This window comes from Leucopleurus acutus, assembly GCF_964270905.1.
Source record: "Leucopleurus acutus genome assembly, chromosome: 8".
NCBI lineage: Eukaryota > Metazoa > Chordata > Mammalia > Artiodactyla > Delphinidae > Leucopleurus > Leucopleurus acutus.
Window position 1 is genome coordinate 86,103,171 of NC_139151.1, and position 123,590 is coordinate 86,226,760.

General features: G+C 44.2%; 1 protein-coding gene across 4 annotated transcripts; it reads left to right on the top strand.

Moving 5' to 3' along the window:
- The first annotated feature begins 34,484 nt into the window (after positions 1-34,484).
- On the top strand, positions 34,485-120,770 carry CD44 (CD44 molecule (IN blood group)). 4 transcript variants are annotated; one of them, XM_082843867.1, is made up of 18 exons: positions 34,485-34,663; positions 69,738-69,903; positions 73,438-73,571; positions 80,112-80,180; positions 82,640-82,873; positions 89,738-89,866; positions 91,135-91,260; positions 93,427-93,540; positions 94,243-94,359; positions 97,102-97,230; positions 98,707-98,838; positions 101,799-101,900; positions 103,685-103,774; positions 104,648-104,845; positions 107,842-107,907; positions 112,243-112,314; positions 114,403-114,481; positions 120,427-120,770. In XM_082843867.1, exons 1-18 carry the CDS (start codon positions 34,597-34,599, stop codon positions 120,629-120,631), a joined length of 2,229 nt encoding a protein of 742 aa, XP_082699993.1. In that variant the 5' UTR covers positions 34,485-34,596; the 3' UTR covers positions 120,632-120,770. The 4 variants fall into 4 exon arrangements, with proteins under 4 accessions (XP_082699993.1, XP_082699990.1, XP_082699991.1 ...); XM_082843864.1 differs by lacking the exons at positions 89,738-89,866; positions 91,135-91,260; positions 93,427-93,540; ... (1 more) ...; positions 97,102-97,230; positions 98,707-98,838; XM_082843865.1 differs by lacking the exons at positions 89,738-89,866; positions 91,135-91,260; positions 93,427-93,540; ... (2 more) ...; positions 98,707-98,838; positions 104,648-104,845.
- Positions 120,771-123,590: the final 2,820 nt, after the last annotated feature.

Here is a 123,590-nt window from a genome sequence, read left to right on the forward strand (position 1 = left end):
ATATTTTCTCGGGTCTCTCTCTCTTCTCATTCTGAGACCCCTATAATGCAAATGTTGGTGTATTTAATGTTGTCTCAGAGGTCTCTCACACTGTCTTCAATTCTTTTCATTCTTTTTTCTTTATTCTATTCCGTGGCAGTTAACTCCACCATTCTGTCTTCAAGGTCACTTATCCGTTCTTCTGCCACAGTTATACTGCTATTGATTCCTTCTAGTGTATTTTTCATTTCAGGTATTGTATTGTTCATCTCTGTTTGTTCCTTAATTCTTTTATGTGTTTGTTCGTTAACTCTTCTAGGTCTTTGTTAAACATTTCTTGCATCTTCTTTTTTTTTTTTTTTTTTTTTTTTTTGCGGTACGCAGGCCTCTCACTGTTGTGGCCTCTCCCGTTGCGGAGCACAGGCTCCGGACACGCAGGCTCAGTGGCCATGGCTCACGGGCCCAGCCGCTCCACTGCATGTGGAATCCTCCCAGACCGGGGCATGAACCTGTGTCCCCTGCATCAGCAGGCGGACTCTCAACCACTGCGCCACCAGGGAAGCCCTCTTGCATCTTCTTGATCTTTGCCTCCTTCTTTTTCTGAGGTCCTGGATCATCTTTACTATCATTATTCTGAATTCTTTTTCTGGAAGCTTGCCTTTGCCCACTTCATTTAGTTGTTTTTCTGGGGTTTTATCTTGTTTCTTCATCTGGTACATAGTCCTCTGTCTTTTCATTTTGTTTGTCTTTCTGTGAATGTGAATTTTGCTCCACAGGCTGCAGGATTGTAGTTCTTATTACTTCTGCTGTCTGCCTTCTGGTGGATGAGGGTATTTAAGAGGCTTGTGCAAGCTTCCTGATGGGAGGGACTGGTGGTGTGTAGAGCTGGGTGTTGCTCTGGTGGGTAGAGCTCAGTAAAACTTTAATCCACTTGTCTGCTGATGAGTGGGGTTGAGTTCCCTCCTTGTTGGTTTTTTGGCCTGAGGTGACCTAGCACTGGAGGCTACAGGCTCTTTGGTGGGGTTAATGTCAGACTCCAGGAGGGCTCATGCCAAGGAGTACTTCCCAGAACTTCTGCTACCAGCATCCTTGTCCCCGTGGTGAAACAGAACCACCCCCTGCCTCTGCCAGATACCCACCAACACTACCAGGTAGGTCTGGTTCAGTCTCCTATCGGGTCACTGCTCCTTCCCCCTGGGTCCTGATGTGCACACTACTTTGTGTGTGACCTCCAAGAGTGGAGTCTCTGTTTCCCCCAGTCCTGTCAAAGTCCTGCAATCAAATCCAGCTAGGCTTTGAAGTTTGATTGTCTGGGAATTCCTCCTCCCATTGCCGGACCCCCAGATTGGGAAGCCTGATGTGGGGCTCAGAACCTTCACTCCAGTGGGTGGACTTCTGTGGTATAATAGTTCTCCATTTTGTTAGTCACCCACCCAGTGGTTATGGGATTTGATTTTATTGTGATTGTGTCTCTCCTACCATCTCATTGCAGCTTCTCCTTTGTCTTTGGATGTGGAATATCTTTTTTGGTGAGTTCCAGTGTCTTCCTGTCAATGATTGTTCAGCAGTTAGTTGTGATTCCGGTGCTCTCGCAAGAGGGAATGAGCACATGTCCTTCTACTCCGCCATCTTGAACCAATCTCTCTCTCTCTTTTTTTTATGACTAATAGTCCATTTGTATATATGTACCACATCTTCTTTATCCATTCCTCTGTTGATGGACATTTAAGGTGCTTCCGTGTCCTGACTATTGTGAACAGTGTTACAGTGAACTTTGGGGTGCATGTATCTTTTCCAGTTATGGTTTTCTCCAGATATATGCACAGGAGTGTGATTGCTGTATCATATGGTATCTCTATTTTCAGTTCTTTGCCCTTGATGTGGGACTTTGATGTGGGCAAAATGCATGGAACTGTCCACCATGTTGTGCTAAAGTCAGGTGGACTGAGGGTCTATGATGGAGTATGTCACAGTGTCTTCTCACTCTCTCATGGCTACAGGACCCTTTGCCCCTTCAGACCCATCATCACAACAGCTTCTGCCCTTACTAGCCCTAGGGTGCTTCATCATCCCTAGTTTGTTTCTACTCATGAGCACTATGCTTTGGTAAATAACCCCTCCTTGAACCCTCTCCAATCATCCTTTGGAGTGGCCATCTGTTTTGTGCCAAAATTCTAAGAGATAGAATGAGTGAGTCTCCAGAAGTGAACATAAAATGAACTAAAATCCAGACAGCTAGACTAAACAAGGCCTAGTATTTCTACAGCCACCCACCATGCACATATCTGCTCCTTATTGAAATGTTCAGAGCCACAGAATCAATTTTCTGGCTCCTCAAGATCCAGAGACTTTGAGAAAGCACTTTTCATGCCAAGGAAACACATGATTTCTTTAATTTTTATTGGAGTATAATTGCTTTACAATGGTGTGTTAGCTTCTGCTTTATAACAAATTGAAACAGCTATACATATACATATATCCCCATATCTCCTCCCTCCCATCCTCCCTATCCCACGTTTCTAGCTGGTCACAAAGCACCGAGCTGATCTCCCTGTGTTATGTGGCTGCTTCCCACTAGCTATCTATTTTACATTTGGTAGTGTATATATGTCCATGCCACTCTCTCACTTTGTCACAGCTTACCCTTCGCCCTCTCCATATCCTCAAGTCCATTCTCTACGTCTGTGTCTTTATTCCTGTCCTACTTCCAGGTTTTTCAAAACAATTTTTTTTTAGATTCCATATTCATGTGTTAGCATGCAGTATTTGTTTTTCTCTTTCTGACTTACTTCACTCTGTATGACAGACTCTAGGTCCATCCACCTCACTACAAATAACTCAATTTCATTTCTTTTTATGGATGAGTAATATTCCACTGATATATGTGCCACATCTTCTTTATCTATTCATCTGTGGATGGATACTTAGGTTGCTTCCATGTCCTGGCTATTGTAAATAAAGCTTCAATGAACATTGTGGTACATGACTCTTTTTGAATTATGGTTTTCTCAGGGTATATGCCCAGTAGTGGGATTGCTGAGTCATATGGTAGTTCTATTTTTAGTTTTTTAAGGAACCTCCATACTGTTCCCCATAGTGGCTGTATCAATTTACATTCCCACCAAGAGTGCAAGAGGGTTCCCTTTTCTCCACACCCTCTCCAGCATTTATCGTTTGTAGATTTTTTGATGATGGCCATTCTGACTGGTGTGAGGTGATACCTAATTGTAGTTTTATTTGCATTTCTCTAATGATTAGTGATGTTGAGCATCCTTCCATGTGTTTGTTGGCAATCTGTATATCTTTGGAGAAATGTCTATTTAGGTCTTCTGCCCATTTTTGGATTGGTTTGTTTGTTTTTTTGATATTGAGCTGCATGAGATGCTTGTACATTTTGGAGATTAATTCTTTGTCAGTTGCTTCATTTGCAAATATTTTCTCCCATTCTGAAGGTTGTCTTTTTGTCTTGTTTATGTTTTCCTTTGCTGTACAAAAGCTTTTAAGTTTCATTAGATCCCATTTGTTTATTTTTATTTCCATTTCTCTAGGAGATGGGTCAAAAAGGATCTTGCTGTGATTTATGTCATAGAGTGTCTGCCTATGTTTTCCTCTAAGAGTTTTATAGTATCTGGCCTTATATTTAGGCCTTTAATCCATTTTGAGTTTATTTTTGTGTATGGTGTTAGGGAGTGTTCTAATTTCATTCTTTTACATGTAGCTGTCCAGTTTTCCCAACACCATGTATTGAAGAGGCTCTTTTCTCCATTGTATATTCTTGCCTCCTTTATCAAAAATAAGGTGACCATATGTGCGTGGGTTTATCTCTGGGCTTTCTATACTGTTCCATTGATCTATATTTCTGTTTTTGTGCCAGTACCATACTGTCTTGATTACTGTAGCTTTGTAGTATAGTCTGAAGTCAGGGAGCCTGATTCCTCCAGCTCCGTTTTTCTTTCTCAAGATTGCTTTGGCTATTTGAGGTCTTTTGTGTTTCCATACAAATCGTGAAATATTTTGTTCTAGTTCTGTGAAAAATGCCAGTGGTAGTTTGATAGGGATTGCACTGAATCTGCAGATTGCTTTGGGTAGTATAGTCATTTTCACAATGTTGATTCTTCCAATCTGAGAACATGGTATATCTCTCCATGTTTGTATCATCTTTAATTTCTCTCATCATTGTCTTCTAGTTTTCTGCATACAGGCTTTTTGTCTCCTTAGATAGGTTTATTCCTAGGTATTTTATTCTTTTTGTTGCAGTGGTAAATGGGAGTCTTTCCTTAATTTCTCTTTCAGATTTTTCATCATTAGTGTATAGGAATGCAAGAGATTTCTGTGCATTAATTTTGTATCCTGCTACTTTACCAAATTCATTGATTAGCTCTAGTAGTTTTCTGGTAGCATCTTTAGGATTCTCTATGTATAGTATCATGTCATCTGCAAACAGTGACAGGCTTTATTTCTTCTTTTCCAGTTTGGATTCCTCTTATTTCTTTTTCTTCTCTGATTGCTGTGGCTAAAACTTCCAAAACTATGTTGAATAATACTGGTGAGAGTGGACGACCTTGTCTTGTTCCTGATCTTAGAGGAAATGGTTTCAGTTTTTTACCATTGGGAATGATGTTGGCTATGGGTCTGTCATATATGGCCTTTATTATGTTGAGGAAAGTTCACTTTTTGCCACTTTCTGGAGGATTTTTATCATAAATCGGTGTTGAATTTTGTCAAAAGCTTTTTCTGCATCTATTGAGATGATCATATGGTTTTTATCCTTCAATTTGTTAATGTTTTATCACATTGGTTGATTTGCATATATTGAAGAATCCTTGCATTCCTGGGATAAACCCCACTTGATCATGTTTTATGATCCTTTTCATGTGTTGTTGGATCTGTTTGCTAGTATTTACACATGCTTTCTTTTAGAGGTAGCATGCAAATTTATTATTAAAAATTTTTTCTGTATGACTTTGAAATATCTCAGGAACAGAAGTTTTTTTTTTAAGGAAATGAAAATCATATAATGTTTAATTCCCTGAAACTAGCAACATTGACATTTATCATTCTGTGTGACTGCCCAGGATATAAACCTCTTTGCTATGTATGGAGAATTTCCCACCTTATGACTCTTAGTAGAAGGGAGAGACTACTTCCCAGACTCCTCTGCAACAAGAAAATTTGCATGTGACTCAGGCTCCACCAGTCAGACACACCCATACGGGGCATCCACCAGAGAGAGAGCTAGTGAGGCAAAGAGGCAGGAATCCTTGTAGCAAAGATGATGGCAGCAGGAGCAGCTTCATCTGTTTCCTCAAAGCAGCAGTGTTTCAATGAGAGCAGCAACGTTCCATGCTCAGAATTGGAGGTAGAAACAGCACAAGTGGTGCCGAGCATTGGCAGTAGAGGTGTCTGGTTGTGACCAGTCTGGGCATGATTTTGGATGTTGTCCAAAGCTGTGTAGATTCTAATCCTGGTTCATTGTCCCTTGCAGCTTTTTGATTTCAGATGTTGTCCATGGATGTGTAGGTTCTAACCTTGGTTCATTGCCCCTTGCAGTTTTTCGATTTGTGATGTTGTCCATGGATGTGTAGGTTCTAATCCTAGTTCATTGGCCCTTGCAGTTTTTTGAGCTAATCAATACCTTTTAATAAATTCTCCCTCTTCCCTCCCTTTTTTTGCTTTAATAGCCAGAATCCATTTCTGTATTTTGTAAATAAGTATCTTCAAATATGAAGGAGGGTTTCATTAATAGCCTTTTATAGATACATAGTATTTTATAAAAATAATTATTGGAATTTGTAGTAGAATTAATGAGTAAAATAAACAGTGTTAGAAATTCTAAGTGCAAAGTTGTCTGGTCCACTAAATTTAAACAGCTTTACTGCCTGCTGGGTGATCATTTATATCATATGTGTCTGTATGTATAATGTGTACATGTATATGTATGTGTGTGAATATATATCACAAGTACAAAATTATGCATTAGTGAGGTCCGCCTGTATGAAAGAAGACTGTAGGCTATGAACGGTGCTCTATTTAGAGCACACACTGATTGGGAGTGTGTCCTCCTTTTTGGGAGTAAAAAGAACTTCAAGTGTTAAAGGACTCACAAAGATGATAATGGTTGGGTCCTCAGACTTCCTTACTTCATTCCATCATTTATTTTGTGCCTCTTTGAGATATCATATCCAATTCTCCCACTTTCCCTATAAATCCAATGTGTGTGTGTATATGCGTGTGTGTGTGTGTGTGTGTATTATTTTAGGTCATTCCTCCTACGGAGACCCTCCTGCCTCCATCTCATTGAGCTTTACTACTCAGTCACAGATGACTGGAAGTCCCTCTCTCTTTTGGAAATCTCCCTTCACTAAAGGATAAAATAGGGAGAGGTCAACATAGTGCCATGACCATACATGATACTAAATAAATATTTGCTTCCACATGCCAGCTCAAACCCAAGTATTAATTTCTTCCTCACTCAAACATTCTCCCCTCTTCCTGTTCCTACAGAGTGTCTTGGTTGGATTGCACAACTAAGCAAACTCAATCTGAATCTATTGAAAACCAAAGTAAGAGTCATCAAGTATAAAGGCCTATGTGCCTTCATTTCAACTCAATTATATACTCAGTTGTTGAGTGGCTAGTGTTTTCTAGGGATGACACCAGTGATTGCTGTTGTTATTAAGGGGGATTTAAAAGTCTGGACCAGTGGTTCTCAGAGTGTGGTCCCTGAACCAGCAGTATCAGCTTCATTTGGGAATATATTACAAATGAAAATTCCCAGGCTGTACCCCAGACCCTACTGAATCAGAAACTCTGGGGGTGGGGCCCAGAAATATGTATTTGAACAAGTCTCTCACGTGTTCTGGTGCACACTCAATTTTGAGAACACTTGCTCTAGAACAATGGCTCTTAATTCTGTCTGCCCTTAGTATCACCTGGGATGCTCTTTCAAAATAGCAAAGGCTGGGTCCCACCCCTGACCAATTGAATCACAACCTCTGGGGGTAAGGCCTAAGCACTGGGACATTTCAGAAGCTCCTCAGTTACTTCTGTTGAGCTGCCAAGGTTGGGGACCAATGATCTAAAGGCTCACATTCAGTATAGTCATGGAGCTCTAATACAAAGCAAAGTGGGACAGCATTTTAGAATAAAGATACTAAAACAGGCTATAGATAAGTAAGGAGTAATCTGAAATAATGCTAGTTGATGTAACAGATACACTTCCAAAGCGTTGGTACCATAACATTTATTTCTTTTACTCCTGCAACAGCCTAGTGCAAGATCTGCAACTCTCTGCTTCATGCAGCTGCTCCAGAGACCCAAGCTCCTTCCATCTTGTGGCTCCATCCTCCTCTAAGTCCTTGGAGTCCTCCCCATTCAGCAGGTGGATAAGGAAGGAGAGTAAGGACCTCAGGATGTATGGCCCTCACCAAACTTCATGGGAGGGTGTGAACCCAGAAAGAAGAACCTGAGAGAGCTTTAGCAGGCAGCCCTGCTGCATCATCTGTGATTTTCCTCAAGAGACTGTCATCAAACATCTTGAACAAATGAACTGCATGTTTGTAGGAAACACATGAACTCTGCATTCCCATCAGTTATATATGGACTTCCCATGCTTTTCCAAAAGAAGGCAAATAAAGAAGTTATATAGGGACTTCCCTGGTGGCACAGTGATTAAGACTACACTCCGAATGCAAGGGGCCAGGGTTTGATCCCTGGTCACAGAACTAGATCCCACATGCATACCGCAACTAAGAGTTTTCATGCCACAACTAAGGAGCCTGAAAGTAAGGAGCTGACGAGCCACAACTAAGGAGCCCTGGAGCCGCAACTAAGGAGCCCACCTGCTGCAACTAAGACCTGGTGCAACCAAATAAATAAATAAATATTAAAAAACAAAAAAAGAAGAAGTTATATAGTTGGATCTCCAAGTTGGATAACTTGAATACGGAAAAAGTGTGAATATTTTGAGGACACAGTGAAAACAGCAGGTTTTGAGGATAAAGTCACAATAAAGGAAAGAGGAGGAGGAGACTGTTAGAACCTTCCAGATGTCTTGAAGAAAGTAGTTTTACAAGTCTAAAAATAACTGAGATATTTGGAGAGGACGACAATCTGACAACTATGTCTGTGAATGTTTCCCTATACACATTTATGTTTATTCAGTCAAGCTCTCCATGTATCGTGGGATGTGCCGTTTCTCAGCTATGATAATCACTTGGCATCAGAATCTGCCGGAGGGTTTGCGTGAGTTGCCTTCTGGGTCATGTAGTGGCAAGTTGAGGGCAGCCATGATGGGCTGTGGGTGGTTAGGAAAAGGCAGTGGTTCTATGGGAGGCTGGCAGAGTTATTTACAAAGCTTTAGGTATTTTAGGCAAACCATTCTAAAACTGACTTTTTCAAAGATGCGTCAACAGAGGTTTCAAAACTGGCCAGAAATGATGGTTCCCAGCTCTAATGCAAGTTAGCTACATCTCCTGGAATTACAATCTAAAGTGTTCCTTCATTCATTGATTCAAGAAAAGTATAGAGAGAAGCTAATGTTTGCCAGAAACTGTCATGCCCTGGGGATGCACCAGTGATCAACACAGAATGTGCACCCTGCTTTCCCTGAGCCTGCGTCTGGTAGGGATGGTATATGAGCAACTGGCTCTTATAGTGCAGCATGATAAGACCTTTGTGGAGTCTTAGAGGATGTCCAAGGTGGCACTGACCTAGTCTTTGGAGGAAAGGGTGTATTGGTCTGCAAATAGCAGACTCCATCCCCTCACCTTGACCTCTCCCCAGGGAGGGGGAAAGAACAGTGGCTTTAACAACTAAGAAGTTTATATTTCCAGAAGCAGGCAGTCCAGGCTTATATGGCAGCTCAAAGATGCCATCAGAGCCTTTGCTCAGTCATTCTTGGCATATGGCTTGTGTCCTCATGGCTGCAAAATGGCTTTTAGAGTTCTGGGCGCAATTCTGCATTCCAGGTAGTAAGAAGAGGAAGATCAGATGGCAAGATGCCAGATGAATCTGTTGGAGGTTTTCCAGAGTCTCAGTCCAGCACCTTCTTATCTTTTTGGCCACAGCTGTGTCCCATGGCTGCGCTAGATGCAAGCGTGGTGACAAATGTAGCTTTTGCCTCAAAACTTCGCCAAGTCAGGCTGAAGTGGACTTGCGCTCATCAGGAAGAAGGCAAAGTGGCCACAGGGAAGGCGATTCCAACCACTTGTCCCAGGGGCCAGGTTACGTAGAGGAAGCAGGCGCTGTATTCCTGGCCACTGTGTTGTAGCCTCCATGGGTTTTGCTTTTGTTTTTGCAGCTCTCACTGCTCTAGCAGTTGCAGGTGATCACAAGGCAAGAGCAGGTACGGGGACCTGCTGAAGTCTGAAATCACTTCCCCTGATTCCCCCCATTTCGGGCAGACCCACGTGCAAGCAGGCTGGGTGTGCTCCATGTTGGATGCAACAGGGAACCAGACAGATTCCCCTTCCCCGAGGCTCCGCATTCAGTGAAGACGTCAAAAACACAACCGTTCCCACTTTAAGCATTTCACTGTTTTTACACATTATATTAATTCCTCCCAGCAATCTTGAAGGGAAAGCAAGTATGTGGTCTCATTATAACGATAAGGAAACAGAAGGCCAGAGAGGGTGGAGACTTGCCCAGGGCCACACTGCAGGTTAGGGGCAAACACTGGACCCAGATGCTGGGCTTGCGCTTCTCTCCTGTCCAGAGCCAGCTCCCGCCCTGGTGTGGATGCCTATGAGCTGCCCACATTCAGCAGGGCTGAGCTGAAAGCCTGGCTCAGGTAAGCAGGAGGATTGGAGAAGGAGGACGGACGAGCTGGGGGCCGCAGGCATCGGAGCCGTCAGCCATGGTATCTGCCAGCATTGCTGATCGGTCCCCACTGCCCTGGTCCCCTCCAGTTCCTGCAGGGGAGACGGCGGCGGCTTTCCTTGTGGTCATAAGCTTCGGGAAGGTGCTCCCATCCTTGGCCTGCTAGGATGGTGCCTCCCTGGACAAGTTCCCCCTCTTTTCCCAGTCAAACACCGCTGGTTCTTTTCCCTTCGCAGAAGACCTGGGAAAGTTGGTCTTGTTCTCTTCAGTCCCTTCTTGCTCTCAGTTCCTGTGGAGTCTCCTTGGCTGTGAGCAGGCTTCAGGGCGGAGCCGCTCTGAGCCAGCCTTGGGCTGGAACGGCCCTGGCCTTCCCCCAGCACTCTCACTTTCCCTCCCTTCCCTCCCAGCCGTGGCTCTGGCTGTCTCCCCAACCCTGTCCAGTCCTGGCAGCCACGGCCTCGATGTTAGTTGCTAAGAGGAACTTTCACACTTCCCCCATGGACCATGCCTGGGCCCTAAGCTCAGGACCAAGCTGGGTCTCCACGGAGGCTCACGAAGACAGCTGTGTGGACGGGATGCGCGGAGCTGTCCCTCTCATCACCGTTCCCACAGTCTGCAATGCTCTCCCAGCTCCTGTGAGGCCTATGCACGACTCAGGATTCAGTTCAAGTTCATCTCCTTTGGCAGGTCTTCCCTGCCCCCTGCCCCCTCCACCGTCACAGGCTCACCAGTGTTGGAGGATTCCCTCCCCAGGCCCCACGGGTCTCAAAGCATCGACCCCCACTGCAGTGTACTATCTGTGTATATGTCTTCTTCCTCCCTCCCCCTGAGTGTTAGATCCTTGCATTCTCTAGATCTAAACAGTGCCTGGCACTTAGTAGGCCCTCAACACATACTGGATGAATCAAGGATGCATTATGGTGCAGGATATTATGAAAGCATGTGGGAAAAGCTTCTGTCACCTTCTTGAGGTACCTTAAGCTGAAGCAGTTGCAGAGAGGGAAAGAAATAATCATAGTGCGTGTTTGTTGAGCACTTAGTATATGCCAGGCATGATCACAGGCTCTTTGCAGGTCCCTGAATCCTTACAACAGCCTCCATTTTGCTCATTAGAAAACAGGCACAGAGAGGTTAAGTAACTTACTCAAGGTCCCACAGCCAGGAAGTGGTGGAGGAATTTCAACTGTGGAGCTCAGGCTGTTAACCCTTTACCACATGTGCTGCATCTTTAGTGCCAGCTCCCCACCCTCCCAGCCAAGCAAGAGCCCTCATGTGTATTAATTAGACTAAAAGACAAGACACAGCCTTCCCAGCCCTTGCCACTCATCCCTGTGCTGATGTGGGAGTGAGAGGCAGAAGGGAGGGCTGAGGGCCAGCTGCAGGGGAAGCTGGGGAGACCTCTACAGCACAGGTGCGTCCTCGGCAGCCTGGGACACAGCACTCATGGCTGAGGAGCTGGGGCCCTTCCTCCACAAGATGGGGCAGGGAGAAGTGGCTGCGTGGAGACCCACATCAGGGCGGGAAAGGTGCCGGAGCGTCCCCATCACCCGAGGAGAAAGGTGACTCCTGTTTATCAGTCAAGGGTGAGCTGGGAACAGCTCTCAATAACACAGCACTCTGGCTTTGGGAGCAGAGCTGGTTGCTTTCTCCTGGCAGAGCTAGGAAACAGAACCACCCAGGCAGGGCTCGCTGTTACCCACGAATGTCTCCTTCTGTTCAGGTGTTGCCACAGTCTCTGAAATGCCACCACTGGCGAGAGATTTGGAAACCTTATCCCTTTCTGTTCTTGCAAGATGAAAAGAGTTCATGTCATTTTAGAACTTGTCATGAAAAGCATTCAGATTCCCTATCTCAGTTGAATCTCCCAGGTTGGCTATAAAGCCTGAGGGCTCGCAGTAGCTATTGAGGCACTCAAGTGATGCGCCTGTTTGACTCGTACACAGACTGCCTGAATCCCACTTCTGACCGGCTACAGAACCTGGGCAGCTCACCTGCCCTCCCACTGCCTCAGCTCTCTTTGCCCATAAATGGGGTGATGATAGTACCTACTCATAGAACTGTCAGGACTAAATAAGTGACCGATGTGACATGTGGCATCATGCAGCATCATCTGGCATGCGTCAAGGGGTAATGTAAGCATCAACTGTTATCATTATTCTGTTTTATAGGTGAGGAAAAGTGAGGCTCAGAGAGGTGAAGTGACTTTCCCCAGGTCACACAGCCAGTTGGTGGCAGAATGAAGATCCAATCTCTGTAACTTGATCTTCCAACTTCTCCTGGGATGTTTGGTAACCCGCCCAGGAGATGGGCTAGAGGAGAGCAGAGCCATGGTGCTCTCAGACTTGATTGTTTGGGCTTCCTCTGCATTTGTCACTACCATGTGAAGATGTGGTAAGACCCACCCTTTATGGGACAAGAGAAGCTTTCCTCATGGAGGTGCCCCTTCGATGTATGATGGCATTTCCTGTGGTATTTGGGCCCTTTGGGGAAGCATAAATTAGCTAATGTCTAAGAAGCAGGGGGCCCCAGCCAGGGCACTGGGCAGGCACTGTAGTCCTGATGGTATGTGGCATAGGGGCAGTGTTCTGTCTAAACAAAACTGTCCCTGAGCTCTGTGGCCCTGGGGACAAGACCCACCATTCCCTGGGCTGTACTCCTCGAGAAGGAGGTTGGGAGGTCTAGCTGGCAGGCAGCTCTCACGGGCTAACCCAGAAAGGTGGCTTGGTCTCGAGGACATTGGCACCGTAGCAGGCAAGTGGCAAAAAAATGTCAGTGAGATATACGTGTTTGAAAGACAACACTAGGCCGTGAGCTTTCCCGGAGGGCGTGGCTCAGACTGGGGAGCTCCCAGAGGGCCACCTACGTGTTTGAAAGACAGCACTAGGCCGTGAGCTTTCCCGGACGGCGTGGCTGAGACTGGAGAACTCCCAGAGGGCCACCTGGCCTTTTTCTGGCTCTTGCCCATTCTCCACACATCGGGCTGTGGGCACGTGCTCTGCAGGGCCAGCTGTGAGGCTGGGGTCTGCTGTCTGGTCCTCCCTCCCTTGTGCGTATGGGGGACCCGGGGGGGCCCTAAGCCGGAGCTGCTGCCCCAGACTGCAGCAAAGCCGCGCCGTGACTACTGCCCTCAGGCCCGAGCTGGCTTAGGCTTCACCAGAAAGGAAAACGCCCCCTCCTTGTGCAATGGGTGCAGCCTCTTCTGGAATCTTCCACAAGCCAAGCCTGACTGAGCGTGGGTGACCGGGGACCCGGGCACTTGTCTATTCATTTTGTATCCTTTTAATATTGTTGTTACAGAAGTAAACACCCCCAAAGTAGAAAAGTTAGAAAATATGGATGACAAGAGACATGAAAACCATCCGTAACGCTGCCTTCCGGAAGTAAGTCTGGTTTAGTTTTCCTTCCAGTCTTTTTTCTGTGTCCACATGCGTGTGCACAACGTGCTCCTTATTCAAATGAGAACATAAGATGAACTGTGCCTGGGGAATCCGATTCTTCTTCATTTCACACAGTAGGGGTGAGCACGTATCTCTGTCAGAACACATTTTTCTTTGCCAACATGTTTCCTCACTATTTGTTTTCCCTAAGCCCTCTTTAAAAGGTGTTCAGCACTTGGTTTGGGTCACAGGTCCCAACTGGATCCCAGGATCCGGCCCTTTTGAGCTAAGTGTGCCGGGGCAGGCCCTGTAGTTTTGAGTAATGGAAAAGCCCCAGGCTGGCTGTTTGCAGCAAGTGTTCGTGCCCAGCCCTGCCCTGACTCATGGGCCATCTTAGACGAGTCACTTCACCCCTCTGGGTCTCAGTTTCTTTGCCTATGAAACGGGATGGCTGGTTTAAGGGCTCTGCCAGCTCTAAAGTGTTATGACTAAGCAGCTGGAGACTCACAGGATTCCAGAAGACTCTGGGAGCGATGCTGCTGAGGGGGAGTTGCTTCTTCCTGGTGAGTAAGCCAGAGTCTGGGTCTAGGCGAGCCGAGCTGGGGGTCTCCGCCTGGAAGATCTGAAAGCCCCTCTGGGGTAGTCAGTGCCCTCTGCTATAGTTCCCAGGGCTGGGTCCTCCCCATTGGCTCACTCCACACCCATGTGGACAGGGAGACGGCAGCTGCTCCGGTGCCAGCGCTGACCTCACAGCTCCACCACTTCTTGGTCATGGTATTAGTAGCCAGAACCAGCGGCCAGCAGCTGCTAGTTACATCTTGAAATACAAGCCACGTGACCCGGCAGGAAGCCAGTGCCAGCCAGTGCTGGGGCCACACTGCAGAGCTAGTGGGATCCGGGAAGGACCTAGGGAAGACACCTTGGGTGGGCAGGCCTCCTCCACCTCCCTTTTCCTACCACTGCCCTCCCCCCTTCCCTCCCTCCTTTGCTCCTGGAGCAGCAGCTGGCTTTTGTCATTTGGGTTTGAAGAGATCCTGCCACGAAACTTTGGAGGCCAAGGCAACTGCTGTGTGGAGGCTTCAAAGGGGCAGGAACATTATAAAATATAAGCTGCAGAATCCTTCTCCCGGAGGCATGGACCGTTTTCCTGGCACATTCCCTTGTAGAAATAATAACAATGACAACAATCATAGCAACATTGCTACCATGTAATGAGCGGTTGCTAGGGCTAGGAGCCAAATGTTCACTTGCTTCCTCTTATAATGGGTAGTCGTCGTTAGATTGCTCCCCAGAGTGAGGTGCCGCTATTATTATCCCCATTTTACAGGTGATGACATGGAAGCTCAGAGGTTAAGCAATTTGCCCAAGCCTCTTCAGCAAATGCAATTGGACTCAGGACTGTCTGACCCTGCTCTTCCACCTCCTTGAATTTCATGCCTCCATTGGTCAGAATCCTTCCACCATAGTTTCAGCTTTTTCTTTGTAGGCAGAGATTTCCAGAGACTTCACAATTCTATTGGTTCTGGACATCTATGTGCCAGGTCCTGTACTCACCAAGGGTGTACCCCACATATGTGAGGCTTGGTCCCCAACCTAGAAGTTTAAATCATCATTGATGAGACAAAGGGTATAGATCCTGCAGTCCTAGGATGCATTTGTCTTTTTCATCGCATCGTGGAAAGAACATGTGTTTTAGGGCTATGCCTACTGCAGTTTGAATCCCACCTCTGCCACTTACTAGCTGGGTTGCTCTGGGCAAGTCTTTTACCCTTTCTGTACCTCAGCTTCCTCATCTATGAAACCGATTTTATAGGTTGACTCGTAAGCATTAAAGAGACTATATGTAGAGTACTATCATATAGTATGTGCTTAATAAATATTAGCTATTGTTATAATGACTGAAAGAATAGGGTCCTGAGTCAGATAGCCTGGGCTTGATCCTACCTTCTCCACGTACCAGTTATATGACCTTGAATTGTATACTTTTGCCACTATATTCCTCAGTTTCTTCCTCTACGAAATGGGGGTGATAATAGGATTGTTGTAAGGAGTAAATGAAAGCATACGTATGTATCAGAGCAACAGGAGGCATCTTAGCAAATATTAAGTAAGTACCTTAGGAAACACTGACACATATTAACTGCTCAATATATGCTGATTTTTATTATTAATTATTTTTACTTTATTACTAGCATCATTTTATTTTTATCATTATTATTAGTCATCCATCTGATTTACAGATTCAAAATCCCCTCACTGATTCTCCTAGATGACCGTATTTCTATCCACAGCACTACACATTAAAATCGTCCAAATTTACAACTTCAGAATCACTGAAAAGTATTCTTTCCCCGTCTACTGTCATCTTGTCAATTCTTTCCGGATTCTTTCTTCCATCAAAGATCTCCTTTCCAATCCCACTGGCTTCATACCTCGTCAGTCATGTCTACCTGATGTGAATGCAGCTTTCCTTCTGGGAGCCATTATTGATGCGGGGAGAAGAAGACATGGTGGCAGCGGGCACGTGGCCCTTCCACATCCACTCCCCTCTGCTTGATTATTTCCGATCTACACATGTAGATAATTATGCCCTGAACTTAGTTCCATCTGCTCCCCTGCTGGAAGAACAATCAATGGTTCCCCATGTCTTTTACTTTATATACAGATTCCTGAGGTTGAGATTCAATATTGTTCACAGGCTGGCCCAAACCTGCCAGGAGTCACTCTTGTTGACTCTCTACCTTGCATGTAGATTATGCAATTACTTTATACCCTTCATAGTAGTTCACCTGTCATTGATTGATTCAGGATTGGGTGGCCCTAAGCCACTTCATATCAGTGAGATGTGAGGAGAGATTTGCTCAGGGCTTCTGGGAGAGAGAAACTTCTTTTTCCTCTCTCCCTTTCAACGTGAACAACCTGTTCCCTGGATGCAGCTGGCAGCCATCTTGTAGCCATGAGAACGGCCATGAAGAGGGCAGTGTCAACACAGAGCAGAGGAGAACCAAGAGAAGAACAGAGAAACAGCGTGGAGCCCTGGTCAAACTGCTTCTGGAGTTCCCCTGGCTCCGGACTGCCTGCCTCTTGACAAGAGAATACGGGTGGCAATGATGTTTGCCACTTTCAAGCCTGGCCCCTAAAATGACCCTGCAGCTTCTGCTGTCTGGCTGAATGCAGAGGCCCAAGTGGAAGACTCTGTGAGGGCTTTAAGGCATGGCCAAGCCACCAGAGGCAAGAAACCTGGACATCTGAGTCACTGTTTGAAGGGGAACTGCCCGGGAATGCTGCCCCACCAAGAACATCTGCACTGAACCTCGTATAAGAACAAAGTAAAGTCCTATTGTGTGAAGCCACTGAAGTGTTGAGATTGTTTGTTGGTTAGTGACCCCTGCCTGATACGGTTATAAAGACAGGGCTTAGCAAAATCTTGGGGCATAGGTAGCTGACAGTTCTATCCAGATGATCAGCAAAGGACAGGTTAAAAAAACCTTTACCTGATGACCAGGAGAAGGATAGCGAGTAGAGGCCTTTGCAGTGGAATGGGTCACCCAACTGAGAAGGGACGGTTAGCTCAGTTTCCTAATGTTGGCTGCGAACGGCATGTGCTGGGCAGAGGCTGGGCGGTCTCTGGACACTGACTCTGCTCCTGTTCTTGGGGTCCCACTTGGGCCTATTATATAATGGCCCTTCTTTTAGGTCCCATAGACCTCCTCCCTCTTCTGCCTTCATTTTGACGGATGTTACCAAACCACCATCCACAAAAACTAAGCCCATTTGAAGTCCCATCAACTCTTTATGGGTTGGGGCTGAGTGCCTATTTCATTCTGTACTATCCAGCACTGCATATTCTGAAACTTTAATTTTGAAAAACTTTTACTGTGGTAAAAAATGCGTAACATGAATTTTATCATCTTAACTCTTTATAAATGGACAGCTCAATGGCATTAAGTGTCTTTGCATTGTTATATAGCCAATCTCCAGGACTTTTCCATCTTGCCAAACTTAAACTCTTTACCCACTAAACAACAAGTGCCCATTCCCCCCTCCCCTCTCCCCCCCGGCAACCGCCACTCTACTTTCTACCTCTATGAGTTTGACGACTCTAGGTGCCTCACATAAGTGGGAGCATACAGTATTTGTCTTTCCGTGATTGGCTTATTTCACTCAGCTTAATGGTTTCAGAGTTCATTCACGTCACAGCACGTGACAGCTTCCCTTCTTTTTAAGGTGGAAAAGTGTTTCATTGTATGCAACTACCACATTTTGCTTATCCATTCATCCATTGGACACTTGCGTTGCTTCCACATTTTAGCTATTGTGAATGGTGCTGTTATGAACATGGGTATGCAAATATTTCTTCAAGATCTTGCTTTCAAGTCTTTTACTTATACAACCAGGAGTGGAATGGCTAGGTCATATGGTAATTCTATTTTTGAGGAATCACCATACCGTTTTCCATCGTGGCTGCATCATTTTACCTTCCCACCAACAGTGTGTGAGGGTTGCAAAGTCCTCACATCCTTGCCAGCACTTGTTGTAGTAGCCATCCTAGTGGGTTTAAGGTGACGTCTCACTGTGATTTTGATTTCCCTAGTGGTTAGTGACATGGAGCATCTTTTCATGTGTTTTCTGTTTAATCTGCTTTAGCTTTTTATTTCCATTTTTTCATTCTATTTGGAGGTCAAAGAGGAACTTTCTTCCCAATGGTGAGATGTCTCCACTTCTCAGTCTTATAAGGACTACCCCAACTTGGCAAACAACTGCTCAAGTCTGCGATGAGTTGCATCTCAGTGGTGGTGGAAAAGCTCACATTAACGATCACCACGCTCATCAGAAGCAAGGTTTACACAGCACTTTGTAGTTTACACGATATCTCACTTGATCATCACAGCAGCCTTGCAAGGTGCAGAGGACAGATGACGAAATTGAGGTTCAGAGATGAGAACAGAGAAATAGAAGGAAACTAGTTCTTTAAAATCATAACCACTGAAACAAATGTCTAGTGATGCACAACACACATGTCTGGCCGCCTACCCAACATCCGTTCTCTCCTTTTCCTTTTGTCAGAGCCCGATTTTGTTGGGGTATCCACCTTATCCGGTCATAACTCCATGAGTAGGTCTAAAACAGTAATGGCGGTTCTAGCCTCTTGCTTAGAGATTGGTTTCACAGTGGCAAATACAGTGTGAGGGGGATTTTAGGAAAGATTTCTCATCTAAAATAGTAAAGCAGGGACAGCTTGATCTCTTCTCTTTTGCTTGATGCGGTGGTTCCTGGACGGGATGCCTGGAATTTCAGCATCGATCTTAGGAACACAGGTGGGACCAATTTTAGGATGAAGCCTAAATTCTGGGATGACAGAGCAGAAGGAAACTTGTTTCTATATCACTGAGTCATTGTTAATACCACATTAGCATTTTCCCTTGTTGTAATGTGAAATAATAAGCTTCCCAAATGTAAATTGGGCCAGTTTCAACTGGGATTGTTTTGCTTATTTGTTTCTTTTTGGTTTTCTGTTTTTTGTTTTTGTTTGTTTGTTGTTTTTGCTTCTGACCTAATCTTATTCTATGGTGGACAGAATTACACATCGACAGGAAAGCAAAGTGAAACATGAATCAAGAGCCATGAATGTCAGAGCTGCATCCCCAGGTCAGGGGCGCCCACACTAGCCCAGGGGCTAAGGGGAAGGTCAGGGGAGAAGGCAGGTTAGACCACATGGGTCTAACCATGTGGTCATAACCACAGGTTGTATGTGAGACACACAGCACAAGGTGCAAATGGTGAGATGGAACCTGTTCTCATTATGTCCAGCAGGTCAGCTGGACATAATGAGACACAAATATTGGGTCCAGAAAGAAACCTGTCATTCCCTGGCCCAATAGTTTCTTTCGTTTTTCTTTAATTGAAGTGTAGTTGATTTACAATGTTTCAGGTGTACAACAAAGTGATTCATATATATATATATATATACACACACATATATGTCCTTTTTTACATTCTTTTCCATTATAAGCTATTACAAAATATTGAAAATAGTTCCCTGTGCTGTACAGTAGGTCCTTGTTGTTTATCTGTTTTATGTGTCATAGCTTGTATCTGTTAATCCCAAATTCCTAACTTATCCCTCCCCCTGCTTCCCCTTTGGTAACCATAAGTTTGTTTTCTATGTCTGTGAGTCTATTTCTGTTTTGTAAATAAGTTCCTTTGTATCGCTCTTTTGTAGATTCTACATATAAGTGATATCATATGATACTTGTCTTTCTCTGTCGGACTTACTTCACTTACTGTGATAACCTCTAGGTCCATCCATGTTGCTGCAAATGGCTCAATATTTTCATGTGGAGGAATTTCAGCTAAAAATACTCCTGGCCTCTCTGATCATCCTTTACCCCCTCTTTTCTGGCCAGTGAGTTTGGAGAAAAACCAAACATTCTCCACTCAGCCCCTCCCTCTTCCCCTCTTCCAGACCCTGCAGCGAGGGACCATTCTGGGCTTCCATCCACTCTGTGGCAAGTGGAGGAAGCCTGAAGGTTTTTGGAGGGTATGCTGCAAGTTCGCTTCAGAGGGCAGTGTTAGAAAGCTCTCTCTGACCACATATTTAAAACAGATTCTTTTCTTCAGCTTTTCCTAGTAATAAAGCTGCTACCTTGATCTCCATCTATCTGTCTCCTGAATATATTTCTTCTTTAGTTCTGAACTCAGGAAGGAATATGAAAGACATTATTCATTAGACCCCTAAATCTTAACCCAAACCACAAAATCAAAATTGTTAAGTATTTCATTTAATACAAAACCTCACATTACATCTACTAGTCTACTGCTCCTATGTTATATTTCCTGCAGGATATGGAGGGACAGGAATGTTTTAATATGCCTGTTGTGATCTGGAGTATGTTTTCCAAAGTTAAGAGGGCCAAGGTCTCACAAAGGTCTTTAAAGAGTCTACAAACAATAAATGCTGGAGAGGGTGTGGAGAAAAGGGAACCCTGTTGCACTGTTGGTGGGAATGTAAATTGATACAGCCACTATGGAGGACAGTATGGAGGTTCCTTAAAAGACTAAAAACAGAACTACCATACGACCCAGCAATCCCACTATTGGGCATATACCCTGAGAAGACCGTAATTCAAAAAGAGTCATGTACCACGATGTTCATTGCAGCTCTATTTACAATAGCCAAGACATGGAAGCAACCTAAGTGTCCATCGACAGATGAATGGTTAAAGAAGATGTGGCACATATATACTATGTGATATTACTTGGCCCTAAAAATAAACGAAACTGAGTTATTTGTAGTGAGGTGAATGGACCTAGAGACTGCCATACAGTGTGAAGTAAGTCAGAAAGAGAAAAACAAATACCATATGCTAACACATATATATGGAATCTAACAAAAAAAATGGTTATGAAGAACCTAGGGGCAGGACAGGAATAAAGACGCAGACGTAGAGAATGGACTTGAGGACACGGGGAGGGGGAAGTGTAAGCTGGGACGAAGTGAGAGAGAGGCATGGACATATATACACTACCAAACGTAAAATAGATAGCTAGTGGGAAGCAGCCGCATAGCACAGGGAGATCAGCTTGGTGCTTTGTGACCACCTAGAGGGGTGGGATAGGGAGGGTGGGAGGGAGACGCAAGAGGGAGGGGATATGGGGATATATGTATATGTATAGCTGATTCACTTTGTTATAAAGCAGAAACTAACACACAATTGTAAAGCAATTATATTCCAATAAAGATGTTAAGAAAAAAATCAAGTAAGGACAGAGATTTGACTAAAGTCTCAGACTCAGGACAGACAGGAGGTGTGTGTAAGGAACAGGTGGCAGTGCCGAGAGGTGTGTATGAAATAAGAAGTTCTAAAATAATTTGACCTGTTGGATGATTGCAAACCAGGCTGTGTTTTCCTCTAAGAAAATATTCTGGGTTTCAACCACATGATGTTGAGTCAGCTGAGTCTAAAGGTACAGAAAAAATAGTGTTAGTAGTAGCAGCAGTTACAGCAGCAGTAGTGCTAGTACCAGCTAAGATATATGGAATGTATGTTATTTTATTTTATTCCATTATTTTATTCAGTCCTCACCACAGCCCTATGGATTAAGCATTATATTAGCTTTGTTTTACATTTGAGGAAATTGGGGCTTAGAGAGATGAAGTAGTTTGTCCAAGATCACACAGCTAGCAAGTACCAATTCCCATTCCTGATAAATTTTCTGAGGAAAAATTTGATGGAAGCAAAAAACAGCATGTATAAGAATTTCCATTAGAATGTTTGATATAATTGTGACCAGACAAAGCAACTTACATGGACATCAGCAAGGAAATAGTTTAATAAATTATGTTACATCCAATCAATGGAATGCTAGATATAATTTTAAAAGAGTAATTCTGGAACTCTCATTGAAAAATGAGCACTAGAGAATTCAGTGCTAAAGGAACAAAGAAGAAGAGAAAATGGTGTGTACACCGTGATGGCAAACAGTGTAGGAAAAAGAAAGTCTGAGCACGTGTGATCAAAAACTAAAAGGAGGCTTCCCTGGTGGCGCAGTGTTTGGGAGTCCGCCTGCTGATGCAGGGGACACGGGTTCGTGCCCCGGTCTGGGAAGATCCCACATGCCGCGGAGTGGCTGGGCCCGTGAGCCATGGCCGCTGAGCCTGCGCGTCCGGAGTCTGTGCTCTGCAACAGGAGAGGCCACAACAGTGAGAGGCCCGCGTACTGCAAAAACAAACAAACAAAAACTAAAAAGAAATATCAAAAATAACTTTTAATAACAAAAAGATTGGGATTTAGAATCTTTTTTTCTTTTTACCAAAATTATTTTCAGGGTTGCAGAGGCACTACCTTGTCAATAAAAGCAGAACAGATCTGAATGGAGCGCTGTAGGCAGAACTACATGCTTGTGCCATCAGCTAGTTTGTTGGCGGGGGAAGCGTCCCTGGGAATGTTGGGGAGAGCTTGATACTTCTGAGCTCCATCCGACTTGCATGTATTAGCCTGATCCTAGGTGTCCTTTTAACTTGAGGCAGACGCTGAAATCCTGAGCACAGGTTTCTATAAGCATCCCACAGGGAAGGGAAACTTTGATTCTGACTCCAATCAGCTAGAATTCTGAAACTCCATGTAGCAGGGAGGTTTTGCAGACTGCCCAAAGTACTGGTGACATCACTGAATCGTGGGTGGAGAAAGGCATGGGAGAGAAGGTGAAGACCATAAACTTTTCTAGAGGAAATGAGATGCAAATGAGTAAAGGGCAGGAAAGAGAGAAACAAATGCTGAGGTGTTGGGTGGTAAGTGACTTTCTCAAATGGTTAAGACAGGAAAAGGCAGGCCAGTAACCCAGTTTCCTCAGTCCACAGAGGCCCTCATTGCAGTAGAAAGAACAAGGGCTTTGGCATCAGACAAGGTTCCGTCAGTGGCTCCACTGCTGTGTGACTATGGGCAGGCCACACTTAACCTCCCTGATCCTCAGGTTCTCTATCACTAAGTGGCAATAGCCATTCCTACAGCACGGAAGTCACTGAGACATCCTGAAATCACCCTTCTCCCAGTGACTGCTCTATACAAAACTGGGACTTTCTTTGTCTTCCATCTCTCTCCCTGTGGAGATGGGGACTGTATAGTATATTCTGTGCCCTCCGTGTTTATCCCATGAGCTAACTTCCGGTCATTCTGTCTTTCTCCCCAGCAAAGGACCAGAGAAGCCTGTCCTGGCTTCCTGAGGGAAGAGAGAAGCGTAAAACAGGCTGTGCCCTAGAGCCATCCTCTGCTCTGAAGGTTAGTTTCCAGATTGCGTGTGATGAGAACGGAAACACATGAAAGACCTAAACCAGGCCGCCAGGGGCCAACACTCTGTGGGTGGGGAAAGAGAAAGGGACAAAACCCGGCTGACAAGGTGGCAGATGGGCAGACCAAGGTGGTGGGAGCGAGACTGAAGTTTCAAGAAAAGGCATAAATGTGGTTGGTGGGAGGGGAAGCCAGCCGAGAGGTAGGAATGAAGGGAAACTGGGGAGATGATGAACAATGAGGATGTGAGGAGGAAAGGGGGAAAGTGAAAGGGAGACAAGTCAGGGGGAAAACAGAAGTTAAAAGAAGATAGAAAGAGCGGGGAGTGAGAAGGATGAGACGTATCTGAGAAATCGATGGAATGCCCATCATTCCTGTGCATCCGCAGACGTCACCCACCTCTGCCTAGCACAGGGGCACCACGAGTACAACGTAGAGGGGAGCAAGCTCCGGTCGGGACACGGGGCAACTTCTCCATGAGATGAGGCAATGCATATGCCACTGTTGGTTGATTTGTCGGTGGAGATACATGACCCCCTGTTCTGGGGGTTCCCCTCCTCCACAAGACTAGGCCGGAATAAAGAAAGTTTTCCACTCTTGAATAAGGGCAAGCCATGTCTTGCCAGTGCCAACTATCACTGGCATGGCCCCATCTGGCCTGGGAAAGGGGCAGTGGTTGCTACTGAGAAGCCAGATTTGGTACAATTGGAACAAAAGCCAACGAGGTCTTAGGTACAGCCTCTTTCTGGGTTTTCCTTCTGGTTTTTCCTGAGAATTTTCCTCGTCCACATCCACCTGAGCCAAACTTGCTGGGGAAGAATGATCTTCTCAATTCATTGACCCAGCAACAAGAGTGACTGATAAGGCTTTACAAGTTTAGATGACAGATGCTGGGGCATCAGCTGGCTGGCAGAAGAGAGGCTGACTGGACCTTCTCTCAGGATGTCACCTGGTGGTCCTTCCTCCTGCTTCTCAGGTTTGACAGTCTCCTGCGCATCCCTTTCCAGAGGCCGCCTGTCCGGACCACTTACGGCACTTGTAAGATCGGACCAGATCACCCTCAGCCCCATTTCTCACAGACTGGGATGAAGATGGGATGAAGGATTTCCCTTCCAGTTCTACTGCAGGCAGAACAGCTCCAACCAGCGTGTGGTAGAGACTGCCTTCGGGACCAGGGCGTTTCCCTAGAGATGAGGGGAAGCCACTCAGCATGTGTGTGTGCATCCTTTGTGCACACACCTGAAGACACCAGTTATGCTTACTGCATCTTAACATGTTTTTAAAATATGATCGTTTTATGATTCAAAAGTTATATATATATATACTTATAATGCGCATACAAACGTCTAGTCGAGACAATTTTAAATCACCCATAATGTAATAATAATATTGTGGTTATGTTATTTTAAAGAGCTTTTATCTTTTAGAGACACATTCTGAAATATTTACAGTTAAAAAGCCATGATGTCTGGGATTTGTTTCAAGATAATCCAGTGGTGAGGAAGGAAGTAGGAGGTGCAGACAGATAAAATAGACCATGACTTGATAATTGTTGACGCTGGGTGATGTGTACATGGGAATTCTTTATACTTTTCTCACTATCTGTTTATTTATATTTATGATTGAAATTTTCTATAATTAAAAGTTTTTTTTAAAGATTTCCACCTTCCTTTTGTGCATATGTATCCTTCCATTAAATCTTCATTGCCTTGTTCGGAAAAAAATCGCCAATAATCTCACCCCATATGCTTCCAGCCCTCTTTCAATACAAAGATATACAAAGAGAGAGACTGTACTCTATTGGGATTTGTAACAATGTGTTGAAAATAAGACCTTATTTATTTGGTCAATATTAATATTTGCACACTCTATTTCTTTTTTTATTGAAGTATAGTTGATTTACAATGTTATGTTAGTTTCTGGTGTACAGCAAAGTAATTCAGTTATACATATATAGATTCTTTTTCATATTCTTTTCCATTATGGTTTATTACAGGATATTGAATATAGTTCCCTGTGCTATACAATAGGACCTAGTTGTTTACCTATTTTATATATAGTAGTTTTTAATATGTATAGTATAGTAGTCTGCTATGTAGTATATATGTATATGTATAGTAGTCTGCTAATCCCAAACTCTTAATTTATCCCTCCCTCACCCCCTTTCTCCTTTGGTAACTATAAATTTGTTTTCTATGTCTGTGAGTCTCTTTCTGTTTTGTAAACAAGGTCATTTGTGTCACATTTTAGATTCCACATATAAGTCATATCATACGGTATTTGTGTTTCCCTTTCTAACTTACTTCACTTAGTATGATAATCACTAGGTCCATTCATGTTGCTGCAAATGGCATTATTTTATTCTTTTTTATGGCTGAGTAGTATTCCATTGTGTATATATACACCACATCTTCTTTATCCGTTCATCTGTTGATGGACATTTAGGATGCTTCCATATCTTGGCTATTGCAAATAGTACTGCTATGAACATTGGGGTGCATGTACCTGTTTGAATTATGATTTTCTCCAGATATACGCCCAGGATGGGATTGCTGGATCACATGGCACCTCTATTTTTACTTTTTAAGGAACCTCCATACTGTTTTTCATACTGGCTGCACCAATTTACATTCTCACCAACAGTGTAGGAGGGTTCCCCTTTCTCCACACCCTCTCCAGAACTGGTCATTTGTAGACTTTTTAATGATGGCCATTCTGACTGGCATGAGGTGATATCTCATTGTAGTTTTGATTTGCATTTCTCTAATAATTAGCCATGTCGAGCATCTTTCCATGTGCCTCTTGGCCATCTGTATGTCTTCTTTGGAGAAATATCTATTTAGGTCTTTTGCCCATTTTTGGATTAGGTTTTTTGTTTTGTTTTGTTTTGTTATTGAGTTGTATGAGCTGTTTGTGTATTTTGGAAATTAACCCTTTGTCAATCACATCATTTGCAAATATTTTCTCCCGGTCTGTAGGTTGTCTAGACAACCTTGCTTACTCTAGTTCAAGGATTTCAAAATTATGTTTTGTACTAACTTTGTGAGAAGCTTCTTAAAAATTTAAGCCATTGACATTTTGGTGATGCTGTTACTGCAGTGTAACCCAGACTGTCCTAATAAACTTAATATTCCATCCTCATGAGAGATGGCAAATATTGATCATTAGCATAACCATTGCCCCATCCTGGAGATGTGATAAATATTACCAACCCATCACTGAACACTTACCCATTGATCTGTAAGACCTCAGAATCTTTCTCATCACAGTGACCTAAGCCATCACTACTGGTTAATTAAAGCTGGAAAATGAAGGGAAACCTACCAAAATCATCCTACTGCAATCAGCATAAAATCCAAATTTCCTACCATAGCCTGCCAGGTCACACAAGAGCTAGACCTTACCCTCCTTTACAATCTCATTTCCTCACCACTTATTTCTCACTCACTCCACTCCAGCCACACTGGCCTTTCTGTTCCTCAAACACACCGAGAATATTCTCATCTCAAACCTTTACACGTGCTGTGCCCACTTTTTTCTGAAAGATTTTCTCTCATATTTTTGCAAGTTTGGCTCAGATGTCATCTCTTCAGGCAGACCTTCCTGTTCACCTCATTGAACTTACCCTGCATCCTCGACTCACCTCCTCAACGATAAGAAAACTCTAGTCTGTCTTTTTTCGTCTTTTTTGTTGCATTCCCATTATTGAGTGGTTTCTGGTCCATGGAGGTGCTTACTAAATATTTCTGGAAATAATAAAGGCAACTAACCTGCCAACCCCAATATAGGGCATAATCTTTTTGAGGAGAGAGAGCAGGTCCGGCTCATTTGGGGCTTCTCCTCTGTGCTGAGTCCATGTAATGTCTCCAGTAAGGTACCCTTAAATTTCTGATTGATTGGTGTTAGAAGGTTCTTATTTCCCTTTGTATCATGGTAGATTCATATCTGTGCCTTTTTTCCTTCCACCTCACATACACTCACTCAAGATGTCTCCTCTTTTCTCTCTTCTCCCCCCCGCCCCCTCACCACATCCTCTCCCAGTGAAGTTCAGTTCAAGTGTCTTTCTCACACGCGCACAAGGCCTTCCAAAACAGCAGTCTACTGTGGTGGAGAAGCGGCATCCAGCCCTAAAATGGGTTTGGGCCTGGCCTCACATCCAAGCACAGTACCTATTCCCTTTTCTGTAGGAACTGACGCTAAGCCCCATCCAGACTGGGCTGGAGCCTCGAGCCTGTGTATTGGAGCCCAGAAGTTTTACCCTTTGGGTGTTTTGAAGAGAGGCAGCTGTTACCATTTGCCAGCTGAAAGGTTTGCCTTTGAAATAGACTGTGAGGCATGTTCAGGCAGAAAGGGGCTTTTTGGAAAAGGCCTGGGAAGACAGGACTCAGAAGACCTGCCACTCAGTTGGATTGCCATGCAACTGTAGGCAAATCATCAGAGATGTCTAGCGTCTATAACAGTGAGAAGAAATAATTGTATTCTCTCGGGACAGTTGGATGATGAGCGGAGGGGTTGTAGGTGAGGCCAGGTAGTGAAAAGAGCATGGAACTTAGAATCAGAAACCCTGAGATTTAGAGTCATAAGTCCTGAATTGAAGACCCAGTAGGAGGCACATCCCAGCCATTTAAGCCCCTGTTTACTCTTTTGTAAAACAGACACATGCCCTCCCATATTCAAGTTTTTTGTTGCAACAGAAACCAGCTAAAGCTAACACAAGCAGAAGAAAGGGGGTTTATGAAAGGACATCAGGGTGCATCACACAAGTCATGCACAAGAACACAGTCAGGCGTCAAGAATGAACGAGAACGAGGAACCGAAAGTGTCAGAACTGAAGTTTTTCTGCCTTTCTCTCAGCTTTTGCCTTATTTTTCTTTCTTTTGTTTCTTCATCCACATGGAGGTACATGGCTACCCCACAGCTTCCAACTATGTTTTACAGGTTCAGCCATACTCCAATCCCAAGTTTCTAGAAGAAAGACACTGATTGGCCCAACTTGCATCAGGTGTCTGGCACCTGGTCCAGTCAGTCATGGGCATGGGAGGTAGGGGTCACATAGTAAAATTATGGCTGCCATGGGAACCTGTGAGGATCTAGATGCAATATTGACAGAAAGAATCATAACTTGCGAGTTGGGCCAGCAAACCAAAAAGTGGCTTGTGTGGACTATGGTCACTGAATAAACCTTCCGGTGCTGTAAATAGAGAATGGTGTTTATTTCTAGGAAGGACATACAGCTATCTCACAATGATATTCTAAGGAATGAAGGCATAGTCCTATGCAAATCTAGAATTTTCTAGTAAGTAATCAAGACCTGAGTTTTAAAGTTGACTCATTCTTAAACAATGAGGTCCTACTGTATAGCTCAGGGAGCTATATTCAATATGCTGGGATAAACCATAATGGAAAGAATATGAAAAAGAATATATGTATATGAATAACTGAGTCACTTTGCTGTACAGGAGTAATTAACACAACATTGTAAATCAACTGTACTTCAATAAAATTAAAAACAAAAAAGTTGCTTCATTCTAAGAGACTAATTTTTCAGTGAGCTATGAGAATCAACACTCTCCACCTTTTACCTTAGGTACCTCTTCTCTACCTCCACAGGTCTAACAAAAGCTTCTGAAGGAGATCTTCCTTCTTAAAAGAAAGTGACAGATAAAATCGAGTGAAAACTAATTAATTAAGACTCAAATGACTTAGTATTTTTGTTAGATCAAGATCAGAATGGGATCAAAATTTTCTATCTCTATATCTCTTAATGGCAAGAAAGATTTCCTTTAAGTAAAATGAAGATGCGACCTTGGACGAGTCATCTGACATTCCTGAGCCTCGGTTTCCTTATCTGTAAAATAGGAATGAACTTTTCATAAGGTTGTGGTGACAATTAAATGGCATTAGGTTTGGCGTGTGCTAAGCACTGGTGGTTAGCTGCCGTGTCTATGATAATGGTGTTGGGGTGGTGGTGATGGTAGTAATAATGATGGTGGTGGTGGTGGTGGTGGTGAAGTGATGCTGGTGATGGTAGTAATAATGATGGTGGTGGTGGTGGTGAAGTGATGGTGTGATGGTAGTAATAATGGTGGTGGTGGTGATGGTGAAGTGATGGTGGTGATGGTAGTAATAATGGTGGTGGTGGTGGTGGTGGTGGTGGTGGTGATGGTGATGATAGTAATAATGATGGTGGTGGTGGTGGTGGTGATGGTGGTGATGGTAATAATAATGGTGGTGGTGGTGGTGGTGGTGAAGTGATGGTGGTGATGGTAGTGATAATGGTGGTGGTGGTGGTGGTGGTGACAATGGTGGTGGTGGTGGTGAAGTGATGGTGGTGGGATTGGTAGTGACGATGGTGGTGATGGTGGTGATGATTACTTATGATAGAATCAAGAATATTTAAATTTTGCTCAGCATCTAATAGTCACATAGTGAATTGATGAAGAGGCAAACAATTTTCAGACAACCCTAAGGATATCAGCCACCATTATATATCGATCATGGATATGACCAACACAAATCATACTTCAGTGTTCATCAACGCAGATCCCTTAAAGACTTCCAAGAGATGTTTAACCAACAATTTGTATGACGTGAAAAGAAGATGAATAAATAAGAATTTTAGTTACTACATGTGCTTAAAAGAAATACAATTAAATTTCTTTTAAATAATTGTGCAAATGATACAGACTCTCACTTGTCTTCCTCCTAATTAGGTTACTACATACGGTCACACACCATTAATTCAAATCTCAACTTCAAAAATTCACATTTTTAAATTAGTTACTCTCCAGTTGTGGGATTTGGTCCTAAAGGCACACCATTTTAACTTCCAAAGGTCTGTGTAAAGCCCCTTTGGCAACTGACATGGACATACCTAGACTCCAGAGGCACCCTGTCCCTTTGGCATTTCCAGAATGCACCAACTACTTCAGTTGCCTTACTTTGAAAGCCTTAGTAATCCTAAAGGCTCAGCTTGGTAGTCACACTTGGTTAACTCGGGACCAATTAGTCATGCAACGTCATTTATTTATCGTGAAGATTGCTTCCCAAATGACCCGTTTACTTGGACTCTTCACTAATAATTATTTCACGAGAGTTTTTTCAGCGCTGCTCACGTGTATGTGTGGAATCCACACTGTGAGGGTGACCTAAGAATGGACTTATTTTTGGAGAGAAACGTGAACGGAATGGCACTTTTTCTTTACTTTGCCAGCTTGCTCCTTCCCTGGGAGAGAAGAATTGGATGTTATCCCTTTAAAAGAGCCCGGTGAGCTGCTGTGTTTATAATGCTCAGATCCCATGATTTGGTCTCCCATCTCCCAGCTTTGCTCCACACACGCCTGCTGACATTGATTTAGATCCGACTTTTCTTTGCTCAAGAAGAACAAGATTTATTACTAGTCAGAAGACAGCAGATCCCAATATTTTAGGAGGAAAAATAAACAAAGTCTAGTCTGCCAGCAGGAACCATGCTCCGGCTCCCCTGGATCTTCTGAAAGTGGTCACCCAGTTATGACACTGCTGCTTGCGTTTGTCTCGAAGGTGTTAAGATGTCTAAATGCTTCTACCTATTCACTCCTGTGATTCCCAAAGTCACCCTATAAAGTGTGTTTGGAGGAAAAAGAATAACAGTCATTCATGCACTTATGTCATGTTTATTTACTGAGAGCAGTGCAAACACTAGAGACGGGGCATTGCCAGGCACCCAGAACTGAGGATATACTAGGGCCCAAGGCAGACATGGCCCTGTCCTTAGGTAGCTTAGAGGCTGGTGGGTCATGGTCTCCCACCATGAGTCAGAGACCCCAGTAGAGAGTCTCGATGCCTGCTTTCACTTACTACTCATAACAGACTGTGAGAACGTTCTTATTAATCTCATTCTGTGGATGGGATAACCCAAACTCCCAGAGGTTAAGTGACCTGAGTAAAGTCACGGGCTGCTAAGTGGGAGAGTCAAGGTTCAGACTGGGGCTTCCTCATCCAATGCTGATTGAGTCCTGGATTCTTCCCAAACAGTGTAATCTCATGTCAACCCAGATCAATTCAAGCTCTCTTTTTCACTTTCCCACATCTCATAGTTAGGCTTAAAAAAGTATCTGTTGCAATAGATATTGAGCATCTAAAATTAGTGACTTTGAGGATCTAACCTTTATAGAGGCTCAGAGAAGAGCACGGGAAAGTCTTTTTTTTTAGATTGTTCATTGCGACATTGTTTGTAATTGCATTCTAAATGTCCAAACGGAAGTAACTGAAGGATGGTATTATCCGTATAGTGGAATACTATGAAACTATAAAATAACAATAATAAGGATGATCTTGAGACCAATGATGTGGGCAGAGTGGGAGAGGGGCATCTGGAGTGGAAAGGAGATGGGGGTTAGCTCTGAGAGGTGATCCAGGAATTCCCAAAGGCTGACACTGACTCAGTAAGTCACCAGGTCAGTTTGAAATGAGTCATTTGTGGCATGGGGGCAAACAATCTCTGTCCCTCACTAAACTATCGGGAAGAAGGCAGGCAAAAGATTTCCCCTGGAAGAAGAATCCTAATTACAATACTGAGAATTTGCATGCCCCTCTACAGTTTGCAAAACACTTTCACACCCGTCTCTTCGTTTGCTGAATGTTTACTGCACAAGTGCAGAAAGGACCAGGGTTCAAGATGACCTAGTCTAGTGGTTTTTATATACAACTTTTGATTGAAGTAAAATCCTTTGTCAAAATGAAATCTCACACAGTAGTCTAGTGTATAACATTGATGCGAGTGGGACTTCTGTGGCTGGGATGGGGGAGGAACAACCCATGCCTAAGCCTTTGCTTTGACCTCTGTGTTTCTGAAGGGTCTCCAAAGAACCATCTAGTTCCATGAAACAGAAAGACAAACATTGTTTCTAGTATTTCTAGTGAATATAAATACCCATCCCACATTTTCCCCCCTCCTCCAAAAAAAGAAAGCTGAAAGCCCTGGAAGTGACATGAGATGGCCAAGGCCATTCCTTGTCCAGTGTTCTTTCCATGGAACCCACTAGGGCTTGTTTCTTGGTGGTTAGAGCCTGAGGATCTGCTTGGAAGCCAGTGTGCCCCCAGTTGCTGCAGGAAAGCGTCCTCTTTATCACAGAGAGCAGCAGGGTCAACTCTGCTGCTACTGGTATCATTATCAACGTGCCTGGTCGTCAGCTGGGGCTCAGAAGCATTGGCTTTGTTTCACACAGGCCACCCCATGAGAGAGTCGTGGAATGCCAGCCACTGAGCATTTGGGGAGTAGTGGGTCCAATGATGTTTTAGCCTCCAACACTGTCCCTGAAAATGCAAGAAGAGTAGCCTATAGTCAAGCAGCCTCTCCCCAACTCAAAAACTTACACTGAACTAGATAGTGTTTGTTATTGGCTAAATGTTTGTCTTCCCTGCAAGTTCATATGTTGAAATCTTAACCCCCAGTGTGAGGGTATTAGGAGGTGGGGCCTTTGAGAGGTAATTAGGTCATGTGAATGGAGCTCTCATGAATGGGATTAGTGCCTTTATAAGAAGAGACACACAAGAGAGCTTGTCCTTCTCTCTCTCTCTCTCTCTCTCTCTCTCTCTCTCTCTCTCTCTCCCTCCATCCCCCTCTCTCCCTCTTGTGAGGAGAGGAGAAGACAGAGAAGATGACTATCTGCAAACCAGAAGAGTGTTCTCACCAGAACCAGACCATATTGTCACCCTGATCTTGGACTTCTCAGCCTCCAGAACTGTGAGAAATAAATTCCTGTGGTGTGAGCCACCCCGTATGTAGTATTTTGTTACAGCAGCTCGAACTAAAACAATGGCGTTGGCTGCACAATTTTGTGACTGTATGAAATGCTACCTAATGGCTAAAATGTTAAATTTTATGTTAGGTGTATTTGAGTACAACAACAACAACAATAAACTTACATTGGCTCCCTATTTCTTAAGGATCAGACTTCCTAGTGTAATTTACAAACTGGGCCCTTCTTCCCCGCCCCCCCCCCCCCCCCCCCCCCCCCGCCAGCCTCATGCCTTGCTGTTCCTCTTCAACCTTTTCATCTGATCAAATGTTCCAACTGCTCTCCAAAGTCAAAAGGGGATTACTTTCCCTTGGAAACTCTGGCAAGGCTCCTTCAGGGTCTTGTCACAGTTACTGGTAACCATTATCATTTTCTGTGTGTCTCACCAGGCAAGAATTCCATTCAGATTTAGTTTCAGCCGTCCACATTAACAATAAATACCGTTTTTGCTTTTCAAATATTAAACCACAATGTTATAGATAGATATGAAATTATGATGCAAAGTATTGTTTTTCAAACTCAAAATGCCTCTGCTGAAGAATATGACAATCTCCTCCCTTTTTTGAGATTTGCCAAGTAGGATAGACAGCGGAAAAGTGGATTAACGTTTGCATAGATAGGAGTATACATGGAAGCAAGAAAGAAGGGACAGATAAAATGATGAAGGATATGTGGATGACAGATGGTTGAATGATGGATCAATACATGTATGAACAGATATGTAGGTGGATGGATGGAGAAGAGAATCGTGTATAGATGGATGTGGATTTACAAAGAGATGTGAAAAGCTTAAGAAAGATGGATGAGAAGTTGTATGGGAGGGGCGTTGGAAGAATATGTGGTTGGATGGATGGACAGATGAAAGGATGTGTGGTTGGATAAATGGATGGACAAGAGGCTGGATGGATGTGAGTGCATACTGGATGGATGGATGTGTGAGCCCTGGAGGGATGTAAGGTAAGATGGGCAGACAGACGAATGCGTGGATGGAAGGATGTTTGGGAGGATGAATGAGGGTGTGCGTGAGAGGGTGGAAAAATGGGTGGATGGATCCAGATGCCAGCCTGGGACTGGAAGATGACACATAGGTCAGTGGAGCCAAATACCAGCCCCGTGGCTGGCTATCATTAGCTTTCTCCAAGCAGTCCTGATAAGAATCAAAAATTCGCCTGAGGTATGTGGACTTCCTTCTCTTTCAAGGAAGAAGAATGAGCTCTTCCTCTCTCCCCCGGGAAGAATCGCAAGCTCCCCACCAAGGGCGGGGAAAAACCACTCTTCCACTGTCCCAGCTCCTCTCCCAGAATATCCAGTTGCCTGTGGAACCCAGAAAGAAGAGTTCCCCAGCCAGAGTCAAAGAGAAACCTAGCGGCGAGGAGAGGCCAGAGGCTGAACCCAACGGCGCGAGGTTTTAGGACTCAGTCATTCCCTCCTGCGTCCAGAGGCTGCGCTCCCAGACGCCGGGAGAGGAAAGCCGGTGCGCCCCGGGTGCACGGGGACCCCGCGGCCCTCCGGGGCCCGCCCAGGCACCCCCGCGCTTTACCAGCTCCGAGAAGAACGGGGCGGGGGCGGAGGGAGCAGCGCCAAGGAGAGCTGGTATGTCTTTAAACTTCTGCCGGCTGCTTAGTCACAGCCCCCTCGCTTGGGTGTGTCCTTCCTCGCTCCCTCCCTCTTAGGTCACTCTCTCAGCCCTCGAATAAAAACTGCACCCAACTTCCGAGGCGCCCTCATTGCCAGCCGGACCCCAGCCTCCGACAGGTTCGGGCGCCCTGCTCGCCCCGTGCTCCGCTGCCCCCCGCCCAGCGCCCGGCCCCTCCGGCCCCACTCGCTTGCTTTCTCGGCCGTTCCGACGCCATGGACACGTTCTGGTGGCGCGCAGCTTGGGGACTCTGCCTCGTGCAGCTGAGTTTGGCGCAGATCGGTGAGTGCCCGGGGGGGGCGGCGGGAGGGAGTGGCCCGAGTGGCCGGGACCCAGCCGGCAGCCGCGCGGGCTGAGTTGGCCCTGGGGGGCCGGAGTCAAATGGGCGGCGAGCGGCTGGGATTTGGTGGAGAGCGGGGCGAGGATTTGCGCTAAGCTCTTGGAGAGCCTGTCGGTGGGAAGCACCGTTTTGTTGAAAGGAAAAGAGAAAGAGCGAAGAAAAGTTTGCTGGGCAGGCTGCCGGCGCGCAGTCGTGGGTGAGGTCTTTGCAGCCGGAGGAGCACAGGGCAGAAAGTAACTGTATTCCTGGGTGCGCGCAGCCCGTGTGTGGACTAACAGGCTCCTGTGTCCAAGGGCGCCTGAAGCCTGGCTGGGCAGTGGCCGGGCAGCGAAGAACTGGGCAGGGCAGGGACAGGGACTGGGGCAGAGGAGGGGCTGGGGCAGGGACAGGGCTGTTAGCGAGGTGACCGTAGAGGTGGGCACAGTTGCCATGCGTGAGAGCTGGTGGCAGTGAGCTTTCCAGAAAGGGGTCCTGGCTTCCTGCGGCTCCCCCACTGCGCCTGGGTTCCAAAGCTCTTACAGTTGGCTCCGGTCACTAACGATCTTAATGCTTGTGGGAACTTGAACTAGCTCTGTGGTGAGGTTCTGGGTCACCACGAGGTGCCAGCCTGGGGCAAGGAGTGTGAGTAGGAGAGGCAATGACTGGGCCAGCTGCTCCATCCTTGCAGCCTCCTGCTTCTGCCAGTGAGTTAGGGGAAATCCAGACAGTAATGTGACTCCTATATTCCGCCTGTCAGCCTCAGAGCAGGAGGGGCCCCCTGGGCTCCAGGGGGGGCATCAGGGATCCTGGAGCCGGGCTGCCAATATCCCATCCCAGCAGGGTCTGTGCCTTTCGGTGGCTGTGGATGGAGTGGCTGTGTGTGAGAGGTTCTGGTGAGGCTGAACTCCAAGCATTCCTTTGTCTATATATCTACAGATAATCACATGGCTGATTTGCTTATCACCGGCAAAATTAACTTTTCTTTTAAGAAGTACCAGCTGGGTCATTAAGACAGCTCAACCTATGGGTAATTCCATTCAACAAGTATTTATTAAACCCAGCTCTTGGGGTACCAAGAAAGTAAAAGACACAGTCCTACCTGGGTGCTTTAGACTGAGGATAAGTGGGGATCTAGGATTTAGATTCCTGAAACAGAAAAAGTAATAATTAATAATAATAATTAGTAGTAAGAGGAATGGCAGCAGTAGCCACCGTTTATTATACAATTAGGCTGCGCCAGGCACTGTGCTGAATTCCTTACATGCGTTCTCTCATTTTACCCTCACAATGGCCCAGTGAGACGTGTTGTGTTGTTAGTCCTGTTTTATAGGAGGGAAACAAACTGAAGCTCAGAGAGGTTAAGCGACTTGCTGGTGTTCACACAGCCAAGAGGATTGGTGCTCGTGTGAACCAGGCCCCTTAGCCTGTTGCTTAGTCAGAACTCAGCAGGCTGTATGTATGGCATGGACAAACTCGGAAAGGATTTTTTGGAAGGAAGGGTTGGGTCGTGGTGGACCAGAGGCCTTAGAGGAGGCTTCCAAAGGGAACTGGAGCTCCGAGGAGTCCTTTAAAGGCAGAGAAGCGGGAAAGATTTCAGGGAGAGCCGTGAGCTTGGCCTCAGGGAAGACAGACCATGCTGGCGTCTCCATGGCCTCTAGGGAAGTTTATTTGTATGTTACTTCCCGTGACATCTTCTGCTTTGATTCTGAGGATTCTGACTCCCCACTCCTTTCATCCTTAGCCCTGATTCTTCTAAAGGGCCCCATCCCCCAATATTTGACACTGTCCTGACCCTTAAAGTTCTCCCCGAGACCAGTGGGCTCATTCCCGCCCTGCGTTTCCGTGGTCCCTTTGGGCAGCGTCACTTGGAGGAAGCACAAAAAAGTGCCAGTAGCCGTAACTGCTTGGACCCGGGCTTTCGTGTGCTTATAAAGCTGTTTGGAAGGAACTGAGACTTGGAAAGGAGATGTGACCTAACAGCGGGCTCGGGCTGGGCAGGAAGAGAGAGGAAGGACTGGGTAGAGGGCAGTGCAATGAGCCCTCCATACCTCTCCGCCTCCTTTTCTCTGTGGGTGAGAGGTCGCTGCTAGGGAATTGTGCCCCTGGTGTTTAGAAAGAGGGGTGCATCTGAGACCTCTGGGGCTTGTGGGTGGCCGGCACCCTTCTGATCCCTCTGAGCATTAAAGACCCCTCTTTCTGGGAGTTAGAGCTTTGGCTGTGTTTTCCCAGGTGAAGAAGAAAGGAAGCAAACCTCCAGCGCTGCTGAGGTCAGTTAGCATCAATGAATTCAGTTGTGCCCCCAAAACACAAGGGACATCTTACTTCCTGCAAAGGCACAGTGCTAAGTAGGTGTGTTTGAGGCTAGCAGCCAGTAGGAAAAGTTTCCATTCTTTTTCCAAATTGCCCCACGCAGGAAAGGATGCTTGGCAGCGTGAAATTCTTAGTTCATGACAGATCTCCTTCCATTCATTCAAGAAATATTTTCTGACTCACTGTCATAGACCCAGAGATGGTGACTCCAAAGATCATTTAGAAAAACCCTTTCTTTTTCCCAAGGAGAAAACAGATCCCAAAAGGGCGAGAAAGGTGACTTCCCCTCTCTCAGACCAAGTGTTAGTGCAGGATGCTTTCCAAACCTCAGGTCTCTGAAACACCTTGATCCTCAAGGACTGTAACAGCTCCACCTCTATCCCTGCAGGGGGTGGGGAGCGTGTGGTCTACTGACGTAGCAACATTTGTTTCATGCCTGAAATACTGTCTTAAATGCTCATTACAATTTTGCATTTTCCTCCACAATATACCCAGTTTAATATAAGAATAATGATATATTTCTTATAATCAAGCAAAGTTGCTGCTTGGGGAAGAGTCTCTATACTGTCTGGGGGCTCCTGGAGTGTTGCTGGATCCGTCCCAGTTAGGAGCACCCCAGCTTTAAAAGCCTGATGCCCTGCTCCTCTGTGAAGCAGGGTCCTAAGTCCCCAAGAAATACCATTTACTGAGCACTGACTCTGGGCTAGGCATTCAGCCAGGGGCTTTGACTAGGTTATCCTATATAAGCCTCATGACAGCTCTATGTACATTTAGTGCTCTCCTTATTCCATTTTCTAGATAAAGAAACTGAGGCTCAGGGAGTGGACGTGACTTCCTCAAGGACACACAACTAGTGAGGGGTGGAGTTTTCTAACATCCCCCATGGTAGACTCCCGTGCCTGTGTTGCTTTGACTCATTACCTTGCCTCTGGAGGACTTTGAAAATTGTGTGAGGCCAGTGAAGTCCTGGTATGAGTGGCTTTCCTCTCCCGCTGGCAGGCCGAGGACTCTTAGCTGCCCTGCTCTGCCCTGTCTCTCCCCAGCCCTGGCCACAGCTGTCAAGAGATGCCAACCTAGTTATTTGTTTCTAAAATAATTCAATTCCCTTATCAGAGTCCAGCTGCCCTTCTAGACGTGCTCTCACTTGCAGGCTTGGAAAAAAGGGAGAGGCTGTTCCTCGTCTAAGAGACAAGTCAGGGCAAGGCCTTTTGCCTGGAAATTAAGAAAGGGGCCCTGCAGAGGCCCTGACCCCGCAAGCATTCTGGGTACAATGACCCAGGAAGCCCCCTCATCCCATGCTCAATGGAAACCCTCAGCATTTAGCAGGTCATACGTGCCCAGTGAGGGAGAGTCTTGAGGACCCCGGTCATGGGCTGACACGGTTCTCTAGAAAACTCAGGGGTCTTGAATGGAAAGTCATTGTGGGGCTCTAGGTGAAACGTGGTCACTCAAGTGAGATTTCAGTTTGGTCTTGGGTGTCAGACGGTTCCAGGCGGGGGTTCCCTGATGGAGAGGAGGTGGTGGGAGCGAAGCCGGCCTCCCTAGCCATCCATCCTGGCTGGGATGGGGGCTGAGATACCGGCTGCCATTGTGTTTCCCCTGCACCTGCTTTTTAGCTGACTCTACCCAGAGCCTGAAAGGGAAGTGGGTCTTGTGAAAGAATGAACTGAAGCAGGTGGCACACGCCACCACACAAAGTGCAGTTCTCAAAGGGGATCTTTTCTGCCTCAGAGAGAAATTCTGGGGGTTTGCACAGCCAGCAGCTGACTCAAGTTCCTTTGTGTCCCCTCTTGCATGGGAAGCACACAAGTGTTCTTTAGAATCATCAGGGGAGGCTGGTGCCTCCGACCTTAAATTGGAACCCCACTTCTCACTCCCTTAGCAAGCTGATATTTTTCTTCAAAAGGGCCCTCCCCCAAAGCTGGCCAGCAAGGGTTTGGGAAGTTTGTGGCTGCGGAGTCTGGCTTGGCATGGACGCAGTTGTTGGGCACTCCAGATTTTCCAGGAGTGTCAGGATTTCAAATATGCAAATACTCTACCAATTGAAACCTAGTGTATATTTTGACTAAATATTTATATATTTTTCTACAAATAAGTACATGGCTTTGTGTGATTAGAAGTCAGAAACTTGCATGGATTTTTGCATAAATGAAAATCACATTTATACAACTCGTGAATCAGTCTAGCGTCCGATTAAATTGATATTTGGTTCAGAAAATGTGTACTTTTGGAGAGGAACATCTGTATTCCTCTGCTCTCCATTTTTTGATCACCCCAATATGTGAAGTACCAAGAAAAGCTACATATAGGGTTTTTGCTTGCTAGGTGTGGTGTGCCCGTAGGTATATATGCATCTGAACACCTGTGTCTACACATAATGTGGGTATTGCTGGTCAATCCTTAAGCAGTTATAATGTGTCCTCTGTGGGTCCCATGCTGTGTGGGGTACTACAGGGGCATTCAGTGTGTGAGATGTGGGGCTTCTATCCAAGAACCTTATGGTTCTACACACGTAAGACAGCGCCATCAGGTGACAGCCTGGCCATTTTAGGTTGTAAAGCCAACAGCCTTGCCAAGTTGAAGCACAGCTGGGAGGGCTGGGGAATCAGTGATGGGTGGGGGCAGTGTGGACAAGAGAGGATTTGAATATCTGAAGAAGAGGGAGTGAGATAGGGGTGTGTATATTTCTGTTACCCTGCTATTAATTTATCTCCTCTCGAGTAAGTTCATTAACTGGACAATATATCCAACGAACGCTCACGCACTCACTGCCTATTTGGTGCACCCAGCGGATAGGTCCTGAGAGCTCATGGTCAGAAGGACACACTCCTCACTCCTGAGTAGTTCATGGTCTAGTGTAGGGTTTCCTGGATAACGGCTGACTGTGCATCTCTGTGCTTCCACACACTAGATTCTGGTAGTGCAAACCTCCCCCTCGCCAACCCCGTGTGACAACCAATATTGCCTCCAGACATGGCCAAATGGGGGGGGTTGGTTAAAGTCGCCCCCCGGTTGAGAATTCCTGGTGTCACTGGATGGTGGCCAACTTCACCTCTGACAAGGAGGTATCTGGTTCCCATAGGTCCCCAGTTAATTAGCCTAAAAGCTGCACAGGCAAATCGAGATAAATAAGCGTATTTGGGGCCAACGGGCACTAATGACTTTCATGCTTCTCATTGGAGGAAAACCCCAAACCAGACAGATCTTCTCTTATATCTCTTCTGCAGTGCTGTGCGGACCGCCTGACATCAGGGATCGAACCACATTCATTTCTGTGGTCCCGGATCCCAGTCCTGGCCCATAATTGTTACCAGTAACTGTTGAACTGAAATGAATGTCTAGAATATAGAAATTACTACATCCACGCTATATATGAAAGCATGCCTGACGGCCTACCTAAGATACAGATGCATCTGTCTGTGTATGACAGCAGTGGTGATGGCCGCCTTCTCCAGGACAGAGCTGAGACGGGCGTTTGGCCGGCCAGCTGCCCACCGCAGGGCTCGTGTTTGGTCTGCCCAAGGAGGGAGATCGCCCGTCTGTTTGTGGCTTTGGTGGCTGCTTGCTGTGTCTGGGGACGTCCGTCTAAGGACTGGGTGACTCACTTCTTGGGCCAAGAAGAGAGTGAGAGCCAGGCAGGATGATGACACCAATCCCCAAATTGAAGCCTCAAAATAAAACACTCCCGTGCAATGGCCCACTTGGAGCTCTAATTATTTTGGAGGTGCTGATCTGAGGTTGGACTCTTTGCGTGAGAGGCCCACACCCTCCCGTCCAACGCCACACCTGCTTCTGGAAGGTGGTGGCAGCTGGGAGAGAAGCAGAAGTACTTCCCAGAGGTCCTTGCCTTCTGTGTGGGTCTCCTGCAGCAGCTACAGGTCTCCCGGGAAGCCTGACGTCTGCTGCAGAGGCAAACCGTGCCTCCTTTCCACGGAGCTTGCCACGTGGGAAGTCGCCCACAACCAGGGCAGGTCCTGCCTTCCCATGGGTCATCCACCCTGTGAAACGTAGGGTCAGGGAGTCAAAGACAGGACGAGGGGCTGGGTGTCATGGGGGCACAGAACCTGATGAAGCCAGATCTCCCTGAGTTTGGGGTGCACCACCTGCCTGGGTGTGTCCTGAGGCCAGTGTCCCTCCTAAGAACAAGTGTACACAGACAGGCCCCAGGTGGGTGGGGAAGGGCTGAGTCACCAAGGAGGTGATTTGCAAAACTCAGGCCCGAAAAATCTTTCTCGAGTCTTCAGCTTTTGAGAGTAAACATTAATTGCAAAACTCCAGGGAAAGAGAGAATTCGCGTAGACCAGTCATTTTGAGCCTTTGCTCTGGTGTCATGGCGAGTCTCCTTGAGCTGTGCCTGAAAGTTCATCTTCCTAACCCTCGACCTTTCTTGAGAGTTAGAGCTCTTGTGCCTTTTGTGGTTGTTTCTTTGCAGCTAGTTGTATGTATTTGAGATACCGTCACCGCTACTACTAATAATAGCAAACACAGAGTACTCACCACATGCCGACACCATCCTAATTTTTCCTCTATACTAACTTGTTTAATCCATGCACTAACCTTAGGAAGAAGTGTTGTTATTATCCCTCTTGTACCAATGAGAAAACTGAGGCATAGAGAATTTAAGTAACTTGCTCAAGGCCACAGAGCTGGTAAGCGATGGAGAAATGATTCAAACCCAGGTTGTCTAGCTGGGGTTCATGTTCTTGGTCACTGCATTGCTGTGCCTCCCTTCGTATATCAAGATGTCAGGGTGCCCCAGAAACCCGAACGGTGATACCTGCTAGTACGCTGGTTGTCTTCATAAATCCCGTTAAGGAATCCGAGGTGGGCAGGATCTTAATGTCCACAGAGCTGGTTTTGCTCTCCCCTTATACACGTGATGTCAGAGGAGGGGGCTGGAATTGCAAACATGAAGGAGAAAGAAGTAATGGAAATGTCTTCGCATTCATGCTCTGAGCAGCTCATTCATTCCAATTGCTGGATACAAGTTCTGTTTTCTTCTATATGGGGTGGAGGCGGGGGGAGTTGGGGAGAGGCTCGGATTCAAAGGGATGGTGAATTGAGTTGTTTGTTCATGATCACTTCGGTACTTGTCACCTGATGGACGATGAGGTTGCTGATGTGTTGCTCCATCATCTAGGACTTTGGCTCATGACAGGATAAAGTTGGGAAAGGAGCCAATCAAACAGCAGCAGAAATGTTTGCCCTCAGCTTACGGGTCCGTGATGCCAGGACCTTCTCTCTACCAGCTAGAACTGGTGACAGAAAGGGGTCCTCTGAGAGCGAAAGCTGTCAGGAATCAGTCTATGCTCACCGTGGACACCAGGAATCGAGCAAAAGCTAGAAGTGTGCTGCCACCCTTCTTCCCAGCTCCAGTGCAAACCAGCGGTCTGGCTTCTGTTTGGCCCAGCAGGTGACCTTTGCGGGGGGCGTGGTGGTGGTGGCGCGGGGTGGGTAGCGTTGCCTCTGGGTGCCCTGTCTGAGAAACAATCCATCCCGGAAGGAAGGAGGCAAAGCCCCCTGGAAACGTCTGACTCAGTCTGCAGGAAGGGACCTGCGCCTTTGGCCTGGGGGCAGAAACTCATCACAGATCCCCATCTGTTCCAATTTCAGCACATCTTTTTGCACTTGAGCGGGTCTGTAGTGCCTTCCAGAAGAAACCACATACCAGTAGTGGATCTAGGCAGCATCTTTTTCTACATCCTCTCTCAAAGAGAACCCACCAAGATATTAGAGTGAGGATGGTAAGACCTCTTCACAAGTGTTCACCATTATGGAAATTGAGATGCTAGGGAGAAATTAACAATTCCATGCTGCTCGGACCGGGTCTCCTGCCTCTGACCTAGAAGGTCATTTCTGCCCAGGCCCCTGGCTCCAGAAGTATTAAATGGCGTAAATACTATACACCAGTCACAAATATTGCCATTGTTGAATGTGTCCAGTCCACGAAGCAGATTCCAGCAGAGCCGAGTCCATCTTACAGTCTGCCGGAGACCAGTTGACGTCACTGAGTCAGCCCCGCAGCCACCAGTGAGTTTCAGGGCCACACTTCCCTGCAAGGGGTGGACAAGGGTTCAGGTACCCACCAGCGTGTTGGTCACATAGACGCAAATCAGAGTTTGGAGAGAGAAGTAATACTGCTGTAGAAATCTCCTGCCTAGAAGTTCGTCTTTGCAGTGGATCCTCTGTGATGGCACTAGTTATCTTCCCAAGGTCAACCTTAGAGGTCAGGTACATCCCTCTAGACTTCCCAAAGTGACTTTTACCTTCTTCTGTTGTCTACTAACTGTTTCTCCCTGATAATTCATAAAAACCCCACAAGCATATTTCCATCTAAAAAGAAGTTCAGGGGGTGCCTCTGAGCTGTATCATGATGCTCTGTTCTCTTTCACAGGTGACCCTAGAAGCTTCTTAGGGGAAAGCTTATGCATTATGTGCATTTAAGTACATTTTGTACAATTTTGTATTGATGTGGTCCCCAGCTGTCAGTTCCTCAGTTACAGTAGACGTTCAATAAATATTGGATGGCTGACTGAATGAGTGAAATTTCTAGATTTGGCTAACAAAGCCATCTTTACCATTTCCCTTCTGTGATTTTTTATAGGTTCTGGCTAATTTTCTTTCATCCTTTTTTATCTTTCTGATCTATAGAAATCTTTTTATTATTTTTTTCCTAGTGGCTCATGTACTCACATCTCCTTGAAATCACTTTTCTCTGCATGCTCTCTAATTTGAGTGTATCCTTCTTCGAGTTTGACATGTCAGGCAAGGCAGAGGAAGTTTAGAGCTCACTGGGTTTTGTCCAGTAAACCAGGGATCTTGATTTTTTTTTTTTTTTTTTGCGGTACGCGGGCCTCTTACTGTTGTGGCCTCTCCCGTTGCGGAGCACAGGCTCCGGACGCACAGGCTCAGCGGCCATGGCTCACGGGCCCAGCTGCTCTGCGGCATGTTGGATCTTCCTGGACGTGGGGCACGAACCCATGTCCCCTGCATCAGCAGGCGGACTCTCAACCACTGCGCCACCAGGGAAGCCCAAGGGATCTTGATTTCTTAGAAGTCTGTCTGCCTCTCAGCCCCAGCACTGCCCTCCAAATCCGGCCTCATGTAGCAAGAACCCCAAGCTTCAAAATCATGTTCTCAAGAACACTCAGAGAAAAGCATTTGGCTTTTCCGTCACTAAGTTAAAAGGGAAAAATGGGAGGAGTTCTTTCTTTCAATGGTTTAAAGACCTTCCATACCAAACCTGCCTTTTCGTATGGTGGTATGGGAGTTAGGAGGTTGGCTTTGGAGGAGGGCCATGTGGAAGGAAGAAGGGCTGTAAAACAGGTTGATTCTCCTCCCCGCCCCTTAAGAGCAGCGTGAGCTCCAGCACTGCACACATTAAGTATCTATAACCATGTTTAGCTCATAGTGTTTAGAGCTAAGTGTCTGGTACACCGAAGGTGCCTCAAGAATAGAAATGACTATGATATTTTAGTTCCTCTCTGTTACCGATTCACTATGTGATGCCAAGCCAATCATTTGGCTTCCTATTTGCCTCCAATTTTCCATGTGTGAGATGAGACAGCAGGATTCTAGTTGATCTGTGCAGTCCTTTCCAGGCCTCGTGTTCTATAAACCCACCGTTCTGTGGGCCCACAAACACCTAAGCCTCATAAGACTTAATGGAAAGAATAATACAACTATCATGCAGTCCCCCACAGTGCCCCCAGCACACAAAAGCGTTGCCTGGTTTGTATTAAATGTCAGAAGTGAATTATTAATCCACACCGGAAACAACAAGCATACGGACCCAGTTACACTCTAAACTCCAATGGGCAAGAAGGACTCCTAGGCCAAGGTGCTTTGCTCAGAGGACTCCCCCGAATCCTCCCGACCACCTGCGGGTGAGCAGATGAAGTTTAAGCCAGAGAAGTTAGCAACAGGCGTCAGTCACACAGCTAAAACTGCAGGAAGTTAGCCCTGGGATTAGCCACAGGATCTGGATGCAATATTCTTTGAAAAAACATTGCTTCAAGAGGTCAGAGCAGTAAACCCCTGAAGAAGAGAAAAGACTGTGTCCTTCACTCTCAAAGCTCCATGAACACATTGGATTTCTCAGCTTCCCTGAAGGGAACCCTGCAACATGTTGGTGCAAAATGAACCCTAATATTCAGCCAAAGCAGTACTTAGAGGGCAAGCTCTAGTATCCTAGGGAAAGTAACTAGGACAGCCATGGGAATCTGAAAAAAAAAAAAAAAAGGCAAACAAAAGCAAACAAACATCTAGATACCAAGGCACAGGGCAAGGCAGACCTTTGAGATGGTGAGTTGCTTCTTCTACAGAGAAACTTCCAGACTCCTACTAAGATATTTCTTTCTTTTTCATGAGACCAGAGAAACTCTTCCTGCTCAGTGGGGGAAAAAAAGAAAAGAAAGAAAAGAAAAAGGAAGTTATAAAGACTGTGTTACTTAGGAGTTTGTCAGAGTGGTGGGTCTGAGACTAAATGCCCTGTTGGGGTCTGACCTTCTATCAGTCACTGAAAATTTTTGTGAGATCACGGTCCATCCTGGGTATGCCCATATCCATCTGGAATCCACTAACCAGAAGTTGAAATACAACACCAGGCTGGGTTTAGTTCTCCTGTAGTAGGCAATGCCCTCGGTGATTACTGGGTACCATTCAGTCATCTGTATCTCCAGCCAGTCCCCCAGACACTGCATTCTAGGAGAAGTGAGAACCACATGTGGCCAGCAGAGGCTCAACATTACTCTGTCTTAGTCACAGGATGACTGCAGGCAAGGTTCTTCCTTTATTGGTTGCCTCTGTTTCCCCAGTTGTAAAATGGGGATACACTCACCAATCAATGCACTAAAAACTATCATGTGATTGGAAAGAACCCTTTGTGGAAAGAAGTGAAGGATGTAGAAGATCTAGTTTCTGTCCTCAGAGAGTTTACCGTTTGGTGAAAGAAAAAGTAAACAAGTGAAGTAATCAATTATACAAGAAAGCAGACCTCTCTGAGCGGCAGTTGTATAGGATGGCTTCATGGAAGGAGTAAAGTTTGAGGATGAACTGAGCGTGGGAAAGAAGATGGACAGAGAGAAGAGAGCAACCCAGAGAAGTGTAAAGGATCAGCTGAAAGTTTAAAGTCAGAGAAATAAGTACGGCTTGATCGGGGTCAGGAGGGGACTCCATCTACCTGAATAAGAGATGCCATGTTGAAGAGCAGTGAGGGACGAGGTTGGACAGATTCCAGGTGATCATGTAACTGTGGCAACATCTATGAGATCCAGTTATGCTGCCCCAGAGACTTAGAAGTTCTCATGATACCCTCTTTAGACTGTGCTAGACAGAGTTCAGGAAAAAGGCCAGCTCCAACACTGGTTGAGATAAAACTTTGGCAACTTTTGGCAATTTAAGAGAATCCCAAACAGACTGTATGGCAGGGCAGCAATAACAAACAGATTTCAGCTCCTGTACCATTTTCCATCGATTGCTAGAGGCTGCCTGCGGGGCTGTGCTAAGAAGCCAAACCTTGGCTCAGCCACAGAGACTGCTGTGATCCATTAGTGATGTCTGCCATGGGCACGATATGGAGGATTTGACCCCCTTGTATCACATGGACATCCCCACAGTAGAGCAGTAGGCTTTTCTAGTCTACATTTATGATAGTTGTGTGTAACTCTGAGAGTTGAATCTAGTCAGCTAGCCATACCATAAACTCCACCTCCTTCCAGAACAGTATAAATGCAGTCTCTCACCCAGAGGAGTTTGGTCCCTTGAGCCTTCTCTTATGATTAATTCACACTCTGTTTTACCATTACCCCAAGATGCTGGGAGCAAGGAATTTCCTCTCTTTGAATCAGGGCCAGACTTCCTGGCAAAGAGCTCCTTCACGCATCAGCTTCTCCATCTGCAAACTGAGACGACAAAAATGATTCCTCAGCCATGGGGGTGATAGGTGGCATAACTAGCTCATATGAGTTAAAGCCTTTGAAGATGAAAAGATCGTATATGCACGTTAATTACAACTTTTTTCAGCCCTGGAGCCTCTGCATTCTCAGCTGCCACCAGGGCTCTTCTGTGCTTCCCAAATGCAAACAGTAGCAGCATTCCACAGGCTGGCCTTCCTGGGTCCTGCTGGTAGAATCCAAGTCAAGAAGGCTGGATTCTAAACTCAGGCTGGTCAACCCACTCTGGGCTGCTCGAGTTTCCCACTGTTCATCCCCAAGGGAAAAAGCAAGCTCACTACCTGGGCAGGTAAGATAAGGTAGAACCAAGGTATAAGCAAAAGGCTCCATCAGGAGTCTACTAGAAAGAGCCCCTGGGTGAGATTAGGACACTCTGCTCTAATTCCCACTGTGTCAAAGCCTAATTGTGTGACCTTGGGCTACTGGCTTTATCTGTCTAATGCTTCAATACAGTGTGCGACCCACCCAGGGATAATAATCTGTCTGCTTCCCCTAGACCTCTCCACCTTTGCCTGCTGGTGTGAAAGTGTTTTGTACTGGTAGGCAGAAGCACGTGATGTAGAACTACAAGGTTCTATTATTACCTGAAGTCACTTTCACCTTTATCTCTGTCTCCTGTTGCTAGTTGACCCCAGTCATTGAAACTGTATTCTTCAGAATGCACATCCACCTCCTGCGAGCTGCCATCCCCTCCTGGGCAGTGCTTATCTAGGGGGCCCTGCGATGTGCTCAGGTTCTTGGTCCTGCCATTTCCAGAGACAGGCGGAGGCAGCCAGCCTGCAGGGGACTGGGGTACCCTGCCAAGTTGAGTCACAATCCCCTTACTGGGGTAACTCAATAAGAGTGCTGGAGGCAGGGGCAGGAGGGCTTTCAGATGCTTTGCTAGGGCTTAGGTGCAAGACTGAGCTGGGTTGAGGTATGCATCCAAAGAGGGAAAAAAGGAGAAAGGGAGAAAGGGCCCTAAGTGAGAAGTTTTCATGAGCTGGTGACACAAAGCCCATGATGATGGCATGTCAGGATGGGAGAAAGTGCTAGAAATTGTATAGCCCGCTAGTTTTATTGGACAAACAAGGGAAGGATGTCTCAAAGACTGCACGTGACTTGCCCAAGGTCATACAACCAGTTCGAGTCAAAACTCTGGTTTCTGAACCTCAATCCAGTACTCTTTCCATTTCATACTTTCAGATGATAGAGGAAAGGGCACTAAACAGGAAGACAGTGGCTGACCAGGGCAAGAAGACTTGGAGTGACAGAGAGGAAGATACAATGGTCCTGGGTTTTGGGGACCCAACTGGAAACAGTGTAGGTGTTTACACTCTGCTGGGGTCTTCATTGTACCTGGATCTGGTTTCCTGTGTAGTATCTTGTACGTCCATATTTGGTGTTCGTTTTGATCCTTTTTGACTCAATGAGCCTTTGGAAACCAGAAGGCCCTGCATAACCTGGCATTGCTCTTGCCCAGCCTCTCTGATCAATCATTGGTTTCCAAATGATCCATGTGTTCACTTAACACATATTTATGGAATACCAGTATGTGCCAGGCACTCTGCCAGGGGCTGGGGATACAACTTTAAATGAGAGGCACAGCTTCTGCTCTGATGGAACTTTCCAGCTATCTGGGAAGACATAGTAAACAACTAATTATGCCCTTATTTAATTATACTTGTGATCAGAGCTAGGAAGGAGAAGCCGGAGCTCGGGAGAGCTGGTAACAGGGAGTCCTCAGCTGATCTAGAGCATCAGGGAAGACTTCTCAAGACTTCTCAGTGGATAGCAGTGACTATGTTTCCAGGATCCCCACGGTTCCTTGGGAGGCCTACCTGTTGGACTTCTCAACCCCACCAGCTCTCAGAACCGGGGGACAGTTTGGTGGGTGGGGTCAAAGCTCCTCATAGCAGCTCTAGCCAAGGCAGCTCCTAGTCTAGCTGCCTCTCACGTGGGTCATCTGAGTAAGAGAGCCAGAAAAGCAAGTTTTATTCCTCAAGATTCTGAAAGCAGCCAGTTTATCCTACCTGCCCTGCAAAAGACAGTGGTGGGAAGAGAACCATGGGAAGCTCCAAGCTGACTCAAGCTTTTAGAAGCACACGTTGGGGGAGAAAAGGAACCCAAACTCTGGGAAACAAAAAGTGTCATTTTTCCATGGGAGAAAAATTCATAATTTACTTAGGAATCTTGAGCGTTAAGCCTCGGTTTAGGGTCAAATTTATTGGCCCATTTTATTGGAAGTGTCTTGGTCTTGTTTTAAGCACTTTGGTGGCTAGAGCTCGGGCTCAGGGTCTATTGATGTGTAGGAAGTGGGGGGTTTATAGGATGACTTCCAGCAGCCATACAGGTGCATCTCCTGGGTCCAGGCAGGAGGATCAGGCAAGAGCCCTGGGATTCAGATGTCCAACCATTTGACTACAAGAGCCTCACTCTTTTATTTCCTTTGTTGGTGGTTAACTACTTGGAGGTGACCAGAGTGGACTCTATCAGGAGAGTGAGATGGATGTGGTGAGAAAAAAACAAAAACACAAAACATCACTTATTTATCAATTGGTAGAATATAGGCACCGGCAATCCAAGTGGTCAGTTATAAACAACTGTGTCTTATAAACAAGAACAGGTTCAAGTTTATCCCCCCCACCCCAACCAGTGATGATGATAACGTCCTTTCCTTTTTATTCAGACGCGCTTTCTTGGGTTGGAGAGATAAGGGTGGAGTTATAGCTATCATGATTGAACATAAGCCACACCCCATCTATGCATCAAACCAGGATGTGTAGCCCCCCATGTAATTGTTATCTGTCACATATTTCTTGGTATACCCACATCAGTTCATGTCAGCTGGGTATCTCTGTAAGTAAAGAATAATCAACTCTCATAAAACATTATCTCCCATAACAAGAAGTATGGAAGTAGGATGATTCCAGAAGCTCAATGTTGTTATCAAAGACCCGGTTTTCTTCCAGCTTCCCACTCTGCCCCTCGTAGTGTCTTTCTTTAGTTTAGCCTCCTTCATGGTCCCAAATTGACTCCTACAGTTCCAGGCATCCAATGGAAAAACAAAATCATTATCCAGTACCAGAAGGATGCTTATTCATAAACATCTCTTCTAGAGAAATGGAGGAATGGCTTTTCTAGAAGTTCTTAATTGACTTCCCTTTGGAAGAATGGGGTCCCATTGCCTGGAATGCCCACACGGAACCAATCGCTGGCAAGGAGAACTCTGACCACAGTGCTTGACTTAGACGAGTCATGATCTACCCAATTGAGCTAGGAGTTGGGGCCTCGCCTCCCCTGAAGCACAAGTTTGAGATTTGGAACAAAATCGGGTTGCAATTAGAAGAATTTTATTGCATTGGTAACGATGTCTGTTATAATGAGTAAGGCCCTAAAGGGAGTCTATGCAACTGGTAGAGTTGTGGTTTGAGTTTCTATGTAGGCAAAAGAAAAAAGGCAAAGCTAAGTTCTTGTGTTTCTAAGCCACACCCTCAACCTTATCCTAAGAAGACATGCCTCACAGACGAAGTTCACATGGGGGACACAATGCAGTTTGAGGCTTAGATGATCTGGGTTTATACTCAGTCACAATAGCTATAACTTTATCCTTTTCTCTCTCCAAAAAAAAGAATATCAGGGAATAACCTTAAATCTGTTATAATTTATAAGAAACAGTCCATCTTTGCACACTTGAGCACTTTATTATTAGGAACTCATTGTTGCAGCCCATCTCAGCACTGCTGGAGCTACATTATGCCTGAGGACCACTAGTCTGTAGTGATCCACTTAAAAAGAATTACTGTGACCTTGGAAGAGCATCCTTTCCTGTAAATTATGAGTTGATGACCCCCAAAGGAGAGAGCCTGCTTCCCTTTTCAAAAACTACACTCCTAGAGTGTTTTAATGTGTGTGAAGTGTTTTCAGCTCCATTATCTAATCCAGCCCTCATATTAACTTCGTGGGTAGCATTATTACACTCCTGTAGAGGAGGGAAGTTTAATGACTTTCCCAGGGTCATAGAGCTAATTAGTACAGATTCAGGATTTGAACCCTAGCTGTCCACCCACAGAGTTGATGTCCACGTCACCACACTATGTTGGCTCCCAATGGATCTGACTTGCTTTCAGGGAGTCTAGAATTGACTATTGAATTTTATATTAATAATTGCTCTTTCATAAGCAGGAAAACTCTTTCCTAATAGTTTCTTTGAATCCATAGTTCAAGGGCCCAACATCTCAACATTTAATAAGCCCAAAGGTGGACAGGTGGGTTTTCTGGGCCAGTGCCCTGCCTCCACATGCAGTTAGCTCATGAATCTAACAGCACCGAGGGAAACTCAGGATTTAAAATTTTTTTTCCATTCCTTTTTTTTTTGTTTGTTTTGTTTTGTTTTGTTTTGTTTTTGCGGTACGCGGGCCTCTCACCGTTGTGGCCTCTCCCACTGCGGAGCACAGGCTCCGGACGCGCAGGCTCAGCGGCCATGGCCCACGGGCCCAGCCGCTCCGCGGCATGTGGGATCCCCCCGGACCGGGGCACGAACCCGTGTCCCCTGCATCGGCAGGCGGACTCTCAACCACTGCGCCACCAGGGAAGTCCCTCCATTCCTTTTTATCACTTCAATATCATTAAAGGATTTATAATGACTGAATCCAGGGAAGAGAAAGCCAGGGGATGTTTAATGTGGACCTCAAGAATGTGATTTTTTCTTACATGGGAAGGGGGCCTCTCCTTCTCAAAATCTAATGATGAAAGAGCTTGAGGAAATGGATTCTATCAAACTGAAATGATTTACGCTTTATTTTGAGGGTGAATTTCCTGACTGTGAGGCCCGCTGAGCCTGGTCTGCTAGTTCCCAGTCCATCCTTCAGTTCTCAGCTCTCTGAGGCATCTCTTGGGTACAGCAAAGGCCTTGGGGAGGAAAGGCTTCCCTTTAGACTAAGTGCTCAGCACCTTGCACTTCTGTTACAACGTTTACTGTGCTGTGTTGTTGACTTGTTGAGTGTCTGTCTTCTCCTCTGGACCATAATCTCCTTTGGCACAGTGACCTTGCCGACCTTTTTCAATGCCCTGGTCCCAGTGCCTAGCACAGTGCCCATGGGGGCACTGAATGAAACCTTGTTGGATGAATAAACTTGGGATTGGTCTTCTCTTTTCTGAAGGCCGGTGTCCACTTGAATGTTTGGTTGGATTTGTGGGATCGTGGCTTACCATGGTGGATTCAGGCCGTGATGTCCAAATTCAATTAAAAAAAACTTTATAGGTGTATGTATCCATGTATCTTTCATCTATCTATCTATCTATCTATCTATCTATCTATCTATCTATATCTGTCTATTGGAAAAAGAGGCAGGTACTTAAAAAGCAAATGAGGGTCAGCAAGCAGACCACATCTTTTCTCCTCCCTTTATGGCCATGCACCACCCCAATTTCCATTCTTCTTCCTTGGCTGGCGTCACCTAAGAGACAGTCTCTTCCATGGTTTCATGCAAAGGTACCAAACAGAGGCTGAATATGTGCAATATCTCATGGATGTGAAAGACAAGGAGGAAACATGTTCTGCTGAGGGCTAGAAGAGATGGGGCAAGGTTTGGGAAGGCAAGCCTTGGATATTCTAGACTCTTCTTCCTGGGGGCAGAGGGAGGGGCTCCCTGTGGCTCGCTTCTGGAACATGTTTGGGGCAGCTCTCTTTCCTTTCAAATAAGTATCATCAGGTAATCTCCAGCCTTCCTTCAGGACTGTTTCTCAGGGTAGAGGAAAGGTGCCCTATTATCTCGTTGAGCTTCCTGTTCTTTGTATTGTTTGGAAGGCTAGAGTCAGCAGCTACTTCTGTATTCTGCATTGTTTGCATTGTTAAAACCTTTGCAAGACGCATTCAAGCTTCTTCGCCAAATGAGCTTCCCAGACCCCCTGGAAGACATTTAGAAATAGGCCACCAGGGAATAGTGTCTGTCAAAGTCAGGTTTTCTACCTTCCTCTAAAGGCTGGATTAGAGAGTGTTTACTCATCGTCCTACATAGTTTAGCCTCTGGGCTAAGTACAGGGGTCAGGGATGCATGAGGGGGATCGAAGTCTGGTATCTCCGGCTCTCAGCAAGCAGTCTGGGTCCTGGAGTTAAATCTGGGTTCGAGTCCTGTCCCTCATCAGTTCTGTGGCCTTAAGCAATTGATTTAACACCCTGAGCCTCAATTTCCTCATCTTTAAAATGGAGTAGTAATACCTACGTGCAGGGTTGTGTCAGGACCAACTGTGATCGTGTGCGGAGTGACTGACAGGGAGCAAAAAGCATCCTCGGTAGTCATTGAGATCACTGTAAGTATCAGACCTGGGACCTCTCCCTTCCCCATTCAGCCCAAACTCTGTTCCTGCTGCACTTGAGACATGCTTCCAGCTGCCTTTGGAAGATTTTCATTCCATTTCTGGGCAAAACATTAGCCAATAAGATCTCATTTAATTTGGGGGGAGGGCACACCGAAGCGCTGGCACCCCCGTGCTTACTGGCACAACTGTTGCCAGGCAGATAAGGCGGCATAGGATGTTCCGGGAAGCTTGGCTATTGCAGAAGCTGGTGGAAGCGAGTGGGGAAACACGCTCCGGGTCCTGTCTTTACTTGCACGATGACAGGCAGTCTCCTGGGCTGCTTGTCTCAGCAGGATCTGCCTCTTCCTGCCCTCGGTGCTGGCAGTCGGCAGTGAGGCTGGAGGAGGAAATGGTATTTTCCTCCCTCTTGGGTAGAAGTATTTCTTTACAGTACTGTTCCCTGGTCTCAGAGTATAGAAAGACCCTTAGGGGCAAGTTAATGCAGTAGCTTTCTTCTCATTCTGGAAATTTTGAAGTTTCCCAAAGCCCACTTCCTCCCCAGAAGCCCGGGCTTAGAATTTCCTGGTTGTGGAGGTGCGGAGGGGACTAGCCTTTGAGTACATGAGGTGCCCACCCATCAATCATTGGGGTGTTCAAGCCTCTTATCTCCCCAAATACCTTGAATTGTCTCTACCTGCTCAGTTCTTTTCAGCTCTAAAGAAAGGAACATCTGGCCTCTCCCAGCCACGCCTCAGAAGTGCCTAAAACTTTTGCACCTTTTAATAGGAGTGTTTGCCTTCTCTGTCAGGTTCTCATTTTGCTTTTAATTTCATAGGCGTGTGGTTGCAGACTGTTGTTTGGGCTGAAACAGAAGATGATCGAAACACAGATGATTGTTCGTGGTGTAAATACATCATAAATTAGAACCGAGGGGTCCCCCTGGTATCTGGGAGAGCTGTGACTCGTCGTCCAGGGTTTTATCTTCCCGTGGGAGAAGGAAAATTAAGCACCTGTTATGAACCAAATGCAACGCTGGTGTTTCCCTTGAGTTTATTATCTAACTCCCATAAACCTCTCTTGGCGGTACGCAGCAAATATCAGATATCCACTGAATAAATAAATGACTGAATTGCCTTAGAGTCATTTTACAGGCTGAGAAACTGAGGCTCGCAAAGATGAAGTAACTTGTCCAAGAAGCTCCGCTCTCACGGGGTGGGGCTGGGATTCAATCCTCTCCCTCCCGCCTCACACCAGCGTCCCATTCAGCTTTATGGGACCCATCCTGTCCTTCCATCTCCAGAACTGGAGGCCTTGAAAATTCAAGGCATCTCCTTTTCCTGAGAATCTGGATTTTTCTGGCTCCTTGACAATGAAGGACCTTGCAACAATTTAGTACCACCGAGAGTTATCTTCGGGAAAACAGGTGAAGGGGACTTCCCTCTTTGCTCTTCCCATTGGCAGTGGGACCTCCGAGACCACCAACGATCAGGGAGCCAATTGGGGGTGGGCGTCTCCACTTCCAGTTGTGCAGGGGGGAGCTGCTGAGAAGCACCTCACTTGAGGATTGTCTCACAACTAAAGAATGGTTTGCATTGGCCCGTGTTGCTGAAATTCACTGCAGGGAGCGCTGGGGCTGTTGGTGGTAATTTCGGAGTAGTCTCTCTAAGGAGATCAGCCATCCTGCTATGCTTCCCTTAATTGAAACCATTCTCTCCCTCCAGCTTGGATGGGGCAGGTTGTAGTCTCTGTGTGCTGGAAGGCATTTAGCTGTTGTAATTGGAGAGAACGATGCTGGTAACACTCTTGTCTATTGTTTCTTTTTGCTGGCCACTCCAGCCTGCTTGACGCACCCATCACACCACCACTGCCTTGATTCCAGAGGGATGTGCCACAACCCTGCAGGCAGGAGGGAGCCACTCGGGTTCCTGGAGTGTTTAGAGAACACGTTTAAAAGAAACATAGACTTCCAGAGGCAGAGCGTTAGGTTGGCCAGGGACCTAGACACCACCAAAGCCAACTTCTTCCTGCTCTGATAAAGAAACTGAAGCCGTACTGATAAGTACTGACAGCTTCTCAGTAAGAAGTCCAACTCTAGATCCCAGGTCACTGGACTCTAATGCGTTTCCCACAAAACTAAAGAGACATCTATTGGGCACCATACTGTGTATCAGACATCGTGGATATAAGGATGAACAAGGCATAATCCCAGTGGAACCCATTTTGATTATGTGTGTTAGTATCACTTGAGGCATACTTCTTCCTAGAATAATGTTTTATAGATAGTGTCTGTCTGTCTATCCATCTGTCTATCCATCCATCCGTTCATCTCTCTCTTTCTTTCTTCCTTCCTCTCTTTCTTTCTTTTTTTCTTTCTTCCTTCCTTCCTTCCTATCTACCTACCTATCTATCATCTATCTACCTATCTATCTATCTATCTATCATATGTATTATATAGAGTAGGAGCGCATGTATCGTACAATTAGGCTTCTGGCTGCTAACTGGAGGTCTTGAGTGGCTACTACCAGTGATACAGTGAATGGCTGACCAGTTAATCAAGAATTGTCAGAGTGGGAGGCCCTTTATGATTAAGTAGCCTTACATCCACTTAATCTTTGAGATGATTGCCTACTATCGATCAAGTCCCAGCCACTTTGCTAAGCGTCAGGTACTTTGCTACGTGTTGCAGGTGCATTTCCCCACTGACACCTTAAAAGCACCCCATGACGCAGGTATTGCCTTCACTTTACTAATGAGGCTGAAAGGTTAAGAAAACATGGTGTGCCCAACATTCCACAGGAGCCCAAGATGGGGCTTGGACCCAAGTCTTTCTGATACGAAAGACTATGACCTTGGCCGCTGTGTCATCTTACAATAGCGTAGGGGTAATTGCTCTGTCACCTTAGTAACTATAAACTAAGGGGGGCTGAAGATGCCAGGAGATCCTTGTAAGCCTTCAGAGGGCCGGTGAGTGGGCACATCACGGTTGCACTCTGGCGGGCTGCTCTGTCACGCTGTTGGCTTTACCTCCTTGAAGCTCAGGCCAAGACCCAGAAGGGGCAGACGGAGCCATCTTCCATCAACCCTGTACCCAGCTTATGACTCAAATGGAACTCTTATCCACAAAGCCGGGTCGCTCGGTTGCCATACCTTTGCCTTCCAAGTCTGCCTTGTTTACCCTACTAAGTCCACATGCTAAGGACATCTCGTTATGGACCCTGGAAGGCAATGAATTCCAAATCTGATTTAATCTCTGTGTGTGTGTGTTGGGGGGGGTGGTATTTCCTTTCGCCATGTATCTGATCTCACCAAGAGCTCCATAATAAGTAGGGAAAATACGCCCATAAGTTCACAGAAGAGTGTGCCTCAGACCACACAGACTGCCCGAAAAGGCAGCCTGTTCCCCTTTTATTTTTGTGTAGCGCTATCGCTCCCGAACTTGCCTTATTTATATGCTAATCGTTTCCCTGTATATCGTCTGTTTCCCCACACTAGAGCATAAGCTCTTTCAGGGCAGGGACCTCGTATGTCCCCTCGGCACCCAGGTTCATATCTGGTACATAACACTCACATCTTCTAGAGGGTGCTTTGAACGGATGCCTTGCGCCACGCCCTAAGAAGACCAATTTGGGAGGCACGGATTTCATAGGAGGAGGCCCTGCCCTGTTGTGCCTATCCTGCTGCTTCCAGGATGCCTCTCGAGTGTCCGGGCTGAAAGCAGCTTAGGCCTTCACCCGGGTGTGGTCTCTTGCCATGTTCGATGGCTGTTTAGTTGAAGGAAGATCAAGATCTTATTTTCTTTGACAACTTCACAGGAGGATCATTTGTAGCTTCCTCCATTCCAAGCCTCCTGGCTTTTTGCGTGAGCCGTGTTCCTTAAAAGCAGGAAGTTATGCTTGGCCCGCTCCGGCTACACATGAAATGGTAAAGGTTTTGGTCCAAACCCTGTGGCTTGAGTCAGATTTAAAAAAGCTTGTCAGAAACGTGTTCTCTGGAGCCTGGCGTTTGCAACTGGCATCTGTGGTTACAGATGAGATTTCAGAGATTGAAAGCTCAGGAAGAGGTGTGAATTACAAGCTCTTAGCTCACAGGGCAATTGGAACGGTACTGATCCTGGAAATCTTTTGGCCCAGATTTTTAAAAACTATCCCCTCAATCCAGCCTCTCCCTCGATAGGGTTTCTGCTTTGAAACATTTGTATTACTCTTAAAAGCATCTGGAGAATAAATAAGGGACTGGGAAGGGGCCTGTTACTCACATGAGCACTCACACCCCTCTTCACTTTAGCATCTGATGGGGAGAGAGAGAGAGAGTCTATGAGAAAAGAGAGCGATTGAGTCATTGAAATACGACCTGATGATTTCTGAGCCCTCCTAATTCGGAATCAGTGAAAATCTAGAACTCTCCTTGGTCACTTATGATACTTGTTGTTGTAAACAAATGCATTTGCAGCTACATCACTTCACTGCTGGTGCATTTGAAGAGGAAAGGGGTGACCTAAAGGCATGGTTCTTGTTCTATCTCAACCCACGTGAAGGTCAGGATTGGTAGTAGGTAAATTGTAAGTACAGGGCTACTGACAACCAGGTGCCAAGGCTTATGAATGACTTTCTTCCCTTATAAACTGCAGCAAACTCATGGCTATTCCTAGAAGACTTTGCATGCTCACTCATTTGCATTTGGGTAAGATTTTTTGAGTGACAGGGAAAGAGGCCACTAGGGATGGCAAGGTACCTGGTGCCCATCGGAGTGTGACTGACATGGTCCCTCCTGTGAATTTGAAGTGGTACCATGGGGGAAAGAGGATAAAACCCATCAATCTAAGGGGTGTCTGAACTAGGTACCATCTGTCATGGAAAGAGAAGAGGTAGGGAGTTACTATCGAAGCCAGGCAGAAATCCAAGCCATTCCTCAACCTTTTCCTCTCACTGTGATCCTGAGACAGTCACCCCTGCCTAGGGCACAGGGCTGTTAAGTCCCAGTGCAGGACTCACTTCTCTATGAAAATGTCCCCATCTCCTTGGGTCTGTTAGTTACCCCACTGGAGGAGACAGCAGTCACCGTCCACCAACTCTATTGGCGTGACACTAGCAAATACAAAGCCGGTAGATGCTCAAACTATCTGGCAAGAGGCATTATCCTGCAATTCACCTGGGATCTCCTGAAATTAAGTGAGGAGAGAGGCATTCGTGTGGCATTTAAGAGAGAGGGGCCAGGCTGCCTGACCCCCTAATGGTGCAAACTTGGACAAGTTCCTTTCTTTTTTTTTGACATTATAGTAAGAGTCTTTATTCCAAGTACTAAAATTCAGAAATAAGGAAAACAAGTAAAACGCCAACAATTACATATTTATGACATAGTTAAAATAACTTATAAAGGCAACTTACATTTAATTATATAAATAAATGAATAGGAAAAGACCAAGTTTCTTAACCTCTCTAAACTGTAGTTTTCTTATCTGTAATAAGGTCTGATGTCAATAATAGTCCTTATCTCATACATTTATTGTGGGGATTAAATGAGATAATCAGTGTGGAGTCGGTGCTCCATCCATGGTAATATTTCTGGGGAGCCCAGCCACAGGCTCAGCAGTAGGACCTGTCCCAACCACACCCCACAGGGTCCTTTCATTTCTAGCCTCCAGTGTGAGAATCTGTGTGCCCCAAGCAGAGGGGGGTGGCTTTGGTAAACATCTGGGCTAACTCACGTCAGACACCAGATATCATCCCAGCGTTTGCCTCGTGGCCCTGCCATTTTCACAGCAAATGTTGAGTCAGTTGTGATCTGGACCTCACTTGTTTCATCTGCAAAATGGGATTGATGATTTGACCTCTCAAAGCTGCTCTGGAGATCGCGCGGTACGACACCTGTTACCACACCTAGACTAATGTCTGACACGATAGCAGCTCCATAAATTCCAGAATCTTGTCTTCATCACTTGAAAGGATGCTAAAAGAGATAGGGAAGAGAAAATCAAATCCGAGCTGGAGATACCCTGGACTGTGTGGTGATGCTGGACTCTGTGGGAGTTGGTGGTGGCCTTTTGTTCCCCTCCATCTGGATGGCTCTACCTTGAAGGACAACAGCCTCACCTCAGTTTCTGGATCTATAAATCCCCTCGAGTCCACTGCTCTCCAGCCCCCATCCCTGTAGGTTAGGATTGGAAAAGCAGACTTTGCTATCTCCTCTCCACAGGGTGAGCCAGGGACAACCTTTAAGGGGAACTTTACATTGCAAGGTATTTTTATTCTTGAGACTGACAGGGAAAAAAAAACATGCTAAGCCTGTATCACTTGTGAAGCATTTTTATACAATGCATTTCATTTGGGCTGCAGCCTTGGAGCTGCTAAGTACTTAGCGCTCTGACCCTCTGCTTCCACAGCTGTCACGTGGGGCAACTAAACGTCTTAGGATGCTTTGGAGGCCCTGGCACATCGCAAGCCTTGCCAAGGGGTGGTTATCATTGTTATGATTGGCCCCTACTGCGGTGGTTTCCAGAGTGTTCCACGCAGCCTCCTAAAGCATGGTGGAGGGTGTCAGGACCGTTGGTGGGGTGGGGTGGAGGCTGGGCAAGAATGAGCAGCTGGAGGATCGAGGCTCCGGGGTCTCCACCCTCACTCCTGCTCCCACGGGAGCAGCTCTGCTTTCCCCTATCCTAAATATTGTGGTTCTGCCTAAGACGTCATTGGGAGGGGGAGGGGAAGAAAAGTATGAAAACCACTCTCTTCTGTCTGAGTGCTGTCACTTTTCCCCTTTGCTTGCTGACACCCAAGATGGAAAGGGCAGCACCACGGGTAATGGGGAAACTCAGAAGACCTTGAAAATCTGAGTTGAGGTCTAGGTTTTATTCAAACTCTGTAAGACTTTGGAGTCTCTGAATCTCTTGCTCCTTTGTTTCTTCATCTGTAAAATGGGGCCATAGTACCTACCTGATGGGCCTCATGGGGCTGCTTTTGGATATGGAAATGCTTCATAATTGGAGATGGAAAGTTCCCCCATGGCACTATGACTGACACTTGTACTTTGATCCACCTGTTCTGCTGGGGTTGGAGAATACTAGATTTTTGGGAAGCTTTCTGAGATGTTCATACTGTCCCAGGTGTGCATATAACTCCTCCCCGCTTTATCCCACTAGCTTCAAGCATTTCCTAACTTCCTGCTTCATCCTGGGAGTTAGGAAGGCTAGGTGTGAACCAGAGATCTAGAGTGACTTATTCAACATCACACAGCATATAATGAACAGGAGTCAGGCTAGAATTGTTTGTCCTTCTCCCAGGTGGGGGCCCATGGCTCATCAGCGTGTCAGTGGCTCACTAACCACCGCGAGATGCAGCTATTACTTGTGAATAACAGTGTCAGCCCACCTCAGCTCTCATGACATCCTTCCCTCAGATTAAAATCAGCCAGTTCGTCACAGATCCAGCCACAGACCTGAGCCAAAGCTGTACCTGAGCTAGGTGTTATAACTGTAATTAGCTCCCCCCCAAAAAAAATCTAACTATGAAACAAAAAGTAGGACCTCTTTTTTTTCTACTTGCAACAGGAAAAACCCCATGTGGGCCCCTGAGATGCTTTTTCATTTCATTTACCACATCCTGGGTTTGTGCTAGCCAGTCTGCTAAACAGATATGGTCCAAAAAAGAAGAAAACAAGGTCTCAGGCCCAAAGCCAAACATTTCCCGGTCGCCATGGCAACACGCAGGGGCACACACTGTGGTTTCTCTCCCTCAGCTGTCTTCCCGGAGACTCGCTCACCAAAGACCAATGGCCTCACAGAGTTGGGTACTGAGGTAACAGTTCTGGGACACACTCTCCTTTGCCAGAAAGACTGTTGGATCCAGGATCGGGAATGGGGGCCTAACCAGACCTTCCCACCCTCTCCCCTCCCCCAGTTCCCATTACTCCACCAGGAGGCAGGGGTGGGGGTCTTTCTTCAGACTCTGTACAAACAGTCCAAGAGCTTCATTGGATTCGTTCTTTGGAGGCCTAGACTGAAGGGCCAGTGTAGTGGCTGAGAGAACCCTTGGACTCTTCTCTGACAGAGTGGATGTGATGGGCCCTTGTTGGCTGCCATGACAGGCTCCTTGGACACAAAAGCTGAGAGGTCAGGGGATATAGCCAGCACCAAGAAGTTGGGGTGCATTTCCCTTCTAAGTGCCAAGGGATGAATCGCTCAGTTGAAAACAACCCAGGACACATTCTGGAGGAAATTCTCTCGGTATGATGGTGTATGACTATTTTCTCTGCTCATTAAACCCTCACCCGCCTCCAGGGTGATTCGGGGAGAGACTGAGTCCTTCAAGATTTATGGCCTGCCCGAGGCAGCCAAAGGCGATTCGGCCACTGAGTGTGATTTTGGCCTCGTTCAGAATGGGATGCTGAACAATAGACCCTTTCACCAGGCGCTCATCACATGGGCATCAGGGGATGGGGGCGAGAGATGTGGGGCGGCAGGAAGGCTGCCAGCCTTCTGAACTGGCAGGCCTGGGTGGCAGCAGGGGCTATAATAGCTAGGAAGACTCCCAGATGGAAACTTCTGGGCTTTGAAGACATCAAACAATCACAATGAAGAAGAGAATGGCTTCTTCATGTCCCATTAAGACAGTGGACTGTGGCTTTATTGGAACGGCTTGCTCAGGCCTCTTATAAAAGCAGTTCAGTAGTCAGGAATCTAGCAATTATGGACCCCGGAGGTCCTGCTTTTCTCACAGCTGGCTGGGGGACCACGCTCAGTCATTGTGGATTTTTGTTTTCTCTTGCATCTCAAGAGAATTTTTGATGCTGGCTGGCCATTGTTCCTCCTCGCTTTAAACGCAGATGATCCAATTAGCAATAATGCTTTAAAGAACAATTGGCCTTATCGGTCTCTCCCTAGTTCTGATGAGGATCATTTCGGTTAGTTTTGTGATGTGGCATAATCTTTTTCAGACATGAGCTCAGCAAATCAGAGGACAGAAAGCGAATCCCGGCTGCTTCATGATAAACACTAGAAAGATGAAAAATGTGGAGAGCTCCCTGGTGCTTCTGGCCACCTCTCCCCAGGAGGCTTGCATGTGACTGACTCCAGGGGCTCGACGGAGTCGGATGCAGTGAGCCTGGAGTGCCATGCTCCAGCTAGAAGGGCCTGGTCTGTTGAGGTTTGGGGGCTGGGCAACAGACATCTCGGAATGTCACAAGGACAGCCTGTGGTCTGGCATCCCAGCCCTGGGCCAACCTCTCTTCATTCTGTTCTGCCTGGCCTTGGCCAGAGCCCTCAGGCTGTAAAGGACAGAAGAGGCCTGAGGCTGAAGCTGGGGTTGGGGGGTCTCTGATCCCCAGGGGGATCTCGGGAAGAGCACAGGTAGAATGAGAGAGAGGAAGCCAGACCTCTGTTGGGGGAAAGCCAGCGAACACAGAGACCTCGGAATCTTTGCCTTGGGGAGAGGGTGGCAGTTCCACTAAGGCAGGTTTTCCCATCTAAGTTTTCCCAAGCTCTGGAGTAAAGGGCCCTGCCCTGTTAAGCCTTTGGTCCAGAATCAAGAGACCTGTGATCTTAAAATAATATTTGAGCTTATTAATATTTAATAATATTGAACAAGCTCAAATTCCTCTCTGCAGAGTTCTCTTTTAATGCTCACCTCTCTGCACTTTAGAAACCACGTGGAGAAGAGGGTTTCCTGTAGTTTAGCGTCTGTCCCACCCACGGGGTGCCACTTAACACTGCAGTACGACCAGCTGGACTGCCCCGTCTGCAGCCAGGTCCGCTAGCCCCTAGCTCAGGTCATTCATGTCTTCTCAAAGAATCAGTTACCTCCTGCATCAGATGGGGATAACGAAAGTGCCTACCACATACCACTGTTGTGAGAATTAAATGAATTTTTAGGTGTAAAATGTTGGAAACCTCCTATGGGCCTGATGAGGCGCTAGGTGAATGTTTGCAGTTGTTCTCATGGCCGTGGGAGTTGCACAAGTCCTTGGGTCTCAGGAACTGGCCTTATTCCCATCTTCAAGAAAACCAACTTTCCCAGACACATAGCTACTCTGGGACCAAATCAGAAAAAAATCTAATTCTGCCTCATCCTTCCTGAGGAGATGACAGAAGGAGCCAGGCACATCTAGGCGGCGCCTGTTGGGAAATACATTAATTCATTTTGGACCGTCTGGAGAAGTCTGGTTCAGAGAATTGAGAGTCTCTGGAAACAGCGTGATGGTAGATCATCTCCTGTGGTCTTCACATGGGACGCACTGTGTCTGTCATTCCTGTCTCAGGCGATCCGGCCTCAGAAGGGGCCCTATGACACGATGTGAAAAGGCTGTGCTCGTCTCTGAGATGACAGCGCAAAGTCCAGGCAGACAACGCCAATTGCCAAGCTGAAAGTTGGTCTCTGAAACATTTGCTTTCAGGGAAAACAGCAGAGGTTCTCAGAAGCAAATGCTTCGGATTAAAAACATTTAAACATTTGAAGTGTCTGCTAGGGAATTCTCAACCAGGCCCAGCTGGTGATTCTTTTAGACGTGACGTGGGGAGTGGACCCGAGGCGTGTTCTGTTTGCATCCTACACGTCTGCTTGTCCTGTGTGTGGGGGAGAATATTCATTCATTCATTCATTCATTTGTCCCACATGTGCCTACTCTGTGTGGTGCTGCACAGGGTCCTGGGGACACATGCTGAAGGCGAGATGCAGTCCCTGCTGTCACGAAGCCCACATGGAAATTCCAGAATTCCAGAATCCTGGAATTTCTAATTACTGAAGAGCCCTTAAAGATAATCATTTCTTGTAATTCTTTACCTGTTTCTGTCACAGACATCTTTGAGGAGCTAATGGAAACTGAGGGATGCTGTCTCTAGCCAAACACCGACACACACACACGTGCACACAAGCATGTGGACACGTATATACGTACACACACAGTCTTGAGTATAATTTCCCAGGTTTATAGACCCTGGAAGACCAACTTGTGGATTCCGGTTGAACACGTCTTGTCACTCAGCTCCATGGCTAGTCGGCTGTGTAATATCCCCACCCTCACTCACCTCTTAGGAAAATTTGGACACGTGCACATAATGGTGAGTTGGGTAAAGATTACACGTGCTGTGCTCTCAGCAGACGCCGTGCTTTTCTCTCACTCTCGAAGTGACTGGAGCAAACCAAGAAGCTATGTGTCTCAGGCCCAGGGCGATTTTACTAGAAAGATCTATTTTCCTTGATGTGAGGCTTAGTGAAAAATACAGGTAAAATTAATGGTGTTATGGGTCAGTTTGGTTTATCCAAATAAGAATGAATTTACCCGGAACCCCACATAATTGGCAGCATAGCACAGATGTTAGAACCCTGCCTCTCCCACTTGGGTGACTTTAGATACACTGTTTAACCTCTTTGTGCCTCAGTTTCCTTGTCTCTAAAGTGGGTTTGGCAATAGTGCCCACTCCATAGCACCTTTGTGAGGATTAATTTAGCTGAAGTAGATCAGCCATCTAATAAGTATGCAATACCCATTGGCTCTGATTAAGTGCCAAACGCTGTATCAAGTGTTTGACATATCTTGTCTCATTTCACAGTCCCACAAACCCTGATGTTACTGTCATCCCATCAAGGAGAAGGCTGAGTGTCAGAGAGGGTAAGAAACTAACTAGCTGTGTAACCTGGAGTGAGTGGCAGTGTCAGGATTTGAACCCAGTTTGGGGTGGATCTCTTCTATGTTGAACCACCAGCCTTCATGTGAGTCGGTGCCAGAGAGCTGGTTAAACAGTTCTCTTGCAGAGCTCCTTTTTTGTGGTCTCCCTGACAGGTTATTGATCGACCTCTTCCCACGTGGGCAATGAGATCCTTGGGTGCCGGGCCGATGACCCCTCTGTCCTCCTGGCAACCCCATCATAACGAACACCCTCCAGAAAGGCTCCACCCTGAATCTGAAAGTGGCCTCCAAACGTTAATGTTGCCCATTGGGTCTCTTGGAGGGAGGAACTTGGAATCTTTCCTTTATTACATGATACAGGAGATTTACTGGAGACCAGAGGGCTTAACGGAAAACATTCTTGATTCACGTCCAGTTGGACGGGCTTGTTTGAGAGATGCAATCGGCCATTTAATATTAGGCCCTTGAGTCACGGCAGCTCCCGCATCACAGGGATCTCCGTTTCTCACGAGAGATGCACAGATATCTCCGGAGTCCAGCCTCTCTACAGGGATTTGCAGTGTGGCCAGTGCCATTGCCATGGACACGCGTGCCTGTCCAGTGGTCTGTGGTCCGTGGCTACTCACGCCTCGGCCTTACCTTAACCTTAATTGAACCTTGGGGATATTCTCAGCTATACATGGGGGAGGTTGAGAGAGCAAAACAAGTTATGTAAATCGGGGTGAGGAGTATAGTGTGCCCTGGTGGTTAAGCCTGTGGACTCTCGGTGCCCAGACTGGCTGGGTTTGAATCCTGGCTCCATCATGACGAGCTCTGTGAACCTGGGCATGTTTCTTCCCCTCTCTGTGCCTCAGTTTCGGTATTGGGAAAGGTGGGGATAATAATATTACCTACTTCATAGGGTTGTTTTACGGATAAAATGAGTTAATACTTGTCAAATGCTTAGAAGAGTGCCTGGCATATACATAAGTGCACAATATGTGATTGCTGTTAGTATCATCAATACCCTTTGGGATAATAATTTCTGCTTGCATAAGTGTTAAGAAAGCCTATTGGAAAGTCTTCATTAATTATCAGGGCTTAACGGATACACAGCCCTGAAGGCTTGGTCCTTTTTAAGACACGAGGGACCCAGAGGGGAGGAACTGTGAATACTGTTGACCTGAAGTGAAGGTTTTGGCACCGTCTTTGGAATTCCCAGATGGCTGAATGCCATCAAGATTAGGAGTTGGACCTTTTCTATGTGTGAGATTAAGATAAATGTAAGCCGTGGAATTCTCACATTGCATAGAATTTCCTCATTCATTCAGCAGCCCTTTTCTGACACCTACTACACACGCTGGGTAAGCCTCGCATTTCTAGGAAGGCTGAAGCTTGATTTTATCTGGCCCTTCCTGTCTTGGCTGACCTCAAGCACACACATCACACAGTCACTACTCACACGTACACCTAGAAACACACTTACACATTCCTGTGTGTATCATCTATCAAGTGATGTTGGCTGCCGCCCGTGGAACTCAAGGGATTTTATTCAAACGTCTCAGTGTGAATCGGTTCCTTTCACATTTGCATATTCTGTGTGCCAGGTGGCAAACTCTGATTTATTTTAATAAGACAGAAACTGTCATTCAGCTCCAAACCACCATCCATGCCTCAGACTTTATTTTTAACCTAGAAGTGACAGCAGCCACCTGGCCACACGCTGATGGGCGGTCTGCCTCTCCTGGCATCTGCTGAAGTGTCCTCTGTCTCCCTCACCTCCAAGAAACTGATTGGGAGGCTTTGCTGCTCTTTTGTAAGCTACACACGGGGGACCCCCGGAAGGACGGTCACCCAGCGTGACAGTCTCCTTTGGCAAAGATTGGCCGACCGAGGCCAAAGCTGAAAATGTCAGTAAAAACAAACAGCGTTTCAAAAGGGCCTTGTACATTCCCCCCTCTGTGCTCCCCTGGCCTCACCAGCCAAGTATTGTGTGAGTGGCTTCCAAAGGACACCACTCCAAAAAGGAATTAGTCTCCCCAAAACACGTGTTCTCCATTTCACCTAGTTCTAATGTTTTTTAAAAGCACCTCCATGCTAATGATACAAAGAAAAGAGAATCACTTGATGTTGGCTTATGTCTTTGCAAAAGCTCTATTTTTTATGTCTTCTTTTACTATGTTCAGAGTTGAGAAAGGTTGTAGAGAAGTTTAACAGTTTTCTTATCATCTCGATCTGCATTCATCAGACTCTGTTTTCTGGTGATTGGAAGCTGCTTCCTGTTCAGAGAGGAGAAAGCACTTGTTGGCTGTACAATCCCATTAACACTGACCCTATCTTTGTCATTATGTAACAGTTGTTTAGGTGTATCTCTCCCCTCCAGAGTGAAAACTTGCTCTAATGATATGAAAGGATTCTTGGGCACATAGCAAAGTGGATTGGAGCGTGGGTTTTGGCGTTAACAGACCTGAGATGGAATTCCAGCTCTGCCACTTAATGGCTGGGTGACTTTGCAAAGCCATTTCATTTTTCTGAGCTTCAGTTTCTTCACCTATAAATAATACATACATACATACAAGTCACCTCTCAGGGTCTTTGAAAGGTGATGCCACACGGAACCCCAAAGTTGCTGGGTAACCAGGGACGCTGCAGTTGCAGGCTTCTCCGCCCTGGCTATCAGCTCAGAAATGTAAAACAAAGCAACTGGGATTCAGGAAGGCAACGACAGGCTCTGGACAGCAATTCTCACTTCCTCGGGCAGCTCACTTTTCTGAGCCCCAGTTTTCTCATTGATAAGTAAGCAGAATCTTCCTGATGACCTGTGGACCCACCCACGTGAGAGAGAGATTCTGAGTTAAAGCCAATTCTGTCTGAATTGGGACTGACAGAGTGGTGTCTGGCATTGGCAGAGTCAATGTCTGACTGTCTTTGAGGCTCCAGGAAGTGCTCTGCTTCAGCAGGACAGCTTCAAGGACAGAACCTTTCTGTGTTGGCGTTTACTCAGGTGCAAACTGGGCATCCTACAGAAGAATATTGAGTTTTCAGTTAAGGGCTTTGAAGTCTTTTGAGATTGTTACAGAGGATCAGGGAACACCAGGTGATTTTTTTTTTCAGCTCCTTATTGAGATTTCAGATTCATGTCTGCAAATTCACAGAAGTCCTAGGACTAAATCATTTTTAAACTGGTTGGTAGCAGTTAGGTTTCATTTTGGACACATTAACTCTTGCGAGTAAAGAACAGGTCTTGGATCTATCTGGCGATATGTTCAAAGTGTGTTTTTGAAGAAATTCCAAGGAGTTGTTCATTTATTCAACAAATATTTATGGGGCATCTGCTCTCTGTCAGCCACTGATGTGAGTGTTAGAGAAACAGCTGTAAACAGGCAAAAGGCCTTTGCTTTCTTGGAGTTTCCATCAAAAGAAAGGGCAGACAGAAAAAACCAAATGCACAAATAAATAGACAAGTTGCTGTGAAGACACAAAAGCATAGTAAGTTGAGGGAGACGCTGAGGGTTGGATAAGAATGTTCAGGGAAGGACCCTAAGTTGAGGTGATTTCAAGTTGAAAAACAAAAATGGGATGATCAGAGGACAGTACATTCTAGACAGAAATGGCCATCAACAGAGGAATGGATAAAAAGGTGTGGTCTGTATATACCATGGAATACTACTCAGCCATAAAAAAGGACTAAATTTTGCCATTTGCAGCAACATGGATGGACATAGAGGACATTATGCTAAGTGAAATAAGTCAGAGAAAGACAAATACTGTATGCTGTCACTTATGTGTGGAACCTAAAAGATAAAACAAACTAGTGAATATAACAGAAAAGCAGACTCACGGATGTAGAGAACAAACTAGCGGTTAACAGTTGGGAGGGGCCGGGGGACAATATAGAGGTAGGGGAGTAAGAGGTACAAACCACTTGGTGTAAGATAAGCTACAGGGATGTATTGTGCAACACAGGGAATATAGCCAATATTTTGTAATAACTGAATGGAGTGTAACCTTTAAAAATTGTATAAAAAATTTTAAAAAAACCTAAACATGTAAAATGCACTCATGTCAGTAAGTTAGGTCCAGTATTGTTTTGTATCCCATCTATCCCATCTTGTTCTAACTCCCCCTTAGAACTGACTTCCACACATATACGCTATCAATATAGTTTTTGCAAAATCTTAAAAAAAAAAAAAGAAATGGTAAAGTCAGACCTAAATGTTTAAGGTGGGAAAGGGCTCAGAATGTCCAAAGGAACTGAAGGAAAGCTTTGTGCCTGGAACAGAGTGAGCTACTTAAAGGTTAGGAGCCAGGTCGTGTGGGTCTTATCAGCCATGATAAGGAAATTTATTTTGGGTGTGACTAGAAGTCACTGGAGGTTATCAGCTGGGGAGCCGTACCACGTGATTGTGGGAAAATACTCATTAAGTGGAAAAAAAAGATTCCTACACCTCAAATTGTATATTTAGTACCATTTAAACTACGCAAGTATATACATAACACACACATTCAGAAAACAAACTGAGACAAGATATAGCAAAATGTTTAAAATGTTTGCAGTAGTTTTCTTAGAGGTGGACTTGCTTTTCCTTCATTACTTCCCTGAATTTTGTAAGTTTTCCCCAAGTTTGTGCTACTTTCCTAATCAGAAATAAGTCACATGCTTTGTAAAAACTTTGTTGTAGAGCAGTCGGCGGAGAGAATGTAAAAGTGATGCTACTCTCTGCCACTTATCTCAGATTTGAGAGTGAAGTAGTGATGCTTTGAAGTGCTACAGTGAATGTTGAAGGCTCTGGCCAGTAGGGAAGATTATTTGTCTTTTTAATGAGGCTGCTCTAAAACAGACTTCTTATCCTTTCCAAATTATTGATGCAGAAGAATCTAACCTTTTCTTTTCATCCCATAGATCTAAATATAACCTGCCGATACAAAGGTGTATTCCACGTGGAGAAGAATGGTCGCTACAGCATCTCGAAGACTGAGGCTGCTGACCTCTGCAAGGCCTTCAATTGTACGCTGCCCACCATGGCCCAGATGGAGGCAGCCCTGCTCGCAGGGTTTGAGACCTGCAGGTAAGGGACCAGCCCCCACCTGCTGCGGGAAAGTAGGCTGCCTGGGTCCAGGGGGTGGGGCTTAGGCCCAGGAAGGCTCCTCCGTGACAGCTGAATGGCTGCTTGCCTGAAGAGTTGGCACCACCCATTAATCTGGCCAAGTCCATCTGGAACCAGTATGACCAGCTGAAATTGAGGGCCGGCTGAAGACACTTTTGTGAATCACAGAGGGAGGGGTTGCCTAGAGGAGGCCCTTAAGGGTCATGTGTTGGAAGCCACTTGCCTGAGGTGCTTCCACAACATGCTCTCCAGGCTTTGAAGAAGCGTGCAATGTCCTTGTCAGAAGCACAAGAGAAAGGGAACCAAATAAGTGCTTGAAATAAATTTGTGCCTGGTGGGGTCTTCACCCTGCAGACTTGGCTAAAGCAGGTTTTTCAAACAACTCTCTCTCTTTTGATTTTGTTTCTCTTCTCTGTTGCTCTGATTTGAGAGAAAAGGGCATGAAAATTACTGAGATGTATTATTACAAGAGATGGGAAAGCGATGAGAGGGACCAAGAGAGGCCTCCTACCAGACATCACAGTGCTCAGGGAGCTGTCCTCAGGCCCAGGATATCTGCTCCAGGATATTCACAGCAAGCATGGCCCTTATTTTTCTGAATTTCTCATGTGCTTGTGGAAAGTGGTGCACATTAAGAGCGAGCAGTGGTGACCACCGTGGTGAAGTGTTTCGGTTTGGTTTGTTTTCTTTAGAAGAGCTCTGGGGAATCTGGACAACTGCTCTCTGAAGTTTCCACCCCAGCCTGCAGCTACCCCTCTGCACTTTTGCAATGTGATAGCGTTAGGTAACGTGGTTCCCTTTTCTCTTCAACACGCAAACACAGGCTGCTTTTTAAAAAGTCAAGCTGCAGAACTCTTTATGGAAACCATTAAATGTAAGTTAACTACATCTATCCCCTGTCCTTGGTTACAGAGTCAGGCACCCATAGTATGGGTGGGAACTGAGATACTTCTTCTGTTGAGGAAAAAGCGCATCTTCACAAATGCACTAATATGGTAGCCACCAGCCACAGATGGCTATTTACACTTAATTAAAATTAAATAAAATCAAAACTTTAGCTCTTCATTGGCACTAGCTACGTTTCAAGTGCTCGATTAGCCACAAATGACTAGTGGCTACTTTACCGGGCAACGTAGATTATAGAACATTTCTGTTTTGCAGAAAGTTCTAATGAGCAGCACTGCTGTAAAACAAAGAGCAGATGTGTGCAGGCATGTGTGTGTGTTCAGAGCAGGGTCTTGGGAGAATATAAAAGGAGCAGGTAGCTCTGGTAACTTCTGAACCTGAGCTGTAGGCTGCAATGAAGGAAAGCTAATTAGCAGGTCCACTTATTCTATTCCTAAGGCTAATTGTTTAACTATGGCCCTGACTAGGTCAGTGGCCTAAGAAAGTGGATTTAGTAAGCTGAATTTTGATTGTGAAATGCAGACAAGGCCAACTTGCTAAATACAGAAAAGTTCTCATATGTTGAAAACAGGGGAAGTTCTTACTGTACCCACTGGCCAATCATCCAGCCCTTAGCTGCTGGGTGACCCCAGCCCACCTGCCCAGCCCTTAGATGCTGGGTGACCCCAGCCCACCTGCCCATATCCCTCTCTTAATCCTCAGACTGCACCAGGGGTCGGTTATATGACCCCACTTTGCAGAGGAAGCAACTGAGGCTTAGTTGCAGCCCACCCTGGGCCACATCACTTTCATGGGGAGGAGTTCGGATACCAGACCAGCTTCCGAGGCCAGGGCAAGATTTAATGACCCCGCCCTCCCTAAGGACTGAGAGCAAAAGGGAGATGAAAGTCTGGTGCATGGATGGATTTGCTGAGTATTTCTTTCCTCCCTGGGAACACCAACCTACTCATGAAGTACACACATATATAAATTTTAATATCTCCAACTTATAGACAGGATGACACATAAAACCAGCGGTCGACACGACGTGATAAAAACTCAGGAATAAGTTAAATTCTAGAATGTCGGTATGATACAGGCTAGCAGAATGTGATGGGAATGGGGTGGGCAGGAGGCTCACCAAGGAGTGTTATTATTTTAAAAAAACGAAGAAAAACTGTGCCAAAGACAGCTATCATTCTACCCATGGCTGGTTTTAAGTGTTGCAAAACTTATTTCCATAATTTCACTCAGGTAGCTATGAATCAGATACCTGCCACAGGACAGATGCGAGAGTCTCACGGGGGATGGAAGAACCTTAGCATCTCCTCTCTTCTGTCTGCCCCACCCTGATTAGTAGCAATTCTCAGATACATGGAAACTTACTAACATTTAATTGCGGCCGCTCCCCGCACCAAGCTCAGGAGTCTTTGGAGAAACCAGTCTGGCCATTCAGATGAGGAATTAGTCATGTCAGCTTTTGCAACTTAGACATAATGAGTTCGATGTGCTTAGAAATTTCAGACTCACCACCATTCCCATAGGTCTTGCAGGGTGATGCAGTACGTACTGTCACCCCTGGCAGGAAAGATTAAAAGGATTTGGGCTGTGCATTTTAGCCAGCACTGCATTTTCAAAAACCTGTTGGCTTTAGCTTCTCCCTCTCTGCTCTTCCCTTGCCTCTGCCTCTTCCCTTGTAAATGGTATTTTCTCAGCCCACATCTCATTTTCTGAGGCATTTTATATTGGAGAGAAATCGTGCGGTAAGTATTCAGCCACCACGATGCTGATCGAAGAGGCTGGGTGCTGTATGTTGTATCTGAAAGAGCCTCCGGCTCCAAACCGCTCCCAGAAACACCATGGTGGGGCAAAGGGGCTTAAGCACTTCTCTGCTGCTTCTGGAAAATTCCTGAGCTAATGAGGCATTGCTATCTACTTAATTACTCTGACTCCCATTTTAATGACGGTCGATTTACTTCCACTGGCAATGGAATTATGCCTGAGATGCTCATGGGACAAGATGCATTGTATATGGCATATAAACAAGGCTTTGTGTTTAGAACTATGAGGTCTGGCGTGAGGGAATCACAGGAAAAGGTGAGGCCAGGAAAGAAGAGGAGGGGTTGGGAAATAAGGCAGGTTTGCCATTCGTGGACTGAAACGAAGAGCCACCTAGTTCTGTCTGATGCGAGGCAGTCATTTTCTGTATTTTCTGGCAAATAGGAAGGTAATGGCGGGCCAGAGTGGGTCTCACATCGTCAAGGGGTCATTCTGTGACTTGGGCGTCCCTCTGCTTGTTCAAACTGGCCTGACTGCTGACCATAGATTTTATTTGAAATGAATTTTTTTTTCTTTCATGAATCGATTTTTTCAAACACTTTTTATAGAGCTCCAAAAAAATCACTTTGTCTTCATCAGCCTTGCTGGTCCCTTTCACTGTCCCTCTGCTGTTATTTTTGGCTTTCCCATAACTCAGTTGTCGAAACCTTGTAGCATCCCTGGGGTGAACTGAAGGAAGTATTGCACTGCATGAAATGTCCTTCGATGGCATATTATGAAATCCCTGCTTATAGCCTTGCGGGTGGATGACCTCTGGTTTTTCTTTTGCAGGTACGGGTTCATAGATGGGCACGTGGTGATCCCCCGGATCCACCCCAATTCCATCTGTGCTGCAAACAACACGGGAGTGTACATCCTTACATCCAATACCTCCCAGTATGACACGTATTGCTTCAATGCCTCAGGTTCGTTCCAAGTGGATTGGCTTTGTGTTCTGGGTTGCTTTTGCCCTACCAGCCTTCAGCAACATGGCTGACCATCTTAGCTTAAGTGGGGATTCGTGTAGCCTCCATTCACATAACAGATGTTCACTGAGTATCTCTCCAGGGGAAGAAGGATTCCTGTCTCCAGGGTGCTTACCTACTAAGTTGGAAAGGCCAGCAGTAAACAAATACATATTAAATAACTTACATAAAGTCAGAGCGTAACAAGCATTACAAAAAAAGAAAGCAGAGCAAGGAGCTGCAACGGGCTACAGAGTGCTGGGGATGCTTTGTTTTCCTGAGAAGATAGTCAGGGAAAGTGCCTCTGAGGAGCTGGGGATAGGGAGAGCCCTGAGCGAAGCGAGGGAGGGAAGCCATGGCACCGTGGATAGCAGTGCAAAGCCAGGCCTGTGGGAGCATCATGGCCTGTGCTGAGAGTAGCAGGGAGGCCATGGTGGATAAAACCCGGTGATGAGAGGGGAGAAAGCCAGGGAATGAAGTCAGAGAGGTAGGCAGGTGCCAGGTCGCATAGGGCTTTGTAAGCTATGGTAGAGAGTTTGGACTTTATTCTCAGCGTGATGGGAAGTTATGGCAGGGTTTTGAATGAGGGAGCGACATGAATCGAATCTCATGGTAGCATTGGGGCATAAGCCAAATGGCTTCGCTTGGAGGTGTTTGTTACATGTTGGGGCTGGAGAGAAGGCTGGGAGGATATATGGTAGGCCTTTGACCTTCTTGAGTCCTTACCCAACAACTGAAAACCCAACAGCTAGAGAATAAGAAAGCCAAGTTAGGATATGCGTGCTGGGCTGCTGGCCAGGCCCCCCTCCCTGTGTAAGGGACTTGCTTCCAACCACCAGCCTGGAGACTCGTGCTTACCAGTCTAATTCAGGCCCTAGCAACATCTTGAAATTCTGTGCACCATGGGTCTTCAGGGTCTTTTGAAGGGAGTCAAACCCAGCAATGTCAAATTTTTGAATGCCAGCCATCAAATGTCTTACTTCTCAAACGGGGCCTTCTGTTCCCCCCTGAAGGTTTAAGAGTGTGTGAAGGGGAAGACGGAGTCACAAGGCAAATGTGGTACATCTTGTTGACATGTCAGTTTCCTTAAAGGTAGGAAGGGGATGTTAAATTAGCTGGAAGATGACTTAAGATATTCCTTATATGAGACAGATATTATTACATGATGACTTAAGACATTGTTTTTAGAAATCAAACACAGATATTACATATGTGTAATATGTAGTAGAATATAAAATCTACATGGATTTTTAAGCTTAAATAGGGGCATCAAAGAAATTGTGAGGTTACATCGGTAGCTTTTGGCTTCCCCACCCATCCACTGTTGTGTGAGCAGCAGGGATGAGAGTGGGAATTCAGAAGGGAATTCTAGCACTTAGGAGAAAGAGAAAATATCAGGGCTGGTTAGTTGAAATGGAGTGCATGAGGCCAGTAAATTATGTCAAATTTATACAGGTCACTGAACCGATGGAGGGGCACTTAAAAGGAGGAAAACTACAGAGTGTTTACTCTTCCCTGTTATATAAGCAAAGAACACAAATGGAGTTTGACCCAAGGAGGAGAGTCCAACTGAGGCTAAACAATACGTGGTCGCTATCCAGTCCCCATACCTATACCAGAAAGTCTATTCTAATAACATGATGAGAAAAACAACATGCAATTCAGTAGGAAAGAGACACAGAGCCACACGTGTTCTAACTAGGTTAGCTTAATGTCAGAGGTCGGAGGAAGGTTTTGGGAAGGCTTCATGCTTTAGGTGAAGGGGTTGATCACGTGGGAAGGGCAAATTCAAGGCTGCATACTCTCCAGCCTCTGGAGAGGCACTGCCTGTTGCTTCTCCCACTGAATCTTTTCGGGTGAATGTATGCAATAAATTATGTTGTCGTGTATGCACATTGTCTCGCCTGGTTTACAAGTTGGTGTCCCTTGCTGGAAAGAACCTTCATTCAAAAAGGGAGAAGCTCCCACTGTTTTATCACCTGGAGTTGAAGCTGTCTAGGCCAGTTACTACTGAGACTTTTCTCCCTGTCCTTTTTGCCCATAGGGTTGGGCCCATCTTCAAAGAAGGGAGTGAACGGTACTGATGAACTTTCCTCTTCTTTGGGGAGGTTAGTTCTGTTAAAAAGCTTGAGATGTCCTGGGGGGTAGTGCGTGGCAAAGCAGCTGTAGCAAAGTAGTAAAGTTCAAAGCGATGGTTTTCCTTTTCTCATATCTAAATTTACTCAATATGGTTAGAGCACTTTTATCAATTTTCTATATGTTTTTAAAAAAGTGTTTATTGATCAGCGACATGCATTCAGTAGTGTGTTGGGCAGAGTGGAGTTAGAAGGAACCAGAGGGCATATTTCTTGTCTTGGGATTTAATCTTGTTGAAGTCATGAGATGAAAAATAAAGGAGCTGGGGAAGAATGTTTATCTAAGGATAAATACATTCTAAATGTCTTGGTTTAGAGTTGAGTGATGGGAGTGTTGAGTGAGAGACAGATCTTGATAACCTTGTGCTCTATGCCAAGGATCCCATTGGAAAGATCTTTGAATCCATCTTAGCTTGAGACTTACAAGCAAGTGGTCAGGACCTGGTGATGTGATCCTGACACAAATTGGCTACAGGGACCAAAGCCAGCTCCACCTTAGCAGATACTTTCTATAAGCTTACAATTTCAGCAGTGTTTTTGTAAAACACGGCCTATGGTTTACAAATGAAGATAAGGCTTCCTGCTTTTTATTGCCTCTTTTCTCAGGGGTCAGGCCCAGCACAAGTTGATGACTTCTGTGTTAACACAGAGAACTGACCTGAATTAGTTCATTTTTGAAGTTTGCATTCAGTAAAATACCTCGTTCTCTTTTGAAGGAGGAATTTAGGGGAAGATTCTGCATTCATCTGTTTATTCATTCACTCATTTATTCAACAAGTATGTATTGGGCATTGAGGAAGCTGTCTTTCTATGTCACTGAGTGATTGGCTAGACTGAATAATTAACATTTCTCTTGGCCATTTTGGTGTGGTGGGCGCAAGGTTTCTGAGATGCAGCCTATCAGGAAGCTCATCTCAGGGCCTTTCTAACAAATCCTTTGGTTCAGGGAAACCTCACCAGGCTTGATTCTCCCAGCAGTGCGATGCTCATTAAACACAGTGAAAGGCTGTCCAATGACGCCCTGTATCTGACATGGGAGCGTGAATGTATTAACTGCACATTCGGGTCAGCATCCATCTTAGTATGTTTGCCAGACTTGATGTTCTTTATAAAAGTTAGGGTGAATTGGAGCATGAAGGGACTCCATTCGAACCAATGCTCTCACCATTTGCAAAACTGTCTTAGTGTTTTTGACATCATGCTTCATTCTGTTACAACTTTACTCCTGGAAATCCCCAGTGTACTACTGTTACCTGCAATTGTGTTTGAAATTGGGGGAGGTTATTCCATCCCTGCCACTAAGAAGCCATAATCCAAGACCTGTTTCTGGGTTTGAGCAATATAATAATATCAGAAACATCTCATAGGTCAGGACAGTTGCTGGTGGTGGCCCCAGAACAGATTGTGTAGATACTCTGCAAGATCTCCCAGGTTGGCTATTTGCCCTGAATTTCAAGTGAGGGAATCATTGGGAAAATTTTTTGAAAACTGTAAAAATCTAAAGAAGTATTATTATTGTCTCCCATGACCTGTGAATTCCTCAAAAGCAGACACAGAAATGTTTATCTTTTTTCTCCTCGTTTATAATGGGATCTGTCATATGTGTTGAGTAAATTCTTAAAATGAGTAAAAGAACTGATAGATCTGAAACTTCCTTTAATCATTTCTTATGGCATTGTCATTCAGGGTTCATCTGGATGTTTCTTGACCTGTTTGTATTTGCAGACCATTTTGGGGATTAATATCTTAGGTATGTTTACTGGAAGAATGGACTGTTGGGAAATTATATTGGTGTGTTGTTTTTTTTCATTCATTCAACAAATATTTGAGTGCTTCTCTGTCCCCATCACAAATAAATTGTTCTAGCCAAGAAAGATGAAGTTACTACTCATCTTGTGGAGTTTCCGTATTTCTGTGGAGGTGGGTGGGTGGCAGAGGGTAGGGGATGTGAGATGTGACATGAACAGCCATCAAGTAAAGTGAATAAGATAATTTTAGCTAGCAGTAAACCTGAAGAAGAAATGAGAACAAATATGCAATGGTGATGGATGTGGGAGGGTGGTGAGAGGCTGGTTTAGATTGGATGGTGAGGAATGGCCTTACCAAGGAGGTGACTTTCTCTTTGAAGAGTCTCTCTTCAGAGAAATCTTTTGATCAATGCTTGCAAGAACAGCTATTTCTAAGACCTGCTCTTCTGCAGTTGAATATATAAAGCTGCCAGTTAGTTTCACTATGAGGCCAAAGAATAGGCAGGTAAAGGGCATCCCCTTTATCTGTGGGAAAAGATGCTCCTAGAAACTGGGAAGCAATCAAACCCTGTTTCATTTGACTTGTGTTTTTGTCCAGTGTCATGGGTACCCAGCAATTTATGGCAGGACACTTAAAATACTTGTGATAACAGACTTCCTTGTGATAGCAGTCTGCCTCCCTCTATCCATCCATCCATTTATCCATCCATCCACCTACCCATCCATCCATCCATCCATCCACTCATCCATCCATCCATCCATCCATCCATCCAACCATTTGTCCATCCATCCATCTATGCATGCATGCATCCATCCATCCACCCACCTATCCATCCATCCATCCATCCACCCATCCATCCATCCATCTATCCATCCATCCACCCACCCATCCATCCACCCATCCATTCATCCATCCATCCATCCATCCATCCATCCATCCATCCATTCATCCATCCATCCATCCACCCACCCACCCACCCACCCATCCTTCCATCCATGCATACACCCACCCACCCATCCATCAACCTACCCAACCATCCATCCATCCATCCATCCATCTACCCATCCAACTATCCATCCATCTACCCATTTATCCATCCATCCACCCACCCATCCATCCATCCATCCACCCATTTATCCACCCATCCATCCATGCATCCATCCATCCACCCATCCATCCATCCATCCATCCATCCACCCACCCACCCACCCATCCATCTACCCATTTATCCATCCATCCACCCACCCATCCATCCATCCATCCACCCATTTATCCACCCATCCATCCATGCATCCATCCATCCACCCACCCATCCATCCACCCATTTATCCACCCATCCATCCACTCATCCATCCATCCACCCATCCATCCATCCATCTCTTTGTTCTTTCCTCTTTGCCAAGAAGCAACTCTGGAAAAAACCAACCTAACAAATAAGTTTCCATTTTACATTAAAGCACGCACACACACATACATATACACAAACACATACACACACACACACAGAGTATAAAAGCTGTAATACACAAATGAATCCAATCTTCCTATAACAGCAAAGCCAGTTTAAAACTCTCTGAGTTTTTAGAGCTCAACACAAGGTCCAGTTATGGAATAGAGCATTTGGGCAGGAATGGAACCACTGGTTAAAGCATTCTACAGGCTTCCTTTAGGACTCATGGGATGGCAGGCAGGGTGGAACTTTCAGGGTCTGCTTTCAGAGAGCTTTAGACGTGCTTCTCAAAGGGCTGCTCTTGTAACATTTGTGGGTGATCAGGCAGGCCCAACGTACAGTCAGAAATTTTATCCCTGAAGAAGGCGGGGGGAAGTAGAAGATAAATGGAGGACAAAAGAAAAAGAAGTCAGAGGCGCCTGTGTTGAGATAAGCCAAAACAGAAGCCTCAGGAAATACTCTGGGCACCCGGACCAAAGGCGGACAACCTCAGAAACTATATGGGGAGAAGCAGTCTGTATACGGTAGGCACTTAGGAGATTTGTTAAATAAATTAATTTATACATTAATTAAAAGATGAAAGATTAGTTTTTTAAAAAAATATTTCTACTAAGTAAATTCTTTGTTGATTATTTTAATCTTCAGATTCTCATGCTGTTCATGTTGACAGGCATTTGATTGCATTTGTCGGCTGTGTTTTTCCATCATTTCTGTAAATTATTGGGATTACACGTGATTTCCTCATTATAGTTCATACATTTCTTTATTTTAACAGTTTTACAGTTATTCCCATATTAATTTTATAATAATAAATTAAAAATAACTTCTAATGTATACCTCATTAGAGAAGGACCATGTCTATCGTATTACCGTTGTATCCCCAGCTTTCCACAGTGCTTGATATAGAACATATACATTTGTTAATGAATGAATTTGTTGGCATGGGGAGGGGAACAAGTAAGCTTCCAAAAATGTGTGCAGCAAAATAAAAGTGGGAAATTCGTCACCAAGGTCAGAGAAGTTCCTAGGAAACTTAAGTTTCAGAAGAAGAGAATGATTTGGGATAAGTTATAATAAAATACCATCCTAACTAGTAGAAATGGACATCAGTTAGGCTCCTAGTTTTTTCAAGTTCTTATGCCTTTTTTTTTCTTTTCTACTTCATAGCTCCACCTGAAGAAGACTGCACATCAGTCACAGACCTGCCCAATACCTTTGAAGGACCAATTACCATAAGTACGTATCTCTTTTAACCTTGATTGAGTTTTCCTATTCTTGGAGAAAGGATGAGGTCCATTTTCTATGTTTTATAAAATAGCACTTATTTCCCTAAGGTTAGGGACAGTGGCTATGATTTACCATCCCTTCCCCTTTTCCTTCGATGACTTAAAACTGCTCTCTGGTTTACCCCAATACATTGTTCCTCAAACATCAGTCATCTGAAAACTTTCACATTTTTTTGGCATCTCTGTGGACACAGAACTATCTTTTAATTGATATTTTTCATTTAACTGACCCATTCTTTTCTACTTAAAATACATTAAAAAAAAACTGCAAATGGAAAGCCAACATCTCTGATTATAAATAAAACGTAACCTTAAAAATAAATGTAAGAAAAATTAAATGGTGTTTTTAAATTCTAGCTGCTGAAGGCTCTGAGTCTGAGCAATGTTCGCTCTCTCAGAGACAGGGATTGATAAGGGTCAGGGGTAGGGACATTCTGGCCCCCCAAATTTTCTGTTTGGTTTAACTGGAGTATTGAAAAATGATAATAAAGGATACAAACTTCCTGATATGCGTTTCAGCATGATTTACAACATGTCGACCTGAAACCATCTTGATTATCCTCAGAAGTAGGCAGTTAGCACTGTGGAAAACAGAATATTTCAGCCAGAACTTTCAAGTAGGTCAACCTGTTAACCTTGACCTGATCGACTCTGAGCCTCATTTTTTGAGAAGTATCACAGTGACGAGGAGGCTGGATTTCTGCCTCCTAAGAGCCAGACCCCTCCGTGTGCATGGGGACAGTGATGATGGTGGCAGGGGGACCAGAATCGTCCTGGACCACACGGTTCCAGCCCCCCAGAGTTAGGAAAGAGATTGCCCCTGGCCTATACCTTGGAAAAGGAAGGGGAGGCCTGCACTGTGAGGTGTGCTGTCTACATCAGGCCTGGTTTGAAATCCTAGTTCTTTACCACCCGGGTGATCTGAGCCTCAGTTTTCTCATCCGAGTAATGAAACAACATATGAAATTTGTCATGAAAATTAAGAAAGATAATGTGTCTGATGCACGCCTGGCCCATAGTAGATGCTCAATAAATGCCCCATTTCCTTGGTCCCCACAGATCTCTCTCAAAGTCTAGACCTGTTCAAGTTTAGTCATATTTTCTCGTCAGAGCTTTATCTGCAGAGATAATTAGGGTGATTGAGACTTTGGAATGTTTTCAAATTTATGTTTTATTAATAGTTCTACTTGGGCAATCTAGATAGGCAGACAGACAGACTCTTTGGTCCTACCAATGCCATACAGCAGAAAATCATTTCCGCTAAATGCACACTTGTGAAGTGAGTGACCCATGCTTGAAGGCAACAGACACATTTAGAGGAGAACGATGAAAGAAGTCCTCCTTGCTCTTTCTCCTCCTGTCATTCTAGTCATCTGCTTGTTTAAACCAGAGACTTTGACCTTTGCACACATCTGTGCTTCTTCATTTTAGGTTGAATTTCACAGAAGATGGCAGAGGCTCTGTCGATATTTAAGCATGCTGATTTCTTAGCCAGGACTGGAAGTTCATTTAAACTGACAACATTTGCCGCTTAGAAAGAAAATTTAATTCTTTGTGGATTTTTAAATTTATAGGCATACCTCAGAGGTATTGCGGGTTAGGTTTCAGACCACCGCAATAAAGTGAATATTGCAATAAATTGTTTTGGTTTCCCAGCACATAGAGAAATTACATTTATACTATACTGTAGTCCAAGTGTGTAATAGCATTATGTTTTAAAAAAACGTGCCTTAATTAAAAATATTTTATTGCTAAAAAATGCTAACCATTATCTAACAACGCAGAGTTTCCACAAGCCTTCAAGGTGTAAAACACAGTATCTGTGAAGCTATAAAGTGAAGCACAAATAAATGAGTTATGCTTGTATATTCCCTGCTGAGACCGATCACTTCTTTGTCTCCTATTTCAAATCCTTTCTCGAAATTGGTGGAATTAATAGCAACAAATATCACATGCACTTGAGAAGGGAGGCTAGGGACCAGGCAGGAGAATTATCACTTATTGAGCACCAACTCTGTTTTGAATACTACGCTAAGCACTTTCCATACAACATATCATATAGTGCTCATAGCAGAAGGTAGTATCATCCCTATTTTACAAATGATGAAACTGAAGCTCAGAGGGTTACCTACCTTGTCTAGAGCCACACGAAGCTGAGATTCGAACCTGGGGACTCCCAAACACACCCTTTTTCCCCCACCGCATTTCCAGGGTGTGTGGGTGGGCAGGGAGAGTTCACTTTCTTAGTGCATCGGTCACTCTATCCCCCCAACTAGAGAGGTAGTTAGGTGTTGGTTTGCTTCATAAAAAAGAAAAATAGCTTTGAAGTCTTCTAAGATAAGCCACAGTTTTCCTGCAGTCGGAAAACGTCAGCTGTCCAGCTCTGAAAGTGCCTTCTCTGTCTCCCAGCTATTGTTAACCGTGACGGCACCCGGTACACCAAGAAAGGGGAATACAGAACTAACCCCGATGACATCAACCCCAGCACCACTCCCGAGGAGGACATGAGCAGTGGATCCTCCAGTGAGAGAAGCACTTCAGGGGGCTACAACATCTTCCACACCCATCTTCCAACCGTGTACCCGACCCCGGACCAAGATAGTCCCTGGGTCCCCAGCAACCCAGAGACTACCCCAGCTACCAGTAAGGAGAATGAATCACTGTGCTTTCCAATAGCAATTCGTTTGCAAAAACCGTCTCTGCTCTTCCTGAGCGATCCCCGCTCACCTGTTGATTGCCTCCGTCTCTAGAAGGTGGTGACATCACCTGGGGAGGCGGGCTGCTGTGGTCGTCAGTGCACCGTATGCATTGACTGCTACCGCCTACCTTTTTTTTTTCATCTACAAGAAGTACCATATTGGAGGTTTTTCAGAAGAACTTCCCTTGTTCTCTTGTCCCAGAGATATGGTGACAGTTCAAGCCTGATGCAGAAGCTATTTTCATTTTTGCATGTTTCCTTCTTGTTCTTATCCATCTGTGGATAAGGTTGTTTTCATAAAGTTGTGATCATAGCACATGCATGCCATTTCATCTGCTACTTTTCTCAGTTTAATTTTATATTTTTAGGTTTTAACCTGATTTATATTCATATTATTAATTGAGTAATAATTAGTCATATTCACCACCCATGATTTGCTAAGCAATTCCTTTGTGTTTGGTCTAAGGAAGCATACCTGATCAAAGTAATCTGCTTAAAAGTTTGCTATCCCAGCTGGTAGGGGAAGGTTCTTAATTCTTGCTTGGTTATGTGGGTGTCATTACTTTGGGACAGCTGGAGTGCAAATATGTAAACACTGCCTTAGATTTCTTTGGGTGTTTGGTCCCGGGGCTTCACTTTCATTGGAAGGTGTTTACATGTTCCCCTTGTCTCCTTCTCTGCTTCCTTCTTTGCTTTTCCCCTATGGTTTGTTTTACAACAGGTTTCCAGATGGGCTGCGTTCCTCCTGTGGAGGATTATTCACGCTCAAATAGGGCATCTGCTTCTGCAGCAGCTTTCCTACTATGGTGTGGATTTTCTCTTTTCCTGGCTACGGCTCTTGAGGGGTGGAACTCGGGTCTTCAAAGAGCGTGGCAGAAATTTACTGGTTTGCAAATGCTCCAGACAGGGCCCTTTTCTATTCCTCATCACCCAGAAGCCAGGGAAATCACCAGAGCACTAGGATTTTTTTTTTTTTAACATCTTTATTGGAGTATAATTGCTTCACAATGATGTGTTAGTTTCTGCTTTATAACAAAGTGAATCAGCTATACATATACATATATCCCCATATCCCCTCCCTCTTGCGTCTCCCTCCCACCCTCCCTATCCCACCCCTCTAAGTGGTCACAAAGCACCGAGCCGATCTCCCTGTGCTATGCGGCTGCTTCCCACTAGCTATCTATTTTACGTTTGGTAGTGTATATATGTCCATGCCACTCTCTCACTTCGTCTCAGCTTACCCTTCCCCCTCCCCGTGTCCTCAAGTCCATTCTCTACGTCTGCGTCTTTATTCCTGTCCTGCCCCTAGGTTCTTCAGAACCTTTTTTTTTTTTTTTAGATTCCATATATATGTGTTAGCATACAGTATTTGTTTTTCTCTTTCTGACTTACTTCACTCTGTATGACAGTCTCTAGGTCCATCCACCTCTCTACAACTAACTCAATTTCGTTTCTTTTTATGGTGGCTAATATTCCATTGTATATAGGTGCCACATCTTCTTTATCCATTCATCTGTCGACGGACACTTAGGTTTTAATGTAAGGTTACTTTCTCAACAGTGTCTTAAATTTCTGTTAGCATCTGGCTGAGAAGGGTGATACAAATAGGGTTGGGTTGTGATCATTCTCCTCAGATTCTCTGAAACATTTCAAAAAGCACATATTTTCAAACTTCCCATGATTTCCCAGATTATTAGCTCTCCAAAGATTGTGTCACTGTATTGTCTGTAATTCCATGGACAACCCTTCTTGAGAGAAGTTTCTGCAAACCAGGCAGGTGGGCTGCTACTTACTTGCTGCGTCTTGAGTTCCCTGCCTTCATAAAGTAGCCACATTGAAGGGGTTTATCATCAGGACATGCAATTTTGTCAGATGTTGGCAAACGCAACAACTAGTGGTCTCAGCAGGAAGCAGATCGGGTCTATCCTAAAGTACCATTTCCCACCAAAGAAGAAAATAGTGACAAAAGATATCTTGTGGGAACCAGATGAAATTAACAAGCTGCTGACAGCCTATAGAGAAATAGTATTTCACATGTCCTTTAAAAAATGCAATGAGGACATTTTATAAACATTCATAGCACATCTTTTAAAGGACCGCGCCTCTCCTGCCTTAGTCAGCAAACAGATTTTGAAGACCTACTACGTACCAAGCTATTCTAATGCCTGGGACCTATTGGTAAACACCATTAGAAAGTAATATTGAGGAGAAGTAAGGATTAGTAACCTAGTCATTCATTCAACTGGTATTTGAGGTCTTCTCTGTGCAAGACATTGTTCTATACTAGGGACTCAGAGTTGGACCTACCTTCATGGAGCCTATATACTGTTCAGAAATCAAGGAAATGATTTAGTTAAAAGTATGTTTACTTAAATACAAATAGTTCAGGATTTGGGTTGAGAAAAGAATTGTGTTTTCCTCTTTCCAGAGCACTTAGTTAAGTTTCAGTAGTTTAGGAAGAGAGAGACTTGTATGCCCAGCAGAGTGAGTCCAGAGCCAACCTGAGAGTCATGGAAGTGCTCTAGAACCCATTACGGCAGCGCCAAATAGATCAGCTCATGGGAAGAAAGGTGTCAAAGAAAAGAATCAGGTAGAAACTTGAACATAGCGTATGGTGTACTCAAACAAGTTAGCGCTGGTTCATGAATAGACCATAGTTTCTAAGCCCAGTGAGGAGAATCCCAAACCTCATGAGTGTTGGACTCAGAGTTGGGACTTACCAGGAGGGAGTGATTGCAAATCCCCTCTAATGTGTACAGGAGGGCAGAAGTCAAGAGGAGGGCTGGCTGAGCACAGAGAAGAGTATCTTTGGCTTGTGTGGCTGATTCCATCCTTGAGGGTCCTTAGTGGGTGGCAATAGGGAGAGCCAGTGAGAACGACCATCTGGGTAGGTTTTGACTTCCAGCAGGCTTTCTATTATAAATGTTGTTTTTGGAAGTGCTTTCCTGGAGGCATGTCATAAGCCTTTTTTCTATTGGTGATCAGGAATTCTTTGGAATCCAAAAACTTAAACTGATTCAGGAAGCAGACTCCTGCCTTGGAACTCTCTAGTTCCTTGTCTTCTGGGTGTAAAAGAAAAATATGTATGTGTGTGTGTATATATATATAAATATATATATTTAAAATTTTTATCATTATTATTATTTTTTGGTCTGGCATGATCTACCTGGGTGGGGAAAGTTGAAAACTCTGCTGTCTTGGCAGTAGCTTTTTTCATTTTCCCCAAATCGCATGCACCTCTTTTTAGGAAGACAGAAATAATGCCTATTTCTGTCTTGCTTTTGTATGTTTGCTTCCTGTTGGTCTCTATCTGATGTACTATAGGGTGAGGGTGTCCAGAGTTCTGCATCTTTAATAAAGTTACTGAGGTAAGAAAGTGGTGGAAAGTGGAAAATTTGCAGATTTTCCAAGGGGATGCCCAGGTTTATCTGGGGGCATCCGTGGTGAAATTGGTTCCAATCTCTCCAGTCTATTCTGTGCAAATGTGTCCTTTGTAGCATAGAGCATGTTGTGTAGGTAGTTGACATTGGGTGTGTGTAGAGTCAAAGCTTTTAACCTGGAGTTCATGGACATCCAGTAGGTTCAATGATAGGCCATAAGCTATTTAAGAGCCACCAAAAATATGCAAAACTTTGAGAATACGTATGTGTAGGATCTGTTTTTCGAGGAGAGAAGCAATAACTTATATCAGATTTTCAAGGGCGCATATGACTCAAAATGGTTTTTAAAAATCTCACCTGGTTTAGATGTTTATCCTGATGATTTTGCCATTCTTCGTCTACAGGGAAACATTCTCGACTCAAGTCTAGCTTGAGAGTCAAGTGGGAGATTTCAAATTGCAAAATAGCACCGATTATCCTTTCTCTAATTTGCATAGAGTCCAGAATTTCTCTAACTTGGGCAGTTGTGTTTCTTTTCTGGAAACACATTCTGAATTAGAATTAAAAGTGACAGAAAGTGTTAGATGGATACTTGACAAAGCTTTATCTGATTTCAACACTTTGAATACACACCCTTTGCAAAGTTCCTGCTCAAGTATAAAGCTTGACTTGAGATTAATGAGTGTGGGTGGAACTTTGAAATGCCAGTTGTCATCACAAGCTTCCTGGGTAAAATGATAGACAGATCCAAAAGATACAAGCAAACACCTCTAAAGATATTCCGAAAATAAATGAATGATCCAGTTCATGGCTGGGTCACCCAATCAGGTAGCTATAAAATCTCTTTTCCATCACGGGTTATTCAGTTGCTACTTGGGTTTGTTCTGAGCCTGTATTCAGGGGTCTCCGTTTGAAGAATGGGTAGCACTCTGTGGTTATCCATACAGAATTTGCATTTCTGATGTTGTCCTAAGATTCTAAGAGACTTTAGGAGACTGGAAAGATAAAATCAGGCCTCACTCTTCTCTAATCTTCACTCTATAGTATATGCATACATTTTATATAGACAGGACTGAGAGTAAAGGTTTTCTAGAAAGACCTCACAAAATTATATTTTCATAATCGATCCAGTTACTTCAACGGTGCCCTCAAACAGCCTTCTTCCACGTATCAGGGGTTGCTGGGGCTATGTGTGTGGGAATGCAGCAGCTCAGGAGCAAAATAATTGGATATGGCCCCCATTTGGTAATTCACAGCCTAAGACTCAGGAGGATCAGACAACAACAGCAATGACAGGTAAACTGTTACGTCTTTTGCTTATCTGTTGTCCTAAATGCCAAGCCTTTCAATGTTAACGGAAGGGACACCATTATCATGCTGAAGTTTCCTACTGATGTTCTGTCACCATCCTTAGAACAGGATCTTGGTACCATTTCATTTAACAGAGAGGCCCACAGATCTGGGGACATGACTGGATTCTGCCCAATGTCCTACTTGTTTTCCTTTGGCAACATGCACGTAGAATCAGAATTATTTTTCCTTCAGAGCTTCAATTAAGAGATTAATTCAGAACATGTCCTCTTGAAAGAAGTCTATTAGAAAATGCATACTCCTACTTTCCACTGCTCTAATTATCACAGCCAGTAATAATAATAGAGGAAAATACTGATTTACAGATGGAAAGTATGGGCCCTGAGCAATTGTTTGGACATCTGATGCCTCAACTACAAAGCGTGGGAAGTGGCCTGTTGCTTTATATCAAAATCTAGGCCTCTAAAAAGCTCCCTGGATGTACGACTGTTAATTCTAAATCACTGTAAAATGTTTTTGAGAGTTTGAGAGCTTTTGCGGAAAAAAGATTCAAAGTCTATAACAATGGGGTATTATAAGCATACCTTCACTTACTAACTTTCGTTGATGGAGGATATGGCCATATTTCAAAATAATTAAGCATGTTTTATGCAGGAAAAGAGTTATACAAATGGTCCTTTACATTTGCTTAGCTTATAATACATTGAATAAACTGTATTTTTTATTTGCACAAATACTCCTGTGAGGAAAATAGTACTGATGTTATGTTATAATTGCATATCATACTGATTAAGATAATGCTGGAGAGAGAGAGAGAGAGAGAGAGAGACTGACTGCAGAATTTAAACAATGGTATTTTTAAAATGTTGACAATGTTCATCTTCATAGTACAAACACTGTGAAGGAAAAGGTCTTGTCAGTACTTCATCTTGTGACACTTCTGGGCTTTCTTGATAACTGGAAAAAAGAAATCTAATTCACTTTACTTTTGTACTTGGCGATTTAATGATGGTTTCAGCCTCTCTGCTTGAACTTTCTTCAGTTTTTTGTCTACTGTTCTCTACTGTTCTTCTGATGCACATCATGGTTGCAGAAATGGCAGTCTCTGGAAGTTTTCAAGTCAAGACTCTTGCTTCTGGTCTTGTCAGTGAGATCATTGGGTCACTTCATCTTCGTTTGTCTTTCCTGATTGATTATCCTATTTTCAAAAACTGGGTCTCAAAATGTTCTGTTCTGCTTTGCAAAATCTAGTGTTGATATAAAAGCGACCATGGGCAAGGCTGCTAGGGAATTTGGATGCCAACTAAAGTGGAATGGCATCTCTTTCAGGCTTCCACCTCATGTGTCCTTCTTGCACGTATCAGGGGTTGCTGGGGCTATGTGTGTGGGACTGCTGGCAGAAGTGTCATACCCTAAATTCTTGGAGGATGATATTGGTTGACCAAGATAGAATGTGTAGAAGATGATGCACGAGGACTCATCATCCTTTAGCATCAAAGACTCTCAGATGTGGAGAGGATCTTAAACAGTCTCGTTCCATCAACATTTCCAATCGTTTAATCTTTGACACAATTTTCCTGCTAAGTGCCCTTTCTGATGGTGGGGGTTATAATACTTTCTGTATAATACTGTCATTGTTGGAGAGTTCAGATTATTACCTTTTTAAATCTAACATCTGGAAGAATATTGATCTCCCTGAAATTTTCACCACAGGTCCTAGTTTGACCTTTTAGGAACACCAACAAAACTTTAATCCCTTGTTTATGTTATCGCCTTTCAAAATTCAAAGACAGCTCTCATGCTCTCCTCAAGACTTCTCTCTTGTTTAATCATCCCAACTTCAGACAAGTCAAGGTCTGTCCAGCACAGCTTTTTCATCTTCAAGTTGAGGAGCATGAACCAGATGTTGTTTAAGATCCTTCCATCTCTGACATTCTTTGAACCCTGGTTTGGGCCTTGGAAAGAAATGGAACTTCTGTGCTTTTTCCCTTTCTTTCCGCCATCTGTATCATGTATAGATGACTCTTGAGTGGTAAAAGAATGAAAGCACATACAATGCTATTTCTTAGGCACTGATAATTAACCTTTCAACAATCAATTCAATTATGGTTACAACAGCTGTGATGAGCACTAGTGGTACAACTTCCAAAACAGCAACCAAGAGGCAAGGAGCCCAGGATTGGTTTTCTTGGTGGTTTCAGCCATCAGCATCCAAGATTCATCTTCACACCACAACAGTAATGGCTGGTAACGAGTTATTATTATCTCATTTCTTATGTTTTCTTGGCAGTCTTCAGTAATTTTCATTAACCTTGGGGATACTGTCAAAGTCTAAAGTTCATGCTCGTTTCACAAATGTTTTTCATGACCCTGAGATCTATATGTTTGACTTCTTAGTACTAATAAGCAGATTTCTTCTTTCTATTCTATAGAATTAATGTAGCCAAGGAGGAGGCTAATATGGGAGCTGGAGAAGGGGGCTAGGTCTCTCTCGATGACAGAACAGAACTTTGACTCTGAAAGATGTTCTAAAATGACTGAAGTGATAAAAAAAGTTCTTGACTTTTCATGAGAAAATAAAATAGCATAGGGAGAGCTCACAAAAATCTCCATCAGTGGAACTGCTTTTGGGATAGATACTCGTAGGATGCAAAGATCAATGGTCATTCTGAAAGATAGCATGAATCTCATTCAAAATATAGGAAACCCCTTTCTAGTAAAGAGACATCTACAGTAACCACTGCGAAGAGGTGGAGGCTTTCCATCTCCTTTCCTAGGATTGCATCCAAAAGGGAAAAAGTGAGAATTTTCCCAAATATTGGCTACAGTCCATTCTAGTCAACCCTTTTGGTTGACTAATAAATGCCCCGCAAAATTTCTCTGTTAATTGACTAATTTTGTTTGTTTGTTTGTTTGTTTGTTTTTGGCTACATGCTAAAGTATTGATGGGAACTGCAGTATAGCTTTCATTTGCGTTCAGAGCTACAGTAATCGAATGCTAGAGAAGATCAAACCTCATAGCTGGGTGACTAGCAAATAGTGAATACAACTAAGGGATTTTTAGAAATGACTGACGTGTTTCGATTCCAAGGTTTTACTGAAGGTGGCTTGATAAAACAAATAGGCACGTGTGAAACCTTTTCGTTCTATTCTTGACACCCTAGCTTTCATGGCATATGGTTAATAAGCTAATAATAAATGCATCTGAAAGCATGGGGCTGTGTTTATTGGCCTTTTTTTTTTCTTTTACTTGTTTGGTAGGGTTATGTCCATATTTATTCTTTTAACTTCCTTAAAAAGAGTGTTCAGTTGTGAGGATCATAGCCAGCTGTTTTTAGATCTATACATTAGCTTCAGAGACCAGAATATAAGAATTTGGGGTATAGAAGTCAAATCTCTCTCTTTCTTCTTATGATCTTGGGAATCCTTTCATACATTCTGTGCCTGATTTTCTTCCTTTGTCAAATGGGTTGCTTGGCATCCAGCTCAGCCACTAATGCAAGTCACCACAACAGGTACGGATTCAAATATCATCTCAGCAGGCTGGGAGGCAACTGAAGAAAATGAAGATGAAAGTGACAGACACCCCAGTTATTCTGGATCAGACATTGATGATGATGAAGATTTTATCTCCAGCACCAGTAAGAATAATCAATTCCTGTAGAACCATCTATGCCAGGCTTATCGATTAATCTGAGTGATGCCCAAGAGTATCGATCTTAGGAAATAGTTAATATGAAAATTGAGCATAAGCCTATGATCACAGGTTAATTATACCTTGATGAGATTATGAAGGAAAAAACTGATTTTTTTTTTAATGGAAGCCAAAATATATTTGGAGGAGAAGTGGAAAAAATATCTTTTATAAAATTTCTAATGCCTCAGGTACTTCCTGTTTTGTTTATTTATGTGTTAAAACTGAGCTATGTAACAAAACAGTGCCAATTATTAAAAACACATAGTGGAACCATTGCATAATAGTATCCCAATTCGTGACAATTATAAAACTTTTTGAGAACAGAGATGGAAATTGAGCTGAAAGGTCCTTTAAAAAAATTCAAAGGTTGGTCTAATATTCTGCCAAATGACTGAGTTTCCTATACATACCTGTCATGATCTGAGATATTGCTGCACTTAGATGAGATCCTGAACCTGACTCTATCACAGCTCTGCCTTTTTTTTTTAGAGAAGATGTGCCTTTGAGGTGCTACATGAGCTCTCTCAGGTCACAGAAGTCCTGTCCATCCAATTGGAACCTGAGGGTTTCATCCCCAAAAGGACAGCACCCCAGGAGGGAGGGGTCCAAAAGCATAGCTTAGGCCTGAGGCGTCTGAGTATATGACATCGATACAACAAATACTCGAGATGAACTATATGCTTTATATCTAAGCTTTCAAGTAGTGTATTCCTTAGTTGGACACCCCTGCAGAGCTTAGAGACCTAACAAAGAAACTCTCTTTAGTTACTTCAAAAAGAAAACCAAATACCCCAAGACACTGGAGCTTTACTATTATACTGTCTGCTGGGTTCAGGATGTGGCCACATCTTCTAAGTCGGGCATCAGGAAAGATGTGGTCTTGACACTTGAGAAACTAAACCCTCTTGAGTGGCAAGCCAAACAGATCAACCTGAAAATAAATCGTATCATCAAGCTCCAGGGGAAAACTTGATATTATTTCATCTCTGTGGCATATTTTCCGATTTCAGCTCACTTTTCTTCTTGGCACCTGTGCACGTAATTCAGCATGATGCCCTCTCTCTTCTCTAGGGGTATGATAACTGCCAGTTTTTCATGCTTACTGAGAATGTAGTTAATGATTCTAAACCTGATTTTATTAACTTGTGAAATAGAGCTGATAGTATTATAGTTCTGAAAAGAGTTTTGTATTATTTGGGTATCAAAATAAAGTTTGAAAGAATTAGGATGTATTTGCAAATAACCTTTCAGAAAAGACATTGATTCTGATTTTGTCCTGTTCTTCTGTCAGGTGCATCTCCTCTTCCAGCCCTATCATTTTGGGTGACAGTATCAGGGCACTGGTGGATGTATGCCCCTTTTTATCTTTGGGGAGCTGCTGTGATGGTGGTTGGTTACCTATGGTGTTTTCTACTGAATGTGTGCATCTTGGTTTTCTTTCATTGGCTATGAATGGCTTGCTCATGAAATGCTTTGTGTTTGATGAGAATACCATAGGAGTTTGATATATATAAATATTCAGAAATGTACAGCTAAATCACATGGCTGTTCTAGGTAGATATTCTTTGTTAGAATCAACTATAGGAAAGCTCTGGCTGTGCAGGGTGTTTCTTTCCCCACCAAAACTACTCATAATGTAAACTGGTCATCATGGTATAACTTTTCAGGTGTCTACTCTTCAGCCTGAGGCTCTACATGTAGCACACTTGGCAGTGTTACAGATTCCTTGGGCTTTCCATTGCAGAGGGTCCTTATAGACTGCATGGACAGGCAAAGCGCTGACGTCTTTGGTTCTCCTTGGTGTAGGGCTGGTGTTTTCAAAGCTGTTCTTCCTGCTGCTGCAGCTTCTTTGGCTGCTTTCTCCAGAAGATCTCATGTTCTGACCCCTACGTGTTCTCTGACAGAATGCAAAGGACACTGAGATGCTTAACAGTATGGCTGAAGCAAGCTGAAGGCACTGTCTGCTTTCCCTTCATTTCCACTCAACCATCTATACAGCCTGGTATAGATGACTTACTCTATAGACTAAAGAAGGGAGACATATGCAGAACAAGTGGTGAAGGCTCAAGAAATAACATTCTCCTAATTACTTCAATCATCATTATCACAGTTTCAACCACACCACGGGTTTTTAACCACCCACAACAGAACCAGGATTGGACGCAACCGAGCCCAGGCCATTCGAATCCAGAAGTATCACTTCAGACAACCACAAGGATGACTGGTAATGGGTTACACATACTTAATTAAAGACTTTTTTTCCCTCAAAGTCTTTGATGCTGCAGAGGTCAATCATCGGGACACAGTGGGAAATCCAGTTAATATCTCATCACAGATTCTTAGTGAACTTTCGTGAGGATACTCAGTTCAGCTTAGGAGTCATTTGTCAATGATATCATCTGGGCACAAGACATTTTATGTTGCTTCATTATAAAAATGAATACGGGGCTTCCCCGGTGGCGCAGTGGTTGAGAGTCCGCCTGCCGATGCAGGGGACACGGGTTCGTGCCCCGATCCGGGAAGATCCCACGTGCTGCGGAGCGGCTGGGCCCGTGAGCCATGGCCGCTGAGCCTGCGCGTCCGGAGCCTGTGCTCCGCAACGGGAGAGGCCACAACAGTGAGAGGCCCGCGTACCGCAAAAAAATAAATAAATAAAAAAATAAAAATGAATACATTAAAATGGTTTGTGGTGCTGCTCTTGATAAAGTGGTTGTAGTACAATAACAGGTAGTCATTAAGAAATTTCCATGCCCGTTGGTTTTCTCTTGGGAGATATTAGTGAATTCACTCAAAAGTATTAAGAGGAGATACTCAGAGGTACTATTTAGGCATCGACCATTAGATGGCATGTACTTTAATGAAAAAACAGAACAATCAAAAGTTGGTTGATAAAAAGTCACAGTGTATATAACCATCATCACGACAGATGTGGACAGAAGTAGCACCAGTGCTTATGGAGAAAAATGGACCCAGGAAACACACTCTTCTCTCAGTCACCATGGATATCATGATGAAGAGGAGACCCAGCATCCTACAAGCACAAGTAAGAAGGATGGCAGTCATCAGTTCTGGTTTAGTTGAGTTAGTGAAGTCACTCCAGAGAATGGGGAAGACTTTTTTGCAGACATTGGCTACATCTTGTATTTCCACGCAGTAATTTCTTTTATCCCCAGAGCATGAAAAGCTGCCAGATCTGCACACAGTTTCTTAGAAATTGGAATAAAATACTAACTTGTCAGGTGGCCCAAAAGGCCAAAATGTTTAAAAAGTTAAAATGTGTAAAAATATCTGACATACAGTTTTTGTGTTAAAGTTTCCCAGAGGTTCCATTTGGGTAATTTGTGTGTTTTTATGGAAATGTATGAAGAAGAGTGTGTTCTTTTGATGCTTAGTAGTGGGATCTGGAAAGAAAGCATGACAAGTGCAAGGAGCTTTGGAATTCTTGTTTTCTATAAAGATCTTTGATGAATCCAGTTTCTTTTTCACATTCTGTTCCTTGCTGCATTGTAGAAAGGCATCCCTTGTACTCTTTGGAAGAAAGTCAATCGCTCAGATGGTCTATATATGAATTCCTTGACTGTTCTTTTTTTGTTTTTAAGCCCAGGGTAACTTGGGGAAGGCTTTGACGCTGTTATTTTTACTTATGTGCAAACATCTCAGGTTTCCTAAAACAATTTCAGGTCTCACTACTGGCCTATGAGGATAGGACAAAAAAGGAAGTAAGAAGTGTATACTCTTCTTTTTTTATCTATCTCTCAGAGAGATGCCTATGATGTTTGGAATAAAAGAAGCTTTAATTTAGGGTAACAGCTTGTAGCATTTTAGAAATTATGGTTCAACCATGATGCTCATAGCCTTGAATACTCCTAAAGCAAAAATGTAAGAAACAATCACTTAGAAGCCAAAGAAGTTTGGGAATCCATGTTTTGAGGAGGTCTTCAGACAACAAAAGAAAAGTTTCAGACATCAGCTAGGACTGAATAGGTTACTACCTCCTGAACATTGTACTGAATACACCCATCAGGCCTATATCTCATTATTGACCCCAACAGATTCGATATACGCATGTGGATTATAGGCTGAGTTAACAAAAGAGTCTTCTGATAGAAGAAGGACATAAGAAACAGAAGTCTCTTCAGAATGGGATTCTGTACCAGTCCCTTTTGGTCCTAGCAGTGTATTTTAGAAATTATTTAAGACGGTTAGTACTTAAAAAGTGGAAAACTAAGAGGCTTGGAATTAATGATCCTATTGTCAAAAGGTGGGGGGGAGGGCCATGATTACTGGAGGGTAGTTGCAAAACAGGACATAACAGAACCTAACAGAGGGAAAGCAGCACTGCTGCAGCAATTCTTTTATCAGGACTTGCAAAACATAAGTGATTCTGGTTGGTGATTCTGGGCATTATCAAAAGAACATTTACAACTTCCAGAAGAGAGTCATTTGCAATGAAAATCCATTACTCTGCTAACCCATGTATTGAAGACAACAAGGGGTTACTGGATATTTAAAGGATCATTGTGTTTTATAAAGAGAGAGGTAGAAGTAGTATAGAATAGTGTGTGTGTGTGTGTGTGCACATTTTTTTTCCTTTTTTTTAAACTTTAAGGATGCAGTCTGTGTTTTGGGTTAATTTTTCTTTTTTTGTAGTTACACCCAGTGTTTTCTCTAACTTTATTATTTGTCAGGAGGCAGTGATTTAGTCAAGGGGAGGTAAAACTTAAGATTTTGGGGTTTTTTTCCCCTCCCTCTGGATAACCAGTTAACCCCAGGGATGTTTTGGCCAATGCAAGGGTGAAACAAGGACAGTAAGTTTTATTTTTTAAATGTCTTCACAATTATCAAATCATGCATATTAATTTCTAAAATAATGAAATAAACCAGTTTTACAAGTTGCAAAATATACTTCAGCTTGGCAAGTTTATACACTCTCATTTTTTTTCTTTTTTTAATTGAGGTATAGTTGATATACAGTGTTATAACACTCTCATTTACTTGATGAACTAAAACTTTAGTATTAGTCGCTACAGATGAAAATGTCAGTGGCTTTCTGGTTTTTACCAAAGGCACCCCATTACAATTTCATTTCATTCATTATGCCCTTTTTAAAACTGGACAATTACAGCGCTGACCGTTTGAAATTTTAAGCCTGTCACACACTCCTACCATTTATATAATGCCAAACACTGGCTAGAAAAGTTTTTCTCCACTGAATTAATTTTCTTAAAAAGTCATTTTGGCAATTTTAGATGCTCCATAGACATAACTTTGTAACATGTCAGTGGGGTAGCATCTCAATCATTCCCAGCATCTTTCATGCTGGGCAAATGCACTTCTGGTGTATTTCCAGTGTGTGCAATTATGAGTCGTGTGATCACCTTTTGAGAAGGCTTCCTACTAGGCTTCCTCCAAAATCACTGAAGGCAGGTTAAGTTTTTTCAACGAACATTTCTCTCAGACAAGACGTATGAGGCCATAGACTCGTAAAATAAGAATAATACTGGAATTCATAGACCGTGGTCTGGTCCTAACTTTGTACCAACCTGGCTATATGATTTTGAGCAAATCAAAGCTTCTTTGAGCCCCAGTTTTCCCATCTGAAAAGCTAAAGTATCGGGCCATTTGATTTCTAATATCCCTTTCAAGAGTATCAGTGGTGTCTCTCCTTCCTGCTTTCCTTTTCTACCTTCTCTCCCACATGTATATGCTCTTAAGGTAGAAAGATATGTGTTGGTAAGGAAATTAATTGAACAATAACAGCTCACAATTGACATTCTTCTCACAGCCCGGGCACCCCCTACTAGTACAACGGAAGAAACAGCTACCCAGAAAGAGCAGTGGTTTGAGAATGGATGGCCTGGGGAATATCCCCAAATGCCAAAAGAAGACTCTCATTCAACAGCAGGGACAACTGGTAATGGATGGTTTCACAGGCAGACTTGGGTGAAAACTTCCTCTGGGGTTAAGTACTGGGCGTTGAAGACAGTGAACAAGAAGAGTTTGAAGGAAATGTTACAAGGTGTTACAGTTCCTTAATCACTTACCATTCAGTCAACACAGAGCCAACCCTTAAGTGCACGTAACAAATCACCAGAACAAAAATGGATACAGGCACATAAGGAGACACAGAGAATATGCCCTTACGTACGTCACTTTCAGATCTAATTTTGGGCATCCCCTAGTAAGAGGATGCAGGGACTCCAATCTTATAAAATACTCCCTTTGCTTTTGTAAAGGAATCTGCTCTATGATATGGGTCCAGGCTTTACAACACAGTTCTGTGAAATCCTGGGCTTGTTAGAAAGCTTTTGGTCAGAACCTCAGTAGTCAAAGAAATGGAGCCAGACATTTTGAGAAAAACACCTGTCTGGTGTCATTTGGCCTTTTGTCATGTTTGTTTGGAGATTTCTCCTTGAATGTACAATGTTTTCTTCTTAGATTTATAAAAAACACCTCTTCTCTATATTTGAATTGTGGGACTGGGGAGATTAGACCCAATCTTGTCAACATTTCTAAGTGATGCCAGATAACTTGGCTCTACCAGCTCCTGTGCATGATTCTTTTGTCTGTGTGACAGAAATATTGAAATGCATGCAAGATGCATTCTTGCAAAACAATGTGAATTCCATATCGTTACTTAATATCAGTGAGAAATATCCCTATGTTTTTATTTGCAATATAGAATGTAATGCATGATGTTCTTCTGGTGTGTGGCAGCTTCTGAATGCACAGCTGGCAGAGCAGTGGATTCAGTGACTGGATATGTGGTGTAGTTGTTGCTAAGGGTCTACTATTGTCATCTTTTCTACCTATACGTCTTCAGTGGCTCAGAGTGAAGCCAAAGCACATGCTGCATTCTTATATGCCACTGTGCCATAAATCTCATTGTTAGAAGGTGATGCTTCTAATAGATTCCACTCATGCTTTTGAGATGAATGGCATTTACTTTCATGTTTATCTCAAGGGAAGCTGTTACCTGATTCCTTCTCTAAATCACTACTGGCCTAATGTGCATTTCACTGGGACGTGGTTGTGTAGGAATGACATCATGTGTTTGGACTTCTACACTTCCTCCCTTAGGGGATGGTGGCAACATGGTGTGGGTAAAGAACTATTTCTCCTCCATCTTCACTTGATGTCTATAACTTCTCATCTACCCACTGGAGAAGTCGTTAATGCTTTTGTGACCTCTAGTTCACATGCTGATTGCTAGGAAAAATGAGCATGAATGAACCTATACCTGCTAAAACATTCTGCAACTTCCTGGCCCTCTATATCCGGAAGACGGTTTCATTGTCTTGTATAGAAAATAAAGTCTTTAAAAAATCAGTGTATCCCTGGCCAAATGTCAACTAACACTTTGACAATTGCTTGAACTGCATTGTCACAGCAGCCTCAGCCCGTGACAGCCATCAAAATCAAAGAGTGACAGTGCAGAGCCAAGAGGACCGTTCCTGGACTTATTTCTTCGACCCAGTCTCACATCCAATGGGACGAGGTCATCAAACAGAAAGAAGGATGGGTAATGATCTCTGAGCTTTTTTATATATTATGTTTTTGAAAGCCCTCAAATGGCTCTTTTCCTAGAAATATGCCCTTGGCTTTAGACCAGTCTGCTTTCCTAAGGAACTTTAAGTTTCTTCAAAAATTAGTTTTCTTGGTAAGAGTGATATGCACGTGCATCTGAATCTGAAGTCCTAGGTGAGAGTGGAGAATCTGGCAGGAAGGTTAAAGAAGGATTAGTCCTAAGATGATGGGAGTGGAAGTCATTTCCTCTGAAGAGGAGTAGTTTCAAGATTTCTTTTCCATTTACTTCTAAGTGCAGGGTTTTAAAAAGAATGAAGTGATGGATTCAGTGACTGTCTCCATTATAGACCCAAAGATAAAACTTGTCTTTGGTAGAGAAATCCTAGAGATCAAAAACTGATGAGTACTCATTCCAAACAAGTAACTAAAAGGCTCAGAAAATGGTATTAATTACTCTTGCACACTTAGAAATAAATACTATACCCAGTGACTTAGGATTTAGACCACTCTTGTCCATCAATAAATGTTCATGAATTTAATGAATGGACAACTTTTACACAAGATGGAATCCTTGTTTTCTTAATTAGCATTCTTATTTACCTATAAGCAATTCAAAAACAGAATTAAACAAGAGAGAGTAAGAAAATACTAGCTGGAGTTACGCAAGAATGGAAGATTGTTCTTTTATTTAACAAATTTTTATATTTAAAAGGGATTTTTCCTTTATCAGAACCAGATGACAATGTTCCTGAGAGAATCTGAAAGAATTGGTAGCAGGTGGTGCCCCACTTTTCTCAGTGTTTATGAAGTGGAAGAATCCATGTTTTATCTTTGGGAAGAATCCTTACTATATCCATGAATAGAATTATGCAAGTTTTATTTATTTATTTTTAATTTAACAAGATGTCTTGATCACAGAAATGTAACATTCCAAAAAGCGAGATCAACCAAAAGAACCAATATGGGGAGATGAATTTTCAGTCATAGCATTAAATATATTATTTGGGTCCAAACTCCCAAGGGTATACGTGACACAAAACTACTGAAATGAGTTCTCAGAATGCAATGATAATGTCTCTTGGTATTGAGTTAAACAAAGTTATCTCCAAAATCAATCCAACAGTTTCTATGGTTTCATTTCTCCAGAACCCCCTAACTGTGTTGTACCCAAATATTGGTGATCATATATCCCTTAAAGTACAATCGTCTTAAATATCTGCTAATAGAATTGTATTAATACTTTATGTGCAATGCTTTATGGAGACAAACAATGTACACTTAATTCATGGTCCATGCTCTTAAGGAACTTAAAAGTTAGCCAGGAAAAGAAAACAGTTAGCTTCAAAATAGATCTAACAGTACGATACAATAAGTAATGATGTCGAATGAATATTGCTAGCAATAAACACAAAGGAAATTCAGAGGACCCCTTGGAGAACATCAGAGAAATGTAGATTGGATCTGGTTTTTGAAAAATGGAAAAAACCCTGGTTAGTCAGAGAAAGGGAGGTGGAGAAGGTTTTTCTAGGAAGGAAACACATGTAAGGACAGGCTTAAAGGAAGGAAAGCCAAGGAATGAATTTGGCAGAGTGAATGGATCCGTATGTCACCAAGGAAGATGAGTGAGAATGGTGAGGTTGGGGCCATTATGTTGTGTGGCTGAAGTACCACTTGCAGGCCCGTTACACATTTTATGCACATGGTGGCTAGAGGCTCTGATGATAACCATTGTGGAAAACCAAGCCAGTAACAGAGCTTCAGAATCAATATTAAGTCTCCATACTGATGAACAGAATGAGTTTCCGTCAAACTGATGATGTTAAGAATGTTACAGTTGGCTTCAACCATGGAACGGTGTGATACCTCTTAAAGGAAAGATGAACAAGAGTGTCTAGAGACCATCAACAGGCGGGACTTCTTCTGGGAGAATATCCATTTGGGGTTTTGATTTGGATTAGTTAGCCTTTCCTCTTTTTTGAATAATTACTATTACTATTACTACTACTACTACTATTATTATTATTAAATAATAGAGTCAGCCACGTTTTGTCCTACAAAGATCTTGATACTCTTTTCTTTTTATATGTAAAGGCTGCAGTGTAGACGTGGGTGCCTAATATTGCACTGTTTCCCTCCGGAGTCATCTGGAGCACATTAAATCTCCCCAGAGGCAGCAGTGTGGGTGGTCTTTGAATCCAAGAGCCAGCAATAGTGATGGTGTTTATGGTTTGTGTGACCTCTATTTCACTCAGGACTTATTTCAGCAAAATCGATTTGTGATAGTTATTAGAAACAGCTTCTATAAATATTTCAGTGAAATTTCTGTACCACTCAACATGGTACATGTTACATTCCAAAGACATTTCCTACTTGCGTTTATAGGAAGACTGACATCCATTGCTTCTTATTCCTTGCCCTAAAATGTTCCTGTAGCCGCCAACTAGATAGTACGGGATGATGATTTTATGTTTTAGTTGTACGTTCACTTTGTGAAGCGGAAGAGGAGCAAATGAGGGAAAGGGCTGTAACGAAAGCTTTTGTGCCACGTCAAGGGGATATGACAAAATGGTGCCTGAACCAGTGCACTTTGTCTTTTCTCCATGTGTCAGATCACTTGTGTAGAATGGGACAAGTCACACGTGGGTTATATTTCCATCTGTCTGCAAGGCTTGGGAGACCCATCATGTGCTCATTTAGCATTCTTCCAGATTCAGCAAAAAAAAGAACAAAAGTTGTAGCTTTCATACAACTCAGCCTTTAAATGAAAACCAGTTACTTCTTGGGATGCTCTTTTGGAGAGATGATGATCCATTTCAATTCTGGAGACATGAACCAGTATGTGCTTTCTTTCCTCTTATACAGGTTTGAATATAAGAATAATTTGTCTCTAGACCATAAACAACCCTCAGATAGTAGTTAGGAAATCAAGCAATAACGCTGATTTAATTCCTTCAGATGTGGACACCAGCCATAGTACGACGCTTCAGCCTTCTGCAGATCCAAACACAGGTTTGGTGGAAGACTTGGACAGGACAGGACCTCTTTCAGTGACAACTCGTAAGGATAATGACACTCGGTCTCTGTTGATCTGTATTCCTGCTTCAGCTCTTGCTCTCCTCGGCCCCGAGGCAGGCCTTGGGCTTGGTGATGGGACAGCACATTCAGTGCTGCGTGGCTCAGCTCAGCTCGGAACATAAAAGCTGTCTTCATTTTCTATATTTTCCTGATGGTTCTTTAAATCTGATTATACCTTCATCTGTGGTGCTTTCCAGATTCAATGACTTTATGTTGAAACATAAGGAAAAGGAGGTGAGACTCCATTCCGCTTGATTTTCCTTTTCTGAATAGTTATGTCAGTGAAATTTAAGACCACAGCTAGGACAGTGGTGTCTCTATGCTTTAACTGACCAGCTCCTTTAGATTCCCATCTTTCAATCAAGGCAGAAGAGGGGTAGCCTTTTTTCAATGGTTGTAAAAACATGTTTTGGGGCCAGATAATCACAGTGAGTAGGGAAACCACATCAGCCCACAGAGGAGGAGCAAATACGTTGTTGACAATTGACATGGGTTGCAGGGCCCGGGAACAAAAGAGGAACAGTTGCTATATCTCTTCCTATCGCTAAACATCTGGTAGAAACAATGCTAAACTTCTAGTAGCCTTAATGTCCACCACAGATACAGGGCTATCCTAGAGATCACCGTAAAGTCATTCATAATTTCATGACTGAATAGGAAAGAAATCCAGAATTAAGAGGGCCTCATTTCACTGTTTGCTACACATAATGGGCAGAGTCTTTTCGTGTGAGCCCTTTTAGGCAAAGGGAAAAATCAGCAAGGACGTGTTAATTGTCAAGAATGTAAATAACCCAGTGTTAAGTGTCAAAGGAGATGCAGATAAGCCTTAACATGCTCCTTGACAATGGAGGGTCTCATATTCCTACTTTATGTCCCTGTTGACTTCTGTTCTGATGTTGGGTTTGCGATTTGGTGACTGTCTCTCTCCTGGTAGTAATATTTACTTGGTGGTGGACACGGCTTAGTGGTGTGCTTTATGGAGTGCTTGCACCTGTAACTCAGAGGTCAGTCCCTTTCTTAGAAGAACACAAAAGAAATTAACTCAAAACAATGAAAGCCATTTCAGATATGGGCAATGGTTCAACCTGAAATGGATATATATCAGTGAGGACCCTGTGTTTGCCCAGACAAGCGTTTCCTGGCATTTCAGTGCAGTGATGAGAATTCTCATCCACAGATGAGATCAAAAACCTAATAAGTGAGTACAATGGTAACTTAATTTAATGTTCTTTAGAAGAGACTTAAGTGTTTCCTTGTATAAATTTGATCTGAGTTACCTGAGCAAGTTATTCTAGATGAACTTCTTCCTCTTTTGTGGTTACATATATACTGCCTGTTATGATCGTGTTTATTTTCCCTATAGTCACACTTCTTGACACACAGCTAAGCTGCTCTTGGTGGTTGATAGGAACACCGGGATTCAAACATTCCTTTTTCTTTGTCTCTGTGTTCTCTGATTTTCCTGAATGACAGGAAGCAATGCTATAATTGGGCCAGGATGATCCAGGGTGGGCAAAGTTTTAGCCCAGATTTCACCTTGGCATTTTACCTTGTTTATTGTACTGAAAAACAAAGCCAACCAGGGGCAAAGCAGAATTCTGTTGCGCGTTTCTATCAATCACAGGAGAATGGTGTGCACAGACCTTGGTATCCCTATGCATCTATCCATCTGACTCCACTGTTATTAGATCCTCCCTGTCAGCAGATAACAGAGGGTTTGTTTCATGACTACAAATTAATACTGGATTCATCCCTCATTGAAACAGAGCAGAGTGCTACTCAGAGCTTCTCTACATCGCGTGGAGGCTTGGAAGAAGACAAAGACCATCCCATGACCGCTACTCCAACATCTAGCAGTAAGGACTGGAAAGCCCAGGTGGCTTCGGCTATTGACAAACAAGTCAATGCACTGTGGGTGCTTTTGCAGTGTCTTTGGTGGAGGTGCCTCAGTTGGCTGTTGTGCTCTTGCCCCTGGTCAGAAGCTGTGGCTGGCGATGGTTCTTGGAGTTTTCTGCTTTGTAGATCTCTTAGAAGCCATTGTATATTAAATGCAAACTAGATGTTTTTAATCTTAAAGTTTGGGTTTCTTAAACTCCAGAGTTAGTGGCTTTGTTTAAAAATAACAGATCACTTATGTATGATTTGGTGGAAAGGTCTGAATTATATCACTCTCTATTTTCCTTGCATTAATAATATTATTTTGCCATTTATCCTCTGGACCATAAATCCATGGTGCTGGTGACCAAGAAGCAGTGCCCTCTGGCAAAGGAAAGAATAATCAAAGCCTCAACGTCTTTGAAACTTTGCATTTGCTCTTCCAATCGCAGGGAGCATAATTTTACCTGTCAGCTCACTAGCTTATTTCTTCCACTTCATCAAAGGTGGGTCCAATTGAGTAAGAGCTCAAGATTATCTAGTACCTGAGTTGACTTCAAGGTAACAGTTCTAGCGGCATAAACCTTATGTTAATAAGCCAGGTAGATGATGTAACAAATGTCTCTTCTAGATATTAGGATCACCAAAATCTCTTCCGTTGAATGATGTCCAGGCGGTACTGATTGCAAAATATTGATCCTGTTCAATAGTGTAACAAACCACACTGTCTTTTGCTCCATGTTCACAAATAACACGTGGAAAGCTTTTGCAGCAATCTCATGTTCAGAAGACAAGCACACAATTGGTGGTGGTCTTACAAATGTGGGTTTACCATTGATTCCACCTCCACACAGATAGGAATGATGGCACAGGTGGCAGAAGAGGTGAAAATCTTCCTGAAGACTCAACTACTTCAGTGGAAGGTTATACTCCTTATTCTCCAGACACAAATGAATACAGAACCCTCATCCCAGTGACCCCTGCTAAGACTGGGTCCCCTGAAGTTACTATTGTTGGAGATTCTACTTCTAATGTTGATCTTTCTTTATCAGGTAATTTGGCCATTTGTTATCTGGTTTGCTTTCTCTACAGGGAGAAACAACACATCCTTTCATATTATAGGGAATGTCTTCTGTGTAGGCTGTGATTAGACTGACTTGTAACATGGGAATGGCTTTCACACAGATCATCATTCTAGTGCAATAGATTTATTTTAGGTAATGTTTTCATTTGCCTGTGAAATTTCCATCTATTTTTTGTGACTTGGTTGTTATGGCAGAATTTCTTTCCTTTGTCTTCTTCCTGATCTTGGGATATATTTGGTTGAACCCTATGAAGTGGATATTTTTGTAAGTAAAAGTAGTCAAGTATCAATTTCATTTGATTCAACTAATATATGCTGCCTATGTAGTAAGGTTTTACCCAGCTTGTGAATAATTTCCATATACTAATATCTTTGCTCTGAAATTCTCTTTTATTGGTGATGGATTGGTGAATTTTACTTTTGGTGAAGGGCTTATGGATAACCTCTTCTAACTATGTTGTACACTTAGAACTATATGATTCAATCTACTATTAATGACTAGGCGCCCTTTCTCTTGTTGCGATGGCAAAGAGATGACTGAAGATGACTTATTCAGTTAAGTTACACATGGAATGGAACTAGCAATCCTCCCTGCTTCCACTTTTGTTTCTCTGTTTGCATTAAGAAACTAACACTGAAGAAAAGGAAACTGCAAAATACCCTGGCTAAGAAACTAAAATTGAACTCTCTCTTCCTGGTGCCAACTGTTCAAATGTTCTTACCGTTCAACCATTAAGGGATATTAGATATTCATGATTTTAAACATATATATATATATATATATGGTAGCATATGTGTGTGTATATATATATAGTAGCCTATGTCTTTTCCCATCCACCTCCCTCTCAAAAGAAGAATAAATCTTATGAGAACCCAACATGTAAAACAGATAACAGCTGTGATACTGTTACTTGATGTGGGACAGAAAACCCAGAATGAGAATGCCACGTGCTTGGCCTCTATCCTAGAGCCCACATGCTTGGGCTGCCCATCCCAGGGCTTCAAGGAAAACAGTTTTAAAAAATACTAACCTCGGGCTTCCCTGGTGGCGCAGTGGTTAAGAATCTGCCTGCCAATGCAGGGGACACGGGTTTGAGCCCTGGTCCGGGAAGATCCCACATGCCACAGAGCAACTAAGCCCGTGCGCCACAACTACTGAGCCTGCACTCTAGAGCTGGTGAGCCACAACTACTGAAGTCTGCATGCGTAGAGCCCGTGCTCCGTAGCAAGAGAAGCCACAACAATGAGAAGCCCGCGTACCGCAATGAAGAGTAGCCCCCACTTGCAGCAACTAGAGAAAGCCCACGCACAGCAATGAAGACCCAATGCAGCCAAAACAATAAATTAAAAAAACATACTAACCTCGACAGTATTGGCAAGACAAAAGCCCTTGCATCCATTGGTTCTTTATTCAGCATAGGTCTGCCCTCAGTTATTAAAAATTCCTAGCAGCAGTGTCAGTATTCTTCTGGAGAAATGAATCTTAGAGCGCTGCCTGGTTTCTTTTGGCAAAATAGAGCCCTTTATGCACCCAAATGAATTTAAATTTTAAATGGCAATTTTAATAGTTACAGTAGCCTTGAAGGATTACATAGTCTATTTGTTAGTAAATAAAATACTTTCTACAAAATTGATATTTACATACCCTGATTCCTTCTACATTCTGTGGTGGTATAGACAGATTTTCCATGGTTCTCTGTGGATTAAATGATCTATCACCCTTTGTTTTCTTCCAGAGCACTCAGATAAGGCTCATTTCCTCCCATACATTTTTTTCTCCATCTTTTTGCTTGATGTTAAAAATGAAAACATCTGGAATTGTGGTGGTGGTGATGGTGGTGGTGATAATGGTGATGGTGGTGGTGGTATTGGGGGTATTGGTGTTCAGCATTTCAGCAAATGCTGTTTTCAGTTTTTCTAACCGTCAGCCGAGGAACAAAGCAGTCTATCTCCCCCGTACAATTACATAATCGATTACAGGTCACCTGTGTCTGCCTTGTCTAAACAAGGACATGGTGAAGATCAGATTACTGTGTATTCCTCATAAGAACCTTTCATAATGGGTGACCATAGCCATTTTATGAACTATTGTCCTGTGTTGTGTTGCTTTAAGATTCCATTAGAGTTTTGGAAAAATGTGTGGGGAGGAGGGAGAAGATCGAGAGTTGCCATAGGCTGAACCCAAGATTTGACCTGTGGGTCCAGATTGTAGCAGTTCATAAACTTGCCTCATCTAAAGCCTTTGGGTGATGCATGTTTGAGAAGATGGGATTAGAGTAACTCTTGGTGTTAAAAATACAGATTTAATTTTTGGGAAATATTATTTGGAACATAGTCTAATAACCGGGTGCACCTTAGCCACGTGTCAGTTATCATCTGCCCATTTCTTTTTCACTTATTTTCAGACTTCTTCTCTAAATAAACAGTTAACTTTTCTTCTCTTTGAATCCTTACATGATTCAACCCCAAGATCCTTTATTGCACACCAAAACCTTTTTCTATTTCCTGCCTCAGAGAAATCTCTTTAAATGTCTCACGCCCTAAGCCACAGAGTACACGCATTCCCAGCGATCCCATCTGTCATGATCCAAAGCATATAGTCCGTATTTCAAAGACACAGTATCAGATCCGCACCTCACACTTGCCAAGACCTCTTAATATTTTTGGTAGAGTGTTACAGTTTGGGGATTTTTACTAAAGCCACTTCCTATGGTCATCCTTGCAGGTCTGTGCTGTCCCAGTTTTTAAAATTTTGATTAAAGCTCTAGACCACTCATCAGTAGATGAAGCAATGAACAATATTTCATATCGTGGACCCATTCAAAGCTGCTGTGTCATTGTTTTTGGCTACCTTTAAAAGGCTAAACTTTGGGATGGGCCGTGTGAAAATGCACACGTGAGGAAAAGCAGATGGCAGTGTAACTGAGCACACGGTACTCAACCTCCCTTTATTGCTCCTTACAGAAGACCGAGACTCATCCCATGACCCCAGCGGGACGTCCTATACGACTCATGGATCCGAATCAGCTGGTGAGTTTGAGCTGCCTTAGTCATTTATTGTTATTGTCATTGAACCTGCTGATTAGTAATGAAGTATGAGTCAGTGTCTCCTGCAGAGCGGTTCTCATACGTTCCCTGCATGCATCACAGTCACGGGAAGGGCTTATGAAACTACATTGCTGGGCCTTATCCTTAAAGTTTCTGATTCGGTAGGTCTGGGGTGGAGCCCAAGCATTTGTATTTCTAATAAGTTCTCTGGTGATGCTGGTTCTGCTGGGACAGGGACTCCACTTTGAGAACTACTGCTTTCAAGAAAACTCTTTCATCTGAAAGGATCAGGAAGCATTCAGGCAGGTGCTCAGTTTAACATTGCATTACACCAGAGCGATTAAGAACATGGGTTTTGGAGAAAGAACGGCCTGGGTTTGATTCCAACTCCTCCACATGCTAACGAGAGACCTTGTTTAAAGGATCTGAGACTCGATTTCCTAACCAATAAAATTGGGATAATAATAATTGTTACAGGGCGTTCTTTTAAAGACTAAATGATGTATCCTTGTAACGCATTTAGCATAACCTCCTCTCCCCGAACATGGCATAATAGCTAGCCTTGATTGAGAATTTACTGTGTGCTGGTGGCGTTGTTCTAAACACTTTACATGTATTAGGTTGGACCCTATGAAACTGCCATTTCTGTAGGTCAACAGTCAAATATCAGTGATTTCATATGTTTCATCTATTATTAACTCATTTAATTATGTCAGTACTATTATTATCCCAATATTACAGATGAGGAAACTAAGGCTCAGAGAGGCTAAGCAACCTGGCTGAGTTAACATGACTAGTGAGCTGAGTGGTGGAGCCAGGTTTCAAGCCCAGAGGTCTCATATTGCCTCTAGAAGCCGGATCTGGAGAGAGTACCCTGTAATGACCATCATTACTGCCGTAATTACTGTAATGATCACATCCCTAGAAACATTACTCCAGGCAGCAAAAGTAGGCCATAAGGCAGGTTGACTTGTGACCACTGATGCTGGGGCTACTGAAAGGTTCTGCCAGTGCGGTCTCACTGTGGTCTCCCTGACAGTCACCAGTCCAGGTGAGCCCATGCAAACCAGGTAAGCCATATGAACTATCGTCCTCCCCTTCATGCCCAAGTGGGAGTAGGGTTACTTCCAGGCTTGAAGATTCACACAATTACAGCAAATATGAAGATGGAGATTTACATGGTGGCTTCAGTAATAACCTATGCTGTAAGAGCACAGGGATAAGGGCCTAGTAGAAGTGCTCCTAAATTAAAGACAGAAGTCCCAAGCTCTCTGGGGGCCTTGGGTGGGGCAGTTAGCCTTTCCTAGCTTCAATTTATTGGTAAAAAGGAGATCAGAACACTGGCCTCCGTTACCTCCTAGAGTTCTTGTGAAGAGCGTGTGGTATCAGGAATTTGAAAGTGTTTTGGAAATGATATATGGATCTCTGACTAAAAGGAAGTGCTCTTTAAAATCAAGAGACCCCAGCCGCTCCAAGTGTGGTCCCTGGACCGGCAGCAGGGACATCACCTAAGAGCTGGCAGGAGATGCGGACTCCCCAGTCATCCCAGACCAACTGAATCAAGAGCTGCATTTTAACTAGGCCTCCCCCACCGCTCCCCCACTAGGTGGTTTGTATGTATATTGAAATTTGATTAGCACTGTCTTAGACTTTTTCCTCACAGTCAGAGCCAGTTGAATGATCTCTGTGCATATGTCTTAGATTGGATCTCACCTCCCAACTGCATTGTCAAGCATCCCTCTTTGCAGAACTTCCCCAGCCAGCCCTACCCGGGCTAGGTTTGCAGGCCTCTAGGGCGCAAGGCGAGGCAGCCTGCTGTGTCTTGTCCATCTTCCTCCAGCTTCTTCAGCTCTTGCTTGAAGTGAGAATCAGGTGGGCGGGAGCAGTCTCTTTTGTTTGCCTCCTGTGCAGCTGTGTATTGTTCAAACGGGAGGCTTCATCTGGTTGTACACACACCCACATCTTTCCTTGCTGGGGGCACTGTTTTGAAAATCAAAATAGGGATTGTGACCCACTAGTGGCGCCCCATTCAAATACCAAAGGCTGCTATGAGCCAGAGAAAGACCAGTGAGAGTGGGTGTACCTCCTAGGTGGTTTTCAAGGCAAGGATCTCTAGTTTAGATGGCCAGTATCCCATGACCTGTACCGGCAAACACCTGCCAATAATGACCAAGGCCTCTGGGAGGCAGCTAGAGGAAGCCCCTTGGACTCCTTCTGAGGTTTGTAAAGTAAAAGGCCACTGTCAAAATGGCCTGCTGAGACAGCCAGATGTCTGGTAGACTTTGTTTTGCTCCATTTTGAGTTTAACAAGAACATCACACTGCATAAACAGGAGCCATTCTACCCAACATAACCACAGCCATCAAAAGTGCAGAGTCCCCTCTGCACGGCCTGCAGTCTGACCCTCTGAGGAAAGACCATTAAGGCCTGGCTATCTTCATTCATTGATTAGCCCAACAGACTTCCTTGGTTTTTTTCTTGGAAGCCTTTAGGATTCTGCAGTGGGGTCCTATTGGGTAGGGAAAAAGAGTTGATTTTAGTGGGAGTTTTTCACATTTCACTTTGAAGCAGTGGAGGAAGCACAACACACACACATGCACACATACACACACACACACACAAACCAAAACTTTCATTTGGGTGAGTGTCCTTCACAAGATGTCTTAGAAGTTTCTTTTAAAACGTACTTCCTCCGTAATTTTGTTTATTTACTTATTTTTGGCTGTGTTGGGTCTTCGTTTCTGTGCGAGGGCTTTCTCTAGTTGCAGCAAGTGGGGGCCGCTCTTCATCGCGGTGCGCAGGCCTCTCACTATCGCGGCCTCTCTTGCTGTGGAGCACAGGCTCCAGACGCGCAGGCTCAGTAATTGTGGCTGACGGGCCCAGTTGCTCCGCGGCATGTGGGATCTTCCCAGACCAGGGCTCGAACCTGTGTCCCCTGCACTGGCAGGCGGACTCTCAACCACTGCGCCACCAGGGAAGCCCTTCCTCCATCATTTTGATGAACCTCCCGTTCTGACTTTTGGATTCTTTATCTTGTGCTACTTCCTGTTGCTTCCAGTTTGAGATCCTTTATTTGTCTCCTTATTTGGTTTTGTAGCAGTAGAAAATGTTGTCTTCTACGCAACGCATGCTTCAGGAATACATTAACAGGCACATTCCTTCGGGTGATTTTTCACAGACAGAAGGGGCCATTGCCCCTCCCACCCCAAATCCTTATTTTTTAATACCTATATTTCTATCTATTGAAGATATTGGACGTGGTTTCTAGATTTGTTTTCAACTACCTGGAGCATTTGAATCCCCTAGGGATCTTGTTAAAATGAGGATTCTGAGGTTAGGGATGAGGCCTAAGACTGTATTCCCAGCAAGCTCCCACGTGAGGTTGCTGGTCCAGGGTAGCAAGGTCCTAAGTTAAAAACAGAAAATTGTAATGTGACTGTGTGCAAGCTCGTACTGCTCGCTGCATGACAGGCCAGTAAATCAAGAGATGAGGTGTTGGGGCAAGGAATACTGACTTTATTCAGAAAGCCAGCAGACCGAGAAGATGGACTGGTATCGCAGAGAACGACCTTGCCTGCGTTAGAAGTCAGTCTTCTTTTATCCTAAAAGAGGAGGGAATAAAGTCAAACTTTTCCTGGTTTCCGGTCAGCCTCCGGAGGGGATGTGTTCATTTCTTCCTTTCTGCAGTCATTCACAGGCTGATCAGAATGTTTCCTATGAGTGAAACAAAGATATTTTACCATAATGCTCATTCCCTGGGAGGCAGGGTTCCCAAAGATGGGCCATTATGTATAATTTAAGCTTATAGGTAGCATCCCTTTAGTGATTGACTTGTAATAGAAACAGAGGTTCTTCCTTATTACAGTAACCGCACACAATTACCATTCTTGTGCACTTCTTTAAACCTCTGTAAAATGATGATGAAGTGGATTCTATTATTACCCCATTTTATGAGTGAGGAAACTGAGACCTAGAGAGGGATGACTTGACCCAGCAGATGCTGCTGGCAAGAGACAGAAGTAGGGCTTGAATCCAGGGCTGTCCTGCTTACAGCCTCTTAAACACTGCATAGTACTGCTGCTGAGAATTCTCATGCTCTTGCAGAAAACTAACATTTCCAAACCTTAGCCTTAATCAAACCGAGTTTTTCTGGGGAGGTGTTTTTTCATGCAACACATTATAAATGTCTGTGGCTGGAATCTATAAATAGCTTTACAGTGATGCAGCACATAGAGCTTGGCCCTGTGTGCTACTCTGTAAGGAACTCGTGGTTATGCGTGCCAAACTTTGGTTGAGAGATGTTGTTTTTCTCTTTAGGGCACTCAAGTGGGAGTCAGGACCGTGGGGCAAACACAACCTCAGGTCCTATGCGGAAACCTCAAATTCCAGGTGAGTTTTGAGCTGTGAAGGAAAAATAATGCTAAAAGTGGGTCTCTCTGAATGTCCCAGAAAGGAAGCAGAGACCAGCTAGAAAGCGTATTCTCCTGCATGTCTAACCTCGAAGCTGATTTCAAGCTAAAGGGTGAATGAGAGCCCCACAGCCTCTCGGTGGGAAAGGATGGAACATTCCTTTTTATCTCGGTCCCATAGATTGATTGAGCTCATATTTAGACCTGTCCCTGGTCTGTCCCATAGAAGAGCCATGTTAGTTACTACAGCTTCCTTCCCAAATGAGTGATCACTCCTTGTCATTCCCTGATCCTTTTCCTATCCCAGTCCAGTTATCGCTTTACTTCCGGGTTTTGGGTGAAGCGTGTAAATTTCCCCTTGCATTGCAGACAATGGGGAGATACAAGGGTCATGTTAGGAGGAGTGAGAATATTCTTCTGGCATAAAAACTAAAAGACAAACTACTTTTTCTCGAGGGACAGTCTTTACTGATCCAGACGGAAGAAAGTTTCAGAATGTGTGATGTGCAGTGAGAAGGCTGGGCCACTTGGCTCCCTTGAGCATCAGGATTTAAGGCATTTGAGGCAAATTCTTTATTCCACTTGGGCTCAGAACTGGGCATTTGTAAAGGGGGATTACAATAAAGGAAGGCTTTTCCTAGGGTTGTAAATGACTCTTTTAACTCTGCCCTTCAGAGGTCTCCAGACTGAGCCTCCCTTGGGGAGAGGGAAGAACGTGGTGTGGGCCGCGTCCCCTTACCTCGGCTTATCTGAGCAGAGCACGTGGAGAGGGGGAGTGGGCTGAGGGGGGGGGATGCAGTTTGCTATAATCAGGCAGCAAGATTTTCCCCAGCTCTCGTGAGAGTGAATATGGAGCATCTCAGGGCTAGAACCCTGGGAAAAGAACAGAAATGGTAACTTCCTGTCAGCCTCCCCACCTCCTAACTCTACCTCCCTCCCCAGACTCACCTAACCAGGGAGAGGTCAGACAGAGGCAGTACTGAGCAGGAAATCAGAGGAGAATCAAGCTTCCCAAAGAAGAATGGCCAGCGAATGGCTCTTCCCATTTTTCTTGTTCCTTAAGCTTTAGTTCATTGCGTGGATATACGGCCCACTTTGCAATTGACTTGCAAATTGTCAAGTCATATTTTAATCCTACTAAAGCTTGGTTTTAAAACATACAAATAACATTTTATTGGTTTACAAGTGATACATTACTTTTTGGAGACATTTTTGAAAATACAGCTAAACAAAAGGGTAAAAATATAAATCCCTTATTAGCTACCTCACCATCCAGAAATACCGTGGTTACCATTTTCATGTATGTCCTTTCTGTTATTTTTCAATCTAATTGCTATACAAACATGTAATTATACACACTGTTTAGTAAACTACATTCCCAACTGGTTGGCTACAGCTTTCCAATGTCATTAAATACTCTTCCCCTGTATCTTAGTACACAATACAATGGATGTACCCTAATTCGTTTAACCAGTCCCTAATTGTTGGATAGTAGGTTGTTTCCAACTTTACTATCACAAATAGCATAGTAGTAAAAATCTTTATAGCTAAGTCTGAGGTCCTATATATTCCTAGAAGTGTTAATGATGGATCAAAGGCTGTATATCTTGAAGGATTTTGACACGTTTTGCCAAATGACCCCACCCTATACACACAGGAATGTCCTTTTTCCCACCCTCTAGTGGCCTCCATTTTTGTTCCTTAATAAAATGTAAGGTGATTGCTCTCATATAGGAAAGGAATGTTCCTTTAATTTATTTAATAACATTGCACCAAAGGCATCTACAGGTTTCCACAGGTCATTCTACACATTTTTGGAAACGTGTTTTTCTTGGGGGGACTTGGAAATCTTGACTGATGATAAGGGATGAAAACAAGAGTCCTGTTGGGCAAAGACCTACAGCAAAATAATTCTTCCAGTACTGTCTGGCTGTTGACTGGACCTTTGCTTGGACCCATGTATAGAGCTGACTGTAATTCTTTTTTGGACCAGGTCAATTTGTAAAGTGCATTTCTGTTTTCACAAGCTTATTTCCCAAGTTCATGGATATCTTTTGCTTCCCACCAGAGTGGCTGATCATCTTGGCATCTCTCCTGGCCCTGGCTTTGATTCTTGCAGTTTGCATTGCTGTCAACAGTAGGAGAAGGTAAGGGGATGCTCTTCAGGGCCTTCATCTTTGAAAGGGGCATCGTTTAAACTTGGGCTGTATAACTACTAAGTATAAAACAGATAAGCTACAAGGATATATTGTACAACACTTGGAATATAGCCAATATTTTATATTAACTTATATGGAGTACAATCTATAAAAATATCGAATTAGTAGGTTGTATACCTGGGACTAATAGAATATTGTAAGTCAACCATACTTTAATCTAAAACTGAAAAGCCTTAGGTGATATGTCCTTGCTACTCAGAGTGTAGCCCCTGGAACCAGCAGCCTCCGCACCCTGGAAGCTTGTTAGAAAGGCAGCATGAGATGCCCTACCCCAGACCTCCCGTATCAGAGTCTGTGTTTTGATAAGACCTGAGGTATTCATGTGGACAGTACAGTTTAAGAAGCTCTGCTCTGGCATACTCCTTAGAGAAAGGAGACTGTGACTATTTGGACATCTGCTTTTCAATAGTGGTTGACTTTTCTGTGGTTCTTAATTTTGGGGGGGTTAAGCCCATGGAGACTCGATGTGCTGAAAGTTGTGCAATATCTCACCAGGAAGACATAAAAGATATACTCATTCATTGATTCATTAAACACATATTTATTGTGAGTGCATAGTGCACAAAAACGCTGTATAGAGTTTCAGGGGTTGGCCCTTTAGCCTGTCTGAGGCCCCTAGAAAGTTCTAGAACCCTTACCTAAAGCAGGTATCGGGTTTGTGTTTTTATTTGCTGGGTTTTTTTTTTTTTTTTTTTTTGGAATGACAGTATTTTCTGCTTTCTGGAAGCTGTCATTGAAAGGATTCAGGTTACGGCCTAGGTAGAGTTCCCTGAGACTGAGGTGTATGAGACAATAAAAAACTTTCCTTAGGGAAGTCTGAAAAACGACAGCTCCCTAGAACTGGCATGTGGGCTGTTTTCATACTGTCAAACGTCCCCTCTCTCCTGCCTCAACCAAGGCCTATCGTTTTGGAACATCCACAATGCATATACCTGATGGAGCTGTGACCAGGCTCTAGAAATAATGCTACCTGAAATGAAGCGAAGGAGAACAGTAATTCTAGCATCAGAGGAAATGAGCTTTCACGGGGGTATTCCGGAAGTGTAATTCTAAATTTCCTGTTCAACATGCTCTGAAGAGCCACGATTTCTCTCCAAGCAAATGCAGGGGAACATTTAACCTTTGGTAAACATGCCTTGAGGTTCCTTCTTATAAGGCAAAAGAATCTTACATCCAAGTGGGACCACATTGAGTGTATCACTAGATCATCTAACAGGCCAGAAAATGCCCCTCCATTTGGGGAAAGACCTGGAGAAAATTCTAGAATCTTTCTTGTTGGCTTTTGGAAAGCAAGAAACAGCTCATTTCATTGCCGTGTTACAGCCCATACTCATCGGAGGAAATCAAATAATGTCGTTTTACACTGGTACAAGTTAAAGAAAGTGCTTTTAAAGTTGAATAGCTGTGTTGCTATCTGTACCTTTGAGGGCATAATAAAATAAAAATTAGTCATGATAGCCAATTGTATAAGGAACAAAAACTAGGAAAATAAATCTGAAAGACCTCCTAGAAGTCTCCCATGACTAAATGGAAAGAGATTTTTTTTTTTTAGTTGAATTTAAATAATGCAATTTGAGGGAGCCCTTACAAAGAGTCTTTATACTTTCCCTCGGCCTCTGTGTTTTCTCCTAGATGACTTTTGCTCAATTAAATATGAATTTCCTATTGTCAGAAATCAATCCTTTTGTTCCAGGCCCTAGAAGGCACCACTTCTGCTCACATATACAGTCCATAAGCTTTGTGCACGTCACCATAGAAACGCTGGCCTCAGATGCTCGCAGCGTGGGGGAGAACTTGGAGAAGCATCTCAGTTGTCCCCAGAGCAGCTGGAGTCCCTGCAGTGTAGCTGGTTAGCTCCTGTGTCGCTTCTCATCATGTCTGCAGCAAAAACGGGCCCCCTTGCTTTCCTCCCCCTCCTGCCAAGACCAGTGGTCACCCTGGCAACAGGCAAACAGGGACACACAGGAGCTGGCACAGCAAGTGTCTCACAGGGAAAGTAGCTGCTTGGATGCTGTAAATTACTATGTCCTGATTTGATAATCAAAAACAGATTTGCCACGTAGCTAAAGGGTGGTTAACAGCTGCACGGGCCCCTGAGTGTGCAGTGTGTTTCTAAAGCCGCCGGCCCATTTCTAATCCTCTTAAAAGGCGGAGGCCTTTCTGCTTTGCGCGTTGCATTATAGAGGGATACAGAATCCTATTTTCATCAAAGAAAGTTTGGTTGAAGATAAGAAGCCTACAGCAGCCATTCATTTATTCAGCAAACCTCTTTTGAGGGGTGGCTACGACAGTCAACACTGCAGAGAAGAGGAAGACATGACAACGAAAAGGGTACCATCCCTTCTCTGCAAGAATCTTGAGCTTTCGTGACACTATTGGCCTGTTGAATTTGAGTCAGCTAATGTTTATTGAGAACATTCTCTGGGCCAGGCCCTGTTATGTTAATTACAGTTAAAAGATAAAAGTGGAAAAGCATTAATTGCCGAAGCGGAGGTGAGAGAGTTAAACAAGAGCTTCCACGAGGAAGTGATCCGTGAGTTCCATCATAAAGCTGTAGCAGTGTAGCCCACTGTAATCTCTGCTCACCCAGTCTCCTGCCCTCTACAGCAGAGCTGTCCAGTATAACTTTCTGTGATGACGGAAGTGTTCCACATTTGTGCTAATACACAACCACTAATCACTTGTGGCTACTGAGCCCTCATAATGTGGCTAGTTCGACTTAAGAAGTGAATTTTCAATTTTATTTCATTTGAATTAGCTTAAATTTAAATAGACACATCTGGCTGGTGGCTACTGATGGAATGGCAAAGCTCCAACACAATGCAAAATAAATCTCTAAATATCTTTAAGGACTGTCAGGTAGAAGAGACAGAAGGTCAGTTGTTAAGTTACTCCTCACCCACCCAAGTCTTTCAGGATAAACTCCCCCATGCCCTAAATATATGTTACCCGGGTTCTAAACCCCACCCGCTCCTGGCCAGGCATCGGTCTGGCATCTTCTACATCGTGTCGTCAGTGCATCCTCAGCTAATGCCTGAGATTGAAGGGGAAAGGAGATACAGGCCAGAGGCAGTTCAGTAAAAATCTCTGACCTTTAGAGTCATAAAGTTGCAGATCCGGTGTAGTTCCTGGCCATACCTAGCGGGGTAGCTTGGCGTGATATGCTCGACTTCTTGGACTCAGAAAAGAGGTTAGCTGGATCACCTCTGAGGTACCCTCAGCTCTAATGTTTCTTTTAACATTCCTATAACTAATAAGAATGAAAGAATTAGAACTTGCTGTTTAAAAGTGCTTATGAAATGCCCGGAGCACCAGATATTGGGCTGAGTTATTTATGAGCATCACCCTGCCCTCCTGAAAGAACTCAGACAAAAAAACAGAGACCATGAATCCAAAGGGAAATGGGGTCAGGACCACACCCAAGCCCAATATTCCTAAGCCCTGCACGTTGAATGTTACCCACTTTCAAAATCAGCTTCATTTAGGGTAATAACATTACTCCCCACTTCACCCCCTTGCACAAACATTTTTTATGAGTATAAATCACTTCCCCACAATATTTCATCCAACTTCTCAAGTACACATTAGGTAGGTGAACGGGATTTACTTTAATAAGACACCTGTTCTCCAAAAAACATCTGATGCAAACTATTATATATGGAATGGATAAACAACAAGGTCCTACTATAGCACAGGAAATTGTATTTAATATCCTGTGATAAACCACAATGGACAAGAACATGAAGAAGAATGTATATGTATATATGTATGTATAACTGAATCACTTTGCTGTACAGCAGAAATTAACACAACATTGTATAAATCAACTACACTCAATAAAATTGAATTTGAACAAAAAACTATCAAAAACAAAGAACATATGAGATACCCCCTGGCAATCTGAAAAGACATAAGCAGCGTCCACCTTTGGCCTTTTCCATCATCTTCAGAGTAAATATAACAAGGTGGGTGGAGGTAGCCAGAAGAAACAAACCAAACACATTTCATATGGCTCTGGTTACATTAACAATTACAACAAGTGCTTCTTGAACATTTACTGTGTTCTAGATACTGTTCTAAGTGCTTATCCAAGGCCTCGGTTTCCTCACCCCACGTTGTTCAGAAGAGCAACAAATAAAACAGTGGTAGACTTATGTATCCAGTGCCAGCCTCTGTTTCAAGGGACTTTCACAATCCTTTGACACTGGTACTCTTAACAGCCTGGTGTTACAGATAAGAAAGCTGAGGTTCAGAGAAGTGAAGTGAGTTGCCCCAGGTCACACAGCGTTAAGGTCCCCAAACCAGGCCTTCCAAGCCCCTGCTCTTGTCTATATGGACTGCATCCATATGCCCAGCCCCACAGACCATCTCAAGTCAAGCATCCTTCTTCCCCCAAGCCCTCATCAAGCGTCATGCCAGAGGAGACAGGATCAACCTCCTATTCAGGATGTGTAATGTCTAACTTCCCCAAACAAGGGATTAAAGTTTATGGCCTTGGCAGTCCCAGAGGGAATGCCCCATGATCATGAATAATAGAAGCTTTGTCTGTACAACTGCGCGTATCCAGTGGCAAAGTGAACAATTCCGACTTCATACTGTTGCCAAATCTCCATCCAGATGGTTAGTAGCCTGAATGGAGTGCGGCAGAGCCCAGGCTTTCGCTCATAAAAGCCTAGATTTGAATATTGACTCGATCCCTCAAGCTAGTTTCTAAACCTTCCTGAACCTCAGTTTCCACTGCTGTATGATGGGAATAACAGCTGCTTTGTGAGATTATTGTAAGGATTACATGGAATTACATGCAAAGTGCCTGGCATTCAGGAGGTGTCCAATAAATGCTAGCCCATTTCCCCCCATCCCCGCTCCATGTGCAGTTGTGAGGGTCTGCACCTTTGCTTTTGTTTAAGCAGCATCTGACTTCTAGATGTGTGGCAGTGATTATGTTACAGGAAAGAGGAAGCATTGCGTCAGGCTGGGTATATGATAAGGCAATGCTCTGACCCAGCAACAAGGCCAAGGTCATGCCCTTCCATAGAAGACCTTCTGCATTTGAATCTTAAGTAATGTTACTGAGAAATCTTAAAGTAATAGTGAACAACTTGCCTAGGAGGTAGTTAAACCTCCTATATCCAGGGTTATACGGCAGTTAACCGATGTTAAGAGAAAAATCAATATGGCCTTATACTTCTAGAAAAGAGTTGTCTCATTCTTCTTGGTACTTGCAGTAATAACCCTGACAAGGCCCACAACGTGTTGACCAGGAGAGGAAGTAATGGGACTTCCCTGAATACGCAAATCAGAATGACTTACAGTCGTTCCGTTGATGGTTTCTCTGAGCCTGCAGAAACGGCTGGAGTTTAAAAGAGGCAAACATTTCCCTTCTTTAGTATGGTGGAAGGAGAGTTAGAACTCGGGAGTCAGACACACCGGGGTTTGAATCCCAATTCTTTTAGTATTTGTTGAATAACCTGGGGCAAGTTATGGAATTTTCTGAGCCCCAAGATTTCTTTGGCTGTGATAACGGGATAATAATAGCACTGGCTTCCCAGAGCTGTGACCACTGATCCTCGAACTCAAGTGCACATCAGAAAGCCCTTGAGGGTTTGCTAAACCACAGACCCTGGGCCCCTCTCCTCGAGTTTTCTGATTCAGTATGTCTGGGGTGGGGCTGAGAATTTGCATTTTTAACAAACTTACATTTGTTAAATTTTGCTGCTGGTTCAAGGACCTCACTTTGAGAAGTGTCACTTGTTAAGAGTCAGTAGGATGAAACATACTCAGATTGTCATCAACTGTAGTGATGGTGGCAGTGACAGTGACGATGATAACTGGGTCATTGCACCCATTTCTCACGTGATTTTGTAAATTATTAGGTGTGGGCAGAAGAAAAAGCTGGTGATCAACAATGGCAATGGCACTATGGAGGACAGAAAGCCCAGCGGACTCAACGGAGAAGCTAGCAAGTCTCAGGAGATGGTGCATTTGGTGAACAAGGAGTCGACAGAGACCCCAGACCAGTTTATGGCCGCAGATGAGAGGCGGAACCTGCAGAATGTGGACATGAAGATTGGGGTGTAACACCTACTCCATGACCTTGGAAAGGAACCATTGTCAGAGACATAATCTTTACAGGGAGCTGGGACACTTCACAGATGCGATGTGCTACTGATTGTTTCATTGGGGATCTTTTTTCAGCATAAAATTTTCTATTCCTTTTTTGGGTTTTTTTTTGTGTGTGTTTTGTTTCTTAAAGTCAGTTCCAATTTATAAAAACAGCATTGCTTTCTGAAATGAGGGTCCAGTTAATAATCGGCAAGAATTTGACTGTCCCAGTTCCCACCTAGAAGCCTTTCACCCCCCCTGGGGTGTGCTATGGACGGCTTCTAGCAAAAGCCACACATCCATCTTCCTGGTCTTCAGCCTTCCCTCCACCCCACCGGCCAGGGAACAGCCACCTGCTAAGGACATCCCCCAGGGCTAAGAGGGATTGGTCCCTGGGAGGAAATTTGAATGGGTCCCTATTGCCCTTCCAGCAGCCCAATCCCTGGACATTTCTTTCCAGTGGGGTAGGGGAGGAGGATGCACTAGTCACACATCCCCTTCTACAGACCCCCTGGAAAATTTTCAGATGCTTCTGGAAAATACCCATACAGTGAAGCTATTTATCTGTGGTAAGCTATTTATCTGTGTTTTTGAAATATGAAACCCTGGAGCTCCTTTGATCAGAATGATTATTTTGTTGTTGTTACTTTGTCAGAGGCATAAAAGGGTTTACGCTAATTCATAATAAACATCTATACTTCTTCCACTTTAACCCTTTGTGCTGTGATCCTTCAGTTTCTTAACCAGCAAAGTCTGGGTCCCGACAGCTCATCAGGGAGACATGAGAAGGTCCTCCTTGCAGCTCTTCGTCTCAGAGCTAAGCCCCCAGTCAGGCTCACTCACCCAAATCTCACAGAGGATCAAGGGAGGTAGCATTGTTTTACTTCTGAGGCTCTGAAGGCATTCTGTCCTGCCTTAGAACCAGAATTGTGAGAGGAGGAGCTTCAGCTGCTCTTATGTATTAACGGCTCCCTAGTCTCTCCCCTGAAAGGCTGTAAAAAGTCACATCGAATTTGCATGACCGACCATTTGTGATGTCCCATGTCCTAGACACTGACCCTGTTCGTGATGTCCAAAGACAATATGGAAGTGCCTTCTGACCTTTTACAATAAAAGGAGAAACCAGTGGAAATCAACAAGCCTAGACGGTACCCAACTGATCGACGCAGGTTGGGAAAGTGGGGTAGGGAACAGTGCAGATCCTGTTGGAGGACTTTTATGGCTCTATTTGCTTATATTTTCCCAAGCCAAGTCTGTCGCCAATGCAGTTGCTACTCAGGGTTAAGTTAAGTGCCTGGAGAATCCCTCAAAAGGTTACAGGGCTTCCCACCATTGGAATCTTATCACCAGACGGGCAGCTTTATGGCCAAATAAGAGAATAATGGCTTTATCCCTTGCTTGGCAAGTCCTCTGTGGTCTTTATTTATAAATTGAGGAAGCTCCGTTGGTCCTGGAACTTCCAAAGGCTACTTGTGATAGAAGAAATTGAATCTGTAAAGTAAGCGTTCCTATAAAATGGGACCCATAAAAAGTAATCTGTTTCCTAAATTGATATGCTTAACTGGCAGTGTTTCTCCGCCCAAATATGAAAAAGAAGGAAGAGAAGTAAAAGGTCCCACGTAGATCAGGGCTGGGCTTACACCAAGAATTGATTCTGAAGGATACACTTAAAGGAGAGATGCCGGCCTTCTGCTCATTCTCAACCTCTGCTCTCCCCTCCCCACCCTCATACCCCCCCCTCACCCCGCTCATAACACCCTCCGCATCATGGTCTTTGAAAATTTCCTTTCTCTTTTGTGGACGTCCTCGATCAGCCTCCATATTCAGCTGTCCGGTGTTCTTTTTATTTTCAAGTTGAATGAAAAGAAAATGGACCTCAAGCCATGCTGTTGTTACTGCCACTAGTGTCCAAGTACCCCCGCTTTCCAAGAGCTGTCCTGGGTCTGATGCAGACCCGAACAGGTTCATGCAGGCTTTTTAACCTAAATGCAACAAATCACAACAGGGTCGGGTTCAGGCAGGCCATACCAGGCTCTACCTGTCCCCCAGATTCTCTCTGGGGTCCTGGATAGTCATAGAAGTCTCACAGCTAGGGATGGTTTTCCACCCCTTCTTGACATTCCCATCAAATAGGCTGAAATAGGAGATTGTTTTCTACTTAATTGTGGAATTAAATATGATCTTTCCTTTTATTATTGTTGTCATCTCTCACGTGGAGGTACCCCTGTGTTCTTAAGATAGGAAAAGGGGAGGTCTAAAGCATTCATCCCTGGATGCAATACCCCTGCAATATTGCCTGTGCTCATGGAATAGGATATATTCTATGCCACTTGAAATGAGGGCGTAACTCCAGAAGCACAAGTTCACTACACGTCATTCCTACCAGTGACTTGCCAGGTGGCCTGGGCTAGGTCATCAAACTGAGCCTTGTTTGTAAAAGAAAAGGGCCAGCATTCTATTATTTTGCAAAGCTTAAGAGAGCGAAGCTGAGAGCTTTGCAAACCTGAGGGCTTAAGGTGTAATTTTTCCTAGAACTGTAAATCTTTTGTGTCTCCTGAAGGCTTCCTTTAAATTAGCACCGGGTGAAAAATAAGATGAGGCAAAAGAAAACTTCATATCCATATTTTGCAGATTCTAGCCTGACAGAGTAGATTTCTCTAGCAGAACCTCCCCAAAAGTTTTACATTGAGACCATGACACCTAGAATAAAGTTCATAGCCTACATTCATTCAATGCTGGTACTGCAGAGGAATAGGAGAAAGGAATCTCCGACTTCTCCAGAAGAGGAAAATGTACTTAAGAATAATGTTCACCTTTGTGTCATAGGTATGCCTTTTGTAAATCACTTGTATTGAATTTCCCAAGAATAACCCATTGTTCATATATGTACAATGACCATTGTTTGATTTTTCACAGCACACCCTTCCTCTGATTT

Coding starts and splice junctions, on each gene's coding strand:
- CD44 (XM_082843867.1), top strand. CDS start 34,597: ATGGACACGTTCTGGTGGCGCGCAGCTTGGGGACTCTGCCTCGTGCAG. Junction 80,181..82,639: donor TGAAGGACCAATTACCATAA/GTACGTATCTCT, acceptor TCTGTCTCCCAG/CTATTGTTAACCGTGACGGC. Junction 89,867..91,134: donor CACCACAACAGTAATGGCTG/GTAACGAGTTAT, acceptor TCACCACAACAG/GTACGGATTCAAATATCATC.